The sequence below is a fragment of the Urocampus carinirostris genome, chromosome 1 (assembly GCF_059441175.1).
Source record: "Urocampus carinirostris isolate Australia breed hairy pipefish chromosome 1, RoL_Ucar_1.0, whole genome shotgun sequence".
Lineage (NCBI taxonomy): Eukaryota > Metazoa > Chordata > Actinopteri > Syngnathiformes > Syngnathidae > Urocampus > Urocampus carinirostris.
The window spans coordinates 20,474,840-20,581,711 of record NC_142349.1 but is presented as its reverse complement, the minus strand read 5'-3'; the positions used below and the strand labels follow the sequence as shown (position 1 = coordinate 20,581,711).

Genomic DNA, 106,872 nt, shown 5'->3' with positions numbered 1-106,872 from the left:
ACACGTGTACTAGAATGACAATAAAGTAGATCTGAATCTGAATCTGAATCTGAAATGTATGTATGTATGGATGGATGGATGGATATATGTATGTATGTATGGATGGATGTATGGATGTATGGATGTATGGATGGATGGATGGATGGATGGATGGATGGATGGATGGATGGATGGATGGATGGATGGATGGATGGATGGATGGATGGATGGATGGATTATTTTACTGATCCAGCCTGCCTGAGAACCAAAAGACTGGATTTGGACCCAGGGCCAAACTGTGTTTGACATCCTTGCTCTTGAGTAATCATCGATGCCGACCGCAGATATCCAATATACTACTTTTCCATAAAATTCCCTTTTCTTCCTCATAAATGACTAATTTTTTGAAAGACATTGCCATAGAAACTAAAATATTTCTATTCTATTTTTATTTAAATTAATAACCGCCTAACATTCTTCTAATTTCTAGGCCTCGGAAGTAAAAAGATGATATTTGTGTGTTTATCCCTTTATTTTTATTTTGCTGTGTCTAATCCCTCTTTTACTATTAGGGAGGGCATAACCATCTATCTATCTATCTATCTATCTATCTATCTGTCTATTGCTCTCTATCTATCTGTCTACTGCTCTCTATCTGTCTATTTCTCTCTCTCTTTCTCTCTATCCCTCTCTATCAGTCTATATCTGTCTCACTGTCTGTCTGTCTATCAAGATATGTTTCCACAGTTTTGTGCGTTAATTTAGGGTGGTGATGGCCTAGGAAATAAGCAGTCTTTAACCCTGTTTGTCCTCATTCAAGCAACCTGTAGCGTCTACCAGAGGGTAACAGGTCAATGAGGTGGGGGTGGGGGTAGGAAGTGTCTTTCGAAATGTTGATGGCTCTGCTACGGTATCGCAAGCCGGCAATGTCCTTCAGACTGGTCTGAGAGCAACCGATGACCTTGTGGGCTGTGTTGATGACTCCCTGTATGTTTTTCCTGTCTGCTGCTATGCTACCAGCCTACCCCACAGTGCCGCCGTATGAACTGATCATGTTGGTGATACATTAACTAGGGATGGGCATAAGGTATCGGTATCAGTGTTAATACAAGCCCTTCAAGGTTTCGGTACTCACGATGAATACCAATATCGGAGTCTTTCTAAGTATGTTTTTATCCATTCCATGTTGTCAGCTTTCCTTGCTTTGAACATTGTTCTCAAGTTAGTTGCTATTTGTTATCATTCTTTAAACAGCTAAAACACAGGCAATCAAACAGCTTGGATAAACAAGCATGTTTATTTATAAAGCCCATAACCCTCGTGGCGTGCAGGTACCAATTATGTACATTTTCATGCTTTTATCAATTTCAATCAAAGAGAAAGCGTTGAAAAGTAAACACTTGGGGGCTCAAATTTCCTACAGGTTGTGAGAACATGTAAATTTAAGAAATGGGATTGTGCTGTGATTTACAGTATCTGTTATTGCATTTAGGAGCCACCCAAATAGTATACACAAAGTGTGCTATGTACTATTGGGATGTATGCCTTATCATAAACCTGGTGTTTTTCTTTAGTGTCATCCAGTAAATTGTATGCAAAGAAAAAAAATGTTGAGTGGCGCCAAAGCCTAATAATAATAATAATAATAATAATAATGAAAAAAATTCTTGCAAACAACTGACTGCAGCCTCCATTGTCACACACACGACAATTATTTTGCCTCGCTTTGCAAAAAAAGTCATAAAATAGGGAAAGGGGAAAAATAATAATAATAATAATAATCCTGATTTTCCTGATTTTTCTTCAGCTATTCTCTTGTATCTAAAAAAAGAATGCTGCTAGTTCCAACTCATTTTGGCAGAGCGGGTCACATGTTTGAGTTGTCACCCACCATTTCACATTACAGAAAAGGACTGTTAAAGTTTGTTTACACATATTGAGCGTGGCAAAATGCAGGTACTGTTCAGCAAAGTATATGAGGTATGGATTTAAATATCTTGAAGACAAAGCTACTGAAGTGAAGGGCTTTTGCTTTCATGGAAATGCAGCAAGTCGAGCAACAAAGAGAGTATTATTACTTGAAGTTGTTTTTGTCAGAACACACACAGACAGAGGACCCAGACGCGTAACGTTTTCACACAAACTTTATTTTACGGGAATGGGGTAGTCATGCGCATGAACACAAATGCCAGGGATGCGACGATCGCTGGACGGGAGAAGTGAGACAGAGAAGTCAGAGGCAGACGAGATCGAGGCCGGACAGAACAGATGGGATCGATACAGGACACACGGGTAGATACCGGACGGGACAGACAGGATCGATAACGGATACTGGGGAAAGATACCGGACAGGATGAGACAGACGGGGTCGATACCGGAGACTGGTGCAAGATAGCGGACAGGACGAGACAGGCAGGATCGATATCGGATACTGGAGACGGGAGCGAGATACCGTACAGGAAGAGACAGATGGGGTCAATACCGGACACTGGAGCAAGATACCGGACAGGACGAGACAGGCGGGATCGATACCGGATACTGGATACACGAACAGGAAACCGGACAGAGTCAAACCACAAGTGTTGCAAGTGCAGAGGTTCGTTAACGGACTGACAAGGAGTGAATGAGAGCACTGAGTTTAAATAGGAGCGCATCCCAGCAATCATTGGGCAGTGGGCAGGGGACACCCTGAACTAGTTGCCAGCCAATCGCAGGGCTGTAGAGGTATTATGTTTGGTTAAATTATATGTGCCACCTAAAAGCATGTTGTGTCCCTTAACCACTAGTGTCATAAGGGCACCATTTCCTTGGGTGTGTCTTGGGCATGTGCTTTCTGGTGGCGGACATCACTCTCCTGTTCAAGAAATGTTTCCACCTGGGACCTTTCACATGTTACGTGGATGTGCTGGCCACTGCATTGTCACAATATTAAAATGCATTATTTTTTTGTGTTGATTTTATGAGAGATGAGCCAATTTGATGTGTTTTCTTAAGAGTATAAGAGTGTAGGTCGCAAATTCAACCACAAAGAGGAAGTTTGTCACTCGTGCATCGCAGGCTACGCTGCATTGGGATGAATAATTTTATTTAATACAATTGAGAAGTGGGCATCCCTTCTTGTTTCGGTTTGCGGGATTGAATTAGTGTTGGTCCAGGTTCCTCCAATTGAACCAAAAATTTTGAGAACAGTCCACCAGCTCTTTTATATAATCTCTGCATCAGATATTTGATTTTTGACTGCTATGCGACTTATTTTTTAAATTATTCATCTACAAGGAAGGACTCACATGACACAATTCACAGAAATGCATCCTTAATTTTAGTGAAGGCTTACTTCCCCTTTGCGGGTAGCATTTCTTCTTTTCACATGGAAAGAATGTTTCATTCAGAAAGTTCTGCCAGAGTAGTATTCACTAGTGGCGCCTTATACACAGTCATTGGCTAAAATACCATGACAGTTTTTTCATATAATGACTTTGAAATGTTTTACAGAGGATTTGTCATGTTTTCTAGGAAACATGATGAAGTAACAATTAGTGTAAGTTAAAAATTTGGAAGAAAAAAGTGCCAGAATAAAACCCATGTAGCCGATTATGCTACATTTTTTAAAATGATGTTAGTTTACATTCCAATTAATTTCTATCTTATGTAATATAAATCCAGCAGCAAAGTCCACTTATTTCCACAATTTCAGGAGCAGTTTTAGATCTCGATTATGGCTAAAGGATCAACAGATGACAGCTTAGACTTAGAAAGCAGGTAATTGCATCTTTACAGCAAGTGTAAGAATGGTCTGAAACTGGCTGGCTACCAGTTTAGCGTGTCCTCTGCCAGCTGCCCGAAGATTGTTGGAATGGGCTCCAGCCCCCTGCAACCCTACTGAGGATAAGCAGTGCAGATAATGGATGGATGGATAATAATGGCTGTAAAAATGGTTTCCTAAAAAAAAGAGTAAGATTGTGGTTCTTTAAGTAATGCTTTTCTTGAATACAATATTACCCCAGAATGCTTTGTGACTCCATTGGGGACATAAAAATTTACAAAAGATTCTCAAGACTTTTCTGACTATTGAATGAATGGTTGGTGGATGTTTGTGGTAGAAACCTCCGGATCCTCTTCCTTCCCCTTTGCATTTCATTCAAAAGAAACACAGCATGACACATTGACAAGTGATCAGCATGTGCATGGATGTTTTTGCTGAAATCATCAAGATCATAACTTTACTTGAAGGTTGCAATTTGTATTTCACAACAAGTAGTGAGTGAGTCAGTCAGTCAGTACAAGTCATGATTTTATTAACCGGTATTTTACTTTCTTTTGTCGGTTACTCAAATTGAATATGCAAGCAAAATTTAAACTTGAACTGTATACTTTATAGTACTCTTAGAAATATCTATCTATCCATCTACCCTGGTCATATCCCTCGAGAGGGGTGACCGACAGCAAGACAAAAACAAAGAAAAGAAAAAAGGAAAAGGTAGCAAAAAACACAAAGAAATTTGACCATGGCCAACCCAAATACCCAAACAACCAAACAAGTTAAGCATTTCGGCACCCAAGTTGGTCATGCTTTCGTCCCTCCGGATAAAACGGGACACAAGAAAGCGGCCATGTCACTCAGGTCAGGGTGACACAGCATACTTCTTCTTCTGTTCAACAGTAGGGCCTGACAGCTTTTACTGGTTTACCCCTGCCGCATCATACAGATTCCATGCCCATCCCTTAAAACGCATCCAAACCGCATCATAGAACAAGTCCAAACATGCCACTATCCTTTCACAACACCTCTCTACTCATTCCTACCACCAACAAGAGCTCTAGCTTCCACTATATTTAGACCTCTTTCCTGCAGTGCAACTCATAACACCATCCATCCACATCAATCAAAGCTTTCCTCTTGGTCTCCATCCATTTACTTCCGCTCTGTTGATCCTCTTCAACATTCGCTCATCATCTATCCTCTCCATGTGCGGAAACCAACCGAGTACTCTCACATCCACACGCTTTCTCAGTTCCACTGCAGTTATGAACGCTGCAGTGAAGGAAACGGCATTTTAAGTTGGTTAAACCTTAACTTGAGTTTTGTAACAAGCGTATTACATCATTTTCAGTGGAAGAAAAATGGGATCAGTAAATGATGGAATAGGATGAGCCACACAGCCACAATATCAGTACTGGTATTAGGTCAGAAAAAGGGTAATTGAACCATCCCTCGTAAATTTTCTTGCATGTATATAAATTTTATGTTCATTATGTGAATCCATTTGTTCAAAAAAATGTTTTTTATATAAAACACAATGGTATGCATTATAAATTAAATTTTGTTGAGCCCCCACACTCAGTTCTTTTCCTGATCCTACAGACACAAACATGGCAGCAACTGTTTGTGTGTACCGATACCTCAAATTATGACCTGGCTTTCGCCTGATACAGATCACCAGTATAAATACTTGTGCGTAATATTGTTGCAGTACACAGCAAATGGTATCCTCGATCAAGCATTTATTTTTAGAACAGATGAAGTGTGTGAAATCCTGCTCTACTACGTACAACCAGCAAGACTAAAATTACTCTGAGTGGGGAAAAAAACCCATATGGTGAAAGAAGTGTTTGGGTTGTTTATTTGGTATATAATAAACTCGTCTACAGTAATTATATTTGTTTTATATTGCATAGGCTTGCTGAGAGTAAATTGGTGGTGTAAGGAGGTTATCCACTGTATTCTACAGTATATTTTACTACACTGTTAGAAGAAACATTTTAAAAAAGGGAGGTTGTAAATTACACATACGGTCCAATTCAAATGCATTTACATAGTAGACCTTGATAAGGAATCTGTCTGGACATGTTAGAATGAAATGTGATTCTAATGATGAAATAAGGGGAAACCATGCGTCACCTAACTGGGTCTCCTCCCAACATACACAAGCTATCATCTGTCAAATACAGGACGATGCCTGCGGTTCGTATGCTTCCTCATTTGCACCTATAAAAGTTGGAGGTCTGACACAAAAAAGACCATCCTTCTCTCACCAGACCAAAAATTTAACTTCCTCCAAGAACGTCCAAGCCATCTCCAAACTCAACAATGCGAGGGAACACTGCACAACTGGCTTGCTTAGTTCTATTTGTGGCCTGTCTGGTACTGGTTGCAGCCGGCCCTGGTGAGTGGGGTATACAGAAGTCGATTTAGCAGTAGTTGATTATGTCTAAAGAAAATTGATTCTGCTGGATTTCACCCAAAGTCAACTGATGTGTACGTGTCAACAGGTATCAAGATGACTTCGTGCTGCACTAAGAGCACCTTGGGGAAGATTTCCGCTCCCATCACCGGCTACCGGATCCAGAGAAAGAACCTTCCTTGCATCCGCGCAATCGTGTAAGAACGCAATTATTCTTTTTTTTTTTTTAAACAGAATTAGATTTTGAGTGATGGATTTGATTGGCTGCTCAGATTTCAGACCACCAATGGGGAAGTGTGCAGCCACTGGAAGCAAGACTGGATCATGAAGAAAATCACCGAACTGGAGTAAGTGGGCACTTGTCCTCTCCTTCACCACTGACCGTTTTTGTCAATCTGTGGTCACGTTTTATTTTCTCCACAGGGATGCACGGCGGGCTAGCATCAACGTCACTAGTTCTTACAATCAAACAGAATCAAACACAACTGCTTTGTATTGATTTTGAGTGTTTTTTTAAATGGTTGTTTTTAATTTATTATTTATTAACATCAGTTTTATTTATACAATCCTTCTTGTATTTCTATTGACCTCTTCAAATTCATTTTTTTAGCAAAAACCGTGCTGTGTTTTGCTCCAAATAAAACATATGTTTTAGTACCCAAATGATTTGTCGTCGATTGTCACCGGACGAGCACATTGTCACGTTTGGAAAATGGCTCAACACATCCTAGAGAAGTGGTTTGAATTTTCAGGAATAACAGCACAGGGTTCTCAAAACTACGGCTTGAGAGCCATTCTGCATCTTGACTATCATTTTTTGTCCTGCAAAGTCACAGTAGAGAGTATAATTGCATACGGTGTCACCGTGTTGTATGCTAAAAGCACGGCAGCAGACCGAAAAACCTCAAAAATGATTAGCTGCTCTCTGCCCAGTCCAAAGGATATCGCCGGCTTGCGATACTGCTCCAGAGCCAACAACATTATGAAGGACTCCTCTTACCTTGGCATCCAGGTTTTTGACCTGCCGCCTTCTAGTGGCGGCTACAGGTCCTTAAAACCTGGGCTTACAGTCTCAGAGAAATGTTCTTTCCCAGGATCATTGTTAAACAAGCACACAAAACTACAGTATATTCACCTGGAATGCCATGACTAATCTTGCTGTAAGCCAGTACATTTTTTTCTAAGACAATAAAGAAAATTCTAATTCTTTTTTTTTTTTTTTTTTGCTGCCCGTAGCGTTGGCTAAAAAATAAGTGTTTTATTCAATGTACATATTTTTTATCTGAATGGCAGTTAACATAGTCAATAGAACACGGCACAAAACCGGAGTGCATGCAGGCACGGGGAGAACATGCAAACTCTGCATGGGAAGCCTGCGGTAGCTGGAATCTAAACCTAGACCTTCAAATTTTAGGGCTGCGTAACCACCCAGCTGCTGTGTTTTAACCTTCTTGTACTTATTAAATACTGGTTCTAATAGAAGGTGCAAGCAGAATTATTTTGTAAGACATATTTACCTTCGGTGCAGACAGTGCAGGGCAAGGAGAAGTAGCCTGTTTGCATACCTCCACCCATCCTACCACTCAACCCATCAAATTGCTCCGTTGATTCTGGGATTTTACAGTTCCTTCTGTGGGAATTCACTATAAAGTGTCTCAACAGTGAACCTAAATAGTTTAACGAGCTTCCATACTATATATACGATTCTCTAGGGACGTACATCTGTCTGTTGGTGTAACACCTTGACTACAAACTGCAGTGGAGAGTATGCTCTTTAGATACAGGACCAAACTATTTGCACTGTTGGCGCAACACTGTTGGCATTTCAAATTTGAAACGCCACGGTTTAAATTTGCATGAGTATAATTTTATCTCCGGGCCATATGTACTTATGAAAAGAGCCGTATAGCCTATGGCTCGCAAGCCATAGATTCCCTACCCCTGGTGTAGAGGAAGAATATACCAAACAGCGAAGAGCTCTCAAGTGTTGTAAAGCTATAAAGCTGTAAACAAAATATTTGCTTTTAATTTCCAGACTTTAAAGGGACATTGAGTATTATTAAGCGCCTACGCGTAGTAAAAATTACTTTATTCATACATTTAAAACAGACCAAAAGGTTGGGCAGAAAATGTGGAATATATGGTGCAGTATGGTCACTTTGAGTCTCCATAGTTTATGTTCTCCAATGTTCTTTAGAGCACTCCTTTTTGGTTGCACGAGACAATACAGTAGCATTCTGTGGTCAATTATTACATACTGTCCTTTTAAGCAACGATATTTCACTACTCGTATGGGACAGTTTGTATTCAAAAGGTTCATTCTCCAATTTAGTTGTCGTTTTTTTTACATTTGTTCATCAAATTGCTTGCCCTAGTTTTGCTATGAATCATTTAACTTGAATCTACATGAGTAGTACTGTACGTGGATCATCTTTGCCATCTTGTGGCAAGTTTTAGTTAATGCAGTCAGTGACCGGTGAATGTGCGTGACTTTGCATGAGTGGAGAGTTATCCAGCCCTGTGGTAATAATACAACAGAAATAGCAAACTAGGTACCTGGCAGTCTTTTTGACAGACGCATCACGCATTTGCATGTGATAGCAGGCAGGGCAACTTAATGAACATTTAAAGACAGCCCCTAGATCATGTTGCATCTCTTTTCCCTCACGGTTTAATGGATTCTTTCAAAGCACAAACGTTCAGATTGTTCAAAAAATGTAACTATTTTACATTCTTAAGAAAGCTTTAAAGTCATTTTCAAAATTGATTGTTCGGTCGGTTTGTCGGACTGATGGACGGAACGCTTAACCATTAGGGTCGTAGGGGAACCATTTTCTGTGGTGTGTCTTGGGCAAGTTCAGGCTGGTGGCGCCCATCCGTCTCCAGGCCAACGTAGGTTTCCACCCGGTCAAATGATTTAATCGTGTTAAAAATGTTGCCAAGACCAGCTGTACATATTGTTGTGAAATGAATGTGTATGTGTTCAGCTCTTTATTACTTGCAGAGAGGTCCCTTTGTTTTTCCAGGGTTTTTTTTCTTCTGTTTTTGGTTTCTACATTAAGTTCACCAAATGGGATTTATACATTACATTGAGTTTTGATGATGAATTTGAGGTTGCAATTTACTTCCACTCAATTTAAAGGTACATATTTAATAGTAGAGTGACAGACAGTAATTCAACGCAAGGAGAATAATAATATGTATTTTATTTTTTTAAGTTTGGCAGGTTTTAACACCACGTGCTGGATGGTTTGGTCTATCGTCAATATTTAGTGTGTAAAATTAAATGATATTGACTTTTCTCACCAAAATTAATCACTTAGCTGATGAACTATTTTAACTGTAATTAAATATTTTTTGTTCAGATAGCATATTGTAAGAATATAGTCTTGTATTTGCTCGTCTTAGGATCAAGGGATCCCAGTTCAAATCCCGACTCGTCCGTGTTACATGTCGAAGTGTCCTTGGGTAAGACACTGAGCCCCCAATACCCCCAATAAGCAGGTTAGCGCCTTACATGGCTGCAAGGCCGCTATTAGGAAATGTGGAGCACATTGTAAAGCGCTTTGGGAAGTCATTGACTTGAAAAGCGCTATATAAATGCAGATCGTTTCATTTCATTTCATTTCATTTCATTTCATTTCATTTCATTTATTTATGATAAAAATAATGATATGAATAATAAAAAATATAATATCAATGAATCAATTAAAAATAAATTACACTAATAATACGAACTATAACTTGTTATTATTAATAATAATTGTAACTATTATTAACACCTCTTTAGAGCCTTACTTTTGAGCATGCAATGTCGTCTTTGACCGCTGAGTGGCGCACATGACACTGTTTAACGCCAAACTGAAACCGTTTTTTATTTCTCTTCATGTACGCTGACGATCTTTGGGAATATTTTGGCAGGTCTAAATATTTTTCTATTCTGCTGATAAAATTTACCGCAAACAAAAACTTTAAGTTTTTCTAAGCTACAAAAAGGCAAAATCCTATTCCTGTGGCAGCGTGTTTACTGTTCTGCCGAGTGATTTGTTGGTCTTATTTTATGCTAATATTTACCATTCTGATTTATTCATCGTGCCAGCATGGGTTAACTTTGTGCTTTCAGTATGGCCTGCATAGGAATTTAGTTTACGTTGGGTTGTAAAATTAGTAACATTTAAAATAACTTATTTTTTACGAATTACAACAGTAAAACTAACCATTGGGAGGTATGCAACAAAATGTTTATTATTCGGGCATTAATGCAAATTTTTAGGTCAACAATAAGGGTTTTCAAATCTAGGTAATTGCTTATGTTGCATGGGCCACCACTGGTCACATTTTGATTAATATTACCTTTGTTGAGAAACAGTAATTAGTTACAGTTACTGGTTACTTCATTTACTCTCCGGATTACTTAAACCAAAAAGTCTAATTACAAATTACTGTTTACAGTAGGAGTTGGGAACTTTTTTAAGCCGCATAGCCATAAAAGCAAAAATATTGGAAAATTCAACAAAACCACCAAACCCACTCTCCAGACAAAAGCTAATTCCTCAGCACATTTTATTTCACTGTGTGTCATTTGATGATTTGATCAAGTATTAAAAAGAATACTTACACCAGAGCCTATGTCCCATATAAATACAAAAATACCAATTAAAACTTGTCTCCCTCCCTCAGTCACTTAAGAGTGTCAAGCCTTATTTTGACCACAATTTTCTCGTAAATAATGATTTCAAAACAAGGTGCAAACAAAGTTTTTGTGTAAAAATGTCACAAAATACTGACAACTAGGATAATGTCGTATTTACCTTTGGCGCAGAGTCCACAAAGCGAGAGAGAGAGAAAGGAGTGCCTTGCTTGGTGTGCAGATATTTACCTACCTCGACCGCTCATCCAAATCAAATTGCTCTGTTTGGTTTGGTTACGTTTTTGAAAATTTGTGTCTGCTCTGTGAGTCATCATCTAAAAGTATCTCAACTATAAACATACATAGTTTAAAGGGTTTCTTAGCAACCTATTGCCAAAAGGGGTTATGTTGGTGTGACACTCTGTAAACTGTAGTTGAGAATGCGCCCTATATATACTGGACTGACTTGACTAGACTTGCATGTACTTACATTTTCTTCTCCGAGCCATGTGTACTTATGAAAAGAGCCATATATGGTTCGCGAGCCATAGGTTCCCGACCCCAGGTATACAATATACTCGCATAGATTTGTTGTCCCCATGCACTCATTTTCTTCAAACATAAAATGCCCTGTTTGGACTGATGGGGAATAACCTCCTTCTGCAAAATTTAGGACATCTCCTCATTGAAGAGATAAAGTTACAGTTAATTTGGAAATGAAAACCAACTATTGTCAAGTCAAAATCATGTTTATTTGTATAGCCCTTTATCACAAGGAGTCTCAAAGGGCTGCACAGACTACTACAGACTGCAGACTACACCATCCCCTGATCTAAAACCTCCATGAAGTTGCATTTTACTCAAAAGTTTGTCTTTTCAGGGAGATTAAGTGTAATTTTTAGAATGGCTAAATTTGTACAATTCAAACCTTTATCCTTCTCCTGCAGTGATTTTCAACCGGTGTGCCGCGACACACTAGTGTGCCGTGAGAGATCGTCAGGTGTGCCGTGAGTAATTATCCAATGTCACTTTTAAAATGTTATAAAACATTTATGAATCATATTCTGCAAATATTATGTCATTGTCAAGTGTCTGTGCTGTAAAGATTGGATGTATTATAAATTATATTGTAATTAAACATACTGTTCAGTGTCATTTTATAACATTTTTGGTTAGTGGTGTGACGCAAAATTTTTCCAATGTGAAAAACATGCCCTGGCTCAAAAAAAGGTCTAAAAACACTGCCCTACTGTGCAGTTACACAGCTGTAATGCAGGCTGTTTAAAATATCTCTCCGTCATCCTGCATGGATAATTGCTTTACGTCCAGTTATATTGTTTTCCAGGGCAATCATCTGTATGCATGCCTAAGCAGTAGATTAATGGTCCCGATGATAACAATTTCATGTGTGCTACATTGGACAACTTTTCCCCCTCCCTTCGTTGGACTTAAACCTAATCGTCCACTTCCTCTACTGTCATTTATGGAATAGTTAAAGCAGACGCGTGCATAAACGTGCCAATCTCATTTGTTACACGCGATATTGCCTATGTCTTTCCATACCTTCCCCAGGGGAGACATGACCACTCTCATGCTCGGTGGCCTTGGGGGTAGGGCACCCGCTCCGAGACTGCCCTAAACATATCAAATCGTTTTCTTTTCAGTTTACATAAAAGACATTTTAGAATATCAACCATCACAATACATTTTAAACAAGATACTTTTAACAAGTGATCGTAAAGTGTTTTAACGTTTACAATGAATTCAACATATTTTTTTTAATATGAATTTTAACCAACATCATCCTTTTTATATATATGAGAAAATAGAAATAATTACAATAACAAGTGTAAAAACGGGTACAATTTACCTGCAATGAGTGACACAACATATCCACAACATGTGGTTAGCACCTCCGCTGGCTTTCAACACTATAAGGGGAATTAGCATTTTAGTACAACGTACAACATAAGGCAAAACTAACGAAAATGGCGACAGAAACAAAACGAAAGTAAATCCAAACAGCTTGACAACATCAATCACATTACTGTGCATGTTGAGGGATTTGTCAGCTGTGGTTTTAATATTGTCAATTAACTTTTTGCGGAGCACCAAAAGATCGTGGTTTACCGTTAGCAGCGCGCTGGAGACTGCTAACAATTTCCGCATTCCATGTCCGCATAGCACTCCGAACTTTTTGTTAGAAATACTGTAGAGTAAAGAAGAGACTGGACAGAGAAGAGACAGTACACAAATTACAGTACATCTTTAATCCATCCATCCATTATCTGCACCGCTTGTCCTGAGTAGGGTCGTGGGGGTGCTGGAGCCCATCCCAGCTATCGTCGGGCAGTGGGTAGGGGACACCGTGAACTGGTTACCAGCCAGTCGCAGGGCACACAGAGGCGGACAACTCACTCGCTCATTCAGACCTAGGGACAATTTAAACCGACCAATTAACCTGACATGCCTGTTTTTGGAATGTGGGAGGAAAACGGAGTGCCCAGAGGTAACCCCACGCAAACACGGGGAGAACATGCAAACTCCACACAGGAAGGTTCGATCTCATGACCTCAGAACTATGCTACACACACGCTAACCACTGCCCCGCTGTGCTGCCCTAGTACATCTTTCGAAACTATTTAATTACAATTATCTTGTTTTTTATCATAAGGACTTGTGGACACCTATGACGTGCTGTGACTTCACCTTAGATTGTAAACCATCACATTACGCTATGACTCGCAACAACTATGCTGCAAATTAAATGTTGGGAATATGACTTTTGTATATGGAGACCCCTCACGACTCGCTGGTTCACTGCTTTGCAGATTTTGAAATGAATTCTTTATTGCTCTGTCAATTGTTAATCAAAGCTGTTGATTTTCAACTTTTGTAACTTTGCATATGATGACTAGTGGGTAAAAAATATCAATCAATCAGTCATTACAGTTTGTTCAGACATAGAGCACACAGCTGTCACGAGGGGCAGGTTGTATGTATGCGTATCGGGAGGGAGTGTGTGTGTGTGTGTGTGTGTGTGTGTGTATGTGTGACTGCGATATACTACTCTATGCTAGCAGTCAAATAGCGTCTCTAATGCAAAACAAACTGATGACTAGTTTTTAGCGCTTTGTTAAATTGAAAATAATTTTATTAGTTAAATCAGACTATGAGGAAAGTCAAAAGAACGCAAAGAAATAGTGATCCACAGCGCCTTCTCCGTGGATTGTTATCACGTCCGGGAATCAACTGAGGAGGCGTCAGAAGAGGAAGCAATTGCGAGGCTGCAGGTCTGGCCTAGTGCTAGAGCTGGGCTAACAACTCTCTTAAGAGGATCTCTGCAGAGGATCCACTACCCATTAAAACAAATGACCTGAAACTACAACTCGTGGGACTCTTGTATTTTAATCATCACAGAGACCTGGTTGAAGTCAAAGGTACTCAATGCTAGCGTGCAGCTAGCCAGCCGCTCTCTAAATCGCTTACTCTGAAATTTAGGTTGAATTGTGCAACTCTTCTAAACATCAATCCCATTGTGCAGTCACTTGAATTTCATGATCTGCTTTTTTAATGGTTTTTTACTTAGTTGTGTGAATTGTATTAACTTTTTAAAATCTTGTTTACAGTAAGTATTGGCATTTTGTACATTTTATCTTTTCACCAAAATGGAATATAGACTCTTACCACAAATTCTTCTTCTTCGATAACTTGTGAAACGCTTGTCCCTACAAGAAAATAGTGAATTTCGGACAAGATGACTGTATTAATGCTGGTGACTCATGTTCTTCTCCACAGGCGTAATGCTCTCCTCTGCCCTTCTGCAGAGCCACACGTCACCTCAACTTGTAACACCTTCCTCCGTGTACAGCCACAGTGGACATGACGTCAATGCTGCTCGACTTCTCCGGCCACCTGAGAGCGCTGTTGGAGGCCGAGACATCCAGGGTCTGTCGTTATACTGTGGTGGGTCCATGGGATAAATTGCCACACATTTACAGTGGTACGTCTTCATATGAGCTTATCTCATTCCAGGATCGTGCTTGTAACTCAAAGTTCATGTAACAAGAGAATTTTCCCGATATGAAACAACAACAAAAAACAAAATGGCCCCTTCTCAAACTCCCAAAATCGAGTTAACTCAAGATAGCAATTAAACACACCTTCCTGATCACTAAAACATTCTGAAATAGTATTTTCAACCATATAAATGACAAGCATGTTGTCCATTGTCATGATTTGCCCATTGCTCTCAACTGCGCTCACTCGTTTAGCTGTTCCTTTCCTGATTGGTTCCCCTCCTATTTAAACACGTCCTTCTCATTTACTCCTTGTCAGTCCGTCTGCATGCAAGGCAAGCACTTTTGACTCTGGCTTCCGTTTTGATCCCGACCTGTTACCGGTATCGATCCCCCATCCAAGCTCCGTTCTCCTGTCCCAGCTACCCGTATCCTGATTCTGTTCCCTGTATCAATCCCAGATCCAAGCGCCGTTCTCTTGTACCGGCTACCAGTATCCTTATTCCGTTTCCTGTGTCGATCCCTGATCCAAGCTCGGTTCTCCTGTCCCGGCTACCCGTATCCTGATTCTGTTTCCTGTATCGATCCCCGATCCAAGCTCTGTTATCCTGTCCTGGCTACCCGTATCCTGATTCTGTTTCCTGTATCGATCCCTGATCGAAACGCCTTTCTCCTGTCTGGGTACCCGTATCCTGATTCTGTTTCCTGTATCGATCCTCAATCCAAGCTTCGTTCTCCTGTGCGGCTACAAGTATCCCGATTCTGTTTCCTGTATCGATCCGGATCCGTGACTTCCCACTCGTCCCGGCCATCCGACTTGTTCCGATCTCTGACCACGCTGTCTCCCATCCTGGCTGCCCGACTTGTTCCGATCTCCAACGCTTCATTTGCGAGGGCCTCCCGCTCCTCCTGCCCAGCGAGCACCAGATTACTGTCTTTTTTCTTTCGCCTTTCCCCTATCTCTTGATAAAGCATTTTGTGAAACGTTACGCGTTTGGGTCCCCTGCTTGTACCGGTCGTGACAATCTATCTCTAATTTGCTAGCTTATTTTCCTTCACCACATGTAGTGTCACCGAGGTCAGTGCCTACCTTATGAAGAAAACTAAAGTAGAAATGAGAAGAAAATTAGCAAGGGAGATTGTTTCCACAGATACCAGTATCACCTGATTGATCTTAGAGGGGATTATTCTACGGAATTGTGGTATGTGATGTACTGAACATGCAAAAAAACCCACATCATAATCATAAAGGGTGTAAGGCCTAACAGGTCAGCATCCCTTCCCAGTCCCCCGTCCATTTAGCAGACGCCCCCGCAGCACCCAAGCACACCAATCCCTCCCCCGGCAGCCGCACCTGCCACAAGGATGACCAGACACCCCTAGCCCAGCGATGCAGCACGGGGCCGGCCAACCCAAGTGAATACTCAAGTTGTGTACTCGTACTCGCATCATTCTAAAAATTGAAACCCCTTATGCTATAGTATTAGTATATGAATGAATGTGTAAGTGGGTCAATGTGAAACTTTAGCAATGGTTTGACCACCACTATCAAGTGTGGAAAGAACTATAAGGCCATCCACAATATTATTTGTTTAAGTAATTGGTTAACCTATGGCTGTAAGTTTTAAGAATTTAGTAGTCTATGCTATAGATATTTTCTTTTTCATGGGTGGTTCTGGTCACCATTAACTTCACTTTAAAAAGGTGTGCCGTACTCTTGTCAAGGACTTGCTCTGATACCACCATAAGAAGGTATACAAAAGTTTTCATCGTATTAAATATTATGGAATGAGTATCCACAAAAAGGGGTACATCTTGGACTTATTTCAAACTTTTGGTGAAGCCCAAAAAACTTACACACAAAAACTTTTGGATTAATTTTCAGTTACTTGTTCACCAAGAAAAAAGAAATGATTGAAATTTTGGAAAGCAGAAAGAATTTTGACTATGTTTGACAATTTGGTAATTACGTAAATTTGAAGTTAATTGTTAAACAATACTTCAATTCTAACCTAACAAACAATTATTTAGGTATGCATGATAAGGTATCGATGAGAAAAGCATCCTGTTGCGAAAACAACTGACAACAGTAACTGATCTTGAATCAGTTTTGACAAAAAAACTTACAGTAAATTAATAGCTTGTACAAAAACAGCTATTCACAGCTTCTGCCTACCCAAAAAGTAGTTGTTCCAGTCATCATTATGCCACTTCTGCAAAAGCTTCACATTATTAGAAGACCTTAATTTAGGGAAACATTTTAAGAAAGCTTTCTTGGAAAGTCTTTTTCTCTTTCTCGATTGCTGGGAAAAAAAACATGTTTTTTCTTGTGAATAGGGAGGGGTGAGGGTGAGACTGAAAAGAAAGCCTCACCATTGAGTTGTCCACCCACTTGAAGCCCCCTCTGGTCACCTGCGTGGGTTTAGGGCAAAACAAAGACGGGGGTGCACATGCTCAATCACACACACAAAACAAGCCTTGTGAAAAGTGGATTTGAAAAAATAGAAATAAACCAAGAATCTTTATTTAAAGTACACTATATTAATTGCCCCAACAGCAGACGATACATGGTGTTAAAAAGCTTTTGGCATCAACTTCAAACACTTCTATCAGATATCTTGCAGCAGCCGAACCTGTACGACAAACAAAACAATGTCCGCAGGACCTTACTCTCTTTTACAAAGTGGTAAATGACTTGACGCGCAATTGTAAGTGATCCCGGAAGCTTGTGTCCTCTCCATCTCCTCCTACATCCCATCTGCGTGTCCACAGTGTGGGTGATTGTAAGCGCTGCGGGGGTGATGAGGAATTATTATAGAGAAACGATCTGAAAACTTGCCATGTAACAGTCTGACTTGGACATCTTACTTGCCAGGCCAGATACTTGAAAAGAGAACGAAAAATATATTGGTTGAACAGGGGCTCTGTTTTGTGAGACATCAGAAGGTGCCCTCAGGTATTTTTGTCTGATGGACCACTGAGGACCACCTCAGGCCCAGAGAGGTGAGAGGAACTGTGAAGAAAAGTATTTTTAGGGTTGTGTGTTATCTGAAGGGCCGGGTCACATCGCTGAAGGGAGAACGTGCTGCAGGCTCTCCGCCAAGACGGCAGATAAGGAGTAGAGGAACAATGGAAACCTTCACACACACACACACTTGTACCGTCGTTCCACCACAAAGACAGAGCCGACCGCAAATCTCACTCATCGGCTCAGGGTGGTTCAGCTGCGGATGCAACTCGGATGGTTTTGATGAGAATCTGAATGAAAGTGCAGATATAAAAATCAATTTTCACTTATCTCAGTTTGAGTCGAAATGGTTTTGCCGTTGTGTGTTGAATGCTAACGCAGTTGGCCTCTTCAGTTACTTACCTCTTCCTCATCAACCCTCACATTTTGTTTATTTTCAATGCTCACAAAAGTTATTTACATCTTAACGGAATCGACCAAAACAGTTATTAGAAGTGAAGTGTGTCGTATGAGGTGTCCTTAAAAAAGTTGACGGTTAAATGTTTTCTTCATTGGGTATGCGTTAACTATGTCCATCTGAGTTCAAAGAGCCCTGGTAATGATTTTTTTCCAACCACTTAAATATTTGTAGATTTAGGAAAAAATAAGATTATCTAAAAGAAGAAGACGAAAGCTCCGTTGTCTGGGATTTTTTCATTGCCTTACTTTTTACACAATTGATGCTATTTTGTTGTTTTTTTAAGGTTAGAAAAACAATAATCTATCTTATATCTAATGAAAAAATAGACATAAACTGTCTTGAACTATAATTTAATAAAATACTTTTAAGGAATATTTTGCTCAAAAATGTATTAAATCTTAATTAGATTAAGTAAATGGAAAACATTTTTAAACAAAGCTGATTTGCTGTACATAAAATTAATTAAATTAGGATTTACAGATGTCTAATCATCTTTTTTAATATCAATCATGTATATATATATATATATATATATATATATATATATATATATATATATATATATATATATATATATATATATATATATATATATATATATATATAGATATAGATATATATATATATATATATATATATATATATATATAGATATAGATATAGATATAGATATAGATATAGATATAGATATAGATATATACCCCCGACCCTACTGAGGATAAGCGGTGCAGCATGTATATATATATAAGATGTAAATAACTTTTGTGAGCATTGAAAATAATATATATATAGCCACTAGGGAAGTAAGGGCACCTTTTTCTGTTGTGTGTCTTGGGTATATATTATATATATATATATATATATATATATATATTTTTTTTTTTATTTTTATTTTATTTTTTTTTTTTAATGAATATGGGGAGCACTCATAAGTTTTTCATCTTGCTGCGAAGTTTGGTTGGTTGGATCCCTTAGCCACTAGGGAAGTAAGGGCACCTTTTTCTGTTGTGTGTCTTGGGTAAGTACAGCGTGGTGGCGCCCATCACTCTCCGGGCCAACAAATGTTTCCACCCGGTCTCATACTGTGGACCTTTCGTGTGTTAGGCACCTGTAGCAAAAACAAAACTACCGAGAAAAGTTTGGGCAAAAAATGTAAAGATAATGTGTGATTCTTGTGCTTTTAGCATTACCATTCGGGTACACATTACAGTAGAGCGACATCAAGTAGTGGAATGATAGACAAAGCCCTTTTAGAGACGAAAAAAGTGAAATGCTTCATTTGAATGTATATAAGTTATTGACTCAAGATCCTTTACCTTTAAAAATGTGTATATATATATATATATATATATATATATATATATATATATATATATATATATATATATATATATATATATATATATATATATATATATATATATATATATATATATATATATATATATATATATATATATATATTTTTTTTTTTTTTTTTTTTTTTTTTTTTTTTCAAAAAAATCACATTTTTGCAACTTATGGAGTGATGCACCTCATTTTTTCCCTTCGCACTGCTATCATTGGAAGCCCAAACTCTGTCCCATATATTGTGGGACACCTTTGATTTCACTATCCTTACTTTGTAACTGGACAAACTTCACACATTTATGTTGAAAAGTTTCCGTCAGAGTGGAAGCTGTTGTATCTGAAAAAGGAAGGAGCATCCTCCTTATCTTCTTGTGTTTTCACCCTCAATAGGCCAGCTGTTCCCCTACTGTTGTTCCCAAGATGTCCAGATTTCCACAAGCGACTGAGAGTGTTTTTAGTTCGCTTGTCGTTTTATCTTGACTGTGAGCTTTCTTGCTCCTCAGTATTCCTCTGAAGACAGAACTGCTAGCTGAACAGATGGAGGAGGATGCAAGAACGTATCACTGTAATTTTATCTGAGCATGTTTACACACTGTAAAATATCAGGTATGGTGGCTCATCTAAATAAATGAGTATATCTTAAGTATATAATTGATTTATTAAATATGTATATGTATATACTGATACTCATTACCGTAGTTATGCATTTTTATGCCTTTAATGCAATTCTATGGGGTGTATAAAACATGACAGATTTTCATTTATAAACACAATTTACATCTATGGAAATCCTATTTTAATCTTTACAGAATAATGGGCACTGTAAATTGGACAAATTATTTCAAGAGCTGCATATGAAAATAAAATGAGATTAAAATGTGAATATCGAAAGTAAATGGAAGTAGGGCTTCTAAAGTATATTATTTTAATCATCGATTCATCTTTCATTTATTTTGTTAATTAATCAGATGAACTAAAATTAGTTACTGGTTTGCCCTGTATGTATTGGTATGTACTGTTTGCACTCTGTCTCAGAAAGTCAAAAAAGAATGTTGATTATTATTTTACAAAGTACAAGCTAAATGGTCAAGTCAGGCCAAAATAATGTCTTTTAAAGAGATCCGAACATGAAGATATTCAAAATAAATATATATTTGAAAATTACTATCAACTATCAACCCAGTATGGGATGGAAATCAGCACAGAAAAAAACAAAAGTAATGACCAACAACCCCTAAGTTATCACCACAAAAATCACCATCACCCTTTCATCAAAAGGAGCTGTCATATCAAAAGATAGGTCAGAACCAGAAATGTAGCTCAAACCATAGCCACACTTGCCAGACTTAAACCATCCTGGAGGGACAAGAACATAGCAGTGAAAATAAGATCAGACTAATTTAAGCGCTGGTTAATACCATCCTCTTCTACGCATGCGAGACAGGGACTCCTGCACCAAAGCTGGAAAATAAAATCTTGGCCAAGGATATGTGATGCTGAATGAAACTTCTAAGGATCCGCTAAATAGTTCATGTGACTAACAAAACAGTGTGCAACACCATCAGTGGGCACATCGGACTTTACGCAAAACTGTTGTCAACTGTGTGCAGACGAAATCTGCAATGCTATGGTCACGTCACGAGATCATCAGGACCGGCAAAGATTATTCTCTGGGCACAGTCCAAAAAGGCATTGGGAGATGAAGTTCGAAAAAGAACAGAGCTAACAGCACCAAGGAATATACTGGTGCCAACTTTGTCAAGATCCAAACAGAACCATCAGCATTGGAGAAAGCTGTCCAGAGTTGTGTCCTTAGTGGTGCCTTACCGACCCAGGCGGTTAAGGGATCAGTTTATATAATCATATTCTGTCTGTTATGGGTCTGGTATGGCACATAGGCACACATTTTGAAGAATAGTTGAGCTGTTCATTATGTTTACCGACCAATGAAGCTGTAAACAAATGTGTCTCATTCAATCCTGGAGGCCCTCAAAGTAGTCAGGGAGAAAAATAAAATCGCTTCAAGAATATCTTAGCGAGGCTTTAGGAAGATCCTTTTTCATCCCCTTCTATCACCATCAAAATTCACACTGCACCGGCACACACCCGTCCAATCAGCTCCTCACTGGCAACACGCTGTCCCCTGGACTCTATTCCCAGCCACCCTCTGTTCGTCTTCTTCGCCGCCCACACACTTAGCGTCCCTTGGGCTTTTATTTTCCCCCTCACACGCTCACTCGTTTACATTCAGAAACACTTTTATTTCCTCCAGTCAGCCTTCTCATGGTATTGGACTGGAAACAACGCTATGCAGTGAGCGTGCATCCATACTAACGTGCAATTCGCAAACGGACAACATCTGCATTAGAACCACAGTACAGATGTGTGGGCACAAGCTATCTGTGGACCCAAATTGAACAAAAGATGAATGCGTGTAGACCTTTGTATGACGGTGTGCCAAGGCATCGCTGTAGCCCCGCCTCCCTTCCTCCTCAACTTTCCTCTAGAGAGCTTTGAATCTCAGAGGACAGAGGAAAATGCATCCCAAAAGTCATCAATCAAAACTTGGTTGACACGAATGACTAGAAACAACACCTCCGCCCACACACGCCATTTACGCCACAGGCCTTCGCCTTTTGCTGCCCAACCCCATTGGGCAAAGGTTCCCGGGCAAAATCGAGTTCCCCACTTGGGCTAATTCAGTCTTTGTCATTGCGCAGTCAGTCGTGTCGCTGGTGGTAAAAGAAACGTGAAAATTGTACTACGGGTGGAATGACACATCCAATACGGGAGTTCCTTTTTTCGCCTTTTAGTTCGGCGTCTGAAAGCGCCAGATGCTCTTCCTGGGCTCATTAGAATGCCTCGCACGGGATACGCATTTCATCGAAGCAGCCGCAAAGACAAAAAACAAAATCTAGAACAGAGTATGCAAATTCAAATTAAAATGCACACCTCGAGATACATTTAACCTGTTCTACTCTTTCCCCAAAAAAGAAAAAAAAAATCTTTATTGGAAATAGCTCATAATATAATTTTGAAAAAACCTTCATGAAACAATTGAGTCTTCACTTTTAAAATCAGTGTGCTACTCTCTACGGATTGTCTTACAGAGTGCTCGCCTTGGCCACCTTGGGGCAGTTTAATACACTACAGCAGGGGTTGGGTACGTCTGGCTCGAAGATAAAATTCAGGTCATGCCAATATTCCCTATTGTGTACTAATCATGGTAAATAAAAAGCTGAAGTAACAATCGATTGGTGCAGGCCAAAATATATAGGACAGAGTCCTAACTAAAGTTTACAGTCATGGTGTTACTAACAGACGCCATTTTTGCTGTACGGCTTTATGGAATCCTTTATATGGAAGCTCAATAAAACATTTATGTGTTAAGGTCTGGTACACCTCCTTCCACCAGTGGGTGCCACCCAGGTTTGGAACTGGGCACAGTTGTGATCAATTACCACACACCTGTTCCAAATGTATTTGTCCACTGTCCAGTCAAGTCACATTTCTTTGTATAGCCCTTAATCACAAAATGTCTCAAAGGTCTGCACAGGTTACAATTACACCATCCCTTGATCTTAAACCAACATGCGGGCAAGGATGAGGAAAATAAGAGACATTGAGAAGGGGCCTCACAATTGGTAATCCCCCTTTCAGAATGACGAGGGTGCAATAGATTTAGCATTGGGTAACAGTACACAAAACATAGTGAACATCAATGAAAGAAAAATATAGGTAATATGTTGAAATTTGTCCAGAAAGTGCATGACAGCAACGACGCCTCAAGCCAGTGAAAATGTCTAAAAAGATTCCATGTCAGCAACGACGCAGCTTCCCATCCCTAGCGGTTAGTTGATGCAGGCGTTGACGTGCTTCAGGTCCAACGTTGGTTTGCTGACTCATCTCAAATCGTCCTTCTCCCTTGTATCACCACCAGCCAGGCAGTCAGAAAAAGACAGGAAAAGAAAAGTATGAGGTGGGCATCAATGATTAGCTATTGACTACAAGTGGGTCTTAAGTCTAGATTTAAAACTTCCACTGGGGTTGTAGATCTTATCTCCGAAGGCAGAGCCTTCCACAGCACTGGGGCCTGGATGGAGAACATGCTCGAGCCTGCAGACTTCTTCTTAGCTCACGAGCAGACCAGCATTTTCCGAGCGGAGGCTCCGTGCAGGAACATTGGGGGAAATCAAATCAGAGAGATAATACGGGGCAAGTCCATGCAAACATTTGTATGTTAGTAAGAGAACCTCATAGTCACATCTTAGGCAGACTGGGAGATGCGAGTTAGGCAATAAAGGAGTAATATGCTCAAACTTTTTTGTCTTAGTCAAGAATCTCGCTGCCGCATTTTGAACCAGCTGCAAACTTTTGATGCTAGACATCGGAAGACCAGAAAGCAATACATTACAGTAATTAAGCCGAGAAGTAATAAACGCATGAATTATAATCTCTGCATCTGATTGAGACAGCATCAGTGGAAGAACGCTATTCTAGTTATATTTTTCACATGTAACTGAAACGACTGATTGGGATGAAATATAAAACAAAGATTTTTGCCTGAGTCGCTATGGGTGATGTGACATTTGTTGAGGTTTAGAGCGGTGTTTGAGAACAAATGACAATGAGCTGGACCATCTCATCTCATATAATTAGCTACACCGCTTATCTTCAGTAGGGTCGCGGGGGTGCTGGAGCCCATCCCTGCAATCATCAGGCAGTGGGCAGGGGACACCCTGAATTGGTTGCCAGCCAATCGCAGGGCACACAGGGACAGACAACTCACCCGCTGATTCACACCTAGGGACAATTTAGACCGGCCAATTCACCTGAAATGCATGTTTTTGGAATGTGGGAGGAAACCGGAGTGCCCGGAGGAAACCTACACAAGCACGGGGAGAACATACAAACTCCGCACAGGAAGTCTGGAGCTGGATTTTGAACCCACGCAGGAGGTTCCCAAGACATAAACTGTGCCGCACATGCGCTAACCACTGCGCCGCCGTGCTGCCCTGAGCTGGACCAACATTTTGTTTTTTTCTGGGTAAGGCGCAAAATAGTAATTGACATCCCTCTTGGTATCTCACTAAGGCAGGCCTCCAAAATCAGCCTGGAGCCTGAAAAATGAACAAAAACAACATTTCCAAATAGGACAACAACTTGACTGAGCAGTTGTTACTCAAAAAAAAGCTACTCATATCTTGTGCCTAATTTGGTCATTATCAATGCTTGTTTCATAATTAGTACAGGCTTTGAGTAATGATACTTAACGTCTTAAATTTATCCCTGCCATTTCATGATTGATTTTTAAAGTGTTCAATTTTTAAAACGTGAAATTTATCAAGTTTATTGCCCAGTTCAATAAAGGATGATGTTCCACCATGAAATGTCTGGTGCTGAAAAGTTTACAACATTTAAACTCAAATGCTATTTATTAGCCTGTATATTGCATGTCCTGATATTTTTGAGCATTAAGCTGTCAGACAATGTGATTGTTTGATGTACAAAACTTTCTTTATTTTATATTTGAACTCACCCTGACATTGCTAATAAACAGCTTGACACTCGCATGATTTTTTTGGGTACAATTTGTCATGCCAGATGCCCTCCCTGGCGCATCCAATTCATATTTTAATGATTCAAACTGTTTGGCAAAAGATGACATGTATCAAAATGACTGTAGCCTTCAGAGGAAAATAACAGGTATAAACAAAACAAGGCTCACAACAAAAACAGAGGGAAAACGTTTTGATTGATTTGATTTGTCAGCTCCCTCATTTTTTCTACTCTGCATGGACGCTTCATTCCTAAATTATTAAATTGCGAATCAGGTGGTTTGCCAGGTCACTATTTATTCAGAAATTTTACATATGGCTTTTCAACTTCCAAATAAGTTTAAAAAATATTTTTTAATCATATAGCTTGCTCACTCGTGACGAAAGAAACAAGTTATTGTTAAAGTAAGTTTTGTTTTGAACCGTTTTTTAATTGTTATTTATTCTACAGTAACCTATCAAAAGGATGAGGACAACTCAACTATTGCCCCTCATTGATTTGCAGCCTCTAATTTCACGTTCAGTGAGTGAGCTTTGTGTCTGGTGAGGCACAGTCAGATTTACTAATAAATTAACCTACTAGTACATCTTATTCATTGTTTGATTGGCAAAGCAAGAGAGTCATATATACATTGTAGCATTGAAAAACGTTTTATTTTCTTGCCTTGACTAATAAATTAACTTTATGATGTTCTTCTTTTAGATAAAGCATTATTATATAGGCTTAAAACACATTTCTCTTCTATACCTTATGAAGGACCTATATTTTCTGTTGACAATATCTGTGTATTGTTTGTTGATTATTTGTCATGATATCGAACATCCTGTGTGGAGGTTGCCGTTTTCTCCCCCGTGCTTGCGTGGGTTTCCTCCAAGCATGCCGGTTTTCTCCCACATTTCATAGAACATGCATGTCAGGTTAATTGGACCATCCAAATCATCCTTAGGTGTGAATGAGCGAGTGAGTTGTCCGTCTCTGTGTGCCCTGCGACTGGCTGGCCCACTGCCTGAAGATAGCTGGGATGGGCTCCAGCACCCCCGCGACCCTACTGAGGATATGCGGTGCAGATAATGGATGGATGGATGTTTGTTGTTGCCCTTGCAATATCCATTGGAGCCTGGTCATCCTTGAAGTGAGTTTATATCATGTGCGGTCCCTTCTCAAGATTTATTCCGTTAAAGTTTTTTGATAATTTTGTCACAGCCAGAGAAAGCAGTGGACCCAAATGAGTATGTTTCACACAATGCTTTATAAAGGGATCAGGAAAGTCAGGGTGAGAGGAAAAGACAGTAATCCGGTGCTCGCTGGACAGGTGGAACAGGAAGCCGCCGCGGCCGATGACAGGTGGCGAGGCGGAAAGGCAGAGCGTGATCTTTGATTAGAGCAAGTCAGATGGACAAGAGAATGAAGCGTACTTGTGGATCGGACAAGTCGGGTAGCCAGGACAGGAGAACGAAGCCTGATTGGAGATCAGAACAAATCATATAGGCGGGACGGGAGAACGTATCACGGTCGGAGATCGGAACTAATCAGGTAGTCGTGACAAGAGAACGGAACGTGGTTGGGAATGACACAGGAAACAGGGGATGGAATAAAGCAGGATACAGGAACAGGTCGGGATCAAAACAGAAGCCAGAGTCAAAAGTGCTTGCCTTGCTTGTGCTGAGGTTCGCTGACGGACTGACCAAGAGTGAACGAGAATGAAGTTAAATCGGGAAATAATTAAGGAACAAGTTGCCGAAAGAGCTCAGGTGAGAGCAATAAGCAGGCAAGTGACAGAATTGTGACGAATTTAAGTATTTAGAAAAAGAAAATCCAAAATGATGAGGGTAAATGAGAAAAATGTTAACACAAAATCAACATAACTATTTAATATTTTGTTTATTTTATATTTCCATGACGAGTGCATGTCACTGCTTTGATCCTCTAACACTTTATAGCACAATCATCTTTTGCTTCAGAGCTATCCAAGTTTAGGCTGGTTTGTCTGCCTGCTTTAAGTAAATGAAAGACCCTTCCTTCCTCCCTCAAAAAATCTTTGTACTTTATCATTTACATAATCATTTAGTGATTTCACAAGCGCATTTGTTCTCTTTGACTTTGAGGGAGGTGACTGTGTAGGAGGAGAGGTCATGAGGCTGGTCTTTGTTTATGAGGGTATTTTTGTGAGTGTTTTCTTGCAGTTTTTTAACTTGTATCCTCTTCTCTCGATCAAATGCTACAGTGAGTGTTAGCTCACTTGTGATATAAGATGGGCTTTTATTAAATTCAGATATAACAATACGAGAGCATGGTCGAAGATGATTTGGTTGGCTACGGTGAGGTTTCCACGATCAGCAGTCACCAAAAGGGGGAGCTGTAGTTATGGACAATGGGAAAGCAGAATTCAGAATACTGTGGAGGTTAAGTGACTTGGAAACGCCCGAGCTGACACGTTTTTGCTGATGTCCTAAAAAGCTTAATCGTGAGTTTTGGAGTGGGGGTTTTATGTTTTTTTTTTCTTTTTTTTAAACGCCGCATTAAAAATAAAGGAAGTGTAAGAAAATGGACAGATTAAATATTTATCTCGGGTGGTCCAGCTTTCACCTAAAAACTGGAACTCTAAGAAATGTGTCTTTGTAGTTTATTTAGCCGGTTTTCTTGAAACTTAGATTTTCTTGCTAGTTTGAAAACATGTCAAAATATTTAGTCATTGGTTTAGTGCAGTTTGAATGACAATTACGACAAGCACGCGAACGCCCCACTATCCTCTGCATCTAATGCACTCCCACTACACTTGTGATCTGTCGTTCATGAACAAAACGGCTTTATTAGCCGACTCTTCGAAGTGAGTGAGAGCTGGCTCCCTGCGAATCAAGAGCCGGTTCCTCCGAGACGCATTTCATCTTAAGTATCCTATTTCCGATGAATTCCGTGTTGTTGGTTTGTTGAGAATATAAAAGATTAAAATTGTTTTGTTATTTATCTTTTTTTTTGGTAGATCTGTAAATATTTCAGTTTGTCTCCTCGGTTTTTCAGGGATAACGTGTTTCACCATCAGCTTTATTTTACATAAACATGAAAAATGTAAGGGGCAGCACGGCGGCACAGTGGTTAGCGCATGTGCGGCACAGTTCAAGTCATGGGAACCTCCTGCGTGGGTTCAAATCCAGCTCCAGACTTCCTGTGCGGAGTTTGTATGTTCTCCCCGTGCTTGCGTGGGTTTCCTCCGGGCACTCCGGTTTCCTCCCACATTCCAAAAACATTTATGTCAGGTGAATTGGCCGGTCCAAATTGTCCCTAGGTGTGAATGAGCGAGTGAGTTGTCTGTCCCCGTGTGCCCTGCGATTGGCTGGCAACCAGTTCAGTGTGTCCCCTGCCCACTGCCCGATGATTGCTGGGATGGACTCCAGCACCCCCGCGACCCTACTGAGGATAAGCGGTGCAGTTAATGAGATGAGATGAGATGAAAAATGTATTCTTATATTTCATCATTCTTTGTCGTTGCACTTAAAAGTCAATATTTTAATTGACGTGTTGTAAATTTTCTCCAGATATTTTGAGTTGCGTGACTTTTAAGTTGCTTAATATAAAAAGGCTGACAGTTTAAATTAGTAAAACGTTCACTCTGAGTGAAAAAATTAATGCTATAATAATTTACTAGAATAATAGATTTATTTGAAAAAATAATAATTCATTTTGAACATAACATTACATTAATATTGTTAGAATATCTTCCATTTTCCTAAGCTGTTCTTCCTTTTTTCTTACTTGTTTCATTTTTGTCTCTCTCTTTTATGCTTTTCACTTTTCAATGTTCCCATGTTTTCTTCTTCCATATTTTTTTTACTTTTTTCTTTCTTTTTTCTTTTTTGTATCTTTTTATCATATCTTTTAATATTTTATTTTTTGTTTCTTATATCCCTACCTTTTTCTTTTTATCTTGTTTTTTCTTTTTTTTTAAGTAATTTTTTGCATAATGTTACATAATAATTGCTCATGTATACATAAATAAACTGTTTTTCTTTCTTTTTTTTCTTTTTAATTGAGGTAGAATTTATTTCATTTAGTCTGTCTCCATTTTTTAGAGTACATTTTCATTATCACCCATGATAAGGGTGGTGATAATGTTTTTATTCGGGATGTATGTACTGTACGTACGATATTTTGTTGTTGTTGTTTTTTTGTTTGTTTGTTTGTTTCCCTGTCCACCCAAGAAAAGGGGGAAGATATGACCACCATCTTTCACAGTAAGTCAGGTAGGTTACCCTGGATGTGAGAAAAGCAAAAAACATCTGACTTTTGATTTTGTTGACGCGGCTTTTTTCATAGAAAAAAGAGCAAGAGGATGACCAAGCGGCCGCTTTTCAACTTAGAGTTTCAAGGTTTGTTTTCTCCTTGGATTCTTTGCATCTTGAGGTCAATCATTTCTAAACAATATATCTAGACAATTACGTATTTGGGCTGTTTGTACGCTCATCTCAGGATCTTAGTCTCCATCTGAACTCAGACTTAGCATGTGTTTTTTATTCTCCGGTGCCAAGGACGCGTTTGATACTCTAATAGTGCACATTCATTCTAGTTGTGTGTGTAACAAAGAGGCAAAACAATCTGAAGAGCTGTATGGGAGCAAAATGAGTCGGCTTTTCTCGTGTACTGAGCCGAAAGAACCGGTTCTCTAAAAAGAGCCAAAACTCCCACTACTACACTAATACGCGCGCGTGTGCTCGCACACGCAAGACACACACTCGCACACGGACACACGCAGCTTGTTCAACTTCATTTCCACACACTTTTCCCATCGGAATGGATCTTCAGCAGCCAGCGCGCACAACCAGCGGCCAACTAGCACGCTTCCCTTCGTCCCACATGGCTGCGCATTTAGGACGAACGTTCACGGCGTTTATGTGGATGATAAGTCTCGTTTCAAGTTCCAGGACGAGGATTTATCCGACCAATGAAGGTAAGGAAGGAATTCCCGTCATTGGGAGATGTATTTTGCGCGTAGAGGGGAGGCTGCAGCGTGCTCTCCGTGTGCGTCCTTGGATGCTTCGGCGGAGGGAAAGTTGACATGTTGGGGCATGAACATTAGTGTTCAGTGGCCTATTTGTCTGGGAACTTTGGAATGTGTCGTTTGTGCTGAAATAGTTTTATGATATCCTGCTGTTTTCGATGAATATAAGTCGTGTAGTGCACGGTGTACATTTCCTTTCTCATTCAGCATTGAGTATGCCCATGTACTTTCAAATACCCCGATGTTCATCGCCCTGCACTTTCTGTCAAAACAGTTCTGAGGAAACTTCCATCCCACTGGTTTTAAAGACGGAAGGTTGGCGTTATATTTTAGATGGACAAAAATCTATCATTAAATGCCCACAATTCTATTTTACCAAATCACATTTTGAGCTTTGCCCAGGAAGACCCTGACTGCGACACCGTCATCCAGAAATGTTGAGCAAGAACCCCATTTTTATATCTATAGAAACACTAACTTGTAGAAAGTCCTGGCACACAATTAATGTGATAGACATTTTTGTGATTTCTTCTACCGTAGAGTAAATATTTTCATAATAATACATTTATCTAGAAGCGCATTACAGGACACCCAAAGTCCCAGTTCACGGCTAATGGAACAGTCATGTGAATAAAATAACTAAATAATAATAAGCACAGTTAAACCATGCCTCCAATTGGCACTAAATGTGGCAATGTAAAAATGTTTGAACACCTGCAAAAATGGTGCATCAACACATGTAGACAGACAGTAAAACAAAAGGCTCCCACAAACACCTATGAATGTCAAAGAATGTCTACGGGTACTTGCAGTTTGACACCTGCAACTTTAAATTCTAGCTGAACCCAAACCAACATTTTCACAAATTCTATATATTTAAAATGTTTACCCCTTCTTTTCTTGATTCAGAATATCTCCACTTTTTTGTTGTTTAAATTTAAAAAGAACATGTTTTGGGTGTTCATCTAAGATTGCTTAAAATTAATTTGGGGCAGTTGGTTGAAAAAAGTTATAGAAGTGGAAGGAGGGAAACGCGCTCATGTTCTCTCTTAGAAAATGCATTTTGATTAATCCCGATTTATAGTAGAGTTATGTTATTTGCAAGCATGCCTAGTCCCTGTTTGCTGTATATAGTGAGGTTGACGGTATTCTTCATCTTAAATGGAAATTACAGTGGAACCTCGGTTTTCAAACGCCTCTCAGTTGGAACAAATCGGAGTCCAACCAAAAATTTCAAGAAATTCTTGCTTCGCTGTTCGGTAAAAAAATCGGAGTTCGAACCCCGGTAATGCGTGAGTGGGTGCGCTAGGGTGCGATGCTGAGCGGCGTACGGGTGAAGATCGCTCTTTTCTTGATCAACTGTTATCGCGTGCGGATGTGCTTCGTTTTGCTTTCGCTTTTAATATCGGTGTACGAAGTGTTTTAGCCCCTAATTATGCCTCCAAAGAAAGTCAGTGCAAGCAGCAAAGTTGCTACAGGTAAAAAAAGACAAGTAGTGCGTTCAACTATTGCATTTAAGAAAGAAATAATAGCAAAATATGAAGGAGGTGTGCGAGTGTCTGATCTTGCTAGGAATACCCCACCGTCCATCTGCACCTTCTGCTTACCACCACAAAGGTAAGAAATCCTATTCATAATTATTTTCTTTATCCTTTTTTTTATTTTTACATGTTCATGTTAGGTTAATCTTTCGTACGGAAGATTACGATAACGCCAACGTACGATTAGCCTGGGTTAGCTTTATGATTCGAGGTAAACATTCAGGGTGTTGGAACTGAGCCCAAAATTCAGGGTGTTGGAACGGAGCCCCCTTTCCAATGAAGCGCTTAGCCACTTGTGGTGCTAAATGACTTGTAAACGACCTGATTTTTTATTTTTACATGTTCATGTTAGCGTAATCTTTCGTACGGAAGATTACGATAACGCGAACGAACGATTAGCCTGGTTTAGCTTTATGTTTACGTTAAACATTCAAGGTAAACATTCAGGGTGTTGGAACGGATTAAAAAAAAGTTATTTCGGTGATCGAACAAATCGATTTTCGAACAGGGTTCTGGAACGGATTACGCTCGAGAACCGAGGTTCCACTGTATGTATTATTTGGCTACTCCTTGTGGTCAAAACATGTGTTAACTCAACTTAGAAAATAAGCAAAAAACATAATATTGAATAAAAATTGCATAAAAAAATACTCGAAGGTTGAGAAATAGGCATTTATTTTTCATATCATGAGCCTCACCTGGGCGGCACGACAGGTAAGTGGTTTCCATGTCTGCGGCACAATTCTAAGCTCACGGGATCAAATCCAGCTACCAACCTTCCAGTGCGGCGTTTGCATGCTCTCCCCGTGCTTGCGTGGGTTTTCTCCGGGCACCGGTTTCCTTCCATATTCCAAAAACATGGATGTCGCGTTAATTGGCCGGTCTGAATTGGTGTGAAGGAGCGAGTTAGTTGTCTGTTTCTGCGTGCCTTGAGACTGGCTGGCAACCAGTTCAGTGTGCTCCCTGCCCACTGCGCAAAGTTAGCTGGGATGGGCTCCAGTGGCCTCACGACCCTACTGAGGATAAGCGGTGCAGATAATAGATGGATGAGCCTCACTTAAAGGGAGGTGAAATAATTGTCCGCCATCTTGCTGCTTTTAAATACAACTGACAGCTGGGCAAAAAATAAGAAGTAAAATGGTGCGGTTTGGTCAACTTGAGTCTCTCGTTTGTATTCTTCCTTGTGCTTTGTAACACTCGTTTTGGGTTGCACTTCACCGTACAGCGACATCTAGTGGTCAAATAATACACACCACTCCTTTGATTGAAAGCCAAAGCTGTAATCTTATTGTGGCAATAATATAGAAGATGCCGGTATGACTGTATATAGTGACCTCGTTGGTCAAATCATGCACAAAGATGAGTGGTGGTAAATTGCTCTAGTTGTTATGCCCTGGAATTTATAGGAACCTTTTGCATATGTTTTTAATTGTTAGAGACATACATCAAAATTAGGTAATTTTCACAAATAAACATTTTTAGTTTTTTTGGGGTCGGGGTGGGCTGATGTAATGGGGTTTTAATAAATGGTGTTCCATGTGTTTCAATGAGAAACAATCATTTGGAATGTGTTGATGAGTTTGTAACGGATAACTTTTAAATCTCAGTGAAAGTGAATTGAAATTCAGAATGACCTTGAAATGAAACTCAATTTTATGCTTGTTAGTTGATATTTGTGCTTGCTGTAAATGACACATTTGTTCTTGGCTTAGTGATTATTGGTGGAACAGTTTATTTCTCTACAGGCATTTTTTAAAAATGAAGCATTTTGAGACCGTATATGTGTAATTCTAGTGACCCTGCTGGATACCAGGACGGTGCCAGGAGAGCTGAAATGGGCAGCGAGTCCCGCAGAGGGAGGGGTGAGTGGAAGATCACTATTTTTCCTTTTTCCTTTTAAAACATTTTTTATCAGTTCCCTGTTGGACAAGCTGTTGTGCACAAATACATGTACTCATGGGGTTCGGGAACTAAATATTCAGCCCACAGATTTGAAAATGAGCTGTCCAACCAGCCTAAGTGCTAATGTGAGCTAGTTGGCATTGTTTTTGGCAGCCTGCTGGTGGGTGTCATTTCTGAAGAATTTTTTTTCCCTGCCTTGTATTAGCCAAAATTAGTTGTTAAAATCTCAAAGGTTGTCTCCAATCAGTGCTGACTCTCTCACCTCGTTGTTGGTTTAAGAGCTATTGGTGAACTTGACACCGGTTTCTTGGCTCTCTATACGCTCATTCTCTCACAAACCATTTGATTGGCAGGATCCTGCTCCGTGCACACCAAGCTTTTGATTACAAGCACCAAGCCTCCCTTACAACCCCACGCTCCCCTCACCCCTCCTGACAGTTTCAGCATCTTCTTGCTGCGCATACACATATCACAGGGGATCTCTTCTCAAGGCCCAAGCTTTTTTCTCCTCTCCCTGGCAGCTACGATTTGCTTTCAGCTAACAAAGACTCCAAATGAGTCGAGACAAGGAGGCCTCATTTTTCTTATCATTTCGCCTTCCAAATAGCCGCGCATAAAGCACCATGCATGCCACGCGAGATGCGTGCTCTTGCCCTTGTACATGCATGCATACGCTTGTGCTGCACATGAACCCTTCGCTCATCATACCCCACTCATAAAATTTTCATCTGTTGAAGCTCAACTCTGTTAGACCTAGAGGTGCACAAAAATATTTTTCATGCATATCTTTAATTCATTGTTGGCTGAGCCTGGTTATAAAATGTAAGTGTAGTTAAGTTATGAAGTAAAGAAACACATAGGAATCTGTGATCAAAAAAAGGTCTCTCCAAATGATTCAGAGAAACATGAAACGCACGTTAATGATGTGATTTCCAGTCACTGAGTCCATGTTTAATCTACAAAGTTCGTTTTATTTGCATGCATTCAGGTGTGATTTTGCAGTTGACGTAGCGGTTGTATGCCTTGGAATTCCGAAATCTAAGTTTGAATCTTGGCCCTGATCTTCTTTTGTGTTTTGAATCTTTTCCCTGTTTTTGAATGGGTTTTCTGCAGATAATCCTGCCTCTTCCGGCATGCATTTGGGGTTCATTCAGGACTCTAGTTGTCCATTGGTGGGAGGGGTTGTTTGTCCATTGTGCCCCAGGCAATTGGCTGGCAACAAATTCTGGCTGTATTCTCCTTCGTATTCATTCACTTTAAGTTATATCTGATTGTACTGTAGGCGTAAAAGCAATGCCGCCATGTAAACCAACAAAAACATTATTTTTTAGTTTAAAATATATTACTTTGACTCTCCAGGATCTGACAGTGTATGTTAGCCAACGGAATTTTGAAACCATGCTCTTGCATTGAACCATCTCTTGGCTCGCGCTGAGCTTACCCAGGTCCTATATCTTTGTGTAGACACACGGACATCTTAACAGCAAAAAGCACCACGAGCATGGATACAGCTCTGGTCAAAATACACCTGCACTGTGTTGGCCATACCATCCGCATGGCTGGCTAGCGTCTCCCACACCAAGTCTTCTATGGACAACTGACTGCGTCGAAGCGAGCTTCTGTTGGCCTGAAACGGCGCTACAAGAACAATGCAAAGGAACTCCTAAGGCAGTAAAACATCAACCCTGGCCACCTCAAGAACAAAGCTGCAAACAGACTAGCGATACCTGCAGCAACGCAACTAACATAATGAACAACATTTTCATTTACAAAATCTGACCCGTCCAACCCCCAATTAGGAGCAGGCGTCATCATCGGATACAATAAAATGCTAAGAGTAAGAGTAGTAAAGTGTCAAGGTGTTACTTATTAAAGTATTTACTGTTTAACAGTTGAATACTTGATTGCCAGTTAGGTATGCCATGTGAGTCCAAGCATTGCATGCAACCATCGGCTGTGTTCTGTCAAGTACCTTTCAGGGTTACAAAAAGGACTAATCAATCAAGCAAGGCATCACTGCAGTGAAAATAAACTTCAGTATACAGATCAACCCCTGACGCTAGTTGGCACTGATACTTCTCTTTCTAAAAAAAATTAAAATGAGCCAAAAATGCAAGTAGAGGAAGGAATCAGTAGCTGGAGAGTTGGAAATAGTTTCCAAGAAAGTAAAACACACTGCACTACAAGCAGATCAGACTTTTTCAAGGTAAATCTACTTGTGTGTTCACAAAAGTGACCAATGATGATGCAAAATTTCAAGCACTGGCAAGCCAATGGCTGCTCCATACATGTTCTCAGGTGACAGACATTTGGAGTTACCATTCTGTGACCTGGAATCAGACCCACCTGGACGTTTGTAAAGCCAATCCCGGAAGGACCGTTGCATTACAGACCATTTTGCGCAGAACAAATTTGACATATGATAATGAAGAGTCCTAAAATAGTGTCTAAGAGATACGATAGATTTCAGACCGCATTTTAAAATCATCAAACCACATATTTTACAGTGGAGATAATGACTTACTTTCAAAAAATAGATGGGTTTAATGGGTTTTTCCAGACTTTTTCTCCAAAAATGTACAATTTTTATGTAATAAACGTATTTTTTATGGCAATTTCCTTAAAAACACAAATAGTTAATAAGCAAACCTTATCCCCCGGTTAAAAATGAGGGTCCAATCTTTCAATTGGTAGTCAAGGTGTTTCTATAGCTTTTACAGATAATTTCTGTTGGACTTAAAATAAATGCTAGAAATTTGTCAGCAATGGTAGTTTCTCTTTTCTGAAAATGTCATGCTAAAAGAGTTCATTGTAACTGCCCAAGCTCAAAGGCAGCAAGCCTTCACATAATTTGTAAATCGTACTAGTGTTTTTAACATGTTTGTCTGTTCAGTAAACATCTTAAAAATGCTTTGGCGTCTGTGGCTCTCCTTGCCCAAAAGTGATGGGATTACGCTTCATTTCACCATTCTCCTCTGTCTCATCTTGAGCAGTGACCGATTGACCTAGGGTTAAAAGAGGAAATGACAATCACATTAACTAGCAGTACCGACAGATTGGCATATTATAGTTATTCTCTTAACCGTCTAATTTTGTGGACTGGTCCCACCAACCATACAACGTGTAAACCATCAATTCAGTAATAGATGTGTCACACTGAAGACTGTTATTAGCTAACTGACAACTGATGGCATATTGTTAATAGAGCACGTGTTCAAGAAAACATGCGGATGCTTTTCCCACCAGCACACTAGCGCACTCGCTTACCATCAATCACGCAGGCACCCTGCAGTCACCCCTCATTGGACATGGCACATTTAAGTTTGTGTGGCTCTCGGTTGTGGAGCTAGAGCAGATTATTATTCAGCGGCAATAAAAAGCCAATTTGGAGTTGGGAGGCTCGGCGGTCATTTGAGGGGTCGCCGTACAAGGCAAGAGGCTGCACCTATTGAGATGGATGGTGCGTTGAAAGCTGAGCCAGCTTCACTTGCATGAAAATGTGGCTGTAAAATAGTTGCGACAAAGGAAGCTTCAGAATAGTGATGCATTCAATTAAAGCATGTAGAATGGGAAATATTTGCAGTTTGTTTTTCACCCATTGTTATTTTGTCGATTAAGAATAAATTCAATATTTACTGTTTTGACCTGTCTGTGACTTGGTTTTCTTTTTGTATTAGTACAACAAAGCTTAAGTGTCCAAAGTTTATCTCCTGAAAATGCACTTAATAATATTCAAACCTCTTCTCCTTGAATATAATTACTCTATTTGCCATATATCGTCGCTGTAGGTAACTCTAGGCCATTATTATATGAGGGGTGAGTTTGGAATCCCTGAAAATGCTTCAATAATAATGTTGTACTTTCTCTGATTGAAAAGTGCTTGAATTTTGATTGACACTCTTGTAGATGCTTGAAATTGTTGCCATGTTTCTCAACATGTCTGCTTAAAAATGACACCAACACTGCTCTTTTGTGGCTTCGCTTTGCCATTGCCTTTTATGCTTCCCTCGTCGTTAACCGCAGCTGGCATTGTTTTGTATGGCATTGTATAATGAAGCGTCACAACCCCTACGGGTCACGCGCAACAGTACAGCTGCATGCTACACCGAAACAGGGCATTATGAAGTGTGTATTATTGCAAGGATTGAATATAAATTATGGGAATTTATCATGGGCCATACACACAGGTAAGGGAGTTTTTCCCAGTGATAATTTCTGATGGGAAGACCTTTGTTCATGGGGAGGGATTTGTCTCAAAAATGTTAATAAATCAGATCTTAATAAATACACATACAAGACTAGGAGTTACATATGGAAATTGCAGATATATTTTTGGCCCTGAAGAATACATGATTTACACGGGATTTCCTCTTTTGATGGTACTGGAAAAAGTCCTTTAAAAGTCCTTGAATTTGTTTATAAAAAAAGGTGTAAGAACCCTGTATATAATTAGTAAGGTTGCTCCGTAAAGATAAATGGGCTTGAAACCCAAAACTAAAAATGTGAAAAATTAGGCCAAAAAAACTAAATGTATGTACAATATAAAATAATAAATGCTAAATGCTGATTTTCTGTCCTTCTTTCAATAACTCCCATGAAACAAAATAAATACACTCAAGGGCTTAAAAGAAACCATTATGTTATACAGAAAAGGTAAAACTGCTGAGGGATCTAAAATGCATCTAACACAAGCAAGTTCATTCAACTTTGAGAAAAGTTCTGATGAAAAACAAATAGCTTCTCATTACTACACTAAACTCTCTCTCTCTCTCTCTCTTTTGCATATTTTTGGGCATGTTAGCTTTTAGGAAAGTGTCAAGAGTCAAGAAGATAGGAGAAGGAGCGAGCAGATGATAATAATCGGAATGCAAATAAAAACGGATAACACTCACATATACACCAAAGCAATAATAATAAAAATGGAAAAATAAACTCTCGCTGTATATGGTTTAGGAACAGCCAATCAACTGAATCGAGTGAATGTTACACACATAGTCCGTGTTTGAAAATAGTGTCCGTAGTTTGAGATGTCCTTAAAAAAATTCGAATTAAATTATTCCTCTTTTAATTGTTTGTTAACAATGCCCAACTGAGTTCAAAGAGAGTTTATATTCTTTACCGTGCATATGTGCTTTTATCTTATTTTTATCACCGGTGTTCCAGCCACGGAGCACATTGGGCTGGACTAAAAGGGGGAGGGGGGATTGAACCTGATATTATGCGTGTGCTCGCGGTTTTCTTATATTCTAAGATAAAAATGGTGAGGGTAAGAAAAGGGCTGTTTCAGATACAGTCCAAATGCCAACCCAAGCCCCCAAAAAGATGTAAGAAGAGGTTATTGAAATGCAGCTTATAGCGTCACTTACATGCACCGCAACACAAACAACTTGACAGAGGCTGCAATGAGGATTTCAGCCATAAGGTGGCGCCAGCAAGTAGAATATTTCAAGATTACGGACACCACCTTTAAGAATAAAAACTGACCAACTGTTGTTGATGGAGCTCTAGTTTTAGCATACACCCATGAGCCAAAGTCAGGTTAGCACCTACCAAATTCATGGAAACAGAGCAACACATACATTTTGGAGAAAAGTTGTTATTGGTAATAACTTCCTGGTTTGCGTGCGCTTGCCTCACGATTGACGTGACACCATCACAACATACTTTTTCGGTGGCATTTTTTGGTATTATATTTTTTAAGGGGCTTATCACCGAAAATGCACTTTTATGTATAAAGTTATAGTGCAAGTGAAATAAAATGTTTGGTCTAAGCAAGTATATATTTTTCAAAACACCCAATGTACAAAGTCCAATGCAAGCCAATGACATGAGCTGCATAAGTTGTACATTTTCACACATGTATTATGCCAAAGACCTCTAAAAATGTGAATGTTTGGTTGCAAATAGCCTCTTCTTCTTTTTTGGAAACAAATGCAAAAGAATATTGAAAGGTAGACACCCTTAAATGTCTAATCTCTCCGCAGGGACTGTTGACTGAAACTATTTACCAGGTTTTAGAGAATTGCAGATCAAAAGATGATTTTGCGCTCATGGCGTGTATTTTTAAACACATTTTATGATTTTCTCTGGGGTTTCATTTTATGGTAGCTCTGTTTCAAAGCCTCTCCACTTGGCAGCATTTGAGTTTTTTATTTTGGCAATAAATGTGTCGATCTATAATCACTTTTGTGGGTTTGTTGTCAGAAAAATGAGCATGGAACCTCTCCAGTCGACAATTGAAAAAAAAATTACGGCCACTTAAATGGACAATCTTTTTCAGTGTAAAAATGATGACAACTGAGAACTATTTTTTTATTTTTTTAACCATTTATATATTTACATTAACATTTTTTAACCATTCATGAGTCAAGGATCTTCATATCAGAACATCTTAGCTGTTTACAATGGACTTTCTTGCAAGGCACTGGCCAACATTTTTCAACTGGCTTCGGATTTTTTTCTCCTCTCTCTCTGTGAATGTGATAACAAGGGACAACACTTTTGCTGGACTGTAGTATTAACTGGGAACACATTTAGTTTTGGACTGACGTCTGACAAACAGTAATCTCTTGTTTTTCGCATGGGTTGCATTCCGAAAAGGTCCCGCGGCAGTCAAAACCTGCAAAGTAGAAACATTTATTTAACATTTATTTAACTTATATGACTTTAACAAAAGCACAACTAGTTATCTACAAATATTAACAAGAACGTAGAATTGCAGGTGAATGAATGAATACAGTCTTTATAGTTATAGACAACAGTACAACAAAAGTGGAGGGCTTCTCAGTTAACAAAGCGATGCAGAAAGCAGCTGGCTATTCCGATCTCTCCCGCCTTTGTCTCTGTCTACTACAAATATTACTTATTCAGGCACTACATGTATTTCTTTTAAAAGGAAGATTTTTAATTAGAAACCGAAGCGGTTAGCAAACATTTGTGGAATTATTCAGATTTGTTTTTATTTTTTCTGTTCGTTTATTTTAAACGGCCTAATGTGTGGCTATGGTTTTGCAGTGGGAAGAGGTGAGCATCATGGACGAGAAGAATATCCCCATCAGGACGTACCAAGTGTGCAACGTATTGCAGCCCAATCAGAACAACTGGCTGAGGACAGACTGGATTGCCAGGTCGGGTGCTCAGAGGGTTTACGTGGAGGTTAAGTTTACCCTGAGAGACTGCAACAGCCTGCCTGGAGTCACCGGCACTTGCAAGGTATCGGATCCAATAAATAATACAGTTTTACTGTGTTTACTGTATGATCTAAGATACTTTCAGCATTTCTATTGTATTAAGTGAAATCTTCTTATTTTTTTACTGCACAGATATACAAATTAACTTACTTTTTATTGATGTGTGTTATATGTTTGGAGTGAATTCAATTTAGTTTGTTTTATTAAAAAAAACATCTCAGCAAATGAATATTTATTTAAAACTAATTTTAGGTGGTTTCATGTCTCTCTCAATGATTAGTATCAAATTGCACATGCAACAAAGATAATTTACATATTTAGGACAGATTTTTCAAGGGGCGGAGGGTTATTTTGGTAATTATACTAAAACCAAGTGCCGGAACAGGACACTAACTAGCACCCAAAATACCCGTTACCTAGTCATGATATGCCTTAGGAATATTCTACCTTTCTTTATAAAGGCTAAGATCTTAAGCTCAATCCTAAAATGTTAATCATTACGTTCAGGTTGGGCCGGGCTTTTCTCTTACTGCCTTTGTCTCTCTGTCTCTCTCACTTTCTTAAAGTGCCACACTAGACTCTTAAGGTTGTACTGATACTGTGTTTAATGGCCCACTTTCTTTGCCTGTCAATATAACGAATAGCCTCAAAAAAGAAAAATTAAAGATGTAAATGTTTTTACAGTCTTGTTTAACTCAGATTTTGTTACAAAAGACAGACTTTAATTTGTTACCCTTCTCCCCCAACTCTTCAGAAAATAAAATTAAAAATTTTAGGTTTGCTTCGGGCTCAGTCCGGCAAATCAAGTTAATTGATCGGGCTTGTGGCGGGTCCATCTTACCTCTAATCTTTACAGAAAGATTCTCTTTGTATCATAAAATGGCTTGCCTTAACTAGAATCTCTATGTCACATTGTGATCAGGGGCACAGTGCTGGTTGTTTTGACAGATACAGCATTATAACCTGGCAAGCTGTCTGTATAAAATCACGTATTAATTGCCATCACCACATCCTGTTCTAATTGGATTTATGCTTTTACCTTTTTTCATAGTTGTCTGTACCTTGTGTTATTTTTGCTTGTTATTTTTTACTGCTACTGAGAAATCTTAAACTCACCCAAAATTTCAGTGCAAGCGTTTTTTCTGGCTCCTTCTGATGGATGATTATTGTATCCAACATAGCTCAATCTCCTTGCATTGCTCAGTTTGGCTCATTATCATATAAAGGGAAAAAATGAGCGGCGACAAAGATTAACGGATCTCACTGTTTTTCAAATGCCTTTTGTTCTGGCAGGAGACTTTCAATCTATACTACCACGAGTCTAACGAAGACAGGGAGAACTTCATCAAAGAGAGCAACTTTATTAAGGTGGACACCGTGGCGGCAGACGAGAGCTTCACTCAGGTAACAAGAGACTTATTCATCCTTCCGCCCACGTTCTATTTAATTTTCTTTTATCACGAGGAAAAAAAAAACCTTCACGCGGCACTAAGCTGTATTGTTTTTTATTTGCCGAACAAACACTTTTATCTTGGCCAAACCATGCCGGAATGAGTCTTAGTCCTTGCTAATTACTTCTCCCAAGGGGTTTATGTATTCATTAGTATTTGATTATTTGTTAATAAGGAGGATTACAAAACACTGCTTTCAATAATCCCTCGCTACTTCGCGCTTTGGTTTTGGCTGGTTCACTGCTTTTGCGGATTTTTAATTGAACTGAATTGTTTTTATTGTCATTGATGTCAATGCTATCAGATGGGCAGGTTTTGTGTGTGTGTGTGTTTGTGTGTGTGCGTGTGTGTGTGTGTTGGGTGGGCGTGGCTGTGTGCGCTACTGTGATAGGCTGGGGTATGCTGTCAATCAAACAGCGGGGCAGGCTAGCTAGTCAATGTGTCCAACAAAACAAACTGAGAAGCAAGGCAACAGCTAGGTTTTAGCGGTTTGTTACATTGAAACGAAATTGAGAGAGTGCAAAGAAATGGTGATCACAAGCGAGTGCAACCTGGATTATTATCAGGTTTGGAAAGCGACTGAAGCAGCGTCAAAAGAGAAGGCAATAGCGCTGCTACAGGTCAGGCCCACTTTGGCTAAGCTACGTAAGACTGAGGCAGCATCGGGAGAGAAAGCAACTCCGCTACCTATCAACTCTCACAATTCACCCCTGCCGACACTGTATCTCACCAATGCCAGATCCACTTCCCATTGAACAGATAACCTGGAACTACAACACGTGGGAAACTGCTACATTTGGAACGGTTGTATTTCAATTATCTGGGATACCTGGCTCAATCCAAGAATACCCAATGCTAGCATGCAGCTAGCCAACTGCTCTCTGAGTCTCTTTCCTACACTGTAAAGCAAAGCCCTCCAAATTTGTTGCACTTTTATATAATGACAATAAAGACCATTCATTCAACTGCAAGTCTGTGTTATCTGTTTTTATTTGTTGATCTATAGTTTGACCGCCGGCATTTATCATGGGGCGTCGCTACTTCACAGATTTTTATTTTCCGCAGGGGTTCTGGTCCACATTAACCGCGATAACAGAGAAATTACTGTATAATGTTTTCCATTAAATTCCATGAAATTAGCCCACTTGTTGTTGAGGATGTTTTTGCAGTGTCAGTAGGGATGCGGGTGAGCTAATTAAACCCAACTATATTTGGGCTTTAGTGGTTCTACCTGGACTGGTCAGATTAAGTTGTATACAAACCACATTTCAAATTTACACGTACTGTATGATGATGAAATTTTGTTTATCTTTTTGTTAATCCAGGTAGATGTTGGAGACCGCATCATGAAACTCAACACTGAGGTGCGGGATGTGAAAGTGACAAGCAGAAAAGGCTTCTACTTGGCCTTCCAAGATGTTGGTGCCTGCATCGCCCTGGTGTCCGTGCGGGTGTTCTACAAAACTTGCCCCCTGACTGTTCGTAACCTGGCAACCTTCCCGGACACGGTGACAGGGGCTGACACTTCTTCCTTGGTGGAAGTCAGGGGGTCTTGCATTGACCAGTCAGAAGAGAGAGAAGAGCCGAAAATGTACTGTGGTGCCGATGGAGAGTGGCTGGTTCCCATTGGTGGATGTCTTTGTAACTCTGGATACGAAGAAAAGGGCATTTCATGTAAAGGTAAGATTCTTGCTTGTTTTTGTTAAGATATGACTCATTCTACAGTGATGAAGCAAACATGGCACATTAATTCAGATGTTCCTTTCACTCTGCCACTTTATAGTAAAATGAGTTGAAGGCTGGCAAGCACATTGGCAGACACAAGTCCGTTAACATTAGCTGAACCACTAATGAAGGCTGTAAACATTACGCTCTACTTCTTTTAATTTGTCTGCGTATTTCAGAAACAACCTCTGAACTTTTTGAGTTCATAAAAGTGTGACTTGCAGGCTGGAAAGCCCATTTTTAAGCTTCTCTGAGCCTAAAACGTCCGAAAAAGCAATCATTTAATAATGACAATAACTTTTGAACCATGCATGCTAGAATCATGGCAAGCACATTGGCAGACACAAGTCCGTTAACATTAGCTGAACCACTAATGAAGGCTGTAAACATTACGCTCTACTTCTTTTAATTTGTCTGCGTATTTCAGAAACAATAGTGAAAATACTCATATTTCGTTTAAAAATAGAAATATACAACATATATTTAATAATGTTTCACCCTACCTAAACATCCCAATTTTTATTGACTAAAATACTGTAAATATAATTACTTTAGCATTTTTCTTTTGTTTTGGCTAGCAACACAACATTTTTTTCACCTAAAAAATGATTTTTATTTTAAATAGCTTGGTGAACATTGTGAAATAACCAAAATATTTCTCAATTGTTGTGTGATGTTAGATGATTTGATAAAATTTATGAAATAAGAGTAATGCCAGTGCATCTGTCACATATCAACAAATATATCACTTGTCTCTCTATCACAATAACTTAAGATCGTTGAGGCACATTTTGACTTTGATCTTTTTATAAATATTCATTTCAAAACAAGGTGCAAGCAGAGTTATTTTGTAGAAATGTCACAAAATACTGCAAACGAGAGTACTGAGATGTTTACCTTTGATGCAGACAGCTCTGGACAGTGAAGTGATCTGTGTGCATAGCTCCGCCCGTCCTTAGCGCTCACCTAATCAAATTGCCCTGTTTGCTTGGCTGGTGTTTTTGTCTTTTTACAATTTTTATGTGGGTTTCCATCATAAAGTGTCTGAAGAGTAAACCTCAATTGTTTAATGAGCTTCCATATAAAAGGTTCCTTAGCAATGTACAGCCAAAACGGGCCCTATTGGTGTGACACCTAGACTGTAAACTGTAGTGCGGTGTATGCTCTTTATACAATAGACTAGACCATTAGACTGTTCAATCCTTATAGATGAAATTTCCTTGAGCACAAATTTATCGCTTCTCAGCCTATCTTAGCCAAAAGGCCTTGATGCAAGGCCTTTTTGGCTAAGATGAGATCAAGTGTAGTATCGCTTCTCGGCCTTTTGGCCAAGATCAAGTAAATCTGATTGATTTTTGTAACATCCACTCCACGCATCGGCCCGGTATTGCAGTATCTCCGGGAACGGTGCATTCGCACTGATCGCTTCTTAGCCTTTTGGCTAGGATCTTGGCTTAGCTTCTTGGCTAGGATCAAGTGTCTCGGCCAGTTGCCTGTGAGGTGTATCATGATTTGACTGATAATATATAATGGAAAATGGACAATGACAAAAAACAAAAAAACAAATTTCTCAGAAGGTCTGCAAAACTTTTCTAAGGTGGTTTTTATATATATAAAAAAACGGTAATGTCTGTACAGTGGGACCTCGCCACTTCGCGGTTCGACGTTCGCGGCTTCAGAGCTTTCGCGGTCTGTAATGGTTAAAAAAACTGGGGGGAGCCTGCTCGTCCGACGACCCCAGTAGCGCGGCGCCATGACACGCGGCCTTCCGCGCGCTGCGGGCAAAAGGCGGCGGACGTGCGCGGGACCCCCGTAACTGGGGAATCTCCCTCGGCCGATGACCCTATTACGGCGCGCCGTTCTCGTTTCCCAGCGCGCGGTTTCGGTGCGGCTTCCGCTTCACCGCCCCCCCTAACCCCACAGGTCCCCCCAGCTACCCCTTTCCCCCGCGGCCGCCCGTCCGTCGGCCGGAGCCATTGAGGGCCGTTTAGCGCGCGCTTGGGCCTTCCGGGGACCGGGTAGGAGACGCAGGGGGCCAGCCTCAGCGCCGAGCCCCCGACCTACCGGGCCGAGTCGGCCCTCGGGCGCCATCGCGGCCCGAGCGGGAGACGCCGACCCGCTCAGCTTTTCGCGGTGTCGTGCGTATCGCGCCCGAAAGTACCCCCGCCGCTGGTTAGGGGCTCGCTCGCGAAGTATGAATCCTGTCGGGAATTTGTCTCAGATCGTCCCGGGCGGACGTAAAATCGCCCAGCTGTACGACTCTTAGCGGTGGATCACTCGGCTCGTGCGTCGATGAAGAACGCAGCTAGCTGCGAACTAATGTGATTTGCAGCTGCGATTGGCTGGCAACCAGTTCAGGGTGTCCCCTGCCCACTGCCCGGAGATGGCTGGGATAGGCTCCAGCCCCCCCGCGACCCTAATAAGGATAAGCGGTGCAGATAATGAGATGAGATTTTTTATTTTATTTTATTTTTTTCTGAAGGGGCGTAGCTACTTCGCAGATTTTCACTTTTTGCCGGTGGTTTTGGTCCCCATTAACCGGGTCTAAAAAAATAATAATTATTAAAAAAATATATTATTATTTTTTTTTAAATTTTTTTTTGAAGGTGCGCCGCTACTTCGTGGATTTTCACTTATCGCGGGTGGTTTTGGTCCCCATTAACGGCGATAACCGAGGTCCCACTGTATTCTTTAAATCATCCCTTGGCCAAATTAAGGGTTAAAAATCAAATCAGACCAGAATTACTGGGTCAGCAAGTCTGGCAGCCGCATCATTTCTTGGCAAATCTTTTTTTTTTTATTACTAATGATCCATGGCAATGTTTGTCAACAAATACATTTAATAGATATGCAATTACCGTATTTTCCGCACTATAAGGCGCACCAGGTTATAGGGCGCACCCCGAAAAAATAGTTTTTGGTCCTATTTTTGACATAGATAAGACGCACCGGATTTTAAGGCGCTACAATGGGAACGTGGACAAAACAGTCAGATAGTTAAGTCCAACTTATTACCCCCTTAACATTCCGAAAGCTTGCAAAGACGCAAATACGTGTCGAGAACACGTGCGGATGTGGTGTCCGTAAGATGTCACTCAAATGCATCGTTCCATCATTCGGAAGGTTAAAGTCTTGGGATTCAAGAAATGCTAACCATTCCTTAGTATCTATTTTCTTTTTCGCTCGCAACTTTACTGTGCATATGACAATAAACACTTGGAATTGAGTTTAATTTAAAAATAGACACTCCATTCCATCCATTATCTGCACCGCTTATCACAGAAACATCAAGTTCATTCTGAAACAAGATACAGGGACAATATAAAACCCGAAGTAGCTCACCGAAGTCGTTGTGTTCATAATAATGTGCAGCCAATGTCCTCTTATATCCGTGAGGGTAGTAAATCCAGGAGAATAAAATAATTTCAAATACAGAATAGAAAAAAATGCTTTCTCTATGCCGTCAGCCACGTGCCATAAACATTCATCTTTTTTGGCCAATTGCAGGATTTGTGTTGCTGTTTAAACCAATGCCAGCCTGTAAATGATAAAAAGGATCCGCCCCTTGACCTCCGAATAACTTTAGCCAATAGTGATCGATTCAACTGATGATTGACACATCTTTTTCGGCCAATTGCAGGATTTGTGTTGCCGTTTAAACCAATGCCAGCCTGTAAATGATAAAAAGGATCCGCCCCTTGACCTCCGATTAACTTTAGCCAATAGTGATCGATTCAAATGATGATTGACACATTGGTTAGCCAATGAAACGCCGGTAAATAAATCCCAGCATACACCGCGTACTACTTGGCGTTCGGGGGAAAATCTAGTCGGCGGCTGCAAGTTAGTTGGAAAACTTTGCAATTTTAAAATTGATCCATAAATAAGGCGCACTGTATTATAAGGCGCATGGTCAGCTTTTGAAAAAAATAAAGGCTTTTAGGTGCGCCTTATAGTGCGGAACATACGGTACCTTCGTCACTTGATGGGAAATTGCAAAAAAATTACAAACATATAGTTTGGCAATATACTTTTTTCATATCCACATTAAAGTTATTTGTCCTCATTGTGAATTGCCTTTTGGACAAAAAATACGCAGAAAAGAATCCTTTCTGTCACTTATAAGTGTGGTCCAGACTTTCCAGTAGCAAAAATGCAAGCTGTTCACACCTCTCACCAACTTGAGGCGTGGATGACGTGAACGCGAGAACGACTCCAATGTGTGTGTTTTTGTTCTCGAGACATAGAAAAAATTCTCATGAGTAGACATTCATACAACATGGTGTCACTCCCCCTATTCACTCCCACACAGATGGACCCTGACCATTGGGGGGGACACGAGGGAGCTTCTCGCTTAACTGCTCACTCTATTTTTATTTTTGGAGCCTATCCCAGAAAGCTAATTGCATAACAAACACTACCATAATTCAAAGTTTAAAAGAAGAGCGAAAGCGCTACAGACAAACAAGGACAAAAAGAGAGTTCTACTCTGTGCCAGTTGGCGATATACACAGCGGAAAGGGGCTTTTTTTTTTCTCTTCTTCAATAAGATGAGTCGTAGCCAAATTTCTGTTTGACAAATATTCTTCACCCCATTTACCCGGTTTGTTGGCTCTGAAAGGAAGGAGGAGGCTTCCAGAGAGGACCCTGAGGTCTGAAATATGTTCCTCCTCTGCAAGATTTAGGAGAAACCCTTGACTCCAGTGAACCTAGAGCAGATGTGAAGTGCCATCTATCTGTCAGTTGCGTTCTCTCTTCCCACCTTTGCTCCCACCGCCTGTCAGCTCACTGGCTGGCCTCAGCTAGCCTGGTTTGAAATCCATCAATGCGCGTGTGAATAGTAAATGCAGCTTCAGTGAAGTCTCTGACCTCCGGGGTGTCCGAAGGCCACCTTATACCATTTTAAGTTAGCAGTTGTGCGGAGGGGAAATGGGAGGAGGTGCAAGGGGGTGCTGGGGAGCTTTAGAGGTTTCTCTCTTCTCACCCGCCGTCAAGGTCACAAGGTTTCAGGATTTTCTTCATTTTGGGCTTGTGCTTTGTCAGCATAAGAGACAGACTGAAAGACACCTGCTATCTCAAGTGTACTTGGAGCAGAGCGTGTTGTTTCACACTTGTTCAATAGTTCTTTCACAGGCTGCAGGCAGACTCGTCGGAGCAAATTAAACTGAAGTGCACAGAGGATTGTTCTGTAGTTAAGGAATTCAGAAGTACTGATATCTAACAAATGAATTAATTTCTTAGGTGGAATTAAAAAAAAAATGAGAGTCGAATATTACTTCATAAGTGAAGGAAGGACAGTCAAAGATCAAACTACAATAAAATTCACAATCTGCTTTTCAAAAGTAGCAGAGTAACACACCATGTTGCATCGACACTTGCGTTACAAATGTTTATTAATAACTGGTTAAAGTACCCGTTACCGCGAATCGTAATTGTGTTCCAGCTACGTGTTAATTTGGAACGTCTTTCTGCCAACACTGATAATGTGAATGTACCAAATATTCTCTATCAGGAAGAGGTCTGGACTGCTGGTACACCAGTGTAGTCCTCGCAATGTTTAAGCACAAAGCCATTCTGGAGTATTACGTTCCTGCATTACTTGTTCTGTCACTCATTTACGATTTACAAATGCCATTGGCAATTACCAAACCCTCATCATGGATGGATATGAAAGTCATTGAAGTTTTTTTTATCAATATTTTCACAATGTAAAGCTTTCTTTAGAATTGGGAGCTGTATACCCTGTTTATCTTTCATTTTTGTTGACTATGCAATTGTGTTACAAAAGTGCAAAGGGTTCTCAAAGTGGAGCAAATAATATTCATAATTTACTATTTTTTTAAACCAATGTTTTCCACTCAGGCCTGTATACAGAAAGATGCTGAAACCTTGTTCTTCAGAGTATATGATAAACCCGAAACCAATCCATTGTAGGTCAAAACATGCTTTGTGTTCTGTTTTATTTTGATGAGGACATAAATATTTTAACTGTTATTTTGGGGTGTTTAAAACTTGCTTAGATATTTACTTCTTGGAAGAGTATTTGATCATGTGACTATAGGTGTGTTTTGTCGCCTCAGAATGTGCTTAATGTGGAAAATTAAATTAATTGTGTTGCTATGACAAAGTCATAGTTAAGACACATGAATATGAGATTAAAAAAAGCAAATAAATCAAAGCCTTTACATCCAAAGCCAATGCAATTATTTGCATTTGACATGTTTTGTTTTGATGTTAGACTTAGTAAAAGATCTTGGCATATGTCAATTGGGGGAGGATAGCTGTTCCCTTTTGGGAAATTATTATTTTAAAAACTATGTTCTGAAATAAAAGCTGTAAAGAAGTAAATGACATATTGTACCCTGGGCTTGAGTGACGAAATTACAAGCTTGTGTTTACGAAAGACTCATTGACCTTGCCGATTCTATACTACAAGAAGAAAACACTGATTATAAAGAATAATATGTAAGCCAGCTGAAAATTTGGTTTATAAGGTGACCTAAAAATACAGATATTGTTGTAAGTATAATTTTCACGCAAGTAGCTAATGTCTCCACTCAAAGCAAACAAAAAGCCCTGGTGTGGTGATTAAGGTTCAATACTCTATGGAATGAAGATATACTCTGCTTTTCTTACTGCTATGTTTATGCATTTACAAGAAGCAATTCCAAACGTCCTATTCCTAAATTGAAACTGGAGGCGATTCAGCCAGTTTGGTGAAATGCTAAACGCTTGTTTTCACTGTTGATAGGGAGCGACGTGGATAATAGCTGAGGCGGTCGAAAGGAAGAAGGGATTAAGCGTTGAATAGAGAGATAGAAATATAGAAAAAGGGCGAGTGACAGCAGAAGGCAGCGCAGACCCTCCCCAGTCAGAGGGGGGGTCATCATCGGGTGCAAAGGGGACGAGTAGAGAAACAGAAAAGTGCAGGAACTCCCCCTCTTTTTTACACCCCCGGTTAAGACTGAGGTCATGACTGAGCCTGATAAAGACGTCAAACGCGCTTGACTGACAGCCGTGCACGCACTCCCATACAGACAAACTGCAGGGTCACGACCGAGCGAGATGAAGTCGTCAAAAGTTTGACAGCTGCGATCCGTCTGGAAAGATCGGAAACGAGGGCGGAGAGACGTGAGGTGGGCGCGGGGGGAACAACAGACAGAATTTGAAATGGGAATGGCAGAAGAATGGAAGTGGAGGATCCTGCTTTTTGTCTTACTCTCCTCTCCCTCCACTCCCTCCTCGCTTTTAGCTTTCTGATGCAGCCTGGGGCCGCTCACTGCCTGGGAGGCTTGGAATGCCCCTTTGTGTACAGTCTTTGCATTCGCAATCCCCACCATCGATTTCATGCTCATGCTTCTTTCTAGTGCACCTGCCTTGTCTCATGGACAACACTGAAAAAATAAATTGACTTGACAGAGGGACAGAACCCCCCAGAAAGGGTCTGTGAATGAAGCTTGTAGCAAAATATTTTGATGACAGACAACACTTTAAGCAAACTTGCTATTTCACACAGAATCCAATTTGCACAGTAAAATGGCATTTTAAGTTAAAGTTTTAATTGGATGTGTGACTTAAAAATTTCTTAACATCTTGGCTAGTTGTTGTGTGTCCCTTCATTGTCTTGTCCTGGTGTACTGAATATACCCTGGCTTAAAGTGAATAGGCAAGTTTCTACAGTGTTGTAAATGGAAATAGGCCTGGAGAATATTAAGGTTTAGTAAAGCCGTGTAAAAGCACACAGAAATCCAAATACAGTATGTTCTTATTTGGATTACTAAAAGTTGAGTTACTCCTTTCATAAGCAGGATTCTTATTCACGTAGACCCAAATCCAGCATCTTATGTGCATCCCCAACCTCTTTTTGGGTTGTTTATTTATTCTTAAACAGTACCGCATTGAACCTGGTTACACAATGAATTACAGGGGCTTACTGGCTATTTAGTTGCTTTCTCAGTTACATTTCATTTTCTTTTCTGCCATTACAATAAAAATACCACCATTGTAGTGTTAGTCCATGCTCTTGCTGGGCAATGTACAAGCATAACTTTTAAACACATGAGATCCAGCTACAAAGAACAGTTTTTGGAGCTAGAGGGAAACAACTACGATGCATTATTGATTGTATTGAGTGCCCTCAATCTAATCCATACCTGTCAACCTGTACGTTTTTGCCGTACAAAGTACGTTTATTATGTATTTTAAGACTTGTACGACGTACAAGAAAATCTGTACGGAAAAACCCAAATTTGTCAATTATGGGTACCATCCGGTGTAAACCGACTACCACGAAACAGCAAATCAATCAGGTCAAACGAGTTCGCCACGGTAGCCTCTAACTTGGTATCGTTTTTTTTTCTTTGCAAACGAAGCGAGCGGTTTGATGCTACTCCCGTTGCAACCATGTGGTAGTTGTGTAGTGAAAGGAAGTCCGTTTCTTTTTAGAGAACCTGCTTTTTCGGCTCAACTCATTAAAGCTCAAACGGCTCACTGGCTTTGATGCATTATATTACGAATTATTATGTTGTATAAAGAAGTCAAGAAAAAAAGGAAGTATAAAGGGAGAAAATGAAAAAATATAGGTTTGTGGTTATCCCTTTAATTAGTATATTACCAACAATAATTTAATGCAGAAAATGAATTAATAGTTTGAATAAGAAAATGTATTATTCTACTTAATTATATTTGCATGTGTTTTTTCCTTTACAGTGAATGTCCAAGCTACTTAATTTTTGAACTTTTTTTATAATAAACCTCATTCATGTCGAGCCACTTATTATCTCACAACAAAATGTGAATTAACAATATATATTATATAACAAAACGCATGTACAATATAAGATGTTAAACTACATAAATAAACACGTTTGGAAAAAAATAAGGTGTAAGATTATTTTGTATTTTGCAAGGGGAAAATCCGACCGTTTGTAAGGGCATGGAGCCGTGGAGGTTGACAGGTATGCTAATCATCTTTTTTTTAATCTGAAAAGTTTAATTTGTAAACAACATTGATTGTGTAATGATGTCACTAGTGATTTTCCTCTTCCAACAGAGTTAATTAACTATTGTCACAAGTCATATAAATTGATTATTTTATTATTTTACAAAAACCCTAATTCTGTGTAAACTTTGGTGTAGTGTTGACTGCAATATTATAACTCAGAGCGGGGAGAAATAAATGTATGAGTGAATTGATCTCAACTGTGTTTTAAGATACCTTTCCACATATTTGCTTTATATTTTTGTCACAAAACAGTATCGGTTTGCTGATTTAGGTTTCTGTGCACAGACAACATTGAGCTCAACCCTTTGATGTGTATCGTCACAAATCACGATCAAATGTGTGTGTTTTCATGTCCTCCTCTTTGGGTTAGCATAGGGCACCTGTCTAAGAAACCTTTCTAGTTCTCTGGCATCACAAGCTGCACTTTCTCATTATCCAAAGGTTTCCTAACTGCCTGATCCATGGTCATGAGGAGTAGTGGGTGCTACTGGAGGGTTAATCTTTGTGTGCTGGAGAGGAGGGAGGCTGGAGTGGTTGTAGAGCTCTCCTTTCACATGCTAATGTTGGAACTGTTGGAAAGTACCATTTTTTAGATTTGGCCCACTCACAGCGGCATGTACTGAAAACATTCCTTCGTTTTATCACCAAGCTATGTTGGAGGGTCCATTTTCAGACTACTACTTATAAAGTAGAAGAAAGATAAGAATCCCAGCCTTCTTTCTCCATTCTGTAGGTAGTAATTAAGAGGGCATGACCTCTGTGATTAACAGTTCTGCATTTCGGGTCAATACGTTTGTCCATCCATCAATCTGCCCCTTACTCCTTTCATTAATCCATCCGTCCATCACACAGACAGGTGTCTGAGATGGAACAGTGTGGGGTACTTCCTGTGCCTAAACTGTCCGCCGGGTGGAAACAAGGGTTGGGTCGACAGATGATATGGGTTCAAAACGAACAAACACAAACTCTCGCAAATGTGTTCATGCATATACTGTGCCATCACGGCTCTTGTTTTAATTTGCAACGAGCCACATCTGCATTTTCGAACTAAGTACAATGCATATGCAAAGGCAGACAATGCTGATAGGAATCAAAGGGCACCTTCTCCGGCATGTCTTCATCCATCCCCCATTATTGTATTTTTCCTCCCCCATTTTTTCTCTCTATCTCATGAATCTCAGCCTCGTTCTGCTTTTACCATGTTCCCCAGATTAATATGTACCATTACAGATACTGGTTATTATCAGTAATGAAGAATACATTTATATGAATCGTTGAACAGCAAAGAAAATAAGAGTCCCGCTAAAATATCAGATGGATTAACTTTACCCAAAGAATTTAAATTGGAGATATCAAGTAGTGTTACAACTTCAGAAAAAAAACAAAAAAGTCCAGTTGACTACGGCAGCCCATTTTAAGTCTAAGATTATTTGTACATAGAGTATAATGAAAGACACTAAGTCAGAGGTTTAGATAAACCCTAGATCTGTGGTTCTCAACTAAACATTGGGACTCTTGAAGAAACTTTAATGGATATTAACATATATCCAAAACCAGCACCTATTCCCCCTTTATTTACACTGCAATCAAATATTATGCTTATTTGATTTCTTATATCTTACATTCAACCCATTTTAAGCTTAAAATGTAAAAAAATGAAATAATTGAAATAAGCGCACGCTGTACATATGATCATTTAAATAACTTATTTAGTAGGGTAAATTCAATAATTCATAAATAATCATGATTACTCAGACAATTTAGCATACTTTCATTTTACTTTTTGATGTTTGGTGTTTTAGACAAACAAATAAAACAGAAAAATTAAAAAAATAAAAGCACTATATAAATTAAGGAAAATTCCAATAGGGCAATATTTTTATTCCAGTATACAATATGAAAGATCTTCACTCCTCAATAAAGCAGCAGTTCGAGCCATGGGGGATACACGGGTGAAGTAATACCTGTATTTTACATGGTGTACATCATTGAAAACATTTTGAGAAACTCTGACCTAGATCATCTCTGATTCCTATCTTTTGGCAAAGTGAAGCAACTGGACGCTTTTTAACGGCACAGCAGCACTTTTTCATGAGACCGTGCAGGTGAATGAACAGAAAATACCCCATGACACTCTCAAATCTCTCAAGAAGTGTAGGATCAGGCCAAGTTTTCTGTTTGAAGTAAGTTATTAACAATTGTTTCTCCACAACAACTTTTAGAAGTGTCCCAAATCTATTTTTTTATGTTCTGAAGTGTTGAGAGCACTCAAGATGATCTCGCTGATAAGCCTTTCTGCGCCTAATGGAACAATGGTGCACTTTGTGTTGACAATGCATCAGTTTAGCATGCAGGTTGTACACAGCTCTCGGTAGCATGAGGGTTCACGCTGGGTTAATGATGTCCACATGAGCTCTTATTCCAGGTCGTGCCCCGCTAGAGCACTTGGAAACTGAAGCACAAGCCTCTAAAAAGACAACAGACAATGGCAGACATAAGAGGATGTTGAAGGAAGTTTACAGCTTCAGATACTTTCCTTTCTTTCTTTTTCTCTCTTATTTTGAGCTCAGTGCTGGTGAAAAGGATACATGATTAAGTTGGACATAGACAAAGATGCAGTGCTACTTCACCTCACCCCTGGGCAGAGCCTTTCTGAGCCATGCAATCAAGCCCCAAATCTTCAGCAGCTTAGGATCCTTTCTCTGGCCTGGTCTCTTTTCTTATTGCTCTGTTTACTTGCACAGGCTGTATTTCATCTTTATGGTTTTATTGGATTTAGGTTAATGAATTTACAGAACAGCGTTCCGTAGCAGCCCTGTTTAAATTGGCATCGATAAACTGTAAAAGTTGCTTTCCTGCTGTTCAGCACGCGGACAGGACAGGGATATGTTCGTATCTATTTGGAGTTGTCAGCGATTCAAGGCATAAAAAATGGAAGCCTTGGAGGAAATGTGCAGGAAACGAATGAGGAGGTTGTGAAAAGTCTGAAAGGGAGGGCAAGTTAGTGTGCGAAAGGGGGAAAATTTATGGAGGCTGGCGCAGATGGGGCAGGATGGTCCGCGTGAGTCAAGACTTCCTCCCTCTCATCCACTCGTCACAAAACACACTCTAGCGCACACTCACACATTCTTCCTGCATCTCTTCCTTCAACCATTGGGACTTCTCCATCTCTTTTGAAATTGAGAACCAGGAGAGATAAATGTGTGTGATGATGACAAAGGTGAATGATTGCAATGGATGGAAATTGAGGATTTTCCCTCAAGAATTCCAAAGGGGAAAAATTCACCCCTTGCGCTCCAATCTTGTTGGCTCCACCAGCAAGTGTCAAGATGGATAATTATGTTCTCATTTACTGCTTTGTTGCACTCTCAATGCAAAGACCTCTCAGTGCACAGCACAGAGTTACCATCTCTTTTTCTTCTGTAAATGTCACATTTGTGCGGCGTGCAAGTACTGCATTTGAGGTTGACTGCATGTCACCAGTGGTCAAAGTTAAAACGTCTTTATTCGTTTGGACGAAGAAAATCTCTTCACATTGCTTTTAAGATTAATCAGCGCAAAGACCGTCTGTTGTGTAAATTATCTTATTGTCTGGCCTTTGTAACTGGTTGATATTTAAGACAAAAAGAACTGTATGAGGGGTCAAGGGTCGCTTGGCACGAGTGGCTTGTGATTATATTGCTTGGCTGTGGTTTTACTGGAAGGCTTATAAGACTCATGAACAACACAGTACAGGTGTTTCATGGAGTTGTTCCCTCCAGGGCAAAAACAAGTGACAAAAAAAGGCTGTCCTCTTTGTTTGCAGTGCAAAATCGTCTCCTCTACGCTGCGATAAAGTTCTCTGGCATTAAAGCGAACAGTCGATTTTTACACCCTTTTCAGTTTTTTCCCATCAGAGAGAAAGTAAAAGTGTAAGCAAACAAATTAAGGACAGATAAGACATTAAAGAGTAAAGAAAACTTTCTTGCATGCCTGCTGTTTACTTCCCTTTCAAACTTTCAGAGACTTTGTTTTTCGATGTAAGAAATGCCTTGGCTTTCAAATGCTATCTGATGTGTTTCATGCTCTTTAGATCTTAAGATGGTTAAGGAATAATTGCAGTAGCAGTAATTAATTAAATCATAGGACGAAATGGTTATGAGAAATATTTTCAGAATTATATTCATTCTGATTTTAAAAAGTATTAATGAAGTCTAGTTAATCAAGTGATGTTTATTTGTATAGCCCTTAATCACAAAGAGTCTCAAAGGGCTGCACAGACCACAGATTAATTGCAAACCACAGACTATCATGACACCGTCACCAGATCTAAAACTTACATGAGGGCAAATAATAGACAGATATTGTCAACATAAAATATAGGTTATTCGTATGCCATAGAATAGAAGTGTGTTTTAAGCTTAGATTCAAACATTTCCACTGAGGTTGCAGATCGAATCTCGGGGGGGGAAGAAAATTCCTCAGCACTGGGGCCCGAATGGAGAACGCTCTCGAACCTGCGGATCTCTTCTTGGCTCTAGGGATCACTAGTATACCAGCATTTTCAGTGCGAAGGGTCCGGACCAAAACATAGGGGGAAATTATATCTGAAAGATATGAGGGAGCAAGTCCATGCATGATTTGATATACTACCAACAGAACATTAAAATCACATCTTAAGCTAACAGGGAGCCAATGCAGGTTAGCTAAAGTGATTTTCAAACTAACAAGACGGAACTGTTCAAAACTACCATCGTAACTCAATGCATGCAAAGAAACCTTGTAATCAATCTTCATGCATTGATTTATCTTCTGCTACATCCATATTTTGGTTACATAGTGTCTTCAAACTAGGGATTGTGCCAGCTTTATTTATTTTATCTCTTTTACTAATATCCCGCCTACAAATCAATGCTAATTTTCTTTTAGCTTGCCGTGTGAATTTCCATTGACCTGTGCAACAACACTAGTTTTAAAGTAAACTCAAATTTGGCAGATAGTCATTTGACCCTAAAAATATACTCAGGGAAGGCAGAATCTCATACACATGTTGACCTTGCTGCACAGTGCATTCAGAGTGCTTTCAAATCATACGAAACTTGCAAACACGCGTCACCATTTAGGACATTAGTATGGATTATTTTTTTCAAAAGTGACATTTTATGATTATGATAAGCTAAGCTGGAAAACGTTATTACATTTTCTTCTTTTGCACTATCCTACTCGATACAGAAATGTGTTTTTAATAAATATTAAAACCCTACATTAATTAGTGGCAAGGAACACTGGGCCTACATAACAACAACGCAAATTATTTAGTTAATTCTAAATCTTTTGGATGGCAGCGATTTACATACTGCACATAGATTGTCTGTAGGGCTTTGAATGGGCTCCAAGGTCATGTGTTTTATTATCAAGGCACACACATATACTATTGTGCTCCCAAGGCTTCTTGAGGTACATGGCGTACCTCTCCAAACTAATACACATTATACATTTCTGTTCAATGATGCTTAACTCATTTTAGTATCCAATTCCCCAAACACATTTACTTCATTTTTTCCTTCATTATCATGTGTTTTCAAGCTTTCAGAATGAGCATGTAGCTTGCTGCCAACCTTCTGTCTACGCTTGATATATTTGGTACATTGCTGCCTTTTCTTATACATTAAAAGCTTTACTGATGATCAGTGATGATTAGCTGCAGGGAACTCCTGGCACATCAGTGCTGCTTCAACTTGGGATGCAGGCAAAATGCTACACTGGTGGCCAAGGCCTACATAGTACACGGTGTAATGATGGGGAAAAACAATTTTACATGCATGTCTAATTTGCTCATTAGTTTTCGATTATTTGCTGTGTTATTTCTGTCACATAGACTAAAAGACCCTTTGTAGTGAATACAGCGTAATCCATTATGATTGTGGAATACTTTCAATGTAGGGACAAATATCATGTAACTGTTTTTCACCATTTTGGTCGACCAAATATTGTAGGATGTCCATACATTAAGTAATTAATTTAATGTTTGATTAGGTTTTTTTTTTTCTGATTGCTTACAATGAAGAATGGGATTCTGTTTTTGCTACTGGATACCTGTAAAGTAGATTGCTTAAGACGCCAGGGTTTGTTATCTTTACCTTTTTGCACTGTTTACATCATTTGCTGTTGTGAGGGTCTGTTGGGAACGGCTGGCAGAATCTCCTGTCAGAAAAAGTTTCAATTCGCACCTCCGGCAGAACTTAGCCCATGTCCCGAGTAGGCGGGGGACATTGAGTCCGAGTGGACCATGTTCCGCGCCTCCATTGTCGAGGCGGCTGATCGGAGCTGTGGCCGTAAGGTAGTCGGTGCCTGCCGCGGCGGCAACCCTCAGACCCGTTGGTGGTCACCGGCGGTGAGGGATGCCATCAAGCTGAAGAAGGAGTCTTATCGGGCCTTCCTGGCCTGTGGGACTCTGGAAGCAGCTGGCAGGTATCGGCTGGCCAAGCGGAATGCGGCTTTGGCGGTTGCCGAGGCAAAAACTCGGGCATGGGAGGAGTTTGGCGAGGCCATGGAAGCCGACTTCCGAACGGCTTCGAGGAAATTCTGGTCCACCATCCAACGTCTTAGGGGCGGGAAGCGGTGTGCCATCGACACTGTGTATAGTGCCGATGGGGCGCTGCTGACCTCGACCCGGGACGTTGTGAATCGGTGGGCGGAGTACTTCGAAGACCTCCTCAATCCCACCGGCACGTCTTCCTCTGGGGAAGCAGAGCCTGAGGACTCTGGGTTGGGCTCTCGTATCACTGGGGTTGAAGTCACCGAGGTTGTCAAAAAACTCCTCGGTGGCAGGGCCCCGGGGGTCGATGAGATCCGCCCGGACTTCATTAAGGCTCTGGATGTTGTGGGCGTGTCATGGTTGACGCGCCTCTGCAACATCGCGTGGACATCGGGGACAGTGCCTCTGGACTGGCAGACTGGGGTGGTGGTTCCCGTCTTTAAGAAGGGGGACCGAAGAGTGTGTTCCAACTACAGGGGAATCACACTTCTCAGCCTCCCTGGTAAGGTCTATTCAGGGGTACTGGAGAGGAGGGTCCGCCAGGAAGTCGAATCTCGGATTCAGGAGGAACAGTGTGGTTTTCGTCCTGGCCGTGGAACACTGGACCAGCTCTATACACTCTTCAGGGTCTTTGAGGGTGCATGGGAGTTTGCCTGTCCGGTCTACATGTGTTTTGTGGACTTGGAGAAGGCATTCGACAGTGTTCCTCGGGAGGCCCTGTGGGGGGTGCTTCGGGAGTATGGGGTACCGCACAGTCTTATCCGGGCTGTGCGGTCCCTGTATGCCAAGTGCCAGAGTCTGGTCCGCATTGCCGGCAGTAAGTCGGATTCGTTCCCGGTGAGGGTTGGGCTCCGCCAGGGCTGCCCTTTGTCACCGAATCTGTTCATAACTTTTATGGACAGAATTTCTAGGCACAGCCTTGGCGGGGATGGAGTCCGGTTTGGGGGCCTCAGCATTGCGTCACTGCTTTTTGCAGATGACGTGGTGCTGTTGGCTTCCTCAAGCCGTGATCTTCAGCTCTCGCTGGAGCGATTCGCAGCCGAGTGTGAAGCGGCCGGGATGGGGATCAGCACCTCCAAGTCCGAGGCCATGGTTCTCAGTCGGAAAAGGGTGGTATGCTCCCTCCGGGTCAGGGAGGAGGTCTTGCCCCAAGTGGAGGAGTTCAAGTATCTTGGGGTCTTGTACACGAGTGAGGGTATGATTAAACGGGAGATCGACAGACGGGTCGGTGCAGCGTCTGCCGTCATTCGGACCCTGTACCGGTCTGTCGTGGTGAAGAGGGAGCTGAGCCGAAAGGCAAAGCTCTCGATCTACCGGTCGATCTACGTTCCTACCCTCACCTATGGTCATGAACTTTGGGTCATGACCGAAAGAACTCGATCCCTGATACAAGTGGCCGAAATGAGTTTCCTCCGCAGGGTGGCTGGGTTCTCCCTTAGAGATAAGGTGAGAAGCTCGGTCATCCGGGAGGGACTCGGTGTAGAGCCACTGCTCCTCCGCGTTGAGAGGAGCCAGTTGAGGTGGCTCGGGCATCTAATAAGGATGCCTCCTGGACGCCTCCCTCGGGAGGTGTTCCGGGCATGTCCCACCGGCAGGAGGCCCCGGGGGCGGCCCAGGACACGTTGGAGAGACTATGTCTTTCGGCTGGCTTGGGAACGCCTCGGGGTCCCGTCGGATGAGCTGGAGGAGGTGGCTGGGGATAGGGACGTCTGGGCTTCCCTTTTAACGCTGCTGCCCCCGCGACCCGACCTCGGATAAGCGGAAGACAATGGATGGATGGATGGATGGATGGACATCATTTGCACACTTGGCCAATTATGTTGCTGTTCTTTGACTTTCACACCCTTTGGCCTGCTTTAATACAAAAGAAAGGACTCAGGGGAGGACCTTGACAACAGGTGTGATTTTTTTGTATCTAGAGCAGGGGTAGGGAATCTTTTTCATCCAAAGAGCCATAAAAGCAAAAGAAAATTGAAAAAAAACTTTTGGAGACCTACACCATACATTTTAAGACAAATTTCACCAAAAACGTCAAACCTGCTCTTCAGACCAAAGCTAATTCTTCAGTGCATTTTATTTCTCTGTGTGAAGTTTGATGATTTGATAATTTTTTGAAATACTAATGATGGCACGTGTGGCATGGTGTGCCATATTGGGAGTTTTAGTGACCAGTATGACAGAGTACTGCAAAATGATAGTTATTGACGGCTACATTTTGAGTTTTATATAAGCTTTAAGTCAAGTCAAGTCATTTATTTTTGTATAGCCCTAAATCACGAAGAGTCTCAAAGGGCTTCACAGATTGTTACACTATATTACACAGACTATTGTCAACCGACAAGAGGAGTAGGTTATTCGTATGCAATAGAGTAGAGGTGAGTTTTAAGTTTAGATTTAAACATTTCCACTGAGGTTGCAGATCGGATCTCAGGGGGAAGAGCATTCCACAGCACCGGTGCCCGGATGGAGAACGCTCTCGAACCAGCAGAAGACTTCTTTGCTCTCGGGATCACCAGAAGACCGGCACTCTCAGATCGCAGGCTTCGGACCGGGACATAGCGGCAGATCAGATCTGAAAGATAAGAGGGAGCAAGTCCATGTATGATTTTGTACAGTACTAAGAGAACTTTGAAGTCACATCTTTGGCTAACTGGGAGCCAATGCAGGTTAGCCAAAATCGGTGTTATGTGATCGTACTTTTTTGTCCTAGTTAAAAGCCTCGCTGCGGCATTTTGTACTAGCTGAAGAGACTTGATTCTGGACTTCGGGAGACCGGAAAGTAGTGCATTACAGTAGTCGAGACGGGAGGTAACAAATGCATGAATTATTGTTTCCGCATCAGACTGAGACAGTATTGAACGGATTTTAGCAATGTTGCGAAGATGGAAGAAGGCAGTTCTAGTAATTTGCTTTACATGCATCTCAAATGATAGATCGGGGTCAAATATGACACCTAAATTTTTAACTGAGTCACTCTGTGTGATGTGACATTTGTCAAGGTTCACAGCAGTTTTTGAGAAGAAGTCACGGCATTTAGAAGGACCAATGACTAACATTTCGGTCTTTTCAGGGTTAAGACGCAAGAAATTGAGTGACATCCACTCTTTTATCTCAGTGAGACAGGCCTCCAAATTTCCACAGTTTAGTGTGGAAGATTCCTCCAACGGAAGATATAGTTGAGTGTCGTCTGCGTAGCAGTGGAAGCTGATATTGTACTTGCGGATAATATCACCTAATGGAAGCATGTAAATGTTGAAAAGTAGGGGGCCGAGCACAGAACCCTGCGGAACACCGCAGGTAACATTAAAGGGCTCAGATGTCGTTTCACCATATTTCACACAGTGCGTCCTATCTGAGAGGTAGGATCTGAACCACGAGAGGACGGTTCCTGAGAGACCAATCCATTTTTCCAACCGTTCTAGTAGGATATTGTGGCGCACTGTGTCAAAAGCAGCACTAAGATCCAGCAGCAGCAAAAGTGATGAAGCGCCAGAATCCATTGACATTAGGAGATCATTTGTTACCTTGATCAGCGCTGTCTCAGTAGAGTGGTTAGCCCTGAATCCTGATTGCATCGATTCAAAAAGGTTGTTCTCAGATATGAAAGCATTCAGCTGCTGTGCCACTACTCTTTCGAGTACTTTAGAGAGGAAAGGTAGGTTTGACACAGGTCTGTAATTACTTAAGATTTCTGGATCAAGGTTGGGTCGTTTTAGTGTGGGTTTAATAACGGCGGACTTAAAAGCTGCTGGAACTACACCTGAGGAGAGTGATGTATTTATAATATTTAGAACTGAAGGCCCAATGACGCTAAAAAGACTTTTAATAAGTGAACCTGGGAGCGGGTCGAACTGGCAAGTTGTCGGTTTGGCCGCAGTCACCACTTGTTTGAGATCATCAAGTGACAGTTCACTAAAACCGGCCATTTTCCCTGGGCAGCCACCCTGTCGTGCATCTGTAAGTTTCAGTTCTTTAATATGAGTGGTACTAATAGTATCTTTAGCAATTTCTTCCTGTATGCATTGAATCTTTTTAGTGAAGAAGACCATTAAGTCCTGAGCAGAGTGTGTCGAACTATCAGCGGTAGTCTGTTGCCTTGTAAGCGATGCTACAGTGTCAAAAAGGGCTTTGGGGTTGTTCTTTTGAGACGCAATCACCTTCGAAAGGTAGGCCGATTTTGCAGAGGCAAGGGCCGCTTTATACTTTAACAAGCTATCACACCAGGTTTGATGGAAAACCTCAAGCTTGGTAGCGCGCCATTTTCTCTCCCATTTCCTGCATTCTTTTTTAAGGGTTCTAGTTTCATCAGTAAACCAAGGTGTGCGTCTTTTAGGACGTGATTTTAGTTTTAAGGGCGCTATGGTATCCATCACACTAGTCAGGGTGGTATTGAACTCATTCGTGAGTGAGTCAATCGAGCCAGTGTATTTAGGAAAGGACGCAACTGCTTCAGGAAGGAGTTCAAGGAGCTCAGAAACTGTGCCAGTGCTTATATTGCGTCCGCTAAATCCTTCAGCTTTTTTAACACTACATTTAGTTAGCACCTCAAATGTCACTAAATAATGATCGGAGATAACGGTAGTACACGGTAGCACCATAATGTTTGAGGTTAAAACTCCTCGAGTCAGAATCAAGTCTAGCGTGTTCCCATTTTTATGGGTTGGCAAATCAACTAGTTGAGTAAAACCAAATCCATCAAGTAAAGAACTAAACGCAATAGTGAGTGAACTGTGTGGGTCATTCATATGAATATTAAAGTCTCCCATAATTATAATTTTGTCTGCATAGGTTACTAGTTCAGACAAAAGTTCAGCGAATTCGTCTAAGAAAGTTGTGTATGGCCCAGGAGCACGATAGATAGTTATTACATCAATTGACAATTGAGGGGACCGCGTCACAAGAGCCTCAAACGTTTTGTAATTATTAGCGGTCCGTGGATTAAATTTAAGCGATTTTTCGGAGATTAGCGCAACACCACCACCCCTTTTCAGCGTGCGTGCTGTATGACTACTCTGGTAGTCTGGGGGAGAAGCATAATTAAGCGCTAAGTACTCATCCGGGCGTAACCACGTTTCACAAAGACCCATACAATTCAGTTTATAATCACGAATAATATTATCTACAAGTAAAGCTTTAGGGGCGAGGGATCTAACATTCAAAAGACCAAATTTTAGCTTTGCTGAATCATTTGACTTAGCTGAACTCTTTGTAGTCTTTGTCGAGATCTTCAAAAGCTCCCGGCGTTGTGGCCGTTCGTGAGCGCTGAGTTTAAAGCTTCGGTTGTCCGGCGAGGAATGAATGGTGGAATTAGTTACATCCTCGCGTCCATCCTCGTGTCCATCTTGCTGCTTAGACTTCACACGCTTCACACATCTACCTGCACGGCAGCCGCGTTTCCTTTCCGAACGGCGTCTCCGCCGTCGCCGCTTATTAAGAGGGATGGATGTCCACAACGAAGCCGGGTCTCTTTGAAGTTCGCTCGGTATATCATGAGCGGTATAAAAAGTGCCCGAAAAGTCGAAATTTAGACGCTCACCCAACCGAATAAGTTCGTCCCTACTGTAAGTGGTTTTAGCCACACATGTGTCCAAAAGTGAAAGCAAAAAAGACAAGAGAACAGCAATAAATAGAAGGTTAGCTGGAGAGCTACGAGCCGCAAGCATGTATCCATGCGCAGTCGCCATGTTTTAGTTTACACCGAGCTTTACTTTTCATTGTGTCAAAGCGATGTTTTTTTTTTTTTGTTTTTTTTTTTTTTTTCTGTTTGATAATGAAATCTGCAGAAAAGTGAGGAGAGTACTCACTTTTGTGACATACTGTACAATGCTTAGTGAAGTTCCATATACAAGATTATTCAGTGATTTACAGCCAAAACGAGGTCTGTTGGTGTGACACCTTGACTGTAAACTGTAGTGAAAATATTGTCCTATATGGTCTGGGTCTGGTTCTGGGTTCCTTTAACCACTTGGTTCGTAAGGGAACCATTTCCTGGGGTGTGTCTTGGGCAAATACTGGACCGAAACCAATTAGAAGTCATTAATAATGTCTAGTCTTTACACATCTGACAGTTGGCTCCACGTGTAAATCTACTATAAAATATTGCACAAGTTCTATTTTATCTTCAATCCATATGTACTCATGAAAAGAGCCACATATGGCTCGTGAGCCATAGGTTTCAGACCCCTGATCTAGAGGGTTTTTTTACAGTCCTCTCCTGTTCTTGTTGCAAGCTCCATATTCATTGATTTACTTCTCTCCTTATTTTGAGTGTTTATTTAACTACAAACTGATCAGATTACAACGGGTTGACCAATTATCTGTTCACCCATCGCAAAACACGGGTTCCTTCTCGGGGCAGTGGTACCTGCACCTGAGAATGCATCATGTATTTTGAAAGCTTTGCTTGTGTGGTCCCCCTAAAGTGCATCGCTGTCAATGTGTGCTCTTGACATTAAGAGAAAATGCAAAAGAAAAGAAAAAAATACTCGATATGCTGTATTTTCTGTACTATAAGGCACACACCCCAAAATAGTAATTTGGCATGTATTTTTAATTTATAAGAAACACTGGACTATAAGGTGCATAGAATTGAAACTCCAGTAAGATATATAGACAGTATTTATTTGTGTATAATAGTTGCGCATGCTATTAGTGCAATAATTGATCAGTCAAAATACGTCGCTGACCACATACGCAAAACATTGTATGCAACAGGAATCGAACCTGTGTCCTGGCAGTGAAAATGGGGTTTTGGGGTTTTTAAGGGTTATTGATCTATCTTCGTTATTCATTATCCATTATCCGTTATTGGTCAGTTCATAATACGCTACAAAGCCTAGGAGCCGGGACACTTACTCTCAGCCAAAAGGCCAAGCTAAGGTCCTAGCCCTAAAGCCTTGCTGCGATCATTGCGAATGCACCGTTCCCAGAGGTACTGCAATACCGGGCCGATGCGTGGAGTGGACAGAGCAAGCTCATATTCCGCCAAATCCTAACTTGTAGACCACTAATGACTCAGACAACATATCAAAAGGCATTATATTTTATCTCATTATCACACTATCTATACTCACGGTTCCAGAGAAAACAGAAAATTGTCCTAAAAGATACAAATAAACGCAAAAAAGCACGATTAGGGAAAAAAACCCTTTTGTGTATCCAGTGATGAAATTTCTGTTTTCTCCATTTGCTAAAACTAGTGTGACAAAGATAAAATCGGTTGCCATTTGTCAGGTCATCTACATCACTCATGATCTAAAGGTTAAGTGTTTTTGCCCTCACCGTCCTGGCGCCAGTTCGATTGCCATTGCATATAATGCTTTGCGATTAATCAATCTTTCCGCAAATACAGTATTATACCGTAAAACATTTCGAAGTACGCACACATACAAATACTCCATCTGTTTCTAATCTTATCAGCCGTAGTTTTCGTTATGTGAGGCGCACTTATGAATTTCTGTCCGATTTGGGGGTTTTAGGTGCACTTTATTGTCCCGAAATTACGGTACTTTGTGAAAACCAAAAGAGATAAACAAGCTGCAGTTAACACCACACTCCTCTGTGGTGTTTTCAGAAGACACACAAACTTTCTCCTTACAAGGACTTTAAGCCAAAAACGTCATGAAAAGACTTGTATTTTGGCATTACGACAGAACAAATTGGCATCCACTGGACTGTGTCGTGACTCGTTATTGTATGTGTCTTCGTGCAGCTTGCCCCGCTGGGTTCTACAAGTCCAGGTCATCCGATGCGGCATGCTCCAAGTGTCCTCCACACAGCTACTCCCTTCAAGAAGGAGCAACCGTTTGTGACTGCCACTCCGGATACTATCGAGCTGACAGCGACCTGGCCTCCATGCCATGTTCCCGTAAGAAAACACATTGGTCATTATTCCAATAATGGAAAGCATTGCGAGACAATGAATGTTGTTCAAAACAGACGACAAATTGCAAACTCAGAACAACCCCCCTTACACAGAAAAACAGGGGCAGAGACGCACTTGTCTAAATGGCAATCTAGTTTTGAGATGCCATTAATTATGACTAAACCACCATCCATATCCTGTTAGGCTCTTGGGACTTTGACGTGAATAATTGTTCTCTTTGTCCTTGTCTGCTTACCCAAGACTGTCAGTGAAGTCCGTAGTTGGGCAAATTTAATTATGTGCGTATTGAGCGCGTGGTCTATCGGGCCTGGGAAAAAGAAATGAGAATTGTAACTTGTTCGCTCTATGATTATTATGAAAAGAAGCGCTCTGCTACAATTATAGACCTTAACCTCAACAATAATTGGCTATTTGCTATATCTATCTGAGGTGTATGAGTTGCTTTTGGATGGACTGAATCTTTCACAGAAATTCAACTACTTTGTCAACCATTGTCATCTCCGCACCTAATGCACATACAAACATCATTCTAAAGACATTTGGTTGTTACATCTTAGGCTTTCACACAAACCTAAGTTTATGATTATAACCCAAACATAGATACATACATTCAACAAAATTAAAATGAAACACAGTAAAGCAAACAATACAATGTGTGGAAACAAAGATGTTCTAAAATATTTTGTTTTGATATCTTTTTGGACAAATTTCACTCAAATTTGATGATTTCGTAAAATATCCCATTATATGCACCTTAGGTCAAATTTATGTCACTTTCGCTGTCACGTAAAATATGACATTTGCTTTTGCCGTCAGGCTAATCATCTCAAAAGGATGTGTTGGTAGTTATAAGGTATTAAACAAGGTATGAGTAAATTAATTTCAGCTACGAGATGTATTTCAGTTGTTGTTAAAATAGCAAATAAAGCCTTCATTCTTTGTCATCTTTGTTGTCTAAAAACGTATGTCCTGACCCAAAAAATTAACCCAGCCAGGCTTCATTCTTTAAAAGCCCGTGTCATTGTTATCATTTTTATAACACACGCAAATCCTCGCTCCAAAAATCGTCTATAAAAAGAAAAAAATTCACATGAAATAGTTATCGTTACAGTCGTATACGCTGTCTAGAAGGACATCAACTCAAGGTAAGTTTGCATGTCACGATGTTCAAGTTCTCCCCAAAAACAAAACAAGCACATGAAAAAAAATAAGAAAAATTAGAAAATGAGTTTTAATCCTTGAAGAAGACCTTTTTTACACATCTCCTGGCTTGTGTCATCATTGCACCCTCTTTCAGCCCCTTCATGATGTACGTGCAAATACCTGCATTTGTGTACAAGCCTCTCCTTACTTTCAGCATTTTTGTGCTGTGCTAAAAAAAAGGAGGCAAAAAAGAACACGATGACGAGCATGACGTTACTCTAAGCCGTTATCCCTCGTCCACCCATTCCTCCTACCTAATGTGCTCCGCCCCGAAGAGCTTTGAACTCAGTTGGACATTGTTAAAACATACCTAGACTCTTTGTGATTAAGGGCTATACAAATAAAAATGACTTGACTTGACTTCCAACTTTTTGGGGACACATTAAATGCTGCACCCCACTTTAACCATTACAAATCTGCCAATGTACTCACTTGAAGTAATATCAATCTTTTTGCATAATTTTTCACATTTAGAGCCCCCGTCAGCACCACAGCAGCTGATTTCAGTGGTGAACGAAACCTCAGTGGTCTTGGAGTGGACCCCCCCTCGCCGCCTAGGAGGTCGAAGTGACATTAGTTACAGCGTGGAGTGTCTTGTTTGTCAAACTAGAGGCGATGCTCAGGCAGCAGATAAAACCAGCCTCAGAATTCAGAATAATTCCCAACCCGATGCTCAATTCGCCAGCCAGGGGATGCAGTCGGACCAGGGCATTGTGGGACCCCAAGTTCACACGGGGAGAGGCGTCTACCTGAAAGATTCCACCCCGGGGGACTCGGCTTCTCAGCTTTGCCAACCGTGCAGCTCAGACGTGCTTTTCTCGCCCGATCGGACCGGCTTGATGGGCACCAGAGTGGTGGTCAGCGAGCTCAGAGCCCACACTCACTACACCTTCATCGTGCAGGCATGTAATGGTGTCTCCCTGGGTGCTGCTGCTGGGATCTCCCAGAGTGCGTCAGTCTCTGTAACCACCAACCAAGCTGGTAAGAAACGGTCGATTGTTGAAGATTATAAGATTAAAATAGAATGTCAGGGTTCTACGATCATTATAGAATTTATGTGGCTTATCGCAAATGCCTTATCAAGAGATACACTGTGGTTGTATATGGCATTGGTTGTCAGTGCTGGACTCTTCTTTTCCGGAGAATCTTACGGTGGAAAACGTTAATCTTACTGCTTGTTGAAGCAGCGTGACAGCCATAAAGCTCCTGAAAGGGTTCCGTATTGCAGTTATGCAGCGCTGGTACAAAAAAAAACCCAAACGGATAGTTTTTTCCACAGATAATTGTGCTTTTTTGGGGTTTATAGTTCATATTTCACTAGACTTATTAACCGCTTATTCTAGAAAACTTTCTTTTCCCCAATTTCTTTTTCAAATAAAACAACGGAAATAATGTTTAAAATGAGCAGACTTAACTGACAGCAAAATAAATAATTTCTTTTGAAAACTATTTTATTTGACTAATTTCACTACATACTGATATACTGTATCTCCATCTGAGTTTTTTGCAGTATAAGAAAGATATTTTTGATGACACGCCCACTCAATATTATTTCCATTTTCCTTGAATGTGAATTACCAAACCGATAATGCAGGTTTTTTGTTTTTTTTTTCACATTTACAGAGAGACGCTATGCTTGGCTTACAAATCACTGCATAAGTGCTTAAAAAGCCCGGTTTAAGCATCACCACAATACTGTTGTGGAAGATAATCCAAGAATTCTGTTGCGTTCTCCCCGATTTGAACATTCTCGCCGTATTATCATTCATTGTTGCCATAGTAATTACCCTGTCCTCCTACATCAATTAATTAGAAGTCCTCACAAGCAGATGTCAGAAAGCATTCAGGAAAGTGCAAATTACGGACTTTAATACAAGTAGTGAAAGCTGCACACCCAAAATGTAAGAAGGAGTTATAAATATGGACCAGAAATACTGTGTTTCCTCTGCCAATTACGTAAAATATGAGTTTTTTTAAGTTTTTACGGTGTTTTATTCAAGTTGTGAGAGTGTTGAGAGACTATAGCATTACCCTTACTTGCCCCCTTATTGTTTTTTCTTTGAATTCTGCACAACGTTTCAACTGTGTCGGCGTTGAGACATAGCGTTGGCATTTTAAAAAGTGGTACACCTGCTAAGTTTGAAGCGCCCCGGGGAAATAAGTTAGCCTGGTGCACGCAACGTGAGCGCGTGCCTGAGATGTGTCAAGCTCAACCTGCACAACCATATGGCTCCGCGTCATGACTCACGGCGCAAGGGAGCCGTGGAAAGTGGAGCGATGGGGAGCTAGAGAGTTAGCGAGGTGTTTTGCCCCAATGGAATAGGACGTAAAAAGATATAGGTCAGTCCTCTTGAGTACTAGTCAATGAGATGGTGAAGAAAGCTGCGCTATACATTTTTATTTTATCACAGATCAAGGACTAAGTTTTGTTCTTATCAGTAAATCATTGTTTTGTCCTTGAGTTAAGATCAGGTTTAATAAATCCGACCCAACCTGGGCCCGTGAGTATTGGCGCATGAGCCAGCCAGAGCACTACCAGTTAACTTGATTTGAGGGACTGAGCCTGAAGCAACTCCGAAAATTCATATATTATTTGTGAGAACACAGGAGGAGGTGGGAACACAGGAGGAGGTGGGGGGGTTTTAGCCAAGCATGCCTTAGAGCGCGAACGGTGCAGGCGAGAGGGGGACGGAATCCATTGCGGAGATCCTTCACCGGCAACACTTAAAGCCACTTAAAAGCACTTGCCAAGTGATGATGAGATAACATCTCATGCATTCTCTTATGTCATCCACATCCCCAGTGGTCTAGATTACACAGTGGATTTAGGCTTTTTTTTATTGTTGTTATCATGACACATATTATTATTGGGCTGGACTGCAAGAATATTTAAAGATGTCCTTGGTACAGAAAATGTTGGGGACCACCGATTTACGACATTTTCTGAGATGATCATTTTTCTCTGCATGATTTGGATCTCTTTCTGTCCATCAGCTCCCTCCCCGGTATCGTTCATTCAAGCAACGGACGTCAGCAGGCATACTCTGTCGTTGTCATGGCAACAGCCCGATCAGCCCAACGGGGTCATCCTGGAATATGAGGTCAAGTTCTATGAGAAGGTGAGCGTCGAGCAGGTTAATGGAGCCGAGCCAGTTATCTGGAATGCCGATATTTCGCCAGACGGGTTTGTTGTCAGGCATTCAAAGGAGGCCCCATTTGTCCGATCTAATCAGGATCAGAGGGAGAGGTCCTACCGCATAATGAGGACCTTCTCTCGAAACGTGGAAGTCACGGGACTCAAGCCAATCACAGTCTACGTGTTCCACGTCCGAGCTCGCACTGCTGCCGGATATGGGGAGTTCAGTAGCCCCTTTGAGTTTGCCACCTTTTCAGGTATTTACAAGAGATAAGCGATTGCCTGTTTTGGCGTCCAGGTTTATAATAAAACGTATTTTTTGTTTCCCGTTAGATCCTTTTCCTCTGATTGGAGAAGGTGTCAACTCTGCTTTCCTGTTGTTGTCCGTGAGCGGGGTTGGAATTTTGTTGCTCATATCTGCAGCTGTGTTTATTATTACTCGCAGGTAAACACACACACACTTACCAAAATTCCAAACAGGGAAAACAGGTGAACATTAATTGTTGGGTGGGTCATTTGAGGTGTCCTTAAAAAGCAAATATTGTCTCTCTTGAGAATGGGTTAAATATGCCTGACTGAGTTCAACGAACCCTTATGTTTTATTTTCCAATGTGCCTATTTGCTTTTATTTTACTGTACTTTTATTAGAGCTGTTCGGGGCTGAACATATTAAGTTCGAGGAATCGTGGCTGAAGGAGTGCTGGACACTGACATCATGCTTGCCCTCCATTTTTTTGTTCTATTTTAAGTGTAGCATGAAACTTATGAAAGTCTTCCGCACTATAAGGGGCACTGGTTTCTAAGCCACATGGAATAAAAACTATTGTATTGGTTAGGGTTACACAGAAAAACGTGCCATATTTGCGCTATAATTGATGAGTCAGAATTTATTGCTGATCACAATTGCATAATATTGCATAACTTTAAATGCAACAGGAATCAAACCCAGATTACAGCATAAAGCTCAACAGATCCCATTTTCTAGACCCCGAGGGATGCCAATGACACATGAAAAGGCATTAGGTCTTATATCTCATCATCACACTATTTTAGTCACAGTGCCAAATTGTTGATGTTATTATTGGGCCGGGCCACGAGAACATTGTCAGACATTAAACCTGTCCATAATACAGCCTACAGGCAAAGTTATTATGGGAAGTAATTTGTTCATTCTAAACAGAATGAAGAGAACAGCATTGTGGGAAGTCGTTCGGTCTTTCTTAAAAAGATAAATAAACACATTTTTGCACGTAACCAAAACATTGCTTAGTTTGAGCTGAGAAAAAGGGAAACAGCATTATCTGTACTCTAACATATCTGGCTAATTTGTTTTTTTTTGGTGCGCCTTATAGTCCAGATTACAGTATTAAGAAGCCTTCTTCAAGAACAGTCCAAATGACTACCTAAAACCCCAAAAAGATGGTAAAAGAAGAGTTGATTCGAGCGTATCTGAGAAATGCACTGACTTGCACATGCATCATGAATGAGCTAAGGCTGCAATAATGACTTTAAGACGGGACATGTCGGCAGCAAATCAAGTCAAAAGTTAAAAATTTGTACATTTCCTTAAACCTTTGCCGACATTGATGTACTCTCACTGGACACTGCACTGTTTATGATGAAATCCTGTTACAAGGGCCGGAAGATGAATAGGTTGTTTTTCATGGATGCTGTCAAAACTCTTTTAATAATTCTTGATGTGTGGATATTTCAAGAGATGTAAATTTGCACAGCAGGATGCCTTTGTGAATGGTTAACTTTTGTTAGCTACCATCAGAGGGCATAATATTAGAAATGTCTATTATAATGCAATGCAGCTGTACACAGTAACCAAAAACTGTCACATTTTAAGAAATGAGCGGAGGGCTCCTAATTAGTGTGAGCTGTCAACTTACGAGAAAAAAAAACTAGACACTCTTTTTGATATTTTTCTGTTTACTTCAATGTATTCCATGAGGACAAAAATAATGTATTGGGCAAATTAGAGGAGATAGTCGAACTGTTTGCCAGACCATAACACTTCACACATTCGTTTTAACAGCAATTGTATGTCTAAACATCAGAAAATCAAAATGCATTCCCAAATATAATATATTCCACTTCTTTTATGTTAGTTCATGTCAGATTACTCAGCCCAGCAACAAATAAGTTCAGAACAAATTCTTAAATGTTTATAAGCACTTTTATTGTTAAGCTAAACCCCAAAAAAAGTTTCTATTCCTTTGTGTATATAAAGTATTCACTAAGATTCAATAAAATGCTAACAGGGTGAATTGCAAATAGATCTCTATGTACAAGTTATGTACAATTACTAAACAGCAGTGTTTATTATTAAGCATCTCCAAGTGGTACAAAAACTTGATTCAGTAAAGAAACAATATAGATTGAAAAAAAGAGAAAAAATACATGAACTATCATACAAACATGCATTTTTAAAAATACTTATTGAGAAATTTGCATTTTTTTAATTCGCTTAAAAAGAACTGTTGTTCTTGCTGCTACGGGTACCCCAAAACCTCAATAACACTGAACAAAACAAAAGAAGAACAATGGTGCGTTTTGTTACTTTAAGTCTTCGTAGTTTGTATTCTTCATTATGCCTTTTAGCACTCGTTTTCGGTTGCACTACACCATCCTGTGACATCTAGTGGTCAAATAATACACACTGCGCCTTTAGGAACGGTGTCGAGATGTTTTTAAATTTACCAATCTTATCACAGATAAATGAACAATAATTGCAAAGTTTGTTTCATGATTGGATGCTTTCGCCGAAAGAAGTTATCGAGTAGTTCAGTGTCAATCGAAGCTATTCTCAAAACACACGAAGAAACACTCCGAAAATAACATGTTGTATTTAAACCAGTGAATTAAGAAGCACCACGGGTTTTAAAATCATGTTAGAAATGTTTTACAATAAATATCTGTCTAAAATCTCCCTGGCAGCCATTTCCCTCTTTAGAGTAACGTAAATCTTAACGTACAGCGATAGGTTTGGACAAACAACATTATTAAAAAGAAACTCCCAAGTTTAGATTGTATTGAAATCCTGACATTTCTAAGTGCGCAACAAAAAAAGGGAAAAATAATAATATTTCATTTGTGACGCATCAAATCAGTCTAATTCAAACATTTTATCTTGGAGATACGTATCCAAAAGTTTTTTTGGGGAGTGATCTTTGACGGTATCGACACATATAATATCAAAAAATTTGTAAAATAGTAAACCGTAACTTGCGAAATGAGTTGTACTTCATCAAATGAATGAATAAATAAATGTTTCCTCTCATCCCGGCCACCACCATCTTTTTGACCTGCTGCCCTCCGGTAGGTGCTAAAGGTCCCTTGAAAAAAGGAGTAAGAGGCTTAGAGAGAAATTCTTCCCAAGAGCTATCACAAACAAGCGCATAAGACTGTGGAAAATATAAATCTTGCCTATGAATAGAAAAACAGATATGTCTTATTTTTCGACCTATTTTGGAATTTTGTTGTTGATAAATGTCATTGCACATTTTCCATTACGAGGCCCTTACAACTTCGGCCAGTCTCCAAGCACTAAATATTGTTTTGGATAATTATCTCGACCGTTTTTATTACGTGTTTTTCCCGGAGTGCCATTTCTAATCCAAAACAATGTTCACTACGTTGTTGTGAATGACAATATCGACCATTCTAATTTAAATCGAATCCTAATCCTATTGCAGTGCAGATAATTGGACAATCGCCATTTTTCTTCTGTAATGCCGTGTCAGTTATGTATGAATTGCAACAAAGACATTTCCCAATATTTGTTTTATGCCATATTATCATGACAAAGACCGGATTTGTGAGTCCTCGCTTGCAATAGACAGTGCAGGTGTGCCTAATGTAGTGCCTATTGAGCGTTATCTTAATGCATAATGCATCTTTCCTTAAACATCTCCAGTCATTAAAAGCGACGCCCACTCTAATGTTGCGATTGCACGGCCACATAAAATGAGTGTGTTACCTGTAGCTTTTTAGAGGGGATTAGCATGGAGACAGTGATAATCCCTTTGTCCCTGACTTGTCATCGCTGTTCTCTTGCGTGTGTACGTTTGTGTGCACGTCAGCTTCCACGTTCGCTCTCATACGCAGACACACAAAGCCATAGCAGGTGCGCACAGAAGCATATTCAACACAGCTGTTTCTGTTCATCCACAAAGGTTTTTGGATACTTTGTTTAGTGGAAAATACCTTTTATCTCATACTACCTGATGGCACCCTCCACCCTTCTTTTTTCCTCCTCGCCGTTTCCCAAATGCTTTCATGTGCTCGCGCCATGTCCTTCCTGTTGTGTCAAACATAGAAAATAAATCTGTTTTTCATTGGGGTTATTCTCAATTTTGTTTGTGACCAGGAGGAACAAGTACAGTAAAACCAGGCATGACTCTGAAGAGGAGAAGCATCTTAATCCAGGTAGATTTATTGTTTAAATTCACACAAATTTACTACTGAAAAGGCTTACTCTAGGAAGATATTTGTATACCATAAAATTCAGACTGATTAAAAGTCACCCCCAGTACATTTTTAAAAGAAAAAACATTTTGTACATACAAAAACCACACCTGACTATAACCCGCATGTCCCCCCATTGAAGATTCAGATTCAGATCTACTTTATTGTCATTCTAGTACACGTGTATACAGAACGAAATGTCGATACATCTTACCCGCACAGTTTCCTTGAATGTACAGATATAAATAAAATGTTGTATTGAGTTGAGTACTAATAATATACTAAATAATTATGGCTATGTATAGTATTTTACAGTAGCGCAAATAGTGCAAGAGGAGCAGCTAACCAGATGTGCAAAATGGGCAGTCAGGTAACAAGTCAGGTAAACAGTAACAATAACACTGTAACAATAACGCTGTATGTACAATAGTGCAGAGAAACAGATGTGCAAGGAGTGGCTAGCTATAAAGAACTGCCAGTAGTGCAAAAAGTCAAACAAAACCAACAGATGTACAGATTAGCAGCAGTTTAGATTTACTATGTGTTTGATTGACCATTTAACAGTCTAATGGCCAGGGGGACAAGACTATTGTGGAACCTGGTGGTCCTGCACCGCACACTGCAGTACCTCTTCCCAGAGGCTAGCAGAGTGAACAGTCCATGATGGGGGTGAGAGGGGTCCCTTATAATGTTTTTAGCTTGGGATAGGCAGCGCTTATGGCCAATGTCCTGAATGGAGGGGAGAGAAGTCCCGATGATTTTCTCTGCTGTCCTCGTCACCCTCCTCACACTACCCCAGTCGGAAGCGCTGCAGCCTCCACACCACACAGAGATACAGCTGGTCAGGATACTCTCTATGGTGCCCCTGTAGAATGTGATGAGGGAGGGTGGGGGCAGGTGGGCTCTCCTCATCCTCCGCAGGAAGTACAGGCGCTGCTGTGCCCTCTTAACCAGTGATGCAGTGTTCACGGACCAGGTGAGTTTGTTTGTGATGTGCACATAGAAAGACGGTACACAGAAAAAGTTTTAATAATATACTGTACCTTAACCCCCAAGGTTCGCCAGACTTTTGATAAACAAATACGGGACCATTTCAAAATACAGTAATCCCTCGGTTATCGCGGTTAATGGGGACCAAAACCACCCGCGAAAAGTGAAAATCCGCGAAGTAGCGACGCCCTTTCAAAAATGCTTTTTTTTTTTTTTTTTTTTTTTAATCATTTTATTTTATTTTATTTTTAGACCCGCGAAGCTCTGAACCCGCGAACGTGGAACCGCGAAGTAGCGAGGTCCCACTGTATACTCATCAGAGAAACATCACGATTAGTCTGAAATTATACCCAAAAAAGTCGAGGTAACTCACCAATACGTCCCCTGGGCCGTCTTCAACTTCTATTAATGTCCACGAAAAGGGCTTTGTTATATCAAGGACAATCCATCCAACCGTGTAAAATATTTACTCAAAACACACAATCGATAAGTAGGAATCCGCCTTAAACATTTCTGCTTCATCGGATGTTGCTTCTTGTAAACTGTTCATTTCGCCACATCATTTGTGTTTACAAATGAACAGACTCGTAAAATGATTCCCATTATGGTAATTATGCCTTCTTTCGATTGACAGCTTTTCCATGATGAGTGTCTGTTCATGCTAGTTTTATTCATGAACAAAGCGTAAAGTTACATTAAAATTGCGTCTTCCTCGACACATATGTTTGCTGTTTACTTTCCACCGCTAACCGTTTCACCGGATGCTAACGTTAGCATAGCGCTAAATCTCCTGCCCACTGCTATCAATAAACAGCAGCTTGCACACCCCAACGGAGCTTTATCGTCAACGGCGACTTTAATCGGGCATGTTTATGGACTGCACTCCCAAATCCATTCAATTGTGGACTGAGCAATTCGGAAAAACACTGGACTACGTGTAATGTGTAATGTAAGATCAAACATCAAACATTCCGGTTGTATCCAGCAACTCTGTTTGACCCTCACCCTCCTCATCAATACAGTCGTTAACTAGTATCTTGTGTTGGGAAGCTAGTTATCTAAATGTTGTATTTTACGAACATTTTACAAAACAAAGAACAGGCGCAAATTATACAGGGTGTTTCAAAACATGAATAACATTTTGAATATGAATAATTATTTATTAGGATAAACACATGTTCCCTGTACTTACTCACGAGCAGATAATCTGTATATAAAAAAAAAGAAAAATAGTAATCTTCTAGAGACTGTTACCCAAGATATGCCTGAGTGTGTAGCAAGAGCTGTATTACTTACTTGACGAATGCCATTTCTCACGTTTTTATAAAAATTTGTGAAATTGCTACATAATCCACTTGCTTTTGAATTTATTATTTAGATTTGGAAGACAGAATTTTATGATCTTCAGCAATAATATATTTTTTATTTCATTTGCCTCAATCATGTGCTTTTGGCGATATTTACATCCCAAAGGCTATTGATTTTTTTATTTTCGAAGCACCCTCGATTACGCAGGATTGGCCCAAATCTAATAAATGTAAAATTTTTGTCCGAAACTGAAAACCCCCCCAAAAAAAAGAATAATAACTACAAATCACCAAAATATTGTTAAAGTATTCATTTTTCCATTAATTTGTTAACAAAGCACAATATATAGGTGTGTTTGGGTATATTTTTAGAGGACATTTTAGTTTTCGATAAGAGTTTAAATAAACAGGAGAGACCTGGAGGAATGGTCACTCCGGATTGTCTGCGCCGGTGCACATCATGAAATGAAATGGGGATTTGCTTCACATATTGTTTCGTGAAATTGACTGTGAGGACAATCAGTCTAATGTTACTCACCAAAAAGTTTATGACTCAAAACTGCCGAACTGGACTGATTTAGAGAAATGAACCGCAGAGAAAATATCCGCCAGAAAATCCTGTTTAGGCCATTCCTATTCCATTTACAAATCTACCAAACACCTTTTGGAAATATTGTCACTCTCTCCCTCATCTTATTTCCTCCCCGGCAGGCGTGAAGATTTACGTGGACCCGTTCACCTACGAGGACCCAGATCGGGCCATCCACGAGTTTGCCAAGGAGATTGACGTTAGCTGCATCCACATCGAGAGAGTTATTGGCATGGGTGAGTCTGCGAACTGTGCACAAGCCGACACCCCCGCGCTTACTTGGCACTGGCCTCGCCATTTGCCGTGTAGGAGAGTTTGGCGAGGTGTGCAGCGGCCGCTTGCGTGCCCACGGCAAGCGCGAAGTCTACGTGGCCATTAAAAGTCTGAAGGCGGGATATTCAGACAAGCAAAGGCGAGACTTCTTGTCGGAGGCGTCCATCATGGGGCAGTTTGACCACCCCAACATCATCAGGCTGGAGGGAGTCATCACCAGATGTGAGTTGAAGTTGCAGTAGAAATTGTACACGGTATAAGGTGCACCCCACAAAAACAGTCTTTTGTTATATGTTTCCATATATAAGGCGCATCGGACTACAAGGCACATGGAATTAAAACTTAGGTATTGGCTTGGGTTGCACAAAAAACAATAACATATTTGTGCATTGATTGATCAGTCCGTATATGTAACTAAACACAATTGGATGCAACAGGACTCAAACCTGGATTACGGCGCAATCCCATGCTATATTCTATTCACAAGACCATTAGGGATGTTGACAACATACAAAAAGGCAGTAGGTTTTATGTCATCATCACACTATTTATATTCAAGGTTCCAAATTTTGTTATTGGGCCAAGAGAATATTCTCAGGCATTAAACTGGTCCATTGTACAAAAAGTTGGGGACCACTGAAATACAGTATTCTATCGCAGGATACCTGAACTGATTGAATAAAAGGGCATTGCGACAAGTAATTTGGTCATTCCGAAATTAAGAGAAAGTCATTGTGGGAAATAATTCCGTCGTACTGTAAAATATGAACACCCGACCGCAAATATTCAAGACTTTTGTCACTTACAATTCTTAGTCTGAGCTGCAAAAAGGTGGAACACAATTTTATACCGATTTTTAATCACTTTCTGTATTCTCATATGTCTTGCATATCTAACACCGTGACTAAAAAATGTGATAATGATATAGGACTCAATGCATTTTTATGTCATCTCTATGCCTGGTGGTCTATTAGATATAATTCTGACGCTTTCCCCGCCGTGATCCTTGCTCCTAGGCTTTGTAGCGTATAATGAACTGACCGATAACGGATAATGGATAATGAATAACGAAGATAGATCAATAACCCTTAAAAACCCCAAAACCCCCCGCCGTGATCCGGGTTTGATTCCCGTTGTATCCAATGTTATCAGATTCAGATTCAGATCTACTTTATTGTCATTCTAATACACGTGTATACAGAACGAAATGTCGATACATCTGACCCGCCCAGTTTCCTTGAATGTACAGATATAAATAAAATGTTGTATTGAGTTGGAGTATTGAGTACTAATAATATACTAAATAATTATGGCTATGTATGGTATTTTACAGTAGTGCAAATAGTGCAAGCGGAGCAGCTAACCAGATGTGCCAAATGGGCAGTCAGGTAAACAAGTCAGGTAAACAGTAACAATAACACTGTAACAATAACGCTGTAAGTACAATAGTGCAGAGAAACAGATGTGCAAGGAGTGGCTAGCTATAAAGAGCTGCCAGTAGTGCAAAAAGTCAAACAAAACCAACAGATGTACAGATTAGCAGCAGTTTAGATTTACTATGTGTTTGATTGACCATTTAACAGTCTAATGGCCAGGGGGACAAGACTATTGTGGAACCTGGTGGTCCTGCACCGCACACTGCAGTACCTCTTCCCAGAGGCTAGCAGAGTGAACAGTCCATGATGGGGGTGAGAGGGGTCCCCGATAATGTTCTTAGCTTGGGATAGGCAGCGCTTCTGGCCAATGTCCTGAATGGAGGGGAGAGAAGTCCCGATGATTTTCTCTGCTGTCCTCGTCACCCTCCTCACACTACCCCAGTCGGAAGCGCTGCAGCCTCCACACCACACAGAGATACAGCTGGTCAGGATACTCTCTATGGTGCCCCTGTAGAATGTGATGAGGGAGGGTGGGGGCAGGTGGGCTCTCCTCATCCTCCGCAGGAAGTACAGGCGCTGCTGTGCCCTTTTAACCAGTGATGCAGTGTTCACGGACCAGGTGAGTTTGTTTGTGATGTGCACCCCTAGGAACTTGATGCTGCTGACAACCTCCACAGCCTTGTTGTTGATGAAAAGTGGGGCATGGTTGGGCTGGTTTTTCCTGAAGTCGACAATGATCTCTTTAGTTTTGTCAACATTCAGGACCAGGCTGTTGTCCCTGCACCAGCCCACCAACTGCTCCACCTCCTCTCTGTAGGCCAGGTCGTTGTCGTCCCTGATGAGGCCCACCACTGTTGTGTCGTCCGCAAACTTCACGATGTGGTTTGTGGCTGACCTAGGGACGCAGTCGTGTGTCATCAGGGTGAACAGCAAGGGACTCAGGACACAGCCTTGGGGGGAGCCCATGCTGAGGGTGATGACATCGGAGATGTTCTGACCAATCCGCACTGACTGGGGTCTGTCAGTGAGGAAGTCCAGCAGCCAGTTCCGCAGGGGGGTGTTGAAACCCAGGAGTCTCATTTTGTCTACCAGGTGTTGTGGGATGATGGGGTTGAATGCTGAACTGAAGTCCAGGAACAGCATCCGCACATGGGTGTTCTTCTCCTCTAGGTGTGTCAGGCTCAGGTGAAGCGCAGAGGAGATGGCATCCCCGGTGGAGCGGTTTGTCCGGTAGGCAAACTGAAAGGGGTCAAGTGAGGAGGGTAGCCTGGAGGTGTTGTGCTCTTTAACCAGTCTCTCAAAGCACTTCATTATGCAATTGAAGAACCATCCATGTTCCTTCCGGCCTTGTGGTCAGGATTTGGTGCTCTTACCATTGCTATTCGTTTCGAACCCCACTGCCATCACTGTTAAGCAATTGTGTCAGAGATAATTTTATCGACCGATCAATAATTGCAAAAATATGGTTTTCCAATGTTGTCCACATTTAATGCACAGCAGATTATAAGACGCACGTTCAAGTTTCTGGCCAATTTTGTTTTTTTTGGGGGGTTTTCCTATGTCGGTAAATACGTTACAAAGCGGTGGCCATATTATTATGACATGGCAACATATGGAAGCTAAAATTTGATTGGATTGAAAAGATGTAACATCGACTGGTTCGGAAAATGTTACAGAATGAAAAAAAATATGACCCACTGAATCATTGTCATGTGTTTAGGCAAACCACTGATGATCATTACGGAATACATGGAAAATGGATCCCTGGATGCATTTCTTAGGGTACACATTACTCTCTTTACTGTCCATTTTGTCTCAGCGCAGAAGCGTCAAAATTATTTATGCTTGAATGGCTCTTGTCGCTGGGCAGAAACATGACGGCCAGTTCACGGTGATCCAGCTCGTGGGCATGCTCCGCGGTATTGCTTCGGGCATGAAGTATCTGTCAGACATGAGCTATGTTCATCGAGATCTCGCTGCAAGAAATATCCTGGTCAACAGCAACCTGGTGTGCAAGGTGTCCGACTTCGGCCTCAGTCGGGTTTTGGAGGACGACCCGGAGGCTGCCTATACCACAAGGGTAAGAATGAAACATAAATAAATACATAATTTCACAACAAGTAATTTTTTTGAATATTTATTTGCTTGGTTCGGTGGTTAGAGATTCGGCCAGCAGGTGGTGCTCACAACTTCCCACTCGTATTAGTTCCCAAGATAGCCTCTTTTTTGGTCTGAATCATGACGTTAAGCAATACTCTAAACATATTGTGTTTTGGCTTTGGATTATCAAATCTGCATTTCATTGATATATAGACAGGCAGCATGGCATGTGCGGCACAGTTCTGAGGTCAAGAGATCGAACTTCCTGTGTGGAGTTTGCATGTTCTCCCCATGCTTGCGTGGGGTTCCTCCCAAATTCCAAGAACATGCATTTCAGGTTAGTTGTCCGGTTCAAATTGTCCCTAGGTGTGACTGAGCGAGTGAATTGTCTGTCTCTGTGTGCCCTGAGACTGGCTGGCAACCAGTTCAGGGTGTCCCCTGCCTACTGCCTGAAGATAGCTGGGATGGGCTCCAGCACCCCCGCGACCCTAATGAGGATTAGCGGTGCTGATAATGGATGGATGGATGGATCATATATAGACACATAATTATAAAATATAATATAAAATAAAATATATATAAAATAAAAATATATAGACACACAGATATATAATGCAAATGATGATTCTATCAAACTACGATTTGCAGTGTTAGCAAGGGGGAGGCAGTGCTGATCAAAAAACCTGGTTTCAAGATATCGACTCATTTAAATGATTAGAAATTATTACATAGCGCGTCATAACGAATAATTTGCCCAAAACACAGATTGTTGCGTTATCTTTTCTTGCATACATCTGAGAATAAAGTGGGCCCCTTGGAGAAGGGGTGTGTGTAAGCACATGGCCTCACAGGAAGCTGAAAAAAAAACAGTTCCTAACCTTTTTGGTGGTGGGTATGGAGGCTGTTCTCAACGAGACGACAGAGACAAAGAGAACCACGGGCTCTCTAAGCCTCGTGGCTCTGGGCTGCCAAGGCTTCAGACCTGGTCGGCCATCCTTATCCCGGCCCGCGTGACTCCCCACAGGGGTCTTCTGGGCAGAATGAGCGCTGGTTGAAGAGAGAGAGAGAAAAAGCCGTTTGCGCTACCCATTTTAAAGTGATGATGTAACAGTCACCGATTGGAGTTCCTGTTGGTGCTTTTCAAAATGAAGTTCTCAAATTAGTTGATTGTAACAGTTGTTGATAAAAGGCAAAATTTCATTTTTACACGCAATGAAATAAATCGTCTGGCATGAAACATGACATATATGCAAATTACTAATCTTTTGATCATAAATGAACACTTTGGCGTTTCAAATCATTATCATACAGCTGGACAGTCTGGTCATTTAATTGTAGGTCATTGTAAAAGGTTAGGGGAAATGTCTTGGTAGCATGGCAGTATCCTACACTGGATCGTTATTTTTATCACTTTAAGTGTCCGAGCTATTTTCCTCTCTCTAGTTTGCACTCTCCACATTCCATAAACACAGTACAAGATAAAAGAACACCCAGAAAAGAGCGGACATCTGTCAAGGCCAAACAATAGCGAAGGAATGTGCACTGCTATACTTGTGGCGTTATCCGATTAAGACTTTATACTATTTAAGTGTTTATCTTGTATTTAAAGTTGTGCATCCATTGTTTTTACCTTGACCTTGTTTAAAATGCCCCCTGTGTTTATCATCAGTTTTAACTGCAGTTGCAGCGTTGTGTCACTATAACGCCACAATGCGCTATATCAACAGCCGTGCACTTGATAGACATGAGTGGGACAAAGACACTCAGCGGCTGTCCCAAAGTACTAAAAATTCAATTTATACAGTGTTGTGTGCGTTACTGAAAGACGGTAATTAGTTACAATTATTAGTGTCTTCATTTAAAAAGTAGATCAGTTAACCTCAAGATTACTGACACCAAAAAGAAGTGCGTTACTCTAAATAAATTACAAATTACCGTCTACACTCGCATAGAAGCAGACCTCCTAAAACTGCTTTAAAAAAGCCACATGATAAAAGGAATAGAAGTGTAAAAATCCGAATAAGAACCGAATCTGCATTCATTAAGTAACTGCCACATTATTTCTGCAGTCGAAACACCAACATGTATAAAGAATTATGGGGGAACATTTGAATAGGCTCAAATGTCTTGGAAATAATTTAGTTCTTGCGTAGAAAGGTTGATTACAATGTCCCTTAAATAAAAATGTCCCTATAAAATAGCACATTTTAACATCTTGATTTCGTTCTTTAAAAAAACGGCTTGTAAGTAATTAGTGGCCGAGGAGACTGTACATCAGACCATCAGTGCATTTTAGCAATATTATGACTGGCAATATTTTATCCCTGGTGGCCGTTCCTTTTACAAACATGGTTTAATGTTAATTTGAGATTAATACTAGAAAATTTTGATAGAATTAGTGCATTCATTCGCTAGCCAAAAATGGTTACTTTTAAGCCATATAGATCCCCAAATATTATTTCCCTTCATTCATTCATGAAATGAATGGCACTTTCCCTTCTTTTAATTTTTAATTCGTAGTTTATGATTGTTGATTTAAGGCAGAATGTGGCCACTGTTGCAAGTATCAAGCTGTTACACAAATACTTGATATTGATACTTGATCATCCCTAGTCTGAATGATACTTATGTGAGCCGGGGAACCTTGCATGCTAGACACAACTTAGTAACAAAAACTTCAAAAATCTCAAAAGTTATTTCCTTTTACCTTGGTTTTGACTCCCCTTTGTAATTAATTAATAATAGTGCTTTGACTGCATAATTAAAGCAGCCTTATCACTTGTCAAAGTTTTAAAATTTTAACAGCACTAATTATGAAATCATGAGCTGACTGACTAATTCACTTAATAACAAGTTCATTGAAATGGTTGTTTGATGTCTATCGCTGTTATTAGTCGTTAATGAGCAAGCAACTTTTTCTTATCGACACTCTTTTGTGACAAATTTTAACTCAAGTTTGTCATTTCTTACTTAACAGAATATTTACGACTCAATTAAGGATTTTTTTTTTTTTGTCTATAACAAAGCGGGACCATTTTTGGCAGTTGTAGAGTAAAATATGACCCATGACCCATTTTACATTGTAAGCAGTCATGATTACTCATTACATTCACACCTGTGCCCTCTCGTTTGGCGCCAGCTGCTCCTGGTTACCTGATTGGTTCCCCGTCCTATTTAAGCTCAGTCCTTTCACTCGCCTGTCGGCAGTCCGTCAGCGAACCTCTGTTTTCACAAGGCAAGCCTTTTTGACTCTGACTCCCGTTGCTCCCGTTTTGTCACCCTTTTTCCACTCGTTCGTTTCCGATTTCCCCGTTTGTTTCCTGCTGTGACCCGTTTTTTGACCCCGACCAAAGTTTGATCTCCCGTCCCAGCTAACGACCTGTTTTTCCGTCTAACAACGCTCCGAAAGATCCACTTCCGCATTCAGAACACGCTACGATCCCCTGAGCGGTTTGCTTCCCGCGTCCAGCGAGCATCGGATCGCTGGCGTTGACTTTCCTCTATATTTCAATAAACTTGTGAGTAATGTTACGCATCTGGGTCCTCCTTCTGTTCGGGTCTTGACAACATTCCATAAAGGCTAAAAAGGTAATCAAATGAATTTTAAAAAAGATGACTATTTTCTAGGAATGTTTTACATGAAAGTGACAATAGTTATAGTAACATTGTTATGTAAAGATATTGTAGTTCCAATTTTTTTTCTTTCACCAAATGCACAAATCGAAAATTCCCTAGTTTTTTATGTAGCACCATGTAATTAAAAAGGATGGTGGGTTTTTTTCGGCATTTTCAACCCTAAAGTGACCTACCTGATTGCTTTTAAAAGATTGTGATCTTGGCCAAACTTGTTCTTCCCCGAGAGTAGATTGTCTTTCTTTGAAAGCTGCTCAGTCTTAAAAACCAAACATGCCAATTTAAGTTTTTATGGGATTTTTCACATCTTGGGTAACCTACTTGAAAACCTCTGAAAGTTGGTTGTCGTATCTGAACTCCTACCCCCCTTTTCTTGGGTGGACACACAAACAAACAGAAAAATAGATGCATATACAGTACATACATCCCAAACAAATAATACCCCCTTTGCTTTGCTTTTTTTTAATTAAAATGTGGGTTGGTGGGATGCTTGTACTACAAAAACACTACTACAGTAATACTATGATACGACAATACTATTACAAAAATAGTACAACACAAATACAACTACAGTAATAATAAAACATACTTAAGAAATACTTCAATATACTTCGAAAGAAATACTACATACCACTACATTAACACTATAATACAAAAATGCTGCTGGAAAAATATCTTGACAAAAATACCACAAAAATGGTTGGTTGGTCTGTTGGATCACTTAACCACCATGGTCGTATGGGCACTGTTTCCTGCGGTGTGTCTTGGGCAAGCACAGCCCGGTGGCGCCACCCCCTCTCCAGGCCAACAAATGTTTCCAAACGGATCGAACCATATACTGTAAAACATATGGAATTGTACCTCAAACAGTTTTGTGTTGACACCTGGGAATTACCGCGACAACACGTGTATGTGGCTAATTTCAGGAATCCCTCGGCACCTACCTGTCCCCTGGTGGCAAGATCCCTATCCGGTGGACAGCTCCGGAAGCCATCGCCTACAGGAAGTTCACTACGGCCAGTGACGTGTGGAGTTACGGCATCGTCATGTGGGAGGTGATTTCGTACGGAGAGAGGCCCTACTGGGACATGAACAACCAGGATGTGAGTATTTTTATCACCTCGGACATTCAGAGCCATATGACATTTCGAGAAAAGAAACAGGAAATGTTTTAAAACAAAAACAAGTGTGTTGTTTTGGACTGATTGCCCTTAAAGACGGCACAGTTGAGTGTAGTTTGTGCCTTGGGATATTACGAAAAAGAAAACTCTTGAGATGTTTTTAAAGCACTGTAAGTAATACATCACATCAAAGCCTTTTTGTAATCTATAATTAGCAAATCACTTTAAATTTGCATATTGCAAGTCAATGAGTGTAACATCAAAAGTCTTTGGAAGATTTTACACAAATTATGAATCCCCTCTACAAAGGACTGAGAAATGGTATTGATTATTTAGTAGTGTTTTAAGTTAAAAAGCTGTTGATTGCACCCACATCAAACTGAGTAAAAACAAAGAGTTGTTTATTTAATACAAGCACATACACGTCCCACTTGGTTTATGTGAGACAAGGGGGAAGAATGTCTCCTTTAATTCATCCATTAAAACATAGTAATAACGATAATCTTATTAAAAGTGCTAAGGCGGGTGAAACAAATACGAGTTTCAGAAATTCTAAACATTTGGTTGGTCGGTTGGTTGGTTGGTTGCTTGCTTGCTTGGTTCCCTTAACCACAAGGGTCGTAGGGGAAACCATTTCTTTTGGTGTGTCACGGGCAAGTACCCATCCTTCTCCAGGCCAGTATATGTTTCCAACCGATCTCAAACTGGGTGACTTCAGAGTGCCCTTCGATCAGTTGAGTGTTTACTGCCATTACTGCCTTCGACATATAACACAGAGGAGCCGGCAATCGAACCTGTGACCTCTTGATCCCAAGACAAGCGCTTTCAAGAGATTATAAACAGCCGGGTCAAAATGTGCAAGAAATTGTATCCTGGATCTTTGATTCTTTTTGGGTAGTCATTAATACTGATATGAAAACCATTGTTAGTTACCCAAACCACGTTATTAACCCCAATGTTACAAAAATCTAGCTTCTCCTAAAAGGAGATGCTTTTAAAGAAATAGTTTTGAATTGCACACATTATTTTTCCTTTATCACAATAATTTGAACTCTCTAATTTCTTGCTGTACATGGTATCGGTCACTGATTCAACGACTGATACCATCAAATGTGGCCGGTAGTTGCATCAATATGATACCTGGTATCACTAATCGCCGAACCCTAACTTTTATAACAGAGCTGGTCAATAGGCCAAAAATAGTCGATGTCGATTTTTATCGATAAGTGTCAACGATTTGGTTTTGAATATATTTCGAATCATATAATTTGATCATCACACATCCCACCAAAAATTTTTTCAAGAAAGTTTCGATTCAACAGCGTCTCCCGGTCAAAATGTTCACACAAAAAAATTATTGATTTTTAGGCAAAGTTAGCGTATTGAAAAAATAAAAGAATTTACTCTGGTTAAATGGTTTATTGTCTAATACAGTGTTTCCCAACCTTTTTTGGGCCAAGGCACACTCTGTGCAACAAAAACTCTCAAGGCTTACCATCCGATAAAAGTATGTTTCTGTCACAAGCCAGAAACGGAGACAGGACCCAATAGCGTTCGTTTTACTCAGTTTTATTGAGAAAGAAAGCAGTGCTTGCTTCCACGATCCGATGATCGTCGGACACGGGTAGCTGATGGCAGGAACGCGGAAGTGGCACTTCCGTATCGACCGAGGATAGTAGTGGGCGGCAGGAAAGCTTGTCAAAAGCCGGGACTGGGGAGCAAGGGCGGTAACAAGTCCAGAAAAAAGGTCGGCCACAAGTATGAGGCAGGAAACAGGGCAAATCAGGTCGATGCCCGGGACGGAAGAGCAGGGAAGAAAACGGGTCCAGCTTTTTTTTTTTACCAAACAAGAACCGTCTAATGATTGCTGTCATATATTTTTAATCCTCTGTGGAAAATTAACTTTTATTCGAAATGAGACAATAACACCAGTCGAGAAATGTTTATCTGTGTTTACGCACACTTAAAGGTGTTACAATAACATTGTTTTTTTTTTTGCCTGAATCTAAATATAAGGATGTTTTTATTGAAATTATAGAAATGTACCCACATATACCTGTATGTTAAGAGGAGATTTTTGGTTTTGCCAAGGCCACACATGGACTTTTACTTTTTATGAGTCAAACGCTCTCTCCAAGATTACAGACCCGAAAGAAAGAAAGACGACGTGTGTGCAACTGGTCTCTGTTCAAACGTTTATTTCTGTAGAGACCAATTATGCCAACTTCAATGAGGCCCCTTGATGTGGAAGAATACATGAAACAGGCCCCCACGTCTCTGATATTTCAGGAGAGGACTTCTGAAGGCAAACAAAGCAGAGTGTGTGTTTAACCTTTGAACCACGGCAGACATTTTGTTACTTTTGCTTTCACATCAGGCCAGCCAATGAAGCTTGACAGCAGACAGGCCCAAAACCTTAAATTAATGGACACAAACCTTGACAAATAAGGAGCTTGGTTTGTTGCTTTTCAAGCAATTTAATATTGAATTGGGGAGCATTTTATGTCTTACCACCAAAATAGAACTTAACTTTTCAAAGTATTTGAGTATACAGTATGCTTGGTTTGTGTGTTTCTGGTTGGTCCTATTGGTTGATGAAGCTCCACCTGTGTCCTCCTTCTAGGTTACATGTGTTAGACTTAGGGCCGAAATGCCAAATGGTATCGTTTTATGTGACCCGCGAGACAATGCTGAGAGAAGCACAAGAGAAAAATGAGCTACATCACGACAAACAATGATTTGTAGTTTTAAATAGGTCTACAGGATGTCACCAAAGCCAGGCACCACTCGCAAAGCACCCTCTATAGCTGTATTTGGTGACTACTTTTAATAAGCTAGAAAGCATTGATTAATTAAAATAATAGTACCATATGTGTTGAATGATGAAAAATACAAAATAAAAAAATAGATTGGTGTCTTTGCAGTTTTAGCAATCTTCTATCATAGATATACAAAGTCCCTGTATTCAGATGAACAGGTTCATAAAGTAAAGGAAAAATTAAAAGCAGAAAGACCTTTAAATTATTAAATGTATCATCTAAATTACTTTTTGTCACTCTCCAGTCTGCAAAGATTTAACCCAGTTAAATAAAATGTAGTGGAAATTAATGCAATTATTTTTTCGCCTTTTTTATTTTTTACAATTGCACAGTTACTAAAAGATATTACATCTTAGTGAGGAAAAACTGTTGCAGAAAAAAACCTTGAATAAGTGTTTTAGAATCACAATTTAAATCCCTGAATCATAATTCAATTGTGAGCCTCCAACAATACCCCCAGCCCTCCAGCTAAGGCACACTGGCTATGCCATTAATTTATGTGGCTCTGAGCTAAAATGAGTTCTGACACCCCTGTTGCAGGTGATCAAAGCGATCGAGGAGGGATACCGCCTTCCCGCCCCAATGGACTGTCCGGTGGTCCTGCACCAGCTCATGCTGGACTGCTGGGAACGAGACCGAGCCGAGAGACCCACTTTCGGACAGATTTTGAACATGCTGGATAAACTTATTCGAAACCCAGGGACGCTGCGCAGAACTGGAGGAGAAAGGTGTGCCTCATGCAGTCGTTTTTATTTATAGAATGTATTTCTGTTTTTTGTGTGCGTAAATGCAATCCTTCTTATCCTATTTTGTATTATAGCATACAGAGATCAGTTGGCAGCCACTCTTGCGCCCCCGCTGTTTGACTGACAGCATACACCATCCTATCACAATCGAGCACATAGTCACGCCAACCCGACTCAGAGCGCCCTACATAATCTGTTCCCACTGCCTGTTGTCTTTTAGAAACACAATGCACGACACATTGATATTAATGACAATAAAAACAAAATCAATTCAATTTCAAAATCCGTGAACTAGTGAACAAGTGAACAAGTGATAACCAAAGTAGCGAGGGGTCTCTGCGATGTGTTTTTCTTCTTGCATAAGCAACCCATGGGATGTGATTTTGACACCCGTGTTTCGGTGTGCAGACCTACAGTGCTGGATTCAGGAGCGTGTCCAGAGTTGTGCATGTCGGTCCTCCCAGAATTGAGCGTTTCCAAGTGGTCGCTGTGCGAGTGGCTACAGTCGATCGGCATGGAGAGGTACACGGAGGCGCTGCTGGCGGGAGGATATTGCAGCCTTGACAACCTGCTGGCACTCACACACCAGTCAGTGCATCCTTTGTCTTGATTCTATCAACAGGTTCTAAAAAATGCAGCACACTTTGAACTTGGTTGTAGTTGACGTTTGAATAATCTTCGATGGCCTTCATGAAACATTGTTTGCTCTGACGGTGGCTTGTTTAGTTTAAGAAAACAAAAAAAGAAAGTTTAAGAAGAAAAGAAATGCTAAAAGAATACAAATTATAAATATAGATAAATACATTTTAAAGAGAACAATTTGAAAATTAGAAAGACAGAAAATATACGAAGAAAATGATAAAGAAAAAATGTCAAAAAGGAGAGAATAAATTCAAGTAAATTCCGATTTTCTTTTATATACTGTATTTCTAATCTGATTATAACTTAAGAACAAACAGGTTCAGAGACAGCTTCTTCCCCATGGCCATCACCACCCTGAACAAGTGTACAAAACTGAAAACATATCTTGTGATTTCTATGGGAATTTGGGTCGTCTGCTATTGTTACTGCATTACTTTTCCTTGCACTATTGTGACATAACACTATTCTTTCATTGAACCATGACAGTTTCTAAGCAATACTTTGTAAATATTTATGCTTTATTCTGACAGTCTTTTATTTTTTTCTTTACAGCCTTTATGACATGTTTTCACTGAAGAGTCATGTCTAATCTCATTCCATACAATGTTTCACCATGTTGATATCAATGAAAAAAAAAAGACTACTCCCGGGGTTCCCAAACTTTTTCAAGCTGAGAGCTACTCTTTGTTACTGATTAGTGCAAAATACGCCCAGTTTGATCTGCATTTTTATAAAAACAACTTATCATGTTATTACTATCTTGTTACTATGTCATTGACAGGTTAATTATTGAAAGTATTGTTATACAGACCCACCGATATGGGTTTTTCAGGGCTGACACAGATTATTAGTTTTGAGTTGAGGCTCGTAACCGATATTTGGAGCTGATATTCATTTGCTGTAAAAGCTTAAAAATGTATATTATATTATAGTATATTATATTATTTATTATATTATATTATATTATATCATTTGTATTGTTTTCTTTCTATCAGTATTTGGAAATAAACAATATGAGAAAGCAATAAATAGTATTTGATGTTGCAAAAGGTCTGGTTAGAAAATTAAGGGAAACGTAGTCAGCTAAAATGATAAACTCATTTTTTTTCACGCTTTAGTGACAGAATATAAATGCATTAGGCAAACTTTTTAAGTTATTGTTTTTAACTAATATTGTTTTGTTCTGTGTGCCCGCAGAGAGATGGACAGATTGGGAATCGCCACAACATCCCACCAGGACATACTCATTGCCAGTGTACAGCAAGAAATATTGTCTCAAATGCAACACATGCAACACACAATGGTTCCAGTCTGAGACACAGGACAGACAGCGGGATTTCGTTTACCTCATCCATGCACTTTAGGGGAACTTTTTACCAGTGGACCAGTACAAGGAGATGAATGAGTTTGCGACAAGTAGGAAAGCAGCACTTTTTGTCAAGCTCTATCCTGTGGAGTTTTCTAAAAACACACCAAGGACGTGGCCACATATTGCTACTGAGACTAAAAGCCCCGGCCTCTTCTCCACTTCTTTTTTTGTTTTTTTTATTGTCGGTTTTATGAAAGCAGGATGGCTTCCAGTTTTATTTCGAACCTTTTTGCTGCTTGACTTGAAAAAAGTGTGGTTGTGCATGTGCGAGCACGTGCACAATGTTTGCGCATACAGTGTAAATTCCAACATTGTTGACTCACCTGTTCCGTGTGCTGCACGACTTTGAACATTCTTTATATGCAATTGAAATTAAGATGAGACCGGACAAATGTCATCACTAGTCACATATTAACAGACCGAATGTTTTACTTTTGTTGTTATAGTCGAATCGAATGAATCTTATTGTTTAGGCATTGATTTTAGAATGTTATGACTCAACTAGCTCCACGAAAAGTTTATTTATTTTCTTTTTTTATGTAGTTTCTACTTTATAATGTAAATTAGAAGCGCTGAGTGAGAAAAAAACGAAAAGATTGCCATATTGCGTTACAATAAATGCCCAAATCTATTTGGGGATGTTATTTGTTTCATATTGTGTGTCCGGGTTTTTTAGGCCAAATGCAATTGTTGGGAGCAGAAACAGGTCAAGATACTCTCAAAAGTGGTGTAGTTTTATTTAGAAAGGTCAAGTATAAAGTAGCAAAAATCACTGGAAAACTCCTGGTGCAAAAAAGAGACATGATATAAACTTTGGCAGCAACATGAAAAATGACCCAACAAAAACTGATATAACCCTAAGAGGGGTATTGCACAGAACCAAGATTAAGCCAGGATATGTTTGTCATTTTGACTGAATTTAGCTAAGTCGGTTGCATGAAAATAGGTCAAACGGGCTAGCCTGCTTCAGACCACGCTAAGATTATCCCTAGTTTATCTCACTGTCAATCCTGTGAAAAATGAATGGGTGTAATAGCATTGTTATAGTCTTTCTTGAAATGTTTAAACATTTTTCATTAATATTTTACATACAGGCTTATTTTCATTTCATTAAACTCTGTTGATTGGATAATTGCAACAGTCATTTGACAGTAATTCATGAAGTAATCTTATTGCTGTCAGGGCATGTGTTTTATTAGTAGGGCAACTAAGAATGCTTGTCAAATTGCTTTCATAGCTGTCACAAACCAGAACGGACACAAGACTCAATTGCATGCGTTTGTCAGATTTTATTGAAAGAGAGTGAGAGTAAGGCTTGCTTGATTGCTTGATCCGAAGACTGGGGGAGAGCGTGAACGAGGAAGGCGGGAGTGACACTTCAGTGTCAGAAGAAGGCAGGCGGAATGGCAAGCCATTTGACCAGGGCTGGAGATCAGAGGCGCTGTAAAGTTCGTAATAGTGGTCGTAGGCAGGCGGCAGGCAAAACAGGTGTAGTCAGGTTCAGAAACGGGTCGAAAAATGGGAATCAGGCAGGAAACAGGTTTTAACAGGGACGGAGTCGGTCGGGAACGCTCACTGAGTGAAACACAACAGCTCGCAACGATCTGACTAAGTTTGAACTGAAGTTGGGGGCTTAAGATGGGTGTGGCCACCAATCAGCTTGTCCGGCGTGTTGGCGCCAATCAAGCTGCCACAGGTGTTCCAAATAGGGCAATTATGGCAATAGCTTTGATTAATATGTACAATGATTTTTTTTTTGGGAGATTTTAAAAAGAAAAGTGACCTAAAAACTTGCAACGGTGGTATGAATTAATTATTTGACAGAGATATATATACACACATACACACACACACACACACACACACATACATATATATAGGTAATCTTCTATTACGAGAAAAAGTCCATGCAACGAGAAAAAAATGACTAGATAGCTTGACTTGCTGTTAGATTGCTAATACTAATTCTATTATCTGGGTTTGAGGTGTGCGCCAAATCAGAATCCTTGGTCTCACTATCGCTCTCTGATATGAGGCAAAAGAATTGTGTCCCTCACTCTGCATCTGCCGACAGTCAGCACAGTACTACATTACATACTGATTGCATTATTGATAATCTTGATATCATGTGAAAATCCAGCAATTTTTAAAAAGAACCCAGAAATGTTGAAGTTAAATGAGAAATAAATAACAATAAATAAAAACAACCATTTAATATAATTTTAATCGTATCGTCACTGAAAACCAAGCAAGCAAAAGTGGCCAAGCGAATCAGTCTTGTGCATCAGGACCAGTAATAGTCTCATTAAATGACACTGACAAGTTTTTGTTTCACGGTGTGCTTTATTTTCCTATCATCCTGATTGATGTCTCCATGAGAAAGATAGATGGGCAGTAGCCTTATTTCATCTAATCAAACAAAACTGTTTGTTTTTCCCATTTGGCTGAAGAATGCATTTTCTCTGAACGTCAAGACAGCGCCAATAACGAGGAAAATAAACCTTAGATGAAAGGCGAGGTGAAAGCTGTGAGTGCAGCCACGCTCACTCATGATCGTGTGTGTGAAGGCGGAGAGAAAAATGGGACTAAGGAAGATTTCATAATCAAAAAGAGAAAAGAAAGCTGTGAGCTGTCTTGGTATTATGCTTTTGCTGGGGGGGCGGGGAATTGGGCCCCCCTGGTTCACTGTGCAAACTTGTCCAATCAGCACACATCTGTCCTATAATAACATATCCTGCACACACACACACTAGATAGCTGATTGGAGGATGCTTTGATACATAAAGGAAGGGAGGATACAATCTGGATTTTGGCAAATGCCCATCTTTTTCCAGCCTAATGAGAGTTGGCTGCATTCACATGGACGCAAATGCACAAAACACACGGGTCCCCCCCTCCATGTCTCACTCCCAATGACTCCCCAAATGAAAGGCTGATGGTGGTTAATGAGGCAGATGCTGCTAAGTAAGAGACAGAAAGTGAGAGAGGGAATAAGACGGGGAGGAGGTAAGGAAGTCCGTTTGTCTCCAGGCCCTGAAACTTACTGCACCTCAACTATAATAAGCAAGTGATGTCACATGATATTTTGTGGGGGTGCATGGCATACTGCATTCGACAATTAAACACTAGGTTGAAAGCAGTGGCAAGCTGTGTATTTCACACCTAGGCCTTAAGTGATGTGTCATTTGCGAACTAACCGGCTCTATGAGCCATCACCTGGAAGTAAACCATAAGAGCTCCCCCCTCCAATCAAGAGGTATTCCTTTGAAGACGCCATTTTTTTCTCTTGTGACTGGTCATTATGTTGGGTTTGTTTTCAGTGATTCTTTGTTGTTGACTCTGAATTTGTTGAGTTTGTCTTTTATTTTTATACATCTGAAAGTACTTCGATTTATATTTCCTGTGTTTTTCAGGGATAATTGGTTTTTACATAACAAACATAAAGTTTATTCTTGTGTTTTATAGTTTATTTGTTGTTTCACTAAATTTCAACATTTTATTTACCATTATGTTGTGTATCTTTAAGAGATTCTGAGCTGCCTGACATTAAAATTGCTTTGTCAAAAAAGTTTAAATAAGTTAAAAGTTCACTGTAGAGTGGGAAAAATAAATGCTATTATAATGTAGTATCATAAATACTAGACTTTGGCGCATTACCACGCACTAACTGACGTTTCCTGAGCCTTTCAGGAAGGCTCCAACTTGAAATATGATTGGCTAAACCAATAGCATAATAGACACCTTTGTTATACTACAGGACCTTTAAAATTGTTTCCAAAGGACTCTGGGCAGATTTTGGAGCCTGGCAACAAATAATGACTGAAATGTGATTGGATAATGCTTGAATGTGATAGCACACAACCAGGGGGAAAGGAATGAATGAAACCTGAGAGACGATTTCATTATTTCCTTGGTAATCAGTAGCAGTTTCTCTTTGCATGGAGTTTTTTCATAATGAAAGATTACCTATCAATTGATGCTTTTATTCAAAAGGAGTAGCACATGGACTTTATCATTTTAAGGTAAGACAATAAAAGTTTTTTTTCTATTCTAAAGTTTATGTATTCCTTTCTTGTTATGCTAATCAAATGATAGGAGGGATGTAGATTAATTTATTCGTAAATCTGACTGAGCCTCACCAGACACGAATCTCACCTCAACGTCACTGAACAACATTACGTACTGTACTTAGGGAGGCTGTCACAGATACTGGAAACAAAAAAGAAAGTGTTTATTTGCTGTACTTTACTTTAACAGTTTGACACAATAGCGACATCGTCAGAAATGGAAAGTCTTGCTTGATGACTTTTGTAAAAAGTACTACAGATATTAGTGCACTAATATAATGAATGTGTGTCTACTCAAGAATAATTCATCAGTAAAATTAATATGGAACATCCCTAACACCAACCAAAGGAAAAGGCCTCGATGGGAAAATACAAAATCAACAGTAATAAAATTGATGACTTTTCAGAACGGGTACTCAACTTGAGTTGTCACAGAAACGAGAACCGAGTACCGACCAACCAGGAGGGGTGTTGTTGATACACCACAAAAAACAATGACCAATTTGTTCTTGAGATTATTTGACTTTACTGGTACATTTTATTCGAATTTGTTGGAGCTGATATGAAAACACCTTTAAGAGTTCTGCCACAAGTACTGTCAGCAAGTAATACCTCATCTACTTAGTTTTTTTTTCTGGGGCAATGCTAATATAAAGTTTAACGATTCCTAATTTCAAAGTCTAAAAAAGATAAAACACATAAACATATCCGGGAATGTTACTTGTTGGTCTGTCAAAAAACACCAAATGTATTTCATTCAAGGGCGACTAAGAGCAGATATGGGTTTTGATACCCACTTTCTTTAAGATATCGGTACTTGTAACAGTGTTTACTGCCATTTAAGCATCAGGAACTAGAAACTCGAGTAATAATTACAGTGGTACCCTGGTCCTCAACCGCCTCAATGCTCAACCAGATCGGTGTTCGACCAAAAAGTGTGCGAAAAAAATGTTTCGATGCTCGACACGGAATTCGGTGCCCAACCAAAAATAGCCGAAAATAGCCGAATCGAATGGCGCGTAACGAGTGGAGCCGAGTGGAGCCAAGATGCACTCGGCGGCGCGAGTTAGCCCTAGCTTTAACGCCACTTCTATCGGGACCGTCAATGAGTGAAGGGGTACGTCATTTTTTAAGTTAGTTTTTCCTAGTTTGTCCTTTTGCGTTGCTTTTGAACGGGTCGCACTTTGAAAAAATAGTGGAAGGAGCAGCTGACAATGGACAGGTTTCTTATTAAAAGAGAAGAGGAAGGCTAAGCAGTGACCTTCCCACACCCATTCTTGTATGCCATCACACCACTGATCAAAGGAGTGTAATCGATACAAAATAGTTTCTATTTCTTATTTTTTATGTTTATTATATATTATGTACACATTTATGGTCTTTGATGTTGTTTAGATACACGTCTTCTTAATATTTGAGGTATTTTTAAAATACTTACCATTGTTTCCTACGGTAGTTTCTATTTCTTATTTTTTATGTTTATTATATATTATGTACCGTATTTTCTGCACTATAAGGCGCACCGGGTTATAGGGCGCACCCCGAAAAAATAGTTTTTGGTCCTATTTTTGACATACATAAGACGCACCGGATTATAAGGCGCTACAATGGGAACGTCGACAAAACAGTCAGATAGTTCAGTCAAACTTATTACCCCCTTAACATTCCGAAAGCTTGCAAAGACGCAAATACGTGTCGAGAACACGTGTGGATGCGGTGTCCGTACAATGTCACTCAAATGCATCGTTCCATCATTCGGAAGGTTAAAGTCTTGGGATTCAAGAAATGCCAACCATTCCTTAGTTTCTATTTTCTTTTTCGCTCGCAACTTTACTGTACATATGACAATAAACACTTGGAATTGAGCTTAATTTAAAAATAGACTCTCCATTCCATCCATTATCTGCACCGCTTATCACAGAAACATCGGTTTCAGTCTGAAACAAGATACAGGGATAGTATATATAGCCGGAGTAGCTCACCGAAGTCGTTGTGTTCATAATAATGTGCAGCCGTGGTCCTCTTATATCTGTGGGTGTAGTAAATCCAGGAGAATAAAATGTTTACAAATGCAGAATGGTAAAACATGTTTGCTCTATGCCGTAGACAACCAAACATGCTATTCACATTCATCTTTTTCGGCCAATTGCAGGCTTTGTTTTGCCGTTTACGCCTATGGCAGCCTGTAAATGATTAAAAGGATCCGCCCCTTGACCTCCGAATAACTTTAGCTAATAGTGATCGATTCAACTGATGATTGACAAGTCTTTTTTGGCCAATTGCAGGCTTTGTTTTGCCGTTCAAGCCAATGCCAGCCTGTAAATGATAAAAAGGATCCTCCCCTTGACCTCCGAATAACTTTAGCCAATAGTGATCCAATCAAATGATGATTGACACATTGGTTAGCCAATGAAACGCCGGTAAATAAATCGCAGCATACACCGCGGACTACATGGCGTTCGGGGGAAAATCTAGTTGGCGGCTGCAAGTTAGTTGCAAGACTTTGCAAATTAATATTGATCCATAAATAAGGCGCACTGTATTATAAGGCGCATGGTCAGCTTTTGAAAAAAATAAAGGCTTTTAGGTGCGCCTTATAGTGCGGAAAATACGGTACTCATTTATGGTCTTTAATGTTGTTTAGATACACGTGTTCTTAATATTTTAGGTATTTTTTATGGGTGGAACGGATTAAAATACTTACCATTGTTTCCTATGGTAAAAAAAAATTCGGGGCGCAACCAAATCCCTACGGAACCAACAACCAGGAACTTATTATGGTTGAGGACCGAGGTACCACTCTAATTGTCATTTTGAGAAAACATTATTTGGGGGTTTGCTTATTTTTTCTTTTTAAAAATGAGCTGATGTTTGAAGAGGGATGGGAATCTTAAATTAATGGCATCCGTTCCTGGCATATAGACGCTGCCATACTTACAAACGAGATAGGTTCCGGACGATCATTCGTGAGTTGAATTTGTTCGTAAGTTGCTTCAGTGCTATATTTTGTATGGAATGTATGTTTGAGGTTTATATAAGTATGTTTAAGGCTAGTATAAGTAACTTGTATTGTTTTGTACTAAATAAATAAACATTTCATAAAAAATATGCTCTATAGAGATTAATTAAGTTGAGTTTAACTTTTGGAAGATGCGCTTCAAGAGGTCCTCCTACATGGTAAAAGGGTGACTGAAATAAAGCGTTCTGACCATTTTCTCAACCGCATCAAGCTTTCTTATTGCACTTTTATTTCATTAGAAACGGCTCGCCTGTTCTTTACACTTCACACCAACCATGTTGAATGGATGCACGAGATATTAAACAATAAAAATGTCAAAGTTCTTACCCTGCGATTGGCTGGCAACCAGTTCAGGGTGTCCCCTGCCCACTGCCCGATGATTGCTGGGATGAGCTCCAGCACCCCCGCGACCCTACTGAGTATAAGCAGTGCAGCTAATGAGATGAGAGATGAGAAAGTTCTTACCGCGCTTAGAGATACAGTACACGTAGTATGTTTACACACGAAATAGGAAGTAGAAGCCGGATTTCTTCGGCGTGGATGATGGGTGACCTCTCACAGTGCCACCAAATGCAGGTAGCGGTGGAAAGAAGCACTACAGCAATGTCCTGTACTCAGAAAAAGGTGCACACAATACAAAATCTAACTTAAAGCAATTTCCGGATATTTTTTGACATCCCAGAAAAAATGTTCGTATCTACCGTTATAAGTAAGTTAAATGGTCGCAAGTAGGGGAGCGTCTACTCAAAAGCCGAGTATCACTCTAGTTCTGGACAAAATGTAAGATCTGAAGTCCCTTCTTCATTTAGATAGATTTCACAAAAACATTAAAAACCTCTGCTGGAGTTGTGAACTCTGTTGCTAACCAAAACAGAAGCTCCAAGTAAAGCCTAGTTTACTATATGTAAAAAATGTGATGCTGTTCTTTCATCTCCACTTTATTTTATCTATTATTTAAACCCATTTTAATTTGATTGTTTTCTTTATCAATGACTGTGTCCAATCAGGACTGCATGTGTCCCCGATTGTGCTGAATCGATGAAACAGATAACAGTCCTAAAGCTAAATCGAGCTAGCAAGCAATGGCAACGTCCACCCCCAAAGACACTCTTGATGTATTGAGAGGGCGATCAAATCGAACCTTTCTGTCTCCGTGTCTCAGTGGGGGGCCTTTGAGGGGTTTTGTCCCCAGATTAGGGCTGGTACGGATCCGGCTAATCCTGCCTGCTCTTCCATGTGGGAGTGGCAGCGGGGCGTCTTTGCTGCACAGCCAGCCGTAATCTAATGGCTGTGAGATTCTAGTTTTGGACACGGGCACACTCAATCGCACACCGGCTGCGGACGTGCAACACAAAATCAGAATTTGTCTTAGAATTAAAGGCAAAGCCATTAAAGACGGGCACAGCGCCGCTGGCGATTCCCACGGCAACCCTAGTGAAGCCGTCTGTGTGTGTGCCTTTCTTCTGAAACTAAGAAACACTATGTCCTGCTTTCAGTGTGTCCGTATCATTAAAGGGCGGGTTTGTGCACGCACATCTGTCCAGGAAGACAGGCCGAGACTCCCTCATTATGCTGGCCGGGCAGGCGCACAAAACTTGGCTGCAACTTCCCTGCTGCTGCTGCTGCTTTGGACAGGTAGCATCTGACACGCATTATCCACCTCCTAATGACTTGTTCTGCTACAGTCATTATTACCCTTTTGGATGAAAAACAACCCCGGGGGGGAGGCGTTTTTCTTCCTGTCTTTTTTTGGGTGGGATCCTTTTGCATTTCTTTTTCTTCTTCTTTTGCAGTGGCACGCATTTTAAAGCTAATGTGTCAGTTATTTTTGCCGGAGGGGCAAAAAATATTGTTTGGTTGATAGATTAGTAGGAAAGTTGGTAGGTAGGTAGGTAGGTAGGTAGGTAGGTAGGTAGGTAGGTAGGTAGGTAGGTAGGTAGGTAGGTAGGTAGGTAGGTAGTTAGGTAGGTAGGTAGGTAGGTAGGTAGGTAGGTAGGTAGGTAGATCGGTTGGTCGGTAGGTAAGTAGGTCGATAGGTCGTCGGTTGGTACGTAGGTAGGTGGGTAGCTTGGTAGATATCAAGAAAGATATCTGGATATGCAGGTGGTTTGGATGGGTAGGTGGGTAGGTAGGTATAGGAAGATAGGGAAATATAATAATATAAGTACAAAACAATTCTGTTCCTGTCATTTTTATTTAATTACGATAAAAAAGAAAAACTTAGTGAGAGAGAAGCCCGGCCCGACCCAAACGTAATGATTGACATTTAAGGCCTAACCTGGGCCAAAATTTGGGTCATTTCGCATTCGGGCTTAAGATCTCACCTCTGGTAGTTAGGTTATTAGGTAGGTAGGTAGGTAGGTAGGTAAGTAAGTAGGTCAATAGGTTGGCAGATATCTGGAGAGATATCTGCGGTAGATAGGTAGGTGGTTTGGTTGGGTAGGATTAGGTAGGTATGAAAGTAAGGAAATATCTCTGTAGGCAAATAAAAAATAATTCTGTTCACATATTTTTTTATGTTATGGTATTGCAAAGTGGAAAAAAAGAAGAACCACATGTAGACATTTCTTTAAAATATCCTAAACCTTTTGAAAATGTGAAAATAATTCATTATTTTTCAAAACAAAGACCTTCATCATCAAATGCCTTTAACCTCAAACGACAAATCTCAAATTGAAAAAGAAAAAATTCAAAAGAAAACGGCTTTGACGACCCTCCCACTCCGCGAGGATTGTTAGCTTACGCATTGGGAACGAAAGACATGCCACCGTGATTACCATTAATACGGGGCGTCTGTGGGCAAACTCTGTAGACGGCGGCTCAGGATCTCCGGTGTTCACAGCATAGGGTCCCTCACTAGCTCGTTTAGTCCTGACTCTTTTTTTTTTTGCTTGCATACTGATCAGTTGTATTTCACATTTCAAGTTTTTATATGATAGGATGACTGCAGGGAAAATTAAAAAGGGAGGACTAACTAAAGATCCTTTTCCGTAGAAAGTTTAAGTAGAGTAATTTCAGTTTGGTCTCAATTAACTAATTATATATCAATAGGAGACTTACATATGGACTCTTATTCAAATCAAAAACAAAAACCTGATACTATGTGCAGTGATGTGTAGATGAGTTTCGTGTATAGACAGCCATGGTCAGATTTACAAATAAATGAACCTGGATCATATTCATTTTTATTTGATGGAACAAGAAAGCGATATAAAAACTGTAACATAGAAAAAAAGTTATGTTTTCTTATATTAACTCATGAACTCAATAGGTGTGAGGATCCTTTCAGATAAAAGCATCAATAAATGGGTAATCCTCCATTAAGAAAAAAGTCCATGCAATTAGAAAAAATTATTGGATAGTTGGACTTGCTGTTAGGTTGCTAATACTATCACTAATTCTATTTTTTGGAGCTGAGGTGTGCGCCAAATCTGAAACCTTAGTCTTAATATCAACCTCTACCATGAAGTAAGATAATTGGGGGCCTCACTCTGCATCTACAGATGCTTAGCACAGTAATATGTTACTAGACTAGTAGTATAAATCAACAGTGTTCTTTTTACCTCTGAAAAGTGATAGGTCTCGCATGCTCAAAATTCTATGGGTCCCCACAGAGATCTATGGGTCCCCCAAAATTTAGTGTTATCGGGGTTGAAATTGTAAACCGGGGACAAATATATAATATAAATCTATATATTCATTAAGTTTTAATCATCACAGTTTATTGGTAATACAAATCAGTTATCACTTCAAGATTTTTCAGTTAACAACAATATTGTACATTATACAAAATAATATTGCTGAAATAATTATATTAATCTATATTTTCATTCAGTTTTAAACATCACAGTTAATTGGTAATACAAAGCAGTTATCACTTCAGATTTTTCAGTTCACAATATTGTACATTATACATAATAATATTGCTGAAATATTAATCTATATTTTCATTCAGTTTTAATCATCACAGTTAATTGGTAATACAAAGCAGTTATCACTTCAGATTTTTCAGTTCAAATATTCTTTGTGGTTTGCTGTCCCGCCACAGTTGTAATGCCTTCTCAAGGTCCAATCCATTATCATCCTCCTCATAGCGTAACCAGGAATATCATTTAGTCCATTTTGGCATAAAAGTCCTTTTCTTGCTAGGAGTATTCTTTTGTTTATTTTCTTTCGTCGAATCGCTCGCTTCAACACACGTGTTTTCCTTGCCTGACGCGATCTTCTGAAGAATTTCTCTGCCGTTTTTTCGTGCCGGAATTACTGCCGTTGTGATCATTACCTGTATTATGTTTCGACTTATTACTGACAATGAAGAAATTAGCAATTTTGTGTTGATATTCACCTTCCCTTGACGGCAACCACCACAACGATGACGTAATCTTGATCGGCGCGAGACCAAAACAACAAAGACGGATCTGCCTGGCGAAAAGTTTGAGTGCGGTCAATTTTTGTTTTAAAAAAAAAAAAGTAATCGGGTAAAGATGACAATTTTGTGTCAAAAAAGTTGCGTCCCAGGGACGCACGTTGATTTGACACTATGCGTCCCCAGCAAAAATGATGCGTCTAGGACCCAGGGACGCGGGCAAACGAGAACACTGAATCACACTCCTAATATTATATAAAAATTAAAAAAGAAAATACACTAAAATAAAGGAGAAATAACTTAAACACTGAATAAATATAACCATTATTACGCTACAAACACTTTAAACTGACCATACTTCGACTATTCTTGCACTACAGTCACTTTCAATTGTGTTTTTTCCTTATTTTTATTTTTTTGCCTTAACTCATCTTGAGTTATATTTGTATTTTTATCTTTTTAATAGTCGTAATATTCTTTTATGTATACATGTATGTAGTTTCTTAGTTTTATTACACTGGCAACTGTGTGGACAGCAAAGTAACAATTTCATTGCGGTTCTTTTCTGTTCAAATGACAATAAACACTTTGAATCTTTGAATCTTGAATTAGTTCGATTTTGAATTTTATATTTCCATGATCACAGATGAGGCACAGCCTCACCTGCCTCACCAGACTGCACGTCACAGCGGTTAGTTTCAATCAATTATACGTAAATAGGAGACTTACGAAGTGCTATGATTTAAATCTGGAATAAAAACCTGTAAGATATGTAGTCAGTGTATTTTCAATTTCCTTCCTGAATTTAGTCCTCCACATTTAAAAATGTATTACTGTACGGTAGTTTTGATTTGAATCTCATTTATGGAAAGTAATGAACGGTAAGAGAACACAAAAACCACACAGCGGACACCTTTTCACCTTGTGCCATCGTCAATGGTGGGCAAAAAGGCTTGCGTGTTTACACATCTGCCGGAGAGTTAGCGACATTAGAATTAATTTGGAATTTGCCACGTAAATCCAATATTTGCTCGCTTTCTAGCTCTTTTCCGACCTCTGCCAACCTCTTCCTTTGTGCGACGTTTTTCCAGCAAACTCCGCAACTAAAGGAGAGATGAAAAATAAAAAAATACAAATTTAAAAATGGGAAGATTAAAAGATAAACAGAGAAGTCAAAAAATGTTGATAAAAGAGGTATAAATTGCAAAAATGTTCTTTCCAAACTGAGCAGGTTTTGGAGCGGTTTGTCCACTATGCAAATAATGCTTTGTTCCTGGCGAGGTGATAGGTCAAGGAAGCCGGGAGGTTTCCCGGGAGGAGGCGGTGGCTGTGAAAAACGAGACGATGGCTGATGCCCTGCGGGGTTTCAAAGCTTAGCGCTGAGAGGGATCACACAGACCCGTGGAGTAAATCAATGATCTGATGTTCCGTGTTTCTCCCCAAGGCGAGTAGTGGAACATAATGATTTATGTTTTAACTGTTCCTTTACTTTAGAGAAGATGAATTAATCCAACATGTGTTTTTTTTACTTCATCTTTGTGTTTTGGTATTTTTCTTTCCAAACAACCAGGAGAATGGGTTTACATGCGTGTTCCAACATTGCTGCTTCAGTATACAGACCTTGATCATAAGCAGTGGGTTTTTTTTCAACCTTTCTGAGCCTAGGCAAAAAAAGTTTTCACAAAAATATCTCAGGCTTGCTGTCTGTCGAAAATATTTGAAAATGTATTCCCTGCAATGGTTTTGTAACGTAATATAACGTTTTTCTTATCATTTGGGGTCACCTGGGCTCTGTTATTCCTTTTGGTAAAAAATAATATTGCCATGTTACTTGAGAAATCTAACAAAAATAATACTAAAAATGAGAAAAAATACTCAAAATTGTTTTTATTGCATTATAATTTTGTTAACTTTAATAAATTAATTAATTTATTTATTTGTAAAATAGGAAAATAGTTAAAACGAAAGACTTCCTACTTTTAGCTAATACCCACAATGAGTAATTCATTATCATATATGATTAATAGTTGGTAACCCAACAAGTGGCATAACAAAATTGCTGTCACTCAAAAGTCTCAAAAGACTCAGATTCTGCAGTCAAAAGGTCAAGAATCCTCAAACGATTCAATCTATGTAACCCAATTGATACAGTATATCAATATTGTGTTATTCAGGTAATGTTAAAAGAATTAAATAAATTCCTCACTTCCTGAAATCGTCCGTTCTTTTCCCGGCTATTCTACTACTGCAACATCCTTGTTGCTAATCAGCCGTTAGCACGAGCCATG

At 40.1% G+C, this 106,872-nt stretch overlaps 2 protein-coding genes, 2 long non-coding RNA genes and 1 pseudogene across 6 annotated transcripts; all 5 read left to right on the top strand.

Annotated features, from left to right (window-relative positions):
* Window positions 1-6,017: 6,017 nt before the first annotated feature.
* LOC148373867 (uncharacterized) lies at window positions 6,018-6,733 on the top strand. Its single transcript, XM_088354011.1, has 4 exons — window positions 6,018-6,143; window positions 6,250-6,358; window positions 6,434-6,508; window positions 6,585-6,733. The coding sequence occupies exons 1-4, from the start codon at window positions 6,068-6,070 to the stop codon at window positions 6,658-6,660; spliced, it is 336 nt and encodes a 111-aa protein (XP_088210137.1). The 5' UTR covers window positions 6,018-6,067; the 3' UTR covers window positions 6,661-6,733.
* A 3,289-nt stretch (window positions 6,734-10,022) lies between these two features.
* On the top strand, window positions 10,023-14,886 carry LOC148373866 (uncharacterized). Of its 2 annotated transcripts, none has more exons than XR_015852835.1 (3): window positions 10,023-10,082; window positions 11,739-11,798; window positions 14,619-14,886. It is a non-coding gene; the product is annotated as an uncharacterized LOC148373866 (long non-coding RNA). The 2 variants fall into 2 exon arrangements; XR_015852833.1 differs by having other exon boundaries at window positions 10,039-10,082; window positions 14,590-14,886.
* Window positions 14,887-29,872: 14,986 nt separating this feature from the next.
* Window positions 29,873-93,785, top strand: LOC148373864 (ephrin type-A receptor 4-like). Of its 2 annotated transcripts, XM_088329721.1 has the most exons (19): window positions 29,873-30,089; window positions 33,476-33,543; window positions 40,598-40,795; window positions 42,067-42,177; window positions 43,550-43,904; window positions 67,182-67,337; window positions 69,033-69,539; window positions 71,553-71,677; window positions 71,792-71,951; window positions 72,028-72,139; window positions 76,070-76,128; window positions 79,176-79,289; window positions 79,363-79,548; window positions 82,423-82,484; window positions 82,573-82,782; window positions 87,362-87,538; window positions 90,916-91,103; window positions 91,530-91,709; window positions 92,961-93,785. In XM_088329721.1, exons 1-19 carry the CDS (start codon window positions 29,933-29,935, stop codon window positions 93,076-93,078), a joined length of 3,243 nt encoding a protein of 1,080 aa, XP_088185847.1. In that variant the 5' UTR covers window positions 29,873-29,932; the 3' UTR covers window positions 93,079-93,785. The 2 variants fall into 2 exon arrangements, with proteins under 2 accessions (XP_088185847.1, XP_088185853.1); XM_088329727.1 differs by lacking the exon at window positions 33,476-33,543 and having other exon boundaries at window positions 29,943-30,089.
* LOC148373865 (U2 spliceosomal RNA) lies at window positions 45,258-45,367 on the top strand (annotated as a pseudogene).
* A 4,378-nt stretch (window positions 93,786-98,163) lies between the features above and the next one.
* LOC148373863 (uncharacterized) lies at window positions 98,164-106,561 on the top strand. Its single transcript, XR_015852829.1, has 3 exons — window positions 98,164-98,316; window positions 101,715-101,853; window positions 105,873-106,561. It is a non-coding gene; the product is annotated as an uncharacterized LOC148373863 (long non-coding RNA).
* The last annotated feature ends 311 nt before the right edge of the window (window positions 106,562-106,872 follow it).

Coding starts and splice junctions, on each gene's coding strand:
- LOC148373867 (XM_088354011.1), top strand. CDS start 6,068: ATGCGAGGGAACACTGCACAACTGGCTTGCTTAGTTCTATTTGTGGCC. Junction 6,359..6,433: donor CCTTGCATCCGCGCAATCGT/GTAAGAACGCAA, acceptor TTGGCTGCTCAG/ATTTCAGACCACCAATGGGG. Junction 6,509..6,584: donor AAGAAAATCACCGAACTGGA/GTAAGTGGGCAC, acceptor TTTTCTCCACAG/GGATGCACGGCGGGCTAGCA.
- LOC148373864 (XM_088329721.1), top strand. CDS start 29,933: ATGGATCTTCAGCAGCCAGCGCGCACAACCAGCGGCCAACTAGCACGC. Junction 40,796..42,066: donor GAGTCACCGGCACTTGCAAG/GTATCGGATCCA, acceptor TTGTTCTGGCAG/GAGACTTTCAATCTATACTA. Junction 69,540..71,552: donor TGTAACCACCAACCAAGCTG/GTAAGAAACGGT, acceptor TCTGTCCATCAG/CTCCCTCCCCGGTATCGTTC.